Below are 144,179 nucleotides of genomic sequence, written 5' to 3'. Positions count from 1 at the left end.
TCCTGGTCACGGCGCCTCAGAGGCACAGCTGTGTACGAGAGCCTGTGCTGAGTCAGAGCCCTTCCCGCCAGACTCTTGTTTTGTTTATTTATCTGGTCTCAGTTTGGAAAAGGCAAATTGGATTTAAAAACTCTAGCTTCAGATCTGTGGGCAAATCCATTTCCTGTAAATATGCTACTTGGGAATAAGGGGCTTTGGATATCTTCATAAATTTCGGGGCAGCTCCTCTTTGGCTCCATGGAGTTTTTTTGCGGACACCGAGTGAAATTTTGAAGCTGTTATGGGCCACGCAGTACCTCAATTCAGGGTGCTCTGTGCTGGGTGTATCTGCTTTTGGTTCAGTGCTCTAGTATAAGCTTGGCAGCATTGTCTGACTCAGCAGGTTATGATGATGCTGTATTTGTATCCGGAAGGTTGCTGGTTCAAATCCCTGGGTCACCAGAGTGATAGCGCAATTGGATCCCTAAGCGAGGCCTGTAATTCCATGCCCCCCCCCCCCCTTGCTCCTGGGGTTGTCTGACCCTGCTTATCCTTTTGTACTCCACAGACCTGGTAAGACATGCACTGTATAATGTCCCATCTTCCTTTGACAGAGAAGAATTTTGTTTACACTCCCTGCCCTCTCTCCCGTCCAGTGTGACTTTGGGGAGAGGTTGGTCCTGGCTGTGCTCCTGGGGGTGGTTCTATATGACCTCATAGCAGCTATAAGTGTATTCAGTTTAGACAGTAAGATGTAATACATATTATACACATGCCACTTTAAATGTTTTAGACTTCTGCTAACCTGAGAGTTGCTCGCAGCTTGCGTAAACCCCTGTACTTCAAAACGATGCCTTTAAAAGATTTCCTGGCACTGCAAGGGCACCAGAAGGCTGCTGCTCAGATCAATTGTTTGGCCTCACAGCTCTCTGGCTGTGGGTGCCTTCTGAGCGGGACGCAAACACACATACACAGACATGAGTGTTAGTTAAGGGCTTTTAAGGGGCTGGGAGACTGCAGGGCTGCAAATAGTCATGTCGACATCGCCAGCCCCAGAAAGACGACTTACCACTTTCTGAGGCTGCGACTTACCACTTTCTGCATAGCAGCCTCCCGCGTAGGTAGAGCCGCACGATTACTGGGTTTCTATGCAGCAAATAGCCTTTTATGAAAGGATGTGTTGAGGAATTAACCAAATAACACTGAATAAAGTTACACTTTACAGATATGCAGAGGTAGGTATTTCACAGTGATTAATCTTTCATATTCTCTGACGAATTAGCTAGAAGGTCTGGGGATTTGAACCGGCAACCTACCTCATCCTTACCCACAACTACACCAAGTGATTACTTGATGCCTGGCCCAGCTACAGACCCTCATCCAGCATTTGTCATGCCCCCGTTCACCCAATTCTAAGAGGGACTTGCTGTCATATTTTACTATCTTGTTTTCAGCGTCCCTGATGTCAGTTGTCATGCTGACAGCTATCTTGAAACATGGCTTTCGAAACGGATCATTTGACCAGCGTATAGCTTTCCTGACTACTTGTTAGAGACCGGTATCCCCCCAGATGTTCATATTTCACCTCTACAGTGCTCTATCTTGAATACATCTAAGCTACATCTGGTCAAATTCTTCAGCCATCAAAATAACAAAACAACACATTTAGTGTAGGACAGGGGTGTCAAACTCCAGTCCTGGGGGGCCAGAGCCCTGCACATTTTTGGGTTTCCCCTCATTTAACACACCTGATTCAACTTCTTTGCTAATTACCACACAGCTCTTGAGCTGAATCACTTGTGGTGGAACAGGGAAAGAACCAAGCTACACAGGGCTCCAGACCCCCAGGACTGCAGTTTGACATCCCTGGTCCAAGATGTTCCTAAGACTGCATCTGGTAGCATGGGAACGTGAGAGGATGTCTGCATCCCAGCTTGTGGCCAGAATGATGGCTGAGATGTTCCCTGGACCATTCCGGGGTATCTAGGTTACAGCATCCACAGTCTTTCGCTAAGTGACTGGTGGACCGAACGTCCGAAGGGTATTTTTATAAATGACGACATGTGCTGTTTGTATAGTAGCATGGAGTAGTGTGCTGATTCTAAGCCTGTACCGAAATAGAAACACTGGCAATAGCAATCTGGGGCAATGTTTTCTGATAGAAGTTTCTCAAGAGTGGATATTTTGTTCCCCCTTTTCAGATCAGAGCTGCCCAAAGGATATGCCTGCGTACATTTTGGATCTCTCTTCATGAATTAAATGTGCATCCAGACAGGCATAGTCGCGGTCACCTGATTCTCCGCCCCGTCTGTGTGTCCTCCCATCTCCTCCTCTCTGATTCCTCGCCACAGGTCATGTGGGTGTGCAACTTGTGCCGCAAGCAGCAGGAGATCCTCACCAAGTCGGGGGAGTGGTTCTCGGGGCAGGGGGCCAAGCCCAACGCGTTGGGCGCCGCCCACAGCGACCCGGCCATGTTTGACAAGAAGGTGCGCTCCAGGTCGCAGGCCCCGCTGAACTCGGGCCCCGGGCCTGGCCAGGATGCCCTGCCGCCTGCTACGGCTGACCGCACCAAGGGCCCCGATGCTGGCCAGACGGGGGCGCCCACCTCCCGATCCCGGAGCGAGCCTCCCAGGGAGAAGTACGTGCTTTCGCCTGCATAGTTATTATTTATCATACCCTGGGTTAGTCCACTAATGTAACAAGTTGCTGTTGCACCAGTTTAGTGATGAACCCACACTATCCATCCATCCATCCATCCATCCAGCCATCCATCCATCCATCCATCCATCTATCTATCCATCCATCCATCCATCATCCATCCATCCATCCATCCATCCATCCATCCATCCATCTATCTATCTATCTATCTATCTATCTATCTATCTATCTATCTATCTATCTATCTATCTATCTATCGTCCATTTCCCTATGTAATTCCATGCAGAATATTGCTCCTGGCATTTAATATCAGAAATAAAAAGTCAGTTACTCTTCTTACTCAAAATCCAAAGTTGGGTTGAAAGTTTTAACCTCTAAAAACCTTCAATTCCTCTGATCCTTCGATGGTTAGTAATGGCTGACAGTCCACTGCGGGGTACTGATGCTCTGAGGCGATTAGCCAGCACGGCTCTCGTTGCGCTTTGTTCCGCTTTGCTCGCTGACGACGCCGACACCTTCCGCATCTGCCCTGTCACCCCAACTCGCAGGAAAAGGCCCGTGTCGCTCCACGAGCCCGTCACCAAGACGGGGCCGCGAGGGGAGAGGCGCAGGGGTCTGGGCAAGTTGCAGTCACACGCCTCCGAGGACCTGAGCCAGCGGCGCGACGCCCCCCGCAGGCTAGAGAAGGTACGCTCACAGGACTACAGCGTGGCAGGGGAAGCGGGCCGGCCGGAGCCAAGGCCGCGGCAGCCAGAGGGCGAGGCGGAGAGGCAGCGGCGGGAGGAGGAGTTTCAGACGCGCTACCGCAGCGACCCCAACCTGGCGCGTTACCCGGTGAAACCGCAGCCTGAGGAGCAGGAGATGCGCATCCACGCCAAGGTGTCCAAGGCACGGCACGAGCGCCGGCACAGCGATGTGGCCATCAACGAGGTGGGGCTGCAGCCAAACGGGGGCCCCAGGGAGGCCAGCCAGAACCGGCCGAGCAGGAGGGCCGGAGGCGAGGGCGAGCGTAAGGCACCTCTGGAGAACCACCGCTCCTACTCTGTAGACAGGACCGTGGGGGGGCCCGCCTCCAAACCTAACCACGCCCCCCAGCTCGCCCCTGCAGTCCGCACAGGCCCCCAGGGCCCTTCCGGGCGGCCTGACCTCAGGAAGAACCACCTGGAGCCCAGCTCGGCTGCCGTGCTGCGCAAGGCCAAGCGGGAGAAGATGGAGAGCATGCTCCGCAACGACTCGCTCAGCTCCGATCAATCCGAGTCCCTGCGGCCGCCGCCACCACGTCCCCACAAGACCAAGCGTGGGGTCAACAAGAGGCAGATGTCTGTCAGCAGCTCGGAGGAAGAGGGCGGCTCCACACCAGAGTATACCAGCTGTGAGGACGTGGAGATCGAGAGCGTCAGCGAGAGAGGTACGTGTTAACTGCCCTACCTCTGCCAACTCCGCAGGTCTGATACCATGCTGTCATTTCTAGCCAAGTTAACGCTCTCCGGAAGTGACGTAACAAACCGCCCGCGTTCTTTGGGACTGTTTCACATGCTGTCAAAGCACGACGGCGTCATTAATTTGTGGTTATAAATGCTAGGTGAGCCATAAAACGGGTTTAACTGCTCATGTTCAGCATTAAGCTGTCGCTTATTTTCATTACACCACACTTGTCACCTCACGATTTTGTACATTCACACGCGTCAAGCAATCATCAGTTACTGTTGCGCCAGGTATTAAAGACAAGACAATGACTGCCTTTAAAATAAACGAATGTCTGTAATAAATTAACAAACGGAAAAATAGCTGCGGAGGAAAAGAAGGAAGAGGATGTGGGAGATCGTCTTTGCAGTCTTTAAAAGGGCAGCGTGTTAAGGCGAACGGGGGGCGGAATGTAAATATGGGAGGGGGCAGGCTGGATCCCGGCAGACAGGCGGGAGGGTCCAGGACGCAGCGCCCGAAACCCTGTAGAGTAAGCTCACCAGCTGTCATATCCATCGGTAAGGCAACTCCCAATTAACTTATTACTACATTAACTGCACGTCTAAACCATTTTATTAAAACAGCTTATCCTATGTGATCTGTTGCTGTTTAAAACTGCAAACTATATCGCTGCGTTTCTATATTGTGATTCGTTTTGATTGTGACAGAAAGTGACAGTGATTAACTGTGCCGTGCTGTGTTTGTAACATCAGTGTTATTTTGATAATTGCAAGAAATTGCACTTTAATTAAGATTTTTAAGCTGATTTCTCTCCCGAGGTATTTACACTTAAGGTACGTCGTGTTCTGAATAATTGGACTGTGACTTAACAGTTTAGTGTGCAGGACACCTTGACGGTTGTTTAAATGTGCGTATTTTCTTCAGAAGGAATTTATAACTAACTATCATTTGGAAAAGTGGTTTGTTTCCCACTGCAGTGGCCGTCTTGCACATGCAGACATTTTGTGAGGACGTTATTTTTGCATTCGCCGTATGATCATAAGCAATCTGCCACATACCGCAGGCTGTCGCTTCCAAGTTATACAACAGATCTGCGGTTTTTTTAAGTTCCATTTCCAAGGTCCCAAGGGACCGTTGTGTTTTTTTTTTTTTTTGCCCCAGCAAAGCGTTGTCATACCTGCATGTGTACTTGCTTAAACTAATCGAGAGCTTGGCGATTAGTTCGAGTACAATCACGTGTGTTATACTGAATAAAAATACGCCATCCCCCGGGTCCCCGATCCGAATCGGAAAATACTGATCGCAGCTGGAGCTGTGACGTCACTGCACTGTTACTGCGGATTTTAATATTCATTCATCGGCTTTCCATAACCTCCTATCCAGCATACGTTTGCATAATTTTTATTATTGCTATTATTATTATTAGCGTCACCCACGTGTGCCCTTACTGCTGTTTTGCCCCCTTCCCTTCCGTTTATCTTGCACTTCGAAGGTCCTGACTCTGGCCATTTGCCTGCAGTGTTTAACCTCGCTGGGTTTTTTGTTCCTTGATCTACCCGAAGGATGTTAAGAAGCCCAGTCGGTTTTTCTGGTTTGGGGAGCGGCCAGCTTTGGGGTTTAGAGCCGGGTCCCTTGACACCTGGGCCACATGGCGGACGGGGGGGGGGATGTTATTTATTACTTATTTAAAATCTGTTTTCAGGGTTAGTTTTTAGCACACCGAGTACAGGAACTGGGTCAATAAATCGGTATCCTAATGCCGCCCTGCGCTGGCGGTGATCTGCCCTGGGGGGTTGATGGCAAGCAGTCGGAGTTGGAGCGATCAATTCGGCTCCCAGTCTTTGACCGATACACAGAACAAACGCACTGAATGAAGGCGAGCTGATAGTCGGTCTAATGCCGCAAAGACTGACAGGAAAGCCGGGTGCACGGTCCTGTCCCCGCACCATGGAGGGAATCCGCCCCGTGCATACCGGACAGCTTTACCGGTGCGATCAAGTAGGACAAATCAGATTGTTAAATTTTTACTGTACACAGTATAATACATTGCTGCAGGTTAGACAGTTTTAACCAGCAGGACTTATTGGTTTTATTAGAATGAGTGAGCTGAGGCTGTTTATATCCTGAAGAGTGAGCTAGCTTCACCGCATGGCGTCGTGCGTTGCATGGCACACTGTGTCAGAAGCCTGCAGTATGCGTATGGACCGATTTTCACCCGTAACACAGCGGCTTCCAATTTCCCCACTTATTTCAGAAATCTGCGTTGTGCTATTTTTGTGTGTCTATTTATTGTCAGTCAGTCGACACTATATATTCTACCTTTTATGTTGCTACATTATTTATTAATTTTCACATACATAATGCACCGCATGCATGGGTGTAGGAGAGAGTTTGACATTGGGGGTGCATAATTAATAATTCACATGTAAAGATCTATATTTTTTGGCTGGAAAAATAAAGCCAATATGGGGGGTACATGCACAGTCTGTTGCCCTTGGTTCTTGTGCCACTGATTGCATGTATATAAATTGCTGTGTCCCCCCCCCCCCAGACTGTGGTCATGGCTGAACGTTACCTCGTGGAACTGTATAGCTGTTTATGGATAAAGCCTGCCTGACATGACTGTTTGTGCATCCAATCGAAGATGGGGGCCATCTTGTGTAGCAGTTCATTTCACATGGTCCCACATGGTCCGTATAGTCCCTCATGGTCCGTATAGTCCCTCATGGTCCGTATAGTCCCTCATGGTCCGTATAGTCCCTCATGGTCCGTATAGTCCCATATGGTCCGTATAGTCCCTCATGGTCCGTATAGTCCCTCATGGTCCGTATAGTCCCACATGGTCCGTATAGTCCCTCATGGTCCGTATAGTCCCATATGGTCCGTATAGTCCCTCATTGTCCGTATAGTCCCTCATGGTCCGTATAGTCCCTCATGGTCCGTATAGTCCCTCATGGTCCGTATAGTCCCTCATTGTTGCTGTAGTGTCACCACAGCCGAGTCCGGCCGTTTCCTGTCTGCTGTCCCTGTATTGACGCTCTCTGAGGCCACGCGCACGTCACGGAAAGCTGGCCGAGCAGGGCCGTCCCTGGGGGCATATGGCACGCCAAGCTGCCAGCCCCTGCAGATGGGCAGCCGGGCCTCATGTGTGCCTAGCGCTGGTCGCTCGCCGTCTGACGACCCCCCACCCCTATCGCCACCACCTTCTGGATAATGGGATTGAGCCTCTTCCAGCAAAGCGAGCACCCACCCCCCCTGGACGGCTTGGAGGCCCTGCTTGCCGGCATTAGGGCTGTAGCAGTACATCAGTCCGGTGACGGAGCCCCCAACTGCTGCTGTAAACAGAGCTGTAGCGATGAGACTCCAGCACCACCTTCCCTGTGTTACTGCACCTTCCGCCAGCTGACTGCCCCCCACCATCCCCCTGCTGAAATCCTCCCTCTCCTTTCCAGGTGACTGGGACTGCTACCCCTTGGACCCCACCGTGTGGCACGTGAGTTTTCTGAGGGCGACACCATCACGCCCTCCCCCCCCCCCCAATCCCCCTTGCATTTTCCGCAGGAGTTCGCCACATGGCATGGAGAGACTGGGCCTTTTTAGGCGCCCATCTGGGAATGGACGTGTGCTCATTGGCATGACAGTGTTTACTTTAAACGCACTTTCACTTTTGACATGCCCAGTGGCCGGTATATATCAGTAAATATGGTAAAAGCAGGCAGAGGCCCCAGCCTTTTTAACCTGCAGCTTGTCATGTTACCACTCCGGTAAATATTTACATGTGTAATTGTACAAAGCTCTAAGGTATGTATGCGTGTTGATTTATGACTGGGCTCCTGCTAAGCCGCTGTATAATAGCATGTGAAACTACACTCAGCGATGTTTAAATAAAAGTGTGAGATGTGTAGCTTCTTCGGTCACATTTTTATACTGTTTACTTTCAAATCCGTGTCACAGAAGTAAATGACTGATGTTTTAATAAGCATGAGGTACGTGGGTTTGGACCCCTCTCCTTCCCTTTAGGGGTGCCGTAGACTCGCCAGGTCTCCTGCATTAGTGTGACTCTTCCGCCCTCTGGAGTCAGTGTGCGGGCTCTGCACCTCAGCCTCGTTGTCATAGTAACCATGACAGAGTGAACAATGGGACCAGAATTACGTTTTGAAGTATATACTAACATAAATGCGGTTGGTGTGTGCGTGTGCATATGTGTGTGTGTGTGTGTGTGTGTGTATACACGCTTGTGCATGAGTGCATGTATGAGTCCGGGTCGGTAGCTGCTGGTAGACGTGGCTGAATTCCTGTCCAACCTCCTCCCCAGCATCCTGTCACCTGGCAACCGTCCAAGGAGGGTGACCATCTGATTGGACGGATCACCCTGAGCAAGAGGATAGCCATGACGAGAGAGGCCAGCACCATGCTAGGGTTAAAGGTCAGCGATCAAGCCATCCGATAATTTTACCATCCGCGCCAGCACCCCGGCCGGTCCTCTCCTACGCAGAACCACACGCTGCTGCATTCCAAATATACTTTAACGTTGGTGTGAGAAAATGTTTCCGAATTTATCAAGTGAGCTGACTCTCATCCGACACGATTTACAGAGCTGTCGTGACGAGAAACAATTATGTCAGTAAAGCAAAGTGATACCGCACAGTTCATTCAGCGTCTGCTATTAGTGCAAGTTATTTACCCAAGTAGGATCTTATTGACATATCGCACTATCTGTGTGTTAAAAACATGGCTGTTTCGTAACTGGATAGAATAACCGATATCTGCTAATAACGTATGTCGCTAATCGCCTGTTTAGCTACTTGTCTTGGATGACGTCGCTTTGCATTTGCCCTGGAGATCGCTTTAGATAAGTGGTTAAATGAAATGAATCATCGATGCTTGCGCACATGTGAATCACCCACCTGTGACTGACCCGCAGTTTGTCAGAGCTGCCCCTGTGTTAAAAATGTGTTTACATTTCTTCACGACTGACTGGCTAAAGTAATATCAGCTAATAATTTGTGCCACTAATAGCCTTTTGAGCTATTGAATTTTACGTCATTTTGTGATTTAGTATACGGGGTCCTTTCTCCAGAATGATAACTGTAGCTAGAGCATACGGGAGGTCTTGTCCCTGGAAACTCGTCCATGCCACACTTGACGAGATGATGGCGTTGCAGGTCAGCTGATCACTGGCTTCATTGGATTCTCAGGTCGTCGGAGGGAAGATGACAGAGACTGGGAGACTTGGGGCTTTCATCACCAAAGTCAAGAAGGGGAGTCTTGCCGATGTCGTGGGTCATTTACGGGCAGGTGAGCAGGAATTCTGGAAAATGGCGTTCCCAGCTATCACACTCACTGTCGCCTCGGTTTGGAAGAAAAATTCCAGGAAAATGCTTTATGGGTGTCGTGTTATTTCTCGCCCTGTATTGCCGAGGCTTAAAGTGAAAGTGTCGTCCGTATATCCGTGCGATTTACCGCCCACCTGTGGTCCTAGGTGACGAGGTCCTGCAATGGAATGGGAAGCCGTTGCCCGGAGCAACGAAAAAGGAAGTTTACAATATCATTTTGGATTCTAAATCAGAACCTCAAGTAGAAATAGTGGTTTCAAGGCCAATTAGGTAAGTCCAGTCGCCGAAGTTCAGGGACGGACCCTGGTAATGTTACTTATGCAAACAGGGGGAGATTTAACTTACAAATGTGAGGTGTCCTACCCTAGTGATTAACGATTCTGCTTTTCTGAAGGCACGGCCCAATAAATCTAAACAGCCTTAAACTTCTCTTTCTGCATGTTTATCTCGAACCCTGTGCGCCCCCCGGTCTCTGATTTGTCTTCCTCTTTTGCTTAAAAGAGGGTTCCATCACTTTCTTTCCAAAAACTTGGAAAGAAAACTTCCAAAAAAGAAAGATCTATAAGGCGTGCCAGTAAGTAGAGAGCCCTCAGAAGCTGCGGATCCCCCCCCCCCGCCCCCCCCCATCTCTCCTCAACCTGCGCTCCAGTCTCTGGGCTGACGACAGCATGGCAGTGGGCGGGTTTGGTGGTGGTGGGGATTAGCGTTCCCACTTCCCCCTCGGAACCTTCCCTGGTGTTTCTCCTTGGGCTTGGGCTGCACCGGAAGCCCTCTGTTGCCTTGGCGATATACTACGGGCTGGCTGGTGTCTCCTGCTCCTGTGTGTCGTTCTCTCTTTCAAATTCGACGGGAGAGAAAGTTAATCTGGGACTAGTGTGTGACGTGAAAAGCGAAACAGGGTGACTGAAGCCATTTAATACGGACTGTTCTAGAACATCTTCCTCTTCCTCCTGGTGTACGTGCGTGTCGAGTGTCTGTTTATGTGGTAAATATTGCTTTTTTTTATTGTTTAGAGATATACCACGGATTCCAGAAACATCACATCCTCCCTTAGAATCTAGTAAGTTTTAATTATAATTTTTACCTTCAGCAGCATCGCATGAATTTTTGCCTCAGTTTGCTTCTAAAATATGCCTCAATGAAAATCGCACAAAATTGACACGTTCCTTCAAATTTTCATGAATATATTCTGATATGAGGGGAACCCTTTTCGAAAGAAAGGGGTGGTAGCATTGGGTGCTGCACGGTTGGCGTTGACAGGGATGTTGAGAGGTCTGTAGGACGACTTGTTCCTCTGACATTGTTGTCTCCTGGTAGCAGATAACAGCCTATTATTGCTCATACTGATTAGGCCCGGCGTTCCTGCAGGACTTGCCGGAGTCCTCCCCCATGCCAGGTTTGCACAGGGCTGATCTCATCTGGCTGCTCAATTCTGGCATTCTGCGAGCTGAAAATGCGACGTGCATTCAGGCACATGACATTAAATGCGATGTAAATTCTTTAATGCATTTATGTAGCATAATTCTGTGTGTTATGCATGAGGTAGGGAGCTCACTTTCCTGTATACATGGGGGACGCCCTGCACACAGTTTTACACATATAATGTCTCATGTTGGCGCTTTGACGAAAGCATTCCTGTTCTTTCCATTTTGAGCAGGTTCAAGTTCCTTCGAGTCCCAGAAAATGGACCGGCCCTTCATATCCATCGTGTCTCCCACAAGTCCCGGGACATTGCGAGACATTCCTCGACTGCTGCCTGGACAGCTTTCGGTGAGTAGACGATGAATCCACATACACGCCCGCGTCTCTCTGCCTGTGCGCAGTAAATCCACGTGCATGCCCGCCCACTGATCTCTGCCTGTGCACAGTAAGTCCACGTGCATGCCCGCACACTGATCTCTGCCTGTGCACAGTAAGTCCACGTGCATGCCCGCACACTGATCTCTGCCTGTGCACAGTAAGTCCACGTGCATGCCCGCACACTGATCTCTGCCTGTGCACAGTAAGTCCACGTGCATGCCCGCACACTGATCTCTGCCTGTGCACAGTAAGTCCACGTGCATGCCCGCACATTGATCTGTCTGTGCACCAGAAATCTAAGTGCACACCCACACTCTGCTCTGTCTGTGCACAATGAGTCCATGTGCACGCCTGCACACAGCTGTGTGTCATTCACAATGAGTCCTTGTACACGCACGTACTCTGCTGTCTGTCTGTGCACTATGGGTACACATGCACAGCCCCACACTGCCCCCTGCCTGTGCACATTCACTTTGCGTGAACACCCCCACACAGTTCTCTGTCTGTACACATTGAGTCTAAGTGCACTCCTCCACACGACTCTCTGCCTGTGCACATTGAGTCCACGTGCACGCCCCCACACTGCTCTCTGTCTGTGCCCATTAAGCACATATGCAGTCCCCCACACTGCTCTCTGTCTGTGCACATTAAGCACATGTGCACTCCCCCACACTGCTCTCTGTCTGTGCACATTAAGCACACGTGCACGCCCCCACACTGCTCTCTGTCTGTGCACATTAAGCACACGTGCACGCCCCCACACGGCTCTCTGCCTGTGCACATTGAGTCCACGTTCACGCCCCCATACTGCTCTCTGTTTGTGCACATTAAGCACACGTACACTCCCCCACACTGCTCTCTGTCTGTGCACATTAAGCACACATGCACGCCCCCACACTGCTCTCTGCCTGTGCACATTAAGCACACGTGCACGCCCCCACACCGCTCTCTGTCTGTGCACCTTGTGTGCACGTACATGCCTCAACTCTGCTCTCTGCCTGTGCACAGTGAATCTATGTGCACACCCTCAGACCCTGTTCTTTGCCCGTGCACCTGACTTTACGTGCACGCCCCCACACTGCTCGCTGCCTGTGCACATTGAGTCGACATGCACACGCACACTCTGCTCTCTCTCTGATGTATCATCATATGGCAGTGAAGCATGAAGCCCTTTCATTGGTTGTATGACCTCGTGGTCCCTCCTCCACTGCTGTAGCTAAAGGAGAGCATGTGCCTTGCAGGTGAAGCTTTGGTACGACAAAGTGGGCCATCAGCTGATTGTCAACGTGCTTCAAGCCATAGACCTTCCTCTCCGGATGGATGGGAAGCCCAGGAACCCCTATGTGAAGATGTACTTTCTCCCCGACAGGAGGTACATGCCCCTCACCTCCTCCGCATACAGCCTTGGTGTATAGAAGCGTGCACAAGAGCTTGTATGGATCTCCCTCACACTAATAGTCTGTATTACTGAGCATCAGCCGTCCAGCCTGTCACACCATTGGCCGTACTTGTGAAGGGGCACGTCTAATGACGGCTTTGCCCCTCCCACCCATACAGTGACAAAAGCAAGCGAAGGACCAAAACAGTGAAAAAGAGCCTGGAACCCAAGTGGAACCAGACCTTCCTCTACTCGCACGTGCACCGAAGGGACTTCAGGGAGCGCATGCTGGAGATCACCGTGTGGGATCAGCCGCGAATCCAGGAGGAGCAGAGTGAATTCCTGGGGGAGGTGTGTGTCTTGCGAGGGTCCTGTGTAATCGGTGAGCCTGTACCTCTGCTACAGTAAGCTCCACCGCCGGTGGCCCCTCGGCGCATTATACTGGAAGACTAAGTAAAATTCTGCACTTCAACCGGCAGTGGTAGCTATTGAGTTGTGTAATGTCTGTTCATGTTATGTTCTTGTAGTGTGGATGTGTACTTAGTGGGTATTTGTGCTGTGTGTTTGCAGTGTGCTATGTGACACATATGTAGATTGGCTGTGTGTGTGTGTGTGTGTGTGTGTGTGCATTTGGCCTGACTCACATGGTCATCCTCCTCCCCGGGTCAGATCCTGATCGAGCTGGAGACGGCCCTGCTGGACGACATGCCGCACTGGTACAAGCTGCAGACCCACGACGTGTCCTCGCTACCTCTGCCCCAGCCCTCGCCCTACCTGCCCCGGCGGCACAGCCACGGGCACGGGGACGGCCCCAGCAAGAAGCTGCAGAGTGAGTGTGGGGCGCCCGCGGTCTTGGGGCATCGCGGGAGTCTGCTGAGCAGTGGGACCCGGACCTCCATTTCACCTCGCGCTCCTGCTAAGCGTGAAGGTTCCCACGGGGGGGTTTGCAACGAGTTCAGGCTGAAAACGGTGGAAATGGCAGCTCATGGGGGCCGGACCTGAGCCGCCGTCTGACAGCTTCGGAAGCAGCTGAAGCGACGGGTTTTAAACTGTGTGGGGTCTGTGTGATGCTAACATGCTGCTGGAACAGAGTGGTTTGCGGTTTTTACTCATCTGCGTGTCTCTGAACATGTGTTTGTGTGTGTGTGTGTGTGTGTGTGTGTGTGTGTGTGTGTGGGTTAGGTTTATATCACATGGTGGGGACCAAATGACCTCCACAATGTAATAAAAACCTGTTGGGGACCATTTTTCAGGTCCCTACAGAGATCTGTGAATGCAATCAAAAAAAGCAAAAAAGTCTCATATCTTGTTTGGTTACTTATGGTTAAGGTTAGGGCTGGGTAGGGGTTAAGGTCCTCATGTTGGGATTAGAGTTTTCCCTATAGAAATGAATGGAGGGTCGGCACAAACATATTATTACAAACCTGTGTGTGTTTGTGTGCGAGTGTGTGTGTGCGCGCGCGGCTCCTCTCTACGTGACTGTCGTCTATAACAGGACGTCCCGATTGCCGCTAACCCTGCCCTTATGTGTTTACCTGCGGACCCGTGTGTGCCTGTGTTCACGACCCCGCTGCTGTGTGTGTGTCTGTCCACCACTGTGCAGGGTCGCAGCGCATCACTGACACAGAGTTTGATGATGGTAATGCCATAGTGGCCACAGGTGGGTGCGGGTGGGGGCGGGGGGCATGGATACGCGTTGTGTTGTGTTTGGTAGGCCTCCAGCACTGGGGGAGGGGAGGGGAGCCGATGCATCCCGGCCTCGATAAAACAGCCCGTTTTTATCAGCTCTGGAGACAGTGCGCTAGGCACCAGCCCGACCCGGAGCCAAAACGCAGGCGGCCCTTTCCGACACGCCCAACCCCCCACCCTCCCTTCAGCCACACGAGGGCCTTTTGTCCAGGAAGCGGGTGGCTTGTTGCAGCTCTCCGTCTCCAGAGCCCCTCTCCCTCCCCCTGCTGGACAGTAGGAGACTTGGTGCCATGAACAGGGCGTCTGGGGGAGTGAGGTTTTAAACGTTCCTCGTAGAAAATCGTATATTTTTTTTTCGTTGTGCGCATGCCTGCAGTAGAAAAAGAGTCGCCTGCAGTTGTGGGAAAGAAAGGCAGGAAAGGATCCTTGGCATTTTAGGAGGGGCCCCTACTGTGCGTCTGCCCTGCCTCCCCGGAACAGCTCTGATTGGACGAACCACCCCATTCCCCCAAAACCCCCTGCGCACCCCCCTGTTCCTGCCCGGCAGGGTGGCTTTTAGCGAGATCGGAAGCAATCGGAAGGCTTTCCCTGGGTGACCCGGCAGACGTACAGGAAGTGGCTGCCAGCTGGTATCCTTTGACCTTTGACCTTTGACCTCTTTCCCGCGGCGTTTCTCCGGCTCGGCGCCGGCATGATGGGATCCGCCGCCGTAGCCCAGAAACGTCACCCGGCATGACGGCGGCGTGGGGAGGGCGGGGTTGTCCGCACGTGCACCAATTTGTCCCCCCACTGACCAGGCTCCTGTTCCCCCACCTCCCTCCCCAACGCTGGAGCAGCTGCTTCGGAGAGGAGCTCGCGGGAGAGGGAGCGCTCCACCACGTTGGTGGTGCCCGAGCAGCAGCGCCCCCAGCAGCACCGCTCGCGCTCCGTGTCTCCGCACCGCGAGGAGCAGGGCCGCGGCCGCTCCCGCCCCCCCAACGTGCCCATGCAGAGGTGAGTGGGGGTGGGGGGTGGCCACTTTGTGGGGAGCCTCAATTCCTGCATATGAGTGCAAGTCAGGACCAGCCTGCCAACAGCTTTCTCTTTCTCTCTCTCTTTCTCTCTTCTTCTCTCGCTGTCTCTCACTCTCTCCGGTTCACTCTCGCCCCGCCCACTGCAGGAGCCTCGATGAGATCCACCATAAGCGCCAGTCCTGGTCCCCCACCCGCTACCGTGACTCCCCCCGTGGCCGCGAAGAGCGGGAACCCCAGGATTCGGAGCAGGAGTATTCAGAGGACAGGTAGAGTCCAACAGGCCCCAGCTCAGTGGGTGGTGGGACAGGGGTTAGGGACGGGGGCATGGCTGTAGCACCTGGGCTAATGCCGCTCAGCTGTGAATTTGCGGGGTTTGCTCCGCTTTCCCTTCCAGAGTGTCTTATACCAGGCGTGACACGCCGACAGACCTGCAGGGGGCGTCCTGAGCTGAAGTTGTATTGTGTGGCTGTAGAGCCGTGAAGCTTTGTGTGAGTCCCCAGTAGCGTTTGTAAAGCGAGGGCCAGACCACTGCAGACCTGTACAGTGTGAGGAAGGGGGCCACAGTCTACCTCCTTCCTCTTCCTCAGCGGGTATCCGAAATAACCCCCACCCTCAGCGTGTGGCATCCTGGGTGACGATAGACCCTTCTCTCAAAAACCACCGTCGAACGACGTGGGTTGTCGTCGAGTCCGTAACCTCGTAGGCATCAGTAGGAGGTGCTGTGGTCGCGCGGATGTCCTGGGAGAGCACACTGGACCCCGTGACCCAGAGAGCTCAGAGTCAAGGCCAGTTTACAGCGCGGGGAATCTGTGATACTTTCTTCCGTGTTTAGTAACTCAGGTTGTAATTTGATTAGGAAGATCGATCATTTTCACTTTTGGTCAGACAAACAGGAACATCTCAGACAGCAATGCTAACAATAAGACCCCATTATTATTATTATAATAATTATTATAATAATTATTATTATTGTTAGGAGTCCAAACTCCACCGGTACTGGATCCCTACTGTTATTCTTCTTCTTCTTATTATTATTATTATCATTTTTATTATTGGTGTAATACTTACAGCCATAGCGAGTGTCGATCTTATGATTTCTTTCTGTTCCCGCATTGCACATCTGCTCACCCATCTGTCCATCTTCTTCTTCCTTCCTCTGTGTCCCGGTTCTGTTTTGTCGGGCCGTTGCTCGGCCCGGCTCGCTCATGTGTCACCCAACCATCCCGCCCCCATGGTAAACACAGCGAGGCCCACGTCACGCGCAGAGCGATCCGGGGCGGGAGCGCCGAGTGCCTGCACACCGACAGGTAAAGCCCGGTTCTCCCACCATCGCCACTGGTAACCCCCCCCCCCCCAAGGCACCAGGCTGAGGGAGACGGCCAGTGCCATTTCCTCAACCCGTCCAATGCCACCCCCCTTCACGGGTCAGGTGGGGGTCCGTGACCCACTGCTCCAACCTCCTGGCTCTGACACATCTGACGCCTTCATTCTCACCGCTCGTAATGACGCAGTGCTGAGAATAGACTGAGCAGTGCATTGTGGGTATCGTCACACTCTCATCACTGGTGCTTGTGGGATTCTGTCCAGCTGGAAGTGCCTTAATTCCGGTCAGCCCGAGTCAACTAATTTTTAACACTTAGCAAACAAATGAATTGGGTTAATTCACTGATCATTCTCTGACAACTGCAGTTCCTGCATAACTAACCAGGGATGCCTGTCTTCTTTATGGGGCACAGAAATGATGGAATGGTGTTTCTGTTCTTCTGCATGTCTGTTCTCTCTGTGTCTGTGTAATGGTGCTTTGCTTCTTTGATTTCCTGTGCTGTGTCTCAGTAAGCATGAGCTCACTTAGTGCAGTAAGACAGTACTAACCTAAGATGCCCTTGTCAGTTTTGGGTTCCATAAGGACATCTGCAGGTAAGCAGACGGCTGGTCACCACATAACGGTAGATAACACCCAGCTGGTCATGGGGTGTACCAGGGAGCGGAGGAGGAGCTGCCTCTTGTGGCCTCTGCCCTGCAAGTGCCAGGGGCCTGGGTATGGAGGAGCTTGGAGCTGTCTGAGAGGGGAGTCTGAATGGGGAGTCTGGAGAGTCTGAGTAGGGAGTCTGTATAGTGAGTCTGAGTGGGGAGTCTGGAGAGTCGGAGAAGGGAGTCTATGCGAAGAGTCTAAGTGGTAAGTCTGAGTGAGGTGTCTGGACAGTCTGAATGGGGAATCTGAAGGGAGTCTGTGCGGAGAGTCTAAGTGAGTCTGTGTGCGGAGTCTCAGTGGGGAGTCTGTATAATGAGTCTAAGTGGGAAGTCTATAGTGAGTCTGTATAGTAAGTCTGTATGGGGAGTCTGTATGGATAGTCTAAGTGGGGAATTTGTATAGTGAGTCTGTGTGGAGAGTCTGAGTGAGGAGTGTGTGTACGGAGTCTGTGGGGAGAGTCTGAGTGAGGAGTGTTTGTACGGAGTCTGTGTGGAGTGTCTGAGTGAGAAGTGTGTGTACGGAGTCTGTGGGGAGAGTCTGAGTGAGGAGCGTGTGTACGGAGTCTGTGTGGAGAGTCTGAGTGAGGAGCGTGTGTACGGAGTCTGTGGGGAGAGTCTGAGTGAGGAGTGTGTGTACGGAGTCTGTGGGGAGAGTCTGAGTGAGGAGCGTGTGTACGGAGTCTGTGTGGAGAGTCTGAGTGAGGAGCGTGTGTACGGAGTCTGTGTGGAGAGTCTGAGTGAGGAGCGTGTGTACGGAGTCTGTGGGGAGAGTCTGAGTGAGGAGTGTTTGTACGGAGTCTGTGGGGAGAGTCTGAGTGAGGAGCGTGTGTACGGAGTCTGTGTGGAGAGTCTGAGTGAGGAGCGTGTGTACGGAGTCTGTGTGGAGAGTCTGAGTGAGGAGTGTTTGTACGGAGTCTGTGTGGAGAGTCTGAGTGAGCAGTGTGTGTACGGAGTCTGTGGGGAGAGTCTGAGTGAGGAGCGTGTGTACGGAGTCTGTGGGGAGAGTCTCAGTGAGGAGCGTGTGTACAGAGTCTGTGGGGAGAGTCTGAGTGGATAATCTGTGTGAAAGTATGTGGAGAGTCTATACATTGTCTGGATGGGGAGTGAGTGTCTCTAGTGAGCATATGCTGGGTGTCTGGGGGAGTTCCCCACCGCTTCCCTTTTAAAGCTGCGTTCAGACAGACGACGATTTACATCATTATCTGTTAGCTCGTTATACAAGCGATGGGAAGATCATTATGGCCGTGTGTACAGCTGGCTGCAGAAGCTCATCAGTCGCCAGCCTGCCTCCATCTAATTAACAGCAATATATGGCTGTAATACAGCAGATAATTTGGCAGTTATGCTGTTTATTCCTCTAAGAAACAGGAAACCACCTTTATTAAAACAGCAGCCTCTCAGCTGATTATTACCTATAGACAGCCGTGTCCCTGTGTCTGTCTGAACACAGTCAGATGCAGATCGGAGCTTCTCCACATCTCCCGTCCTCATCCATCCCGCTTTTCCGTTTCTCTGTGACGTCCGTCACTAACTGGATCGGCCAGACATCCCCCGTGTCAATTACAACTGCTAAAATTCAATCTTCTGTTGTGCGAGGGAGTTTTACTTACACAAAACTGTTCTGAGGACAGAACAAATTTGATTGGTTCAGAGAGATAACCAATCAGATTGTAGAGGAGGTGGGTCCAGGTAACTAGGGGGGGGAGGCAGAACCAAGACATCTGATTGGTTGGTCCCTCCTCCTCTACAATCTGATTGGTTATCCCTTTGAGCCAATCATTTTTCATTCTGCCCTCAGCTCTTTTTTCAAAGGCACATGCGAGATCTCACATTTCAAAGTAAAGTCTGATCGTAAGACCTTAATGGCCGATGCCGTTGCAGTTATCCGTGACCTCAGTGACACATCAGAATGGTGTGGTGGCTTTATGTACTCGCATGTCAGAGCATCGCTACATGAGGCCTGCATTAGAATGTACAGGCCAATGTCACATTTTCCGGGATGGGAATAAAGCAATGTGAATCCGAGGTGAAGTCACCGGATGGCCGCGTGAGAAAGCCAGAGGCTGTCGACAGAAATTTCCCTCGTCGGCGTATCCTTTCGGCTTTGATTAGGCTTTCTTTGGATGCTGCCAGACAGGCCGTCTGCTCCGACTGGTGCACAGGCTGGGAAACAGCACACGATTCGTACATTTATTCAGCATGGGTCGGCTGGGCCGGATGCAGTCATCCAGAGACCGGGCATGAGCTTTCCAGCTTGTCCATTTCCCGTTTATCTTTTTAATTAGGGTCGGCTGCTGTTTTTGCATGTTCCCGCATTCTGACTGTTCAGTGTGAGTGTCGCCGCGCGCATGTGTGTGTGTGTGTGTGTGTGTGTGTGTGTGCTCGAAGCTCCACCCTACCCCGTGTACCTGGAGTTGCACCAAAGCGGGGCAGTTCTGCGCCTCCTCAGAGCACACCCCCCCCCCCCCGCACTCCCCGACTGACAAGGTCGCGAGTCGCTAAGAATCATCCGGAAGGTCTCATTCCTAGAGAGGATGCCTCTCTCAATTTCTACCTTGAAGCTGGGATAGGGATATCCGAGGAAATGTTTGCAGGAAACTTGTTTCCACACCCCAGCGGACCCCTTTACGTACTATTTATGGACATTTTTCTTTTTTATCAGTGTAGAAGTCAGTGTTCATAGGCTACTTACATTGACTTACAACACTGCCAAGATGATAGGAGATACCATTCTGACCCTCCAGGAGGGGGATCTATCCTTATTTGGGCTATCCTCTGCACACGCTAATTGGAAAGACCCAGCAACAGAGCTCACAGGCTCTCCTGAATTTAGCTGCCCCTGAGACTGCCTGTCTGCTTATCGCCTGTTGAGATTAACATGCCCGTTTATGATTTGTTATCTAACATGTTTTTTTTTCCTTTTTTTTCTTTTCTTTTTTTATTTTCCTCTTTCTCAACCTCCGTTGGATGCCGCGTTGTGGCCCTAGTGATCTACAGCCGTCTCTTGACAGGTTTAGAAGTGCTAGTACCAACTGTTTGAGACCAGACACTAGTTTCCATTCACCTGAGCGAGAAAGGTACACAGACAAGACTCTCTGCTTGTTTCCTTTGATGCTCTGCTCTATGTGTGCTGGTTCTGGTCAGCCTTGTGTGTGTGTGTGTGTGTGTGTGTGTGTGCGCGCGCGTGACGCTTTCCTCGTCGCCTCTGTGCGTGCTTCAGTGTGTGTTGACGTGCGTGCTGATGAGCTTTTGCCCTGTGTGTGTGTGTGTGTGTGTGTGTGTGTGTGTGTGTGTGTGTGTGTATGCGTGTGAGTGTTTACCGTCCAGCTGCTTTGTTTGTGATTTGGTGGTGTTGCTGGTGGTGAGTTTTAGACTTCTTGAGATGTGGAGAACTTTCTCAGAACCCAACACCTTCTGAATAACTAAATAAATGTTCTCTGGTACATTTTTAAAACGTCGGTTCTACTCTTACTTCTTGTATCTCTTTTGAAATATAACAGAGAAATACAGAAGACAAACTGAAGGCGGGTTTAACTTGTCCACCCTCCTACATAGAAGATATTTCCAGTTTCAGTGTAGCATGTTTCTGAGCTGTTTGGAAGAACTGTTTTGCCTTTAGGATTTGCCGTTCACCTCATGGTTTGGTACTTCCATTACTAAAGCTTTTTGCTTCCAGCAGTAAGAAGTCTAGCCAGACCTCATGACCTGTACATACTGCTGGATTAATAACGAGGATCTTTATCAGAGGTGTGATGGCGGAGGGGGTTATTTTCCTGAACATGTTAGCGTCTCACCGTATCCATTCTGCTCATGCATGCGTGTGTGTGTGTGTGTGTGTGTGTGTGTGTGTGTGTGTGTATAGCAGCGCCCACCTATGTTGCCATGTGACAACAGTCAATTTTATTGTCAGTGATGGTTGTCGTTTGTGATACTTTGAGGCATTTTGATTGTACTCCTGGGAGGCCTAAGTGCTTTTCCCCATAAGTCAGCCAGCACACCTAGCTTGTGTTGTCTGCTTATACCCCCCACCCCACCCCGCCTAAATAGGAAGGGCAGCCCATAGGCTAGCCCCCCCCCTCCCCCACCCACCCTTTATGGCATGTCTCCTGCCCTAACTCAACCTGTATCTCTCCTGTCCCACTTCCCCCACCCTTAATGGCTGGGGTGGCACTGTGGGCCGTACCTCAGATGCACCCAGTCTCTGCCCCGCAGACGGCCCACCAGCCCCCGGATTCTAATCCAGCACGCCTCCCCCGAAGATGACAGGTACTGCCCCCTACCCCCAGAAGCCTGGCACCTGCTGCAGAGTGCCCACTACTGAGCAGCTGAACTGCCAGCTCATCCCACTGAATCCCTCTATGTTTCCTGTGCCCTGTAGACGTGGGGGGGGAGAAAAGAACACTCTAAGAACTTATGGGATCTCTTCCAAAATTGTTGTCTTTCTCTCTTAAAATGACTTAAGAAGCTTTTGAGCTGAAGCTTACAGTGTCTTTACTGTATGCGGCAGATTGCCGTACGTGTCTCGTTCCCGAGGCTGAAACAGCACCACCTGCTGGTATTTTATCCTCACTCCTGCCTGCTGTTTCTGTACCAGCTGATCGAATGTATCATGACGTCATTTCCTGTCAGACCCTCAGCCCTTCCTGTCACTCTGGAAGATTCTCTGATAGACCCATGACTTTTTAGAGTGTCATGGCCAGCCCCCTGCTGGCCCCCTCCCGCTGCCCTCCCCCCTATTGCTTCTGCCTCCCAAGATTTGGCTCCGCCCCAATCCTGCCCCCCCTACAGTGGAGTCAGCATGACTGCTCTACTGTGCTATAGTTCCCTCCCTACCCCCGCACTAATATTTGCATACACACACAAAGATGTGCACTGATTGGACGGAGAAGTGTTGGAAATTACCCGCTTTCGCTGGTCGTGTGACTTCCCCTGACACTAAAATTGTCTCCGCCATGTTGATTGAGTTACCCGCCAGTCACCATGGAGCCATTCTGATACCATTTGGATCAGGGATGCCCACAGACGTCACGCATCCCATGTTCTACCGCCCACACGGGGGGGGACTCCCCCCCCGTGCCGTGTAACCATCCATTGTGTGTGTTTCTGTCCCTGTACCCCTCCACATCCTCCCATCTCCGTGCTGATGTCATGGAGCAGCTGGATCCTGGAGCATGTTGTCCCCACAGAGGAGACGGTAAACCATCTCAGTGCCAAGCCAGGGCCCCAGAGGTACCCACAGGCCCTCTAGGCCTCCACCGGGGGGCGCACTCACAACACAGCGCACGGGACGCATATGCAGTCACACTCTGCCTGAGACTGTGACGTTTTCCCTTCCTTTATTTATCCACACAAACAACTACCGAGTGTTACGGTTTCATGTCTGATTTACACAAACTCATTTAAAGCATGCAAGCCATGGCAATGACAGTGTGTGACTTGGGTGACGTTTTAATTCATGGAATGACTGCGTTGAGCGCGGAGTGACTGGTATGTGTGTGTGCTGTCTGTTCCCTTTTAGGACGAGTCGCTGAGGTCAGTATTTATGGTGCTTCAGTACTGAGTAAAAAGTTGAAGCCATGCTTCGTTGAGTCGGAGAGGGCCAGGGGCCCCGCTGCTGCCCCCTAGTGGCTGAATGCTTCTCCTCCATCCTGTCGCCGTCATCCTTCACCGTTTGTTTCTGTTTGTTTTCCTTCTGCGTCGCTCCATCTCGCCCCCCGGTTCGCAGGCAGCCGAGAACTCTGGGTAGGCCTAACTGTCAGAAAGCCCCCAAGAAAAGCTCTGACAGTGACAGGTAAGTGACCCCACCCCCACGCCACTCCACCCTCACCACCCCCCATCGCATTTTTCATACCCCCCCCAGGTGCCACCCTGCCACCGTATTTCCTCGAGATTCGACTTGCTCCCATTGGCCGTCCCCAAACCGTGACCGAGATCCTCATTGACGTGCCGCACTGGTGTCAGTGAAATTTTCGCTAATCACCGTTTACCGGTTTCCTACGGGCCACTAATTTGTTGATTGGTCCATATTAGACCCTCGTTCCTGGACAGCTTTAATGTTATGTTGCTTTCAGGGCTGGCGAGTTGTGTGACAAGTTGAGATCTTCAGACATTCTTATGACTTCTAAAAAGTTTGAATTTTTATTAGCTGAAGTAACCAACGTTTGTTTAAGTTCCTGGACTTTTCAGAATTTTACACATGAATTTTGCATCCAGACATACTTTTGCCTTTTATCTCTGGTGACCCGCTGTCTTTAGCGCTACCGGTGGTCTTTAAAGAGACTGGACCGGCTGGCTCTGAGCTCTCAGACTTTCACAGACTTTCATGTTCTCCATGGTTCTCCAGACTGCTCATTGACCCGTTGGACCTGATGCCCATGAGGGCCAGTCCTGAAGTGAGGGTAGCTAGTTTCTGGCATTCTCCCCATAGATGGAGGTCTGTTCTGTCATATTAATATATGTAAGACCTGCGTGCTTCATCAGTCTGCTCAAGTACCTGGAGGTTTGTCCTAGTCTATGGTAGGGAGATAGAGAGTAGAGGACTGTGGATGAGTTTCACTGAGTAGTGCAGACAGGGTATTAAGTTATATTGTACTGTGCATCCAGTGGTCTCTGTGGTCTTCATGCTTGTCATGGTTTCCATGGTCGTCATGATCTCTATGGTAGTCTTCATGATTTCTGTGGTTATAGTGGTCTTCATGCTCTTCAATGTCACTGTGGTCGTTGTGGTCTTCATGGTCTCCATGGTCATTGCAGGCTTTGTGGTCTTCATGGTCTTCCCGTTCTCCGTGGTCTTTGTGGCCTCCCTGTTTTTCATGGTCATTGTGGTCTTTGCGGTCTTCATCTTCTCCACGATCTTTGTGGTCTTTGTGGTCTTCATGTTCTCCATGGTCATTGCGGTCCTTGTGGTCTTCATGTTCCCCATGGCCATCATTTGTCTACATGGCCTTCATGGTCACAGTCATCAAGTAGAAAATTAGTTTTCCCTCCTTCTCTAACCTACATTATCGTGCTTGTAAACAATTCGGCGTCCAAGCAGCATAGCTGCTGGATCCCTAATGTTTTTATATTTGTCCTTCTCTGTTTACCTGTATTGATTTACTGCACACTGTTGTTTCACTTTTGCTTATATCTTTCTTTTCATGTTAAAATTTGCATTTTATTTTACTCACATTTCGAGAATACTGCCCTTGAATATTTTCCGGGGCGGTACAGGGACCAGTGGGCCGACAAGGTCTGTTAGATCTTCACTGGTGGTTGGGTCCTGCCCAAATTACCTCAGACAGGACAGATGCAGAATCTGGCCCGATAAACATCGCTTGGTCCCTGTTTTCCCCTTCAGTCTATCTGAATCATCACCTGTACTATTGCATCGCTTCCTGTGTGCCATCTCTTCACTTGGCTGTGCTCGATAGTCAGATTCATCTTCACGACCCTCTGGTTGGCGTGCTGTGTATTTTGTCCCGGTGTACTGTACAGGATTCTGTTCCGCAAAGACGCCACATTGATATTGTGGACTTTGCCTTACGGAGTCAGGCTAACCCTAGTTACTGTCTTAAACCCTTAGCGGATACCTGCTGCTTATCTCTGAAAGGTTTTTGGGTTTTTGTGTAAGAAGCTCCGTGTTGAGGGTTGGGTTTTCTCTTCTGGGTCAGGCTAATATCTGATATTAGGAAGCATAGTTTGTGGTTGGACAAATGTTTCATTTTGCATCAATGGAATGTTTCATAATGGTATAAACCAAATAAAATGAACTGCCTGGTGTCACTGTCAATTTTTGTAATATATGCAGTTTGACTAAGTAGATAGACATTAAAAACTACCTAATAACTTGGAATATTAAGTATGTCCAAACATGCTATGCTTAGTTGATTCTGAAAGATCTCCGTTGTCTGTAGATGTGAAATTCGCATGTTAATATGTCCCCCCCCCCCCACCCCCCAGAGCACATGGTCATAGCAATCGCTCACAGTCCCCCCCCGGCGACGACCCCCCAAGCAGCCCGTAGGGGGCGACAGCTGCCACAGGTGCCTGTGAAGAACAGTGGCGTCGAGCAAGGTATGCCTGCTGGTCCTCATGCCAGCTTCACCTGCCCATGTTTCCAAGCTGGTCTTAAGAGCAACACATACAGCTGAAAGATACTTCATTGTGTCGCCCTCTAGTGGTGTATTTTATAACACGTCTTTTCAGCACGTGACGTCCGTCTGTGCTTAATGTTCCTCACACCTCTTCTCTGTTTCTCTGCTTTGCTTTTTCCCTGCAATCAACTCAACTATCTGACCCCGAAGGGCATGCTAATTGCAAGTCAGAGGAGAAAGGTAACATGCCGGCGTGTTGGTGGTTTTGTGTGATGGTGTCTGGAACTCCATCTCCTGTGTGATGGTGTCTGGGTCCCTGTTCACTGGCGTCTGGGTCTATGTCCCCAGCATGGGTAGCATCAAGGCCGGCCTTCTATGGCTTAAGACCGAACTGTTTATAGCGACGCCTCAGTTCTTTATGTGCATGAACTTTACAGTCACCATAATTGTGCATGGTAGTTTTTTAATTTATTTTTTTTTAATGCCACGTATCCAGACACTGTAGAACTGCCCCTGCTCCCCAGTTTGATGTCACCCAGGTCTCTCTCTCCCGTTCGTAGAGGACAGGTGGTTCTCCTGAGGTTCCCTGAGCTCAACCCTTAGCTTTTTCTGTTAGCGCCCGCTACATGCCCCCTCATAATGCCCAGCCGTGCAACCTCGGCCCGCTCCTCCGACCTACCGCGCGGATGCCACATTCCCGCATTTTTCTTGACGCCCCTCTGCTCTCCCTGCGCCAGCTCTCGTGGTCACGGCAGAGCGGACGCGGCAGGTGCCGGTGAAAGTACATTCCTACAGGACGTCCACCACGTCCAGCTCCAGCCAGGACCTGGAGACCGAGCTCAAGAACAAGAGAGAGGTCAGCATCTCAAAGCTGCGCTCAGCAGATCCGTGAGCTCGGTCAAACCTTCTATCCAGTGATGTCACTTCCTCTTCCCGACTGCAGCTGTACAAAGAGCAGCGGCGAAGCTGCGACAATGTGTCCGCCAGGTCATCGGACAGTGACATCAGCGACGTATCGGCCATCTCTCGCGCCAGCAGTGCGTCTCGCCTCAGCAGCACCAGCTACATGTCCATACAGTCTGAGCGGCACTGGGGGGGGCGCTTCAGGTGAGCCTGCACTGCCGGGTTACGCCATCAGATGGCGCCACAACAGGCAGATATCCTCTTATCAGCGCGGTGCTTTCTGAATACATTATGCACACATTTTTACATTTTGCCCCCCAAGCATTCAGTTATAATTGCTTGTGGTGGCATGTTCTCCCCTTGTCCTTGTGGGATTTTTTTCCACGTACTCCAGTCTTCCCCCCCCCACAGTCCAAAAACATGCTGAGACCAATTGGAGTTACCAAATTGTCCGCAGGTGTGTATACAGTCAGATCCATAAATATTGGGACATCAGCACAATTCTAATCTTTTTGGCTCTATACACCACCACAATGGATTTGAAATGAAACGAACAAGATGTGCTTTAACTGCAGACTTTCAGCTTTAATTTGAGGGTATTTACATACAAATCAGGTGAACGGTGTAGGAATTACAGCAGTTTGTATATGTGCCACCCACTTTTTAAGGGACCAAAAGTAATGGGACAAATTAACAATCATAGGATAGGATCTGGACCACTGTGACCCTGAATAGGACAAGCGGGTACACAAAACTTATGGAGAGAACAAAAGTTTATACAACACTCTTTAACTCACTCTGAGTTTTCACTCCCACTAGCGTTTTCTTTTCATGTTCCTCCTCATGCTCTCGCTGTTTTACCATGGGAATGTGTTCTGCCATCTCCGCGGATCGCTAGTTCCAGGTGGGGAGGGGCAGGCCGTGCCTGGGGGGGGGGGGCTGATGGGCGGGTTGAAGTGTAGGAGAGGAAGAAGTGTCATGAGGGCCTCATGTCTCCTCGGAGGTCTAGTCTGACCGGCAAACTGCCAGACAGCGGCTAAGACTGTAGACAGCTGGGCTCAAAATTAAATGTTTACAAACTCACTCGCATGTGATGTAGCTTTACATACAGTAATAATAACTGATGACTGTGAGAATGTCTGTTTCTTAGATTAACAATAATTGATTGATATTTCAGCTACAGTAATCTGTTTGTGGAACTGAAGTAGTAAATGGTATCTTTCATGTAATTATCAGCTGATTGGGTGTGTGGTGAGGTTTCTTCGTTAATGCAGGATATGGCTGCAGCCTCCTCCTGGTGTCTCCCCCATGGTCCCGGTGTCCCTCCGCCTATGGTACTATGTGGCAGTACTCCATCTTCCCATTCCCACAGCGTCAGGTGGATTTTAAATATATCGTGTCAATTCAGCGTAAAACTTTACAGCAATTTTCTGGTTCCGCAGCTTCTACTTGACCAGATATTTTTTTATTTCAATTATTGACTAATTAGCTGGCTAGTCAGCCCAATTTTTATAGCTGTGATGCAATTTTGCTGAGATTTATTGTCACGGCTCACTTGGTTTAGTAGATTTTTTTCTTGCTGATAAATTGTTTTCCTGTAAACATACCCCAAAGCGAAAAACAACCCAAAAACACTCCGTGACTATCTGAAGCGTAGTTTATGAAATATTTATGAAATCGATCACGCCATTTTGTTTTTATTAGTCCGCTAGGTCCGTTGCCATTCACTGGTAGCCGTCATTTAGGAAATTTACGCCGTGGTTTAGCCGTGATTTGCATTCACTCCTGTTGTTTTTATGTCATTGTCTCTGGCTGGCGTTTGGCTCTTGATAGCTGAGTCTGTGTTTTGTCGATGGTGACACAGCGGCAGTGTGGCCATACCACCCTGCGGAGCAGTGCTGGGACCCTTCTTTCGCTGCTGTTGCTGTAGCCTGTGGGCTGTTTTCGGATCCGCTCAGCTCTCTCGGGTCCCGGGATGGATAACGCTGTTTAGTCGCGTGTAGCATCAGCAGTAAGCACCGAGCACACCAGCCGGGGGGGGGATCGTCTGTTACAGCTGCTGGGAATGAAATATGCTGATGCAGGCAGACACATGCCTGCCTGCCTCCCCCCCCCGCAGCCCCCGCTAACTCGTTTACACCACATGTTCCTGTTCTGCATGGTGTGTTTTTGATTTATTAGCATCCCTCCTCCCTCTGCCTGCTAGCGTCCCCTTGCGTGTCCCATCTGTCCTCCGCTGTGTGTCCCAGCTCAGATCGGTTGCATGAGGCCAGGCAGCACTCATGAGCCGCTCTTCCCTCACACACTCACAGGGGGCAGTAGAGAGGCAGATTGGTAGCTTGGGGGGGGGTCGAGGCCACACCTCTCCTACAGCACCCTGAATGGCTGCAGGAGCAGTCAGAGTTCAGCTGATCCAGACCCCAGGGAGCGTGGCAGAGCCCTCTACCCTCCCCTGACTCCATGGCGGCCAATCACAGCGCTGCCTTGTAATCACCATTCAGTCAGATAGATGTGTTAGTGTAGAAGGGCACATGGTTCATCGTCAGCTTGGCGCCTGTGAGGATGTCTCTCCCAGAAGCCCTTTCCTGGCCGCATCCATACAGCAGCCTCGTTAAGGAAGGTGTTATTTATTATCGGTGAGATTCAAAGCCCAACTACGGAGACGGAGAGCGGTGCCCAGTGGGCAGCACGGAACCATGCCAGACCGGGTCAGCGATGGCGAGCCGTTTGCAAGCAGAGAGGATGTGAAGGATGGTGTGGAGCGCACGACGCCCCCTAGAGAGGCAGTACAGTGCTGATGGAAGCATCTTCTTTTAACGCTGGCCATGCCAAGCCCAGAGTCCGGCTTATTATCTCTCCAGAAGAAAATTCTTAGGACTTTATCTGCATCGGATAGTTTGGGCAGATAAGTGTCTTGCGAGTGCTGCTTTCCTCCACCAGAGGGCGCTCTGATGTCTCGGCCCCCGCTGCTCTCTGGTTAACCACTCTCTCCCATCCCAAATAGGAAGATCCGTGCGGCCGGCCGGAGCATGCTGAAGAGCACCAGCGTGAGCGGCGAGATCTACAACGACGGCAGCCAGTCGGACACGGCCCTGGGCACGCTGGGCTCCGCCGGCAAGAAGCGGCGCTCCAGCCTGAGTGCCCGCGTGGTCGCCATCGTGGGCTCGCGCCGCAGCCGCAGCACCTCGCAGCTCAGCCAGACGGGTGAGTCCTGTGGGCCCCCCCCCCCCCCCCCACAACCCCCAAGGCCTGGTGTCAGCCGTCCTGCCCCCATCCTCAATAAGAAAAATATAAACGAGAGGAGGCCATTCGGCCCATCAAGCTCGTTTGGGGAAACAAAATCCCTCCCTTATGGGACGTACCGAACTACAGGCCGCAGACCCCAAAGTCTGTGGACTGTTCAATCAATCAATCAATCAATCAATCAATCTATCTATCTATCTATCTATCTATCTATCCATCTATCCATCTATCCATCCATCCATCCATCCATCCATCCATCCATCCACATATGTGCTCCCCATAACGGGTCACCTGAGAGCGATGGCTTGTAGTGGATGTACTTTTAAACAGACTGGGCCACTGCGATTCCCCGACCAATTAGCTGGGCTGGTGGGATGTGGGGTTGATACACACTGCTCCCCTCTCCTTTATTAACGCCAGAACGGGAATGGACGAAAAGCCAGGGGAGCATGCGTCTACATGTCTGCAGGGTCGTGTGCCTTTATGCTTCGGCTACATGGTGCCTAAAGAGTCCAGATGGATGGTTTTAGGAGGCGACGGCTGAGTAGAAGCCCAGACGGGCCTGCTTCTGCATTAGTGCAGGTCGGATTCCAATGCCATGTTGGCCGTCCTGCTTTAGTGCTCTGCATTCCGCTACGAGTGTGGGTCACAGTCCGCTGGCTCGACAGACCCATCCCTCATTGCCTTGACAAGCTCACCCCCCCCCCCCCCCACATTCCCAGAGGGTTGGGTTTCATAGCTGCGAAGTGTGCCGGCTTTATATGGGCCGGGTATTTTTCATCTTGACCCAGTAATGGTCCCTTTGACACGCCAGCCTTGTGAAGAGGCTGGGATATGAAACAGCAGCCCAGCCTTCTGGGGGAGGTGGACGAGGCTGTGGGCCAGTGATCAGATTTTTGCAGGGAGCTGAGTTTCCCATGATAGTGTAACGACAGTGAGTCAAATTGTGTTGTTTGTAATTGGCCTAAAAAACGGTATTTTTAAATATTCGATGTAGTTTTCAAGGCTTTGAACACCTCCTCTTGGAGGAAACATCAAAATTCATGATGGCTATTAATATAAATACACACATAACATGAGGACAGGGACAGAAGTGGCCCAGCTAAGCCACAGGGAAGGTTCCGGAAAGCGGTCCCCTTCAGAGGACCCGTTCAGGCTTCGGATAAAGGGTGTTTCAATGCTGCTGGACAAACTCAGCCTCTCACACACTTTACTATTAAATCTGGCCAGCAGATTGATCTCTCGTTTTCCACAGAATGAAAAAGTGATGTGACGTTATTCCACTAAGAAGTGCTGGCAGGTTTTACTTCTGGCACCGGCAATGTTAGACAAATGTATATCGGTTATCCATAAAGTTCTCTGTTGCACAAATATGGAGAAACACCCAGAAAGGTATTCATTAATGCATTACATTTAATCATGATGCGAAAACAATTTCATCTACTCAATCTTTGCTCCACTGCTTCTGTTTTCTTTATCACTATAAGGCCCACCCCAGCAGGAACTAAAAATGGTTCCTGCAGTGGAAACATGAAACAAATTCCTCGTTCCTGAGTCTTGGTTCCAGAAAAAAAAAAAAGTTCCTGAATGCCTGTGATCAGTACGTCACTGGCTTGAATCCCATCCTCAGCAGTATAGTCGTATCTCCTTTAGGCCCCCGAGTCTGGCCCTATTCCCTGAAAAACCTAATTTCAGAGGAAAGATATCCAGACCGCAGCAGAACTGGGATCAGAAGGGAGCCTACTGCGGTTTTGTGTCATTTGATTTGGCCACCCCTCAATGTGCCGCTCCTTCCTGAACCGACTGTTAGTCTGGTGTTAATTCGCTGCTCACACTTCAGTGGCCTGACTTGAGTGATGACGACTTCACTCTGTCACTCCTGTATTAAATGACGTTTGGGCAGTCTGTGATTCACTCTCTTTAATAAAATGTTTCTCTTACTATCAGTGAGAGAATGAGTAAAGGAAACTGGGCGATGGTACCGCTATAGATTTACCGCAGCTAAAAACGTGGAATTACCGACAGAACGTCGGTGTGTGGAGCAGAAATGGGTAAGGATGAATCAGGATCGCGTCTGGTATTTTTGTTAATAAAAAGAAGATGGGAGTATGGAGTACGGAAAAGTCAATGTGAAACACCACGCTCCGGAAAGACAGAGACATTTGTATGCCTAGCAATTTACCCAAGGAAATCAATTTATGTGTTCAGTATCGATTTTAGCATTAAAGTGCATCAGGCAGAAATGGGGCTAGGAAATCAGACGTAACTTTGGCATGATGTTACTGAGCATCAGTGTTAAGTAATGGTAAGACTTAACATGAAAATGGTCGTCTGTCTCTTAACACAGCCCTGGCCTCACACACAGTAATGATCCCGTTGATATAAAAATGGCACGTTGATGGACGGCCCCTTTTGAGCCCTTTAACCTTCCATTATGTGACCATTAGGTGGATGTTATCATGCAGCGTTGAGGCGTCCTCCGCGTGAGACTCTCCTTCATGTTGGAGCCCACTACCTGTCGGTCGTGAAGATGAACTACCTGGACTTTGCGTTCATTTTATCGGGTATAAGGTGACCCTTGAGCTCAAACGATGGGTTATTATAGCAGACGGCCCCAGACTTCATAAAGCAGAACAGGAAAGACAAGACAGCACCCCATGTTGGGTTTGCAGTACTGGGTTCTCTCTGCTAAGGGACCGTCAACAAACTCTCAGCCCTTTGAAGTGAGACAGTGAGGTGAAATAAAGTCACCTCTTGGTCTTTGAATAAATGGGCTTTATGATATGGAAAAAAACCCACTCACCAGTTCATTTTCCAGCACCAAAAACCTGGATGATATTTTAAGAAGTCTGGTACGTAAAACAGTGACGTAGTTTGGACGTAAATCAGCTTGTTGGAGCTCCATCTGCTACACATGGCTGAGCTTCTCTGAGCCTTTTTGCACCAAGCTGCTGTCCACCAGCCAGGCCATGGGGGGGTGGGAGTGCTGTCAGGCAGCAGGGGGTGGGCTGGGCACGTGAGAGGATAAGAAGTGTTAACGCTGTCCCATTAGCCCACCATCCGGGGCATATCCTGCTTGGTGCCCAGCTTCCTCTGACAGACTCCAGGCTCCCTGAATCCTGTACTGATTATGTGGTCATGGATGGATGGATAGATGGATGGAGTGAGTCCTCCATTTCCAGCTAAACTTCGAAACATGCTAAATCTCCTAAATAAAATTGGATTGGATGGAGCAAACGGAGGAGTGCCATTGGTTAAACCGCTGTCACACTGACAAAACGGGCTGCCAAACCATTCCCAATGAATCACTTGTCAATGACGTGGTAGAGGACAGTGCACCGTGGGTAATTCAGGGCCGGTTACAAATACGTGTTACTGCTGTGACCATGTGTGACTCAGACTACAAAATCGAGGCCTTGGATGAGTTGCTCTGCCCCCGGAACTCTCTCCTGGATACTGAACGAGAGATCCAAGAGAGTTATTTTCCTCTTAATGTCAATGACCAATGTTCCATAGCAGCAGTCGAAGAAGTTGGTTAAATTTGCCAAAGTTGGGGAGTGATTAACTGTGTAATGAGGCATATTCATTATTAAGCGGATGCAGGTATCCCATCTGGACATTACAGACATCCAGCTATTGAGACGGCCGTGTCCCACCCTAGACAGGTGCAGATTATAAAGAGGGCACTTGGAGGGGGGGGGGGGACTGTCACTGATGATCTCATTGGCTAAATGCGCTAAGAGGTCAGTGCAAAGAGTATGGCGCTTCTCATTAGTGAAGGGCGCCATGGCACTCCCTGTTGGCAGGGAGGCCTAGAAGGTTGGTGTCTTGGTCAGACGAAGTGTTGAGTTACTCAGTTCTTCAGTTTCTCGCCCTTGTGACTTTCTCCGGGGAGGTTCTTCAGATGTTTCAAAGGACAACAATGGATTGTCTTACCAAGGAATATTAGCATAGGTGAGCTAGCGGTGGAAGAATCGAAAGATTGCGGCCTTTGGATAGCAGCCATGGGTCTGCCCCCCGTAGCCGCTAACCATTGGTCTGTGTGTGAGGGGGCGAGGCCGGACGCCGTGTGTGCCCATTTTCAGTAGGGGGCGCCGTTGGCGACGTGACCGCATGTAGACCGCTGTTCCTGACAGCCTGCCCTGCTCTGCACTCCGTTCCAGACGCAGCCAGCAAGAAGTCAAAGAGCCAGATCCAGCGGAGCCAGGAGACGGGCATGGCGGTGGAGTACCCGCGCAACGCTATGGCGCGGCAGGCCAGCCGCGAGTCTACTAATGGCAGCATGAACAGCTACAACTCCGAGGGCAAGTGAGTGCCCTCCCCGCCCCGCCCCCCCGTGCCACCCATCCTACCTCCTATGAAAGGGAATATGAATGATGGTAAATTTTATTAGCCAATTAAATAAGACATTACCGCAAGACAAAGGTAATATGATCCCCCTTGAACACAAATAAAGGTGAATTGTATATTTTTGGCAAAACATGCTTAAACACCGACCGCTTTGCAAATACCCTCAGCCCCATGCCTGATGACGGTTAGCCTGTGTAGTGCTGTATGTGAGCATACCCCCCCCCCCCAGCTGGCCGGAGAGGGAGACAGGGCTGTCTCTGAGGTATCCGTTAGATGAACGGATCTGTACACAAACGATTTGAGACATAGTTTTGTTTTCAGTAATGAGACACCAAGTGTCCCTCCATCAATGCGGACCCCCCCCCCCCCCCCAGTGCCTCCTCTTCCCGTATAATCACTCCATCTATCATCGCTGGTGCCCAAGCCAGCAGCCCAGAAATAGCAGGCACGCCCCTTAATCAGGCTGCGAGGGGCGCTGACAGGTGTACTGCCACTCACGTGTGCCCACCGTGAAGCATGGCACAGCAGTGAGGCCTAGAGATTCATTCTGGATAATTACCGTGATGATTAATGCGGGGGGGGGCATCACACTGGCAGGGCACTCTGTGGGGGATCTGGTGGCGTGTGACTGTGTCGGTCCGGTCACGGACGCGACATGGCGGTCATATGCAGAGCGTGCCGTTCCCGTACCGCTCCCTCCTTAACCGAGCTGCACCTTCCACCGCCTGCATAGCCTGATCTTCTCCGGCGTCCGTCTGGGGGCCGACAGCCAGTTCAGCGACTTCCTGGATGGTCTGGGTCCCGCACAGCTGGTGGGCAGGCAGACGCTGGCCACGCCCGCCATCGGTGAGTGCTCTCGCCAAGGATCGCCATCTTTTTCTTCACGTTAACGCTCTCCCATCGGCCTCTCCTCTCCCCACTGCTGGCCACTTGACTTCTCATCCAATCACATCTGCTCTTTTCCTCTGGCTCTTATTTTGAAACAGTTTTGCCAACCGTCGCTCATCATTCCCATTGTTTTACATTAGAATAAACACGGGTGCCAGTTTGCAGCTTGTTAACGTTGCTGTTTAGCCAGCTAACGTGTGCTGTGGCTCTGAACGCGATCTCCTGTGGTTGCCGCTGACGATGCCCCGCCCTCCAGGTGACATCCAGATTGGCATGATGGACAAGAAGGGCCAGCTAGAGGTGGAGGTCATCCGCGCACGAGGCCTCATTCAGAAGCCCGGGTCAAAGTCCCTCCCCGGTGAGGCCTGTTCTGCACACGCTCAGTCCATGCCCCGCCTCCATGTGACCCCTATGCGGTCCCATCACTGCTCCCTCTGATGCACGGCTCCGACTGGTGACGCCACAGATCACATGCAGCCCTGGACGTGCATTAAATGCGAGCTTCAATGACGCATTTTCCTGCAGGTTGCCGAGCTTGTCCATGAGAGCGTTTCACCCTTTAAAGATAAAGGATGCTGATTCAAGGCTTGTGTGTGGTATTGATTTTCTGTTTCAGAGGTACAGTCGCTGTCTGGGTGTTACTTAACCTCACAGCTGCTAGGGCTGGGGCTTTGAATCCTGCCCATTTCCACATGGTGTTCCCCTTGGTGTGTGCCCTGCAGAGGTGGATAGTTCAGGTCCAGGAAATAAAAATCCAGACCAAGATTTTGTTTCGACCAGCCCGTTGAGTACTCTGTGATCATGACTTTCTATGCTCACCTGGTTGGTTGAAACAAAATCTTGGTCTGGATTTTTACATTCTGAACCTGAACTATCTACCTCTGGTGCCCTATGCTTCTGGGATAGACTCACCATGACCTAGTACTAGATAAACAGTGATGGGCGTATAGTAAGTGGGCATAGCATGTTTATTCACCAGCGTGTTACTGCAGATTGACCTCCCTAATTAGGCAGAATCATGCCTGATCTGTGCAGGTTGAAAAGTCGTGTATTAACAGGCGAAGGGAGCCACGTATTTCAGGCAGGAAGGAGGAGGGATAGTGAAAAATGTTCTCTGTGCCACCAGCTCCGTACGTCAAGGTCTACCTGCTGGATAACGGGGCGTATGTAGCCAAAAAGAAGACGAAGATTGCTAGGAAGACGCTAGACCCACTTTACCAGCAAGCGCTGCTGTTTGACGAGAGTCCGCAGGGCAAAGTTCTACAGGTGAGCGACCCGGCGGGCTGCTGGAGTCGGTGCCCCGTGTCTCATTTCGCAGGTTGTTTGATGCACTCGGCCCTTCTCACAGGTGATAGTGTGGGGCGACTATGGTCGGATGGACCACAAATGCTTCATGGGAGTGGCACAGATCCTGCTGGAGGAGCTGGACCTGTCCAGCACGGTGATTGGCTGGTACAAACTCTTCCCGCCGTCCTCGCTGGTGGACCCGACGCTGGCCTCCGTCACCCGCCGGGCCTCGCAGTCGTCGCTCGACAGCTCGTCGGGACCGCCGGGGATCCGCTCCTAGTGCCCCGCGGAAGACCGGAGCGGAGGGAAGACTAGAAGGAACGAGGGATAACAATCAGAAGCAGACTGAGAATCATGATCAAAGCTTTGTTGGAGCCTGACAATCATTCCTGAATCTTCTTTTTTTTTGGTCTTTTCTCTTAGATCTTTGTTATTTTCTTTCTGTGTAGCTTTCCAACAGACAGGGCTGCGGCAAAACATGGGGTAACGTTGCCTTCACAGGAGAGGAACTCCAAATGTCACACAGGCCAGGTATATCCCGACACAGAGTGACACCTGAGGGGGGCGGAGCCAGTCCACCCTGGCTCTGCCTGACTCTCTCTCTCTCTCTCGCTGTTTCACTTCCGTGTTTCCCCATCGCCAGCGCTGTGCCTGGATGTGGGGAGGGTGGGGGGGGGGCTTGGGCCCCTTTGTTGCAGTTGCACTGCCACGCTTCTCGTTTCCCATTCGTTTTGTATACTTGGACAGACGTTCGCACGATGGAAAAAAGGGGTTCACGTTTCCTGGCGCTTGCATGAATACAGAATAAATCAGGGTGGGGTTCCCTTTCCTTCCTGACCCAGACTCTGCTTTCCTCCACCGACTCCAACCGGTCAGTTGAACCCCCCCTATTTGTAGATGTGCTGTTGGCCTCTGTCAGGACCCAGCGTGCTGCGGTCAGGGTGCTGTGGACATTAATGTCGCTGCCGGTCCCTGGGACCCCCCCCCCCCCCCCCCCCCAAAGCCCTGCACGTGTTTAAGTTTTTATCTGAGTCCCACCTTCAGTTTACATCGTTTTGATTAATGCAAGTACGACCGCTTGGTTTTTTACCGCAAAACAAGGTCTTAACTTTTTGGAAGAAAACAAAGAAGAAAAAAAAAAGAAAAGAAAGCCGCCAGACTCCAGCTTCCTTCCTGTTCCCGCATCACTTCCTCTCTGCCCAGATTCCAGGAGACACACGAGTCACACGGAAACCTCTCTGCAAAATCTGTGAATGTGACAGCAACCACCAGGCAGGTCCACACGGACTCCAGTACTTACTCTGCAAAAACGCCGCCTCCTCCTCTGCTACCCACCCAACAAAGATGCGGGGGGGGGGGGGGTGGGCATGGGGTGGAAGGAGGAGCAGCATGACTGTGGAACTGTTCCAAGCTGCATGCACATTTTGTAAAACAAAAAAGCAGACAAAAAAAAAAATAAGTCATTGAAATAGATGTGTGTGTTAGTTGCACATACTGTAGGTCAGCTTGTATGTTGCATGTAACTGTACAGTTTGCTCGTACTTAATATAAGGAGATTACAGATGAAACAAAGCCACCCATGTGTAGACGTTTGGCTGGACCCCGCACCGTTTTCTCATTCTGATGCTGGATGTCTAAACGAACGTGTTTTTGTTTTAGGTCCTTTTCTTGTTTTTCTGCCCTTTGCGGGGTGGGAGGGTGGGGGCAGGAGGGGCTGTGGTAGCTGAGCGCGCCCCCTGTTGTTGAATACATTGGTGCACATCATAGTTTTACTGGGACTGGGACTGAAGTTGAAAATATGTATAAAATTGAACTAGATCGTTTATGAAGTATAATTATGACATAATTATGAAGAAGTTTTAACTAAATATTTCTATATATAGATATATAGAAAAAGTATATAAGGACACAGACGGGTGCACACATCTATAGCCACGAATTGTAATTTTGAAACAACCGCAAGGTTGACAAGCAGGTCAGGTGGGGGGGAGGGCGGGGGCAAAGTCTGGCCCTCTGTGACCCCCAAGTAGGCTCTAGTGCATTATGGGATGCCTAGAGACATCATCACCTTCGTTTGACAATATACGAACTCAGCACTGGCTTGAGTTTAACAGGTACCTCTCTACTCAAGAGCAGTAGTCAAAATCACCCCCTCACCATACTTTTAACCCCAACTTCAAACTCATGTCATGTAAACATATTTAATAAAGTTTACTTTTCTTGTCCAGTGAGACTGATTTCTTTACTTTTTCAGTATTGCTGAACAATGCCGATTGTTTACAATCTATGTGTTCCACTGAAATAATGATAGAAAAGATATTAAAAAAATCACTGCAGCATTTCTTGTTTGTATAACAGATGTGGCTCAAATGATGTGTATGTTTTATATTAAAAGAGTTCATTTTTATTATTTACAAATTAAAGACTGTGTGGATGAAAATTCATTTTGGTGTCTACAGTGCCTCCCTTGTCCTTGGCAGAACCACTAGTTTGGCGGCAGTTCCTGAGAAACACCCGTCATCCAATATACGCTCAGGCCGGTAATTAGCGTCATGCCACCAGGTCAGGCCTGCACTCACAAACAACTCCTTTCCTGCCTTGGGGATCCTCTAAGTTTGTGGGAAAACAAATATTATTCTCTGTTCTACGAACTCAACTCATGATGGCCTCTCTCATTATGCTAGATAGCCATCTTACACAAGCAGTAATGTACAACAAGTACCAAGCAGGGTTTTGGGGGGGGGGGGTATTAGGGAGGCTAGGATGGGAGACCTTGACAGGATCAACCGTGGGCTGGGAGATTCTGACATGTCAAATCCTGGGTCATGTTCTCACCGTGACTTTCCCAAGTGCCCCACCTAGTGGAGGGAGTCCATTCTGCACTTAGCTTCCCACCATTGATGTCAGCATACCGTCCCATTATAGGTTATAGCCTTGGTACTTAAGTACCATCTAAAATCCATGCAGCCTGTCTCCATTTTAGGTAAGGTATACAGTGCCCACTGATGTGTTTGTAAGTTGATGACTTTCCTGTAATGGACTTTGAGTGTAATGTGATGCTTGGATACCCTGGGTAAGAATATACACAAATGAACTGTATTAAGACATAAGAGATAAGATTACCTTCGGACATCCTTTATACACTTGTCCAAAAGGCCAGAGGTTATCCTGTATGTTTTACAAATGACAACGTTTAAATCCACATTAAGGCACATCAAATCACGGCTCAGAAAAAGACGATCTCCCTTGTTTGCCCTTAAATATGACCAGCGGGAAGATTTCTTACCACTCAGGATCACATTTTGCTTTTTAGAAAGACAAATCTCTCCCTTCCTCTGTAATTTCTGCACAGTACATTTCATATACTTGTAAGTGGATTCCTGGGTGATGATAGAACGGAGTGTTACCTCCCCACATATGTGGCCTGTAATTAACAACGGAAATGAACACTAGTCAATTAATTGGCATCCGTCTGACGACCTCCAACCTCTCCAACGAGGCATCTCTGTACCCCTGGTCTGCCTGGTTACTTATGAACAATTCGGTCTGGACTAGTTGGGACGAGTCCCAAGACGACAATGTGAATGGGACCCTCAGTCCCCCTTCTACCCAGCAAACTCGTAAGGATTATGGTGCCGTGAAGTTAATGCTGCAGAAGCAGGCTCTCGTCTGGCCATGGGGACAGAGCGAGCTCTGGCACGTTCCCATGCTTGGTAAGCATTCCGACATAAACTGTTTACCTCCTCTAACTCTGCCCGACCATCGTGATGACACAGTAGAACGGGCCCCGTCGTCTGTTCTCTCTCTACTAACCTGTTTCCCAACGTTGTCTTATTCAGCGAAACAAAAAAAGCAATAAAATTGTAGGATTCTGGGGACAAGTGTGACTGGAAATGCTCATCACCCTACATGTCCCAAACGGTCAAAAGCATGTGGCGTGACCGATGAGTCCTGAGTCCTTGTTCCTCTCTTAAGATTCAAGGTTCGAGCAATTTATTGCCATATGTGCAGTGTCTACACAATGAAATTGTCTGTTTACTCCTGCACAAAAAAAAAAAAGATAATCAATAGAACAGTAGTCAAGGATTTAAAATATACACATCCAACATAAATTGAAATATTAAAGATATCAATCCCTTTTCTGTACCCATTTGTCCTATTCAGGGTCGCGGGGGGTCTGGAGCCTACAGGCACAACCCAGGGAACAACCCAGGATGGGGCACCAACCCATCACAGAGCACACTCACATACCATTTAGTCACATATTCATACTTAAGGACAATTTAGCAACTCCAATTCACCTCAGCATGTGTTTGGACTGTAGGGGTAAACCAGGATACCTGGTGGAAACCCCACGACGACACGGGGAGAACATACAAACTCCGCACACATTCAGGCAACAGTGCGAACCACTGCGCCACTGTGCACTGCACTACCAAATGTGTACTGTCCATCATACGATAGGCACAAGAAAGTACTGTATTGCAGTACAATCATCCCTGCCTCACGCACATCAAAAATCCTATTCCAACGAAAGTCCATTTCGATGTACGACCTGTCCCTCAGAAGGGAACCCAGTGTTAAATCGGGGACAGTCTGTACGAAACCTACACATATGAAAATAGGAATCATTGGTAATGCATCACTGTTATTTTGGCCTGGGTGCTGCCAGTCTTTCGTGGATTGTGCTGTGGCTTCAGTCCCAGTTCCAGTTCTCTGTGTGGGGACTGCAGGTTGCTTGGTTGTGCTGCTAGTTCCTTCCTGGTGTCTTCAAAAGGCCCTCAGTGTGACGGACTGCTATCCTTGCCCAGTGTTTCCTAGCTGGGCTGTAAGCTTGTCCTGACTCTACCTCGGATACGTCCTTATGGCTCTCACTCCGAATTAATGATGATGAAAGCTCTGCTTTCTACATACAGGAGAGCCGCTCATTATCAGTGAGGCGTGGTGACGAGTAAAGACATGGCAGGTCGCTGCTGTCTTGCAGAATACCTTACTACCCATTACTCTGCTGCCCGGGTTTCTCTTAACAAGACATCACTTGTGTGGGAGGTTACGTGGTGTTACACTTCCTGAGCTGGGGGTTTGAATCCTGCCTCTGCTCTGTGTGTGTGTGTATGTATTATATTTACATAACATTGTGAGGACCCCGCAATTTAAAATAAAAAAGGTCCCCCGCAATTTAATAGAAATCTGTTATTTTGATGTTGTAGGGACCATTTTTCAGGTCCCCACAAAGATCTGTGCATGCAATCAAAAAAAGTAAATACGCCAAAAGTCTCATATTTAGTTTGGTTACTTATGGTTAAGGTTAGGGCTGGGCAGAGGTTAATGTCATCATGTTGGGATTAAGGTTATTCCCACATGGGTCCTGGGTATAACGTTAAACTGCAGTCTTCAAACTTGCAGGAACAAAACTGGGGGCTGGTGGTGGGGTTGGCACTCCAGCCACCATAAAACAACTCACAACAGCCCGATGTAAACAGGCACTACACCGTTATGGTCTCCGCGGGAGTAGCTCTGCTGCAGCTGAGCAGAGGAAGGCTGCACACATTACGAATGGGATGGAGGGAAGCCATTGGGAGCCCCATCCCTGGAGGAGAGCTGTGGGGGTCGGGGCTGGTGTGGTGTTGAGGCGTCGCCCGCTTGTTGGCCGCACTTGGGCCTCAGCTTGAGGCGCGTGGAACTACCATTCAGGCAGGCGCATGGAAAGTGTTCCAGCAAGATGGCCGTCTTTCTCTGCCGGTGGGGGAGCTTCGTAAACTCCACATTTCGGTGGCAGCACTCTGTGAGGTACGCAGACCGGGGGGTGGCCAGATCTCTGTAGGTAGATACACCTATTTTTGGTCTGGTCACTCTGATGGCTGCCATACTCAGTGAGCAGCTGTTGCTGTAGCGCATCGGCTCCTCCCGATGGTGTCTGATGTCAATCCTTTCAACAAGTGTATTATGAGACTCACTCTTTGGGTGTCTTGTCTGTTGTCTCGGTGTATGCTCCGACCCGCGGTGAGTGATGTCTCTGTGAGGGAGACATTTTACTCGCAACTCCAGTCTCGGTGGTTGAAGGAGGCCCGTGAGGTGACACTCCTTTGGTAATGGGTGACTTCAAAGTGACCACTGGCACTGAGAGGGCTGGCTATGGGGATTGTGTCTGTCCCCACTGGTCTGGAGAATGGGGTGAACGTGGCCCCACGTTCCTCGACTCTGTGACAGGGCTGCGGGTCGCTGGATCCTGGTTCCAACGCCCTCGTGGGCAGACACCAGAGGCTCCTGCAGAACTGTCTACAGAAGTGCCCATTTTGTGAATTCTGACCACAGACTTGTCTCATATTTTGTTTGGTTCCTTGTGGTTAAGATTAGGGCAGGGTAGGGGTTAAGGGTGTCATCACTGAGCTTATGGTTTTTCCCATAGAAATGAATGAAAGGACCTCATTTAGACAGCTCAGGCAACATGTGTGTGCATGTGTGCGTGTTCACTTTGCATGCCCTGCCCCTGCCTCCTGCAGTCCCACCATAAAACTACTCAACACTCAAATGGTGAAGACCACTTTACAGCGTCCTTGACTCATATTTTGTGCGTATCGCTGTCGCCTATAATATCTCATTGTTTAACTGTGTTAGTAAACCAAAGCTATTACCGTATATGACATAATATAACAAATTGAACTTTATATTGTTGTTGTGATATCGCGGTCATAATACTTATTTTATAGAATAGCGTAAATTTCAAGAAAAACCTGTTTAACCCTGTTTTCTAAAAGCCTCACCAACAGGATTTCCCGGCAGTCCATCGTTATGATTCTTGACCATCGCATCAGATCTTTCATCATCAATTATTGCCCGTGTGCAGATTATTATTATTATGATTATCTCCCCTGGGACCCTGCATGATGATGTCTGAAAACAGTCAGAGCCACTGCAGACGGCATAAAGATGGACAGCAGACCACCAAGTCGGAAGATGCTTATCAGCAGCTTCCAGGAAGTTCACGTCCGACTGCCTCTGATAGATTAGTTGTGCAGGACGAATAAATAAACAAATGGTACATATCAACAAAATGATTCAAAACAGATCCGTGGTCTAACGTTAATATTTGTTTGATGTTTATCATTCTTAGAAGAGCCATGGTTGGAAAGGGCTCTCATAAAATACAATGGGCAACACTTCACTTGACGGTGAACAAATACTTAGTAATAACTCAGTTACTACCGAAGTGCAAATCATGAACAAATATAGTTGCTACTTGAGATAAGATGCATCACGATTCGTTAATGAGGAGCAAACATGATCAGTATTTATTATTGTTATTATTTGTAAACAAAGGTTTACAGAATTAAAAGATATACTAACAAATATAGTAACTACCTGAGAATAAACATGCGTCATGATTCATTAATTAAAATGACATCAGTATGTAACTAGTTTGTGGTTAATTAATACATAAATAGGCCTAATGGCACAATATACTGTGATACTTTTCTGCCCCGTCAAGTAAAGTGTTACCATAAAATTAACTGATCAAATGTCCGTAGCTTTGAGTTGTTCTGTTATTCTTAGTGAGTTTAGAAATATATTGTACCGTATAATTTAATCTGTACCGAACTGTAACAGCTAACGGGCACAGTGTACTTTTGCTGCACAATATCTTAAGTGAATGGTTTTACACTGACCGATTTTACACTGAAACCATGCAGCAATGTGAGCTGAGTAACCAAAAATGCAGCTCCTGCACGCTTGCATTTTTGTTTTTGAGCGTTTCCTTCAGAACTTAAAAAAAAAACAACCAATTTCATGGGAATGCAAGCCTGGGTATATTTTTACATCACTACCAGGTCGATGTTTTCGGACTGCTTATCCAGTCCGGGTGACAGCAGTCCAGAGCCGGTCGTGGGAAGTGTGGGTGCTAATGTTGGGTTAAGCATCACTGTCAAAACACACACACAAACAGCAGGTCTTTGAGTTAAAGAAAGAAAACAGAATTTGGAGATAACCCATCTAAATACAGGAATTCAGGCTAGATATCGACCAACTGGCGTGTAAACACAACCAGCTCACCATTATTCATCAGCATAGCCTAGACGCTAGCATTTCCAACATTTGCATTTCCATTTGTTTTATTAAGCAGACGCTTTTCTCCAGCGCGACATACAAATGAGACAAATGGAGTAGTACATTAAAAACATACAACTGTCAACAAGTCAACTAGGCATAAGTGCAGCTAGACTGAGTTTCCAGTAATTGCCAGGAATAAGGATATACAATTTTAAAGTTGAATACTATACAGAGAATTTCAGACTTAACACCTAACTGTTTGCTTAAATGAAGAGACTGCATGAGAAATGAAGACTCCGTAGGAGGTCACTGGTACCTTATTCCAGGTTTGATAAAATGTGAAACGGGCTTACTTAGTTTCATGAAATATTTTCCCTGGAAGCACAAATAAACATCAGTAGGGGGCAAAATTCAGTATTGATCACAAATTAAAATAGAAAAGCCAGTTAGGAGACTATTTGTCAAGCCAATGGGTTGTGCGGCTGTGAAATTGAGTGGATTCGACGCACTCAGAGAGCGATAAGACGCCTATCACTGCTGAACCCACCCTACTGCACCCGGGCCCTCAGAGGGATGGAGAAGCGTTATTTCATCATCTGTTAGGGTCGGTGTCCATCTGGTCCCGTCCCGTGGCTCCTTTCCCCTTTTGGCCAGCACGTCCCACTGACCATTCCATTTGGGGATCCCCTAGTGTGTTTCCCTCCTTCCTGAGAGCTCAGGCAGTTCAATGGGTTGAGTGTGTGGCACACAAGCTAACACTTCTCCTGTCATGAGTTCAAGGTTGACCTGAGGCTACCTCCCCTTTGATTTACATTTTTTTGTTTTATTTTATCCACTGAGGGTATTCCATGAAGCAGGATTAGGGGAAAGTCTGACTTATTTCAACAAGTCTGGCTCATTTAAGTGGGAGTTCCGTTCCATCAACATGTCTTAAATGAATCCCCGCTGAGTTACCATGGTAACTTACGTGAGTGTACAAGTCTGCTCCGGACCAGGGGCCTGTACTACGAAGCGGGGTTACCTATAAAAAACCTTTTAAAAAATCACGTCTCAGCAATCCGATTAAATCCAAAATAATTAAAATATAAGCGTACTCATATTACAAAGGTCAAACATGAAATGCAATGAAAAAAATCCGTTAAAATAATATGAACTGGAAGATACATTTTGTTTAGTCAGTCTACTTTGAAGTAGTAAAAAGCAAAGACAAGATATGGTTATTTGTGCAGAACATTTCACACGGATGCAACTGGAAGTATTTTACAGAGATCAAATAATACAGCATTATTATACAGTAAGAATGACACGTGAACTTAAAACACAAGGTTATTCTACAGGAATCGAACCAGGAACTTTTGCAGTATAAGGCGACAGCATAAACCACTGTAACATTTATGTAACTTACACAAGCCATGTGATAAAACTGTGTGTGTTGTGCGGATGGAAGAAGCCTCTTTTTGCTAACCTCTGACTCAATCATGCCTAGGAGCAATTTGGGTCCTTTTGCTTGTCACTGGGGCTGTACCACTGTAATAGTACCTTTTTAAGGTATAGAAATGAACTCTGAGGAACATCCCAAAGGTACAAACAGCATTAATATACCATTAATGGTACAGAAATGTTCCTTGCTGTCCATTTCTGTACCTTAAAAGGTACAATTACACACAGCTAAGAGTACATTTTGCAGACCCTTGCGGGTACAGCCTCAGTGATGAAATAAGGTACAAATTTTTACCCTTTTCTTTTCTGAGAGTGCAGCATACTTGGATTGCTTCTGTAGGTCACATTTGGAGTGTGGATAACCAGCCTGGCATGTTGGGGATCTAGCTTCTGCAACAATGACCCTTTGATGGCTCCAGTGGAGGTATAGTTTGGAAGCTCCACCGATCTCCACTGAGACAGGGATAGCTAACAAGAAATAAAGCCCTACTGTGTACTGAGAGAAAGAATGGGATCACTAGGATTCCATGTGCGGTGCTTGGTGGTTGAGGAGCTGGCAGCTTTTATTACACCTAAAATGACAAGGTTTCAGAACAAGAGAGGTTTTTCTGACCAAGTGGACAGCAAGCTGCCTTCCATTCCTCCATACACACTAGCAAGGGACTCGACACGAAGTGAGGTGGCCACACACCCTTCACAGGCCGTGGGCATGGACTCATATTTTCCATACTTGGAAAAAAACTGGGGAATTTAATTTTAATACAAAAAAAAAACAAGTCTGCAAAATAAACACCACAAACCACAAAAAACATGAATGCACTTTAATTGTACATAATGTAACTGCACACGCAAAAAATAAATTACTCCCTTTAGTTAATTTTTGTTTTGTCATGAAAGGAGCAGTTCTCATAAATCCTAGGGGAATAAATGATAAAAGATACTACAACTGAGACGATGCTGAATGGAAAATTTTGATTAGTCTACAGTGGGAGTGTATACCAAAAACACATCAAACAGACATCATTAAACTTGTCACACGAGCATTTAATAACACTTCCTTTATTGCCTAATCTATAAAAGGCAATTAAAACAAATTACATCATTCTGTTGAAATTATTGGCCCGTATAAATATCTCCACATTTCAGCTGTTTCAGGCTGTTGAATTATTTTTGGAGTTTTCACCGCAATGACTTCTAGATGTTGCATTGATGTTTTTTTATTACTATTTGCAACTCACGAGTTTTAAGGCAGTGAGGTCGGTGCTTTTGGGGTGATGGTGTTTGCAGAAGTTCTAACACGACAGTATAATGAGCTTGTCACGGTTTAGTTTCTTCTGAATACGCTCCGGAGCCATGTCTTTCAGACCCTCGATTCCACTAACAGCCGCTTGCATTGCTAAGGTCCTACCACTAGAGGGAGTAGTCTTGCTAAAAGATGATTAAGGCAGGACGCACACGCGACTTTGGTCTGCAATGTTCGGCCGTTATAGGTAAAATATAACTAACACAAACTCCATTTAATTGCTATAATGACAGAAAGTTGTCCAATAAGACAACTCCATTTCAACGTCAGGGCTGCATAGCGTTTCCAGTATTATAATCCTTGGCAAATATTAGCTAAACTGTAATCAATAGTAGAAACCTCCGGAAGTCGTTACGACGCCATACCAATCTGGCCGTAGCATTTACGTTTTCACATTAAAATAAAATACATCGCAAATAAAATGGTCTTCTAGCTTAAGTAATAACCAGTTTTATGAGAGCTGGAGTGCATCGAGTCCAGCACTGACAAAACACTGAGGCAATTTGTGCCGTGAGGTTGCATTAGAGTTATCGCGAGTTAATTGCAGTCAGCGTTCCACAGGAAAAAAACATCAGCAAGCAGAATTTTTTTGTTTTGTTTTTCTTGATTCATTAGCACGAAAAAGAATTTTGTTTCAGAGAATACTTAATTGGTTTGATCTCGAGTGTGGCAGATGGTGTACAATATCTCTTCTTAGAAAGAGATAAAGGGAGCGCAATGGGAATCCGTGATTACATCGTTACTTACGCTTAATTGGTTATCTTCAGGAAGACACTGCACGTGAGCCAGAAAATTCCAAGGAATATATCTGAAGGTGCAATCGCATGGTGACAGTATGGATTTCAATAGAAGATTGGCCTGCCTTGCCTTGTGCCATTGCTGCACGGGACAAATTCTAGCGCCCCCTTCCTCGCGACACTGGACGGGTCTCAAAAGACTACAAAATGCTACCAAGTCCTGAGGTAAATTTTCTGTATCAAATTATTTTTAATGGATTTTCCAAAATTGGAAAAAAAAAAAATAATCTAAGGCAAACCTTTAAATGAACTGAATAAATATTGTGTGTGTGAGGCTGGGATTTAAAATTGGACCCAGGCTCAGCAAAACCTCTCTATAATGTAAACTGGACAACGTACAGCTTCGTCTTTATAAATAAGTAGTTCTCTTTGTTTTCTGCTTGGTATAGAGATATTTCGTGTTGTACGATCTTTAGCTGATGTTACCTTGAGGTAATACATCAGAGTTTAACAAAAGCGTAATTCGGATTGATTTCATCCGGTAACGTTTGTCAAACGCTTCACCCTGAAGAATCATGTCTTTGGCATGAGCGGTTTTTTTGTGAACCTGTGTGCCATAGTGAGGCGTACACCAGGAGCAGCCTGCGGAGGTCTGCTTCGGTCTCCTGTGATCTTATTCAGATCTTCGTGTCATTTAGGTCGCTGGGGTGTTGCCGGAGTTGCGTTTAGATTTTATCAGATCTGTGGCCAGAAGCAGACGAAGTTGTTTTGGTGCAGTGGGTGAAAAGGAACAAAACACTTTGCTTTGCAGGAGCACCTGTTCAGAAAAAGAAATAGTTTCAGCCATGCATGCAGTGAGAAAAACCTGCGAAACAGGCTGGTGCCAGGCGATCCATCCATCCATCCATCCATCCATCCATCCATATCTACACTGTGAGGAAAAAAGTGTGCAGCCCTAATGCAGTTTTGTTCCCCAAGGTACAAACAACATTAATGTACAAAAATGTTCCCCAGAATACATTTCTGTACCTAAAATTAGATTAAAATGTACATTTATCTTCAGTTAGGGTATACGATTGGCAGACCCTTAAAGGCACAGACCCAGGGACAACTGGTCCTGCTAAATGTACATTCTGGTATAATCTCAATACACATTTATGTGGCACTTTATATCTGACACCTGAAACTGAGGTTCTAATCTTCTTAAAAGAAACTTGACTAATTTGAAAACCTGGATATTTATTAATGAGATGCTGGGAACTTCCTTCAAGTACAACATTTCGTGGATCAAGATTGTGTGCACTGATGGTCTGACGGTGAGTGATATGTTTCCCAAATCCTGTGGTATTTTTGTTCTTTCATTCGTCTATCCTATTAGCCTGCTAAAAAACTGGGAAAAAGAAACACAAAACTGACACTTAAAATACACCAGACTGTTGAAAGATTCTTCAACGATACCGAGTTACTTTTTTATACTTTGCAATTGCTTGTCACTGGGACTGTACCCTTAGGGGTCTGCCAATTGTACCCAAGCTGTAGGTAAATGTACATTTTAAGGTAGGGAAAGGGACTCTGAGGGACAACTTCTGTACCTTGGAAATGTACCAGAGCTCTTTTTTTTCTGACAGTGCAGATCAGTGTGTCATTATCACCCAAAAGTGGGTTGCCAAACCATTTCCAGTGGGTCGCATATAGTGTGTGGTTTGAAAACAATAACTGAGAACCACTGATTTAGATCATTTGTAGATTTAATCAGGTTATACAACAGGTTATCCCTGCTAAATAATCCTCAATGGGATTATGCCATCCAAGGGTAGCAGGTACAAGTCTTGAACCATTATGGTACGAGTCAGACTGGCTGTTCTTTTACAGGCTGCAGAGCAGTTTGTTCACGTGGAGAAACAGTTCTTATGCGGTTCCCAAGTTAAGTAATTATTAAGATAGTATAATATGCTATTGACAATGATACATTACCATCAGGTAACAATATTTAAAAAGGCTATTTTTTTTTTATGCAGGGAGAAAGCAAACCTTTTTACAACACTTGCTGATTCCAACCATTGTTTCACTTGCTACAATTTTTTTATGCTTTTGTGGTAATAAAGAGATTTGTTTCATAATATTTTGAGCTATTCTAAGCTGAGTACAATCTGTCTGACCTGCGAAATCTGGAAATCCATATTTATCCATTTGAATAAAAAATAAATTGACCTTTAAACAGTACTCGCCAGAATACCGTAAACTACCGTTTACAGCAGTCATTGTTGGTTCCATTCCCAGGCGGGTTGCCCGCGTGTGAGACCAAGTTGTGAAGAAACCTAGAAGCCGAAAGGGTATAGCGTTAATTGAATTCGGTTCTGATTACTTATATGTCACAGGCCGTCTTACTGTCTATACAAATGTGTTTGTTAGATGTCAACGCTGAAAATACAGTTCGCTGTAAAAGTTTATAGAGGCAGCTTATCCAAAGGGACATGAAAACAGTCGATCGTCAAAATAACGCTTTAATGGTTTTATGTGATTTCTGGAGTCATATAAGTCTACATACTTAAATGCAGTGTCAGCAATCTCAAAAGAAATATGAATAGGCTATTTTATTTTGCGTTAAATTCCAAATAACGGCATTTCCAATTTTAGGTAACATAACATTCATTTGTTTTTAGGAATAACACGTTCAGGATAATGTACCATGCAGAATTAGGCCTATGTTAAGCAATTGATTTAGTGTATTAATAATAATCGTTACTTTGTAGCCTGTAGTAATCTGTACTTGTTAACTGTTTTTTGTTTTGGTGGAGAATGCATTGCAATAGTCGGTAATATCAAATTATGCCATGTAGCCTAAATTATTAAAACGCATATGGATTTTACAGTATATAACGATTTTAGTTCAATATGCATGTTTGATTTTAAAATACGTACATGATATATAGGCCTTATATTTTCGCTGGTTGTCGCCACATACTTATGCGTGAGTTAGCGATTAACAAGTACCTTTACGCTCAGTCCGTGTTGGCATAGACTAGTGATTAAAGAGATGACGATCATAAAGCAGCATCACCATTTAAAATACGGTAACATGGGTTTTCAATGACTGATCATTGACAGGTTTTTTCCAGAAATGAAACCTTTATTCTATGTTACTGAGCACGGGGCACCGACACGTGGAAACCAACGCACATTCTTTACACCGTCAATTTATACAGACTACCGTTAACACGTGGAGCAGAAAAAAACTGACATTTATGGAAATAGACGTAACTACGGACGCACGACTACATTTTCAGTTGTGTCATACGTTAGCATTTATGTCGCATACATTATTTTCATTTCTTGAAGAGGGCCGATTTCCTATAAACATGTGATTTCATAAAAATGTGCAACAGAGTCGCCCGCAGAACAGCAAGCCACCTCATCTCAGAAGCAAATTGCAGAACTAAGAAAATTTCAGATATCGCTGTAGGAAGAAAGCACCTCAAACTTGCTCGTAAAACTGAGATCAGAGGAACTGGACTGCGCAGCGTCAGCTGGCTTTTGAAACATTTCAGTTCTGAAGTTGTGCGCGGCGGCCAGAAGCGGTTGATCTGCGCACAGATACCCTTTTCCGTAATCTCATCTCATTCTTCTTCAGTGTTACTACTGGCGTGCATGGGTTTTTTTTTTACCAGTTTCGCAAGTGTGCAGACACCAGCCACACTGACTGGCTGCCACTGTATTTTATTTCAGTGCCTATCACGTGGTCCAGTGACAGAAGCTCGCTGTCGGAATAGGGGAACTATAAGAAAGACTCTAAGTGAAAGCACTAAAAACATTATTTAACTGAAAGAAGGACGGCGATTTCAGCGGAACAGGGAGAAATCAGAAAACTGAAAAAGCACTGGCTTCTTCGAAAAATGGACGCGTCTCTGAGAGTTTAATGCGCACGGATGATTCATATTTCCATTTAAGTCTGCCTAAGATTGGTGCTTCTTCTGGATGTAAGTACAGCGTAATCGTAGAAAAATATTTGTGTCCGACGGACATTTGTTTCGATGTTATACGTCACGAATATTCGGTCAACTCCAGAATGAAAACTTAATTTTACTTACAATATTTTGCCCAACATTGAAAGGCGTGTATGGCATTTTATACGAAGCTCATGGTCGAAGATCGCAATGACCAAGTAAAGATAAACTGGCGTGTTGTAGGCTAATTCGCATTTATGATTAAAATAATGAAATAGCACGAACGCACAACTGGCGTGATGCTGTGGAGGTTTTTGAGCAACATCGGTGCCTTTGCCAATGACGGTTCTTAAATTCCACTGAACAATTTACAAAACAAGGAAATGGAGCTCGCGAACATCTGCAGAAGACCAGTATGACAGCGTTTGCATATTACTGCACTCGCACATTTTAAGGTTTTTAAGATCCATCCTATGTTTTTACTTTTTTATTCATTTTTTTCCCGAGCCATCGATAAAAGGTTGAAGAGAAAGACGCTTAAAATCAGCAATGGGGTCGTTTGGATTGAAAGCAACAGCTTGCACTTAGCTCAAGTATTCAAGTTGGTGTAGCAATTCTTCAGTAAGGCGTACCGGGGGTGAAGGAAGTGAACTGTGTGGACAAGAACCTCACAGGACTGTTGTCACACCCTCCCCTTACGAAATATCTACCCCGAAGATAGTGACACTGCCCCAAACCTCCATCTAAAACACTGTGTCTCAGATGGCCACAACATAATCAACATTTATCTATCGCTTCCTGCAACCGTCTGAGCCATTCAGTGAACTGATGAGTCAGATCAGAGTGATCTCTGTGCTTAATTAGAAGGGAACAGTGCTTTATTTTTCTACTACCTATATGACTTTGTTTTATCTCGCGGCTGGAGGCTATCACTGATTAGTAGTGTTTTTGAATTATCGACGCGATCCTGTCCTGTTCAGTCATAATTATATGTGCATGACCGGGGATCCCGCAGCTCACTCCCAGCCCCAGGTGGTGATGCCATGCCCCGCAACCACAGCGGAGATGAAGGCGGCTCTGGCCTCTGGATGAAGAATTCGCCGGGGCACCGCGCTGCTGGAGGCTATGCATTGAAAGATGTGGAGTCCGGCCGAAGGATGAACAGGGCGAGGGACGGCCCAGTGTCGGCCGGACCTGCTTCGATGACAGGTGCGGAGAACCAGAGCGGAAAGCAGGGGGCCCGCCTGAGCCTGCTGGGGAAGCCGCTCATCTACAGCGCGCAGGGTGGCCGCAGAAATGTACGCTACCGAAGGCTGCAGAACTACCTGTACAACGTGCTGGAGAGACCTCGCGGTTGGGCTTTCGTGTACCATGCCTTCGTGTGAGTACCTTGAATGATGATCACTGCACAAATACATACAAGTAAATAAACAAATGATCGCCGTGTAAAGAAGTGTAAATGAGCGTGATTTTCACTGCATCAAATCAACCTGTTGCTATATATCGATATTCTGTCAAGATTAATCTCGCAATTGTGTTTGATTTATTCGCGCTCAATACATAGACGTAGGCTACTTTAATTCACGGATGTGGCTTCAGACTTTTAGCCCCACTTTTCAGCCTCTAAACATACTTTGGCATGTTAAGTTATTTCCAGCTCTTGGTGCTGAGAAAAATCCTCCATCAAGCGTGAGAACGCGAGCCCTGTCATCACAGCAGACTTTCAATAAGATTTTTTTTTGCAGCTTTTGGGTGATGCATCACAGAGGAACTCAATAAAATTAAAGCTAATTTTAGTGGAACTATAGTCATTTTGTAACCGCTAAGAATAACAAGTGTTGAAATGAATACAAAATAAATCAGTTCATTACAAAGATAGTTATAGTGGAAACGCTATATGTTGGCGAATGTGTGTCTGAACGGCGGTCTTAACACCACTGTTTGACTTGCAGAGCGATCACTTCCATCAGACATGAGCAAAGCTATCCGGTTAATCATTAGCTTTTTATACGCAAAACGTGATATAACTTCATTTACTGGATGATTTTCTTCCTGTAGTGAGCGCGGTCTTAGTGAAAGAAAATTACATAGTGGTTCAAATGTCTGGTTAGTACTAAATAATTGGAAAAAGGTTGCATTTATTTATTACCAACGAACTAAATTAAGTTGGTTATTAGCTCTGTTCTGAATGCAACAGTTGTTAACCGCAGTTAATTACGTTTGGTACGGTCACAGTGGGTGGTTAAGGTTACGTGGCTGTATTTCTTCCTTGTTTTATTGGAACACATCAGAAAGGCAGTGTGAAGTAATTTTGTTTTTGGACATAAACATTTATTTGATAAGTATAAAAATCATGTTATAGACCAATTAATACCAGCACGCACAGTTGTTCCTAATCAGAGATCGCATGGTGAGGTGAGACTTCGGTATTTTAAATGTTTGTATTTAGTTTTTTTGGAGGGGGGCATCATGACCTGTCTGTATGTAACAGTGTGGTTGATTGGCTATGATGTAACAAGGTGTTTGTTTCTATGACAACTGGGCAGTATGTAACGGTATGGCTGATTGGCCATGATGTAACAGGGTGTTTGTTTCTATGACAACTGTGCAGTATGCAACGGTATGGCTGATTGGCCATGACGCAATTGAGAATTTCTTGCTACACTGTGATGGCTATGGTAGCACCACAAATCTTGTGTCCTTGCAACCGGTTGTCGTCATGTCACTTCAAGGTTGAGAGAACATCAGTGATATTTCGGACAGCCCTCCTCAATGAGGGCTGCATGTTCTTAAAACTGATGGAAGGGTGCTCCCTTGGAAATCGCTCTGAAAACATGGTTGTGGTCTGGGGTACCATAAGGGGGGGGGGGGGGGGGGTTAGGATGATTCCAAAGGCCCCGGAGTGACAGGGGCCCTAAAAAATTTGGAAATTTACCACATTGGTCTCGGGGGCCCAATATGATATGCTTTCATGGGGCCCAAATCCTTAGCAATGCCCCTGGTTGTGGTATGTGAACTCAAGAAGTGTGGACTTGGCCTCTGTTGGCTTCGGGCACGGTGTGATAACAGAAGTAGAAACAGAAACGGAAGCAGTAGCCTTCGATTGTGAAGTGTGAAAATATGGCGGTTTTCCCGCACATTGTCCTCAAGCTTGCCTGTGTGCCTTGGTGTGGCCTAAAGGATGTGGAGCAATTTAAGGCCACGTGGAGTCTGAGGGCAGGCAGGGCTGCCTTGATCACCTCGGTCTCTGTGTCTCAGCCTTCCTGATAGCACAGGTTTGTGGAACATGGGATGGTCGTGGTTTTTTTTGGTGAAGGGGATGTGCCACGAAGGTCAGCTTGGCGTTTGGCTACTAACAGAGGCTCGTCGAATGGATGGGGAGCTGTGTCTGAAGGGTGGATGTGACCATGTGATTGATAGAATGTAACATTCAACAGATGGATTGATACCGGATCAGTTTAATGTGAACATCTGGTCCCATTCAGTAGCACACTAGCCTATTCATTTCAGTTGTTAAAGGTCACCAGCATCATCATCCGGTTCAAACTTGGTGATGGGCCACAGATTTGACATGTGTCTTCAGAACATGATTGCAACACTTCAGGCTTTCACAAAACTGCCTGTGGTTACAGAAAACGAGCAGTTGCTTCCTCAGATGTCACAGAATTGGCAGTAAAGAGTCTAGACAACACACATCTTGTTATAAAAAAACCAAACCAGCACTGCCACCTGTTGAGAAAAAGATTAGTCCTGGGACTTCACTGACGATTTGTGTTTGATTTGTGCAGTGAGGGATTTTTTTTTTATTGAAGCCTCATCTGTTGACAAGACTGGTGATTTCTATTTGCGGTACATGGCAATGAATTTTCATTTAGAGATTTCTGAGTCTATTTCAGATAAATATAAATACGTATCGGGGCGGCATGGTGGTGCAGTGGTTAGCACTGTTGTCTCACACCTCTGGGACCCGGGTTTGAGTCTCCGCCTGGGTCACATGTGTGTGGAGTTTGCATGTTCTCCCCATGTCGTCGTGGGGTTTCCTCCGGGTACTCCGGTTTCCCCCCCCAGTCCAAAAACATGCTGAGGCTAATTGGAGTTGCTAAATAGGTGTGTGTGTGTGTGCGCGAGTGAATGGTGTGTTAGTGTGCCCTGCGATGGCCTAGCCCCCCATCCTGGGTTGTTCCCTGCCTCATGCCCATTGCTTCCGGGAAAGGCTCCGGACCCCCCGTGACCCAGTAGGAAAAGTGGTTTGGAAAATGGATGGATAAATGCACAAAGCCTTCAGACTTCAGTTATAAGTGAGACGGGGAAATTAAATGAGGAATACCAAAATGACACATATCAGGCTGTTTTTAAAATTCTTTAACTTTTTGTGAATGATTTACGAGACAAAATGTATTATCAACATAAAATACAGTTTTGCATGTTTCAATAATACTTTAAAGGCTGGGTGTTGAAGATCAGTGTGAATTAGTTTGGGAGATGAAATATTCCCATAATGCACCTGTGTTTGTACAGGTGTTTATGTCATGCTGTTCTTCCCATTGCACATTGGTAATATGTACTGTATAAAATAGCTAGCAATTTTTTTTCATCTCTGTATTTCTTTAGCTGTATGTTGCCAGTTAATAGAATTTTTTTCCCTTCAGAACATCCGTTTTTGATGAGCTCTGCTGTCGGCTATGACCGTTGGAAACATTTCATTGCTAATTTCATACAGGCTACTGATATTTTATATCCCTTTATTTAACTGCTAGTTATTAGGGTGGTTATTTATTTTCCCCACCGACTCACAGAGAGTTATCACAACTGTGTGTAGGGTGAGCAGTTAGAGAAAGTGTGGATCGACGCGTTTCTTACTAAGTTAACTCTTAATTGTTTGTTCATGCCAGAACAATAATTGTATTTGTGTGAGTTGCATTTCAGCAGATGGCTTTGGGTAATGGCCGCAGCTATGGTTTGATGATTTGCATGTTTTTGAACGTTGGCTCTGTGCAGGGAAGACTATAGCCAAGGGCCCCTGTGTTACCCACATTGCGGGGGAAGTGAAATGATCATCTGTTTTCTTGGTAGGGGGGCCTCTCAAGTAAAGCTTTGCCTGGGGCCCCTGAAAATGTAGCGCCGGCCCCGTCTGTGAATGTTGTGTTTTTTTTTTTTTTTTTGTTTTTTTTTGTTTTTTTTTGACCAGCGTTGATCCAGATCAAGCAAGGCTTAGAAAAAAAACACATTTGTTTTAAAACCCCCTCACTTGTTTTTCAACTTGTTCAAACTGATTTCATATCATATAAAGTGCAAATTAATCATGTTATTTTACATTATACTATTCTTATGTAAGATTTTATATAATTGCAGTGTACAAGAAGTGGACAGTTCAGGTTCAGAAAGTAAAAATCCAGACCAAGATTTTGTTTCAACCAGCCCGTTGAGTACTCTGTGATCATGAAATTTCTATGCTCACCTGGTTGGTTGAAATAAAATCTGGATTTTTACATTCTGAACCCGAACTATCTACCTCTGCACTGTACAAATAGTTACGTATTTATAGACAGCCATGACATAGCCATGACATTCTTTAATAATTGGTGCAGGCAGATTACACCGCAGGAGATGGCGTTCGATGATCTGGAAATATTAGCATATAGAAATGGGAAGCAAAACACTGGAGATGAAGGTTAGGTACTTTTGTCAGGTCGAAGAACAGAGTGTGAGATCTAGTGCAGTGTCAGAGGTTAGCAGAGCACTGAGTCAGTGCACCGTAGCGAAACATTTTTTATAATGGTCAGTCAGTGCAAGGCTTCAGGTCCAGAAGATCTGCTAATGATGGATAGGGAAGCAGTCTAACAGTCAGCAGCAGCAGCTGAGCTCTGACTGATGTAATGGATCTGTGGGCTGGGCATGGGAGTGGGGGCAGTGCGTGGTCCAGCTGGTTAGCATGCGATGTCTTCGACTGGAAGGTTACCAACTCAAACCCCTGGATCGGTGGTGCCATTCCACCATTGGGCCGTTGACCAGGGCTGTTATTTGCCAGTTGCTCTTAAAGCAAAATCCTGATTGCTCCCCCCCCCCCAGCCCCAAAAAAGTATGCTGCTTTGGATACAAGCCTCTGCTAACGTACAGATCATAACTATGGAGATTTAGGGGTTAAAAGAAACTGTGAAGAAATAGTAATATAGAGAAACTTTGCTTGCTAAAATAAAAAATAAATCCCCAGATGAGGCCTTGATGCACCCTGGACTGAAATAACTTTTAAAAATCAAAACTTTTCTGCAGGAGAATTTCCTGTGGGGCCCCAACTTTCTGACCCCTTCACTGCCACCCTGTGTCCTCCTCTGCAGAGTAAACTTAGGCACTAATGATGTCCGCGGCCGGTGTGGCGCCCCCAGGCTTTCGTGCCTGAACCCACAGGGTAGCCAAAACAACACAGTGAAAGACACTGCTGATATAGGAAGGGACCCTGCCCCTAGTACCCGATTACAAAGGGAAGATGAAAGCACTATGTATATAATCCTCAATCTATCTGAAGTATTTACATGGCCTTTGGAAAAATACGTCAGACCTTCTTATGTATGAGGAAGAGGTCAGTGCACCGTCTGTGGATGACGGAAGATGTATACAATATGAAAAAGCTCTATTCGTATATGTATAATAATATATGTATGTTAATACTGTATATGAAATATATTATGTGGGGGGTGCCACCCCTTCACCGGGATACGCAGCTATAGATAACTGGCAAACTAGAAACTCCAGTTCACCTAATGCTTCTGTGGGCAGAGATATCACGCAAACACAGGAAAAGCTTACAGATGACCCACACACCGTGAGCAGGATTGAAACCTGCAACCTACCGAGCGATTTGATTATTTAACTTAAGAAAGACGGTGTAGTGCTATTCATTATCATTTGGCATTAATTTATTTATTACATAATGAGTAGTCTTTCACTTTACAAATACTAATTCATCTATCCATCCATCCTCCGACTGCCTCCTTGAGGTTCCTCCTGCGGCCGCCTTGATTTCGCCATTTCAGGGCACCCTCAGTTGCACGTCCAATAACTTGTAGCACTTCCTTATTGGGCTGTTCGCTCCCCACAACGCTTTCAGACTCGTAGCCACTGACCTCTTTACCACAGAGCCTGGCACAGAGGCAGCGCTAACGAGGAACGTCAGATCAACGCACGGTCACTTCGGCTTTTTGGTGCAGCGGCAGAAGATGCGAGCTGACCTTTAGCGGGCCTTTGGCGTCTGCCGTCGCAGGAACGGGCCATTTTTATCAAAGACAGCGGGTGCAAAAAGATCTGCAACATTCGCTATTTCCTGAGACAGCGAGAGGGAAAGTCGTGCCTGTTTAATTACATGTTTTTTGAGAAGTTTCTCGTGGAGGAGAACAGATCAGTGTGGGGGGGGGGGGCGGTTGTCCAAAATGAAATGCTCGCCTCTGTGCCCATTTTAATAACTGAGTGTGGGTGCTCTCTCTACAAAAATTGTGATGCTGATGGGAACCTGTTCTCCTAATCCACCTCGGCCCTCCGGCAGAGATAAGCTTTCAGACTGCCTCCCCCCACACACACAGCCGAGTCTCAGTTTCACTTTGTATATATCGTAATTGAGCAATGTGTAAAAATGTGTCTTCATTTCGACCATCCTGAACATTTCCACAAAGCCAGAGAGCTAAGTTAGAGTATTTCGGCGCCAAAGAACGGAAAATATGGAATAAGACAGGGGAGTTTCGGAAAGGCCGCCTCCCACATCCTGCAGCGCGACGGGGGTTATTTTGGCCTGAACTTTAGCACGGTTTCAGTGCGCCGCGTGGTCCGGCGGGGCGCGCTAAAGCAGGCTTTTGTAAGGGCTGCTGTGGGGTCCTCATATCACCGCTCCCCCCACCCCTTCCAACAGTACTGGCATTCAGCTTACCTCAGGATTAAGGCACCCTTATCCGCACAAGTATGTCAGATGCAGGAAGGAGCCGGTAAAGGGATATGCACTCATGCCGGGAGGTTCAAGACCGGCCAGGAGGGGGCGCTCCTCAGCGGGGGCTGATCTCATCCGCCCACTTTCCTCACTTTGCCAGACGACCCAATGACTGACATCTAAAATATTCCATTTATATGGCACCTTTCACAAACCCAAGTTAGTTTGTGAAGGTCAGGATGTCTACAGACCATGAGATAGTCATGAATGGGGGGTGTGGCCGTGGGGGGTGTGGCCATTTCAGGAGGGAGTACCAGTGATGTGACAGGGCTTCGGGTAAATTGATATGTCCTGTTCATTCTGCCCCCAGAAACCTGACTGGATCTACGAAGCCCCCGATTTCTTTTTCATTTGTCCTCCTTTCTTTTCACATTTCCCCCGTGGAGCCCGTGCCCTACTCACCCACTTCTGAAGGGTGCTGTTCCCTGCCCTCTCTTCAGCCATGCGGCCCTGTCCTCCATCCCCACCAGAGCGCCCATAGTGAAGCCGATGCATCTTAGCGTGGAACCTGAAAATAGCACCGCAAGCTTTGCACAACCCTCCCCCCAGGAGCTCACACTTGTAAGCATGTGCCCCTTGCATTCGCTGCCTTTGTTGTTCCTCAGTATGCCACTGGTCACAGGACGGTACTCACTGGTCTCACTGCGGCCTCAGTGCTGCTCCGCGTCGCAAATCTGCGGGTCACATGGTGGGTGAATCGGGGGATGGAATGGTGCGTAGTGTAACATCGGACTGGGACTGCATGGTGTCATTATCCTTGATGCGGGGCAATCTTAATTAAGCTGCCTATCCGCAGTGCGCTTGAACCTCGCAGTGCACTCGTCGCTACAGTGCCCCGTTATAGCGTGTGGTTATAACAAGTTGTTACTGCACATCATTACGGCGTGCTGCTACTGCACGTCATGCTGTGCTGTTACAGCGCATTGTTCCATTGTATCGTTAAAGCATGTCATTACTGTGCGTCATTACAGCACATTGTTACAGTGTATCGGTGCAGCGTTTCAATGCTGCACATCGTTACAGTACAGTGTTACTGCATGTCATTTCAGCGCAATGTAACTGTGCAATACTGCAGTGGAATAGGCTGTTCTGACGCACCCATGCCAAGAGGCTGCCAGTCTCAGTCCCGCCACAGCCGGGCGCACCTGCTAATTATGCTTCTTAAAATAGGGAGCCAGTCGCACTGTATCTCTCTAACCCCCTCTCCTTGTCCCCCCTCCCTTATCTTTGCAGATCAGTACTGTGACTTTAGTTACTTGGCGTGTAAATGGCGGGAACCGTATTGTGTCACAGTTGCGCAGCTCCGCCGGGTGACGCTTAGGCGTTTGTATTAATAGCAGGTGACTGTCGGCTGTGTGTAGCGCTCAGACCGCTCACGCCAGCCTGTCAAGCCTCGAATCCCATCACAGAGCCAACTGGCTGACTCCAGGAACACTTATTAGCCAAAAAAACTCGACTTTTGTTACGTTCACATACGTCTAGGGAATTGCTGGCTTTTCTTTTGACATGTCTGCATTCTTTGTTCCTTTTTCATGACCCTTGTATGATGGTTTTGAAAGCAGAACCATCGCCAAATTAATAGCTATTATTAGCATTTTCTGGCTTTGCGGAATGATGCCTTCTGATGATGTTGTGTCTTTATATCAGGGCAGTTCAGTTTAAATGCGAATACCGGCTTGCTGGATCCCTAGCCGGGTTTTTAGCCACCGGGCTACATGCTGGCAGGGGGCAGACGACGTCCTCGCTGATCCACACTGCACTTTTCCGTGTTTGGACCGAGCCAACGCATTGCATCATTAATTCTGGTGCTCAGCTAGCGTCCAGTAGGATCCTTGCTTGCGTGCCTGTCCCCGTGTGTGTGCGCGCGTGCTTTTTTGCCACTGGAAGGTATGTTAGACTAAACTCAGCTCTGACTCAATGGAAAAAGTCTGTGTCAAACCCAATTGAAGATGATGTATTTAAAGGCAGGAGGCAGGGAGTAAGTAAACAAACCCTGTAGCCGGAGCGTAAATGGCGCGCAGGGCCCTTTGAAAGGCCCACTGTTTTGATCACCAGCACACCAGTGACACAAGACAGAAGCCACGCTTAAACACCAGACAGTGGCTCCCTCATCGCCCCCACCGGGGGCTCAGGCGGTTCAGGCGTGTTTGGCAGGAGCGCACCGTGCTTCCTGAATCCCAGGCCGTGTCGCACCCAGTCAGCATGATACGTCCCACGCAGTCCTCGTCCTCCCCGGGGGCGACTCTGAGGATTCGCAGGTTTGACTGGTGCTTTGTAACTGTCCTCCGCGGCGACTCCCGCGAAAGAATGGCCAAGCCACCCCTCTGGCGTCGGCCCTAAAAGGCCACAAGGACACACTCAAGAGCGCCATCTTCAGTTATCTAATAAGATCATCATGCAGCATAGCTCCAGTCGTCCATGACCGTGTGAATCCAGTCAAGCATGGGGACTGTTCCCAACATGAGCTAATAATTAAATTTTTTTTTTCTGTGGCTTAATTGAAAGTCTGTATTTTTGAAGTTAATGGCAAATAGTGATCGCAGGGCGCGGGGCACCCAGAGTATGTGGAAATGCGACTCTAAGCCCTTGTGGGCAGAGCCTGGTCTCCCAGGGGATCCTGTACTGATTGACTAAAACAGCCACTCACCCGGCAAAGCCTCTCAACCGTTATTCTAAGTGAGGGCAGGCCCTGGATGTCCCTCAACCAATCACCACGCTGCGTTTTCGGCAGGGACCAGTCTGGCAGCCCAGGGTGCATGTAGGCGAAGGGGATTTTCCCAGCGTTGCAATGAAAGCCTGCAGCCCCCCCCCCCCCCCCCCCGGCAGCCATGCCTCTTAACACGACTTTCTGTTTGAGGAAATATATTTTCTCGAAGAGATGTAGGTGAATCTCATGGCCCCTCCCCGGCTTCCGCGCCTCCTCTCCTCTGGACGACTTCAGACATGACTTGAGTAGTGCGGATGCAGGTCATGGGGTGACGCTTTGTTGTCAATAATGTTGCGTCGCTTGAAAGGCTTCCGTGTTTTTTTTAGTCCGCTGGGGGTTGGCGAGGAGGGGGGGGGGGGGGGGGTTGTTGAGTGTAATTAGGACCCTGAGAGCGCGGGCAGCGAGCTCTGTTGCGCTGAGAGATGGGGGCTGAAGGAGGAGGTGAAGAGGGCGAAGAGGAGATTTATCTTCATCCTGCCTGCCTGTCAGCTTGCTTTTCCTCAGAGCCGTCCATCACTGGGGGGGTTGGGGGGGCTGTTTTCTGACACCAAACAGCTCTTGTCAGGGACAGGTACACGTCTATCTCCGTATCTTGGGGGAAGGCAGTTCTATCTCCATATTGAGGGGGGGCTTCTGTCTGCATATTTCTGGGGGGTTTTATCTCTGTAACTCAGTATGTAGTGGGGGGGGGGCACTTCTACCTCAATATTTTGGCGGGGGGGGGTACGCCTATTTCCGTATATAGCGGAGAGGGGCGTCTGTCTCCTTACTTTGGGGGGTGTCAGGGCACTTCTATCTCCATGTATAGTTGGGGGGGGCACTTCTGTCCCTGTATCCCCGGGGGGTGGGGGGCCACATGCATCTCTATACCTCAAGAACCTTGTGTGTTGTTTTCCTTTGCTGCAGAGGATCGAAGTGCAAGGAGGTGCTACAACACCTGTCACTCGGGTACCGTACCGTCTCCGGTCCTTTAGCTGCTGTTGTGATGAGCCATATGGCTGATCAACCATTACCAATGTGGTTCCAGACCCCCCTCAAATCGCCAGCATCATTTCAGTCCGATTCCGTTTACATTTCCGCATCGGCTGGCTGGACCTCTTTGTTGCCGTGGCAACGCGTTCCTTTCCCCTGTCGTTGCTGCCTGCCTGCCAGAGCCCTGAATGGAAAGACAAACGCTGGGGCCCGGCAGGGGGTCGCCTTGGGGGCGTGAGAGGGAACCCCTCGCACCACTTCGACGGTGGTTTGGTGGGACATTGTAGGCGGCTGCCGGGACCTGCCAGATGTAGGCCACCAGATTGGTGTGTGTAATATTACAGTGATAGCGCGAAGGCGAGACTGCGAAGGCTCCTGATTGGCTGATTACAGGCTCAGGGCGGAAATGTGCTATCATTCCAAAATGAAGTACGTTTTTATTTTTTAAACCGACAAAAGTGGAACCAGTAAACAGCACTGTTTTTGGGTCGTGTCCTCAAACCTTCTCACCCCACCAAGTTGCAAATAACTGTCCACAGACAAGTGTTGCATTCGTCGCTCTATACTGTGTAGAAATATTGCATCTGTCTGCCTGTGTCGTTTCTGAGGTTTCCACCATGGAGACCATATGATTTACACCCTGGCATTTCAGGGAAAAGGGTCTCGACTGACATGAGGCTGCCAGCGCCTCTGAAGCCGCCCGCTGGCTTCGTATCTTTTAGCTGCTGTTGCTCTTTGCTACGCCCTTTCCCTGAGTTACCAATCAGGCCGCTGCCAACACCCATCATGTCCTTGGCCTTGGATGCATCAAATGCAGACGTTTATGCTTGTTCCAGCTAGCTATCACACCTTGTGAAGCCCGAGACTCAAATGCACGAGAGAGCAGGTGCGCAGTAAACCGTTTCCTCGTTGCGCTAACAGCTTGCTAATCGCACGCAGAGCTAAATTGGCATAGGCGCTATGTCAGCTGTTAAGTGCTTATAATGTAGGGCCGCACTTAGCATGCACTTTAGCCATGCGTACGGTTAGCACATGCTAGCTAACTAACCCCCTGGAGGGCCAGTACCCCGGATCAGCATATTTTGCGCTTTGTTAGCACAGGTGCTACGTGAGTGTCTGTGGCTCTCGCTCCGTGTCATAACGCTCTGGCATCGTATGGGACAGACTTGGAACATCTCTTGGCTTAGGTGCTCTGGGTTCCCCCAGGGGGAGAGTCCACTAAGCTGGTGACTGCAGTGGAAAAACTGCTTCACACGCTTTCTGGAAAATGAGCGTCAGTGTATTTCTGCTACCTCTGTATGAGCCATCATATCCTAGCAAATATAGTAATTTGAGATCTTATAATTGAAAGATAAGGTATATTATAGTCACTGTACGAGTACAATGAGATGCACTGAGTTTCTTTTTCGCTGCATGACGAACGTGAGGAGAAGTCGTCCAGCGAATATGGCGCCACCTTGAGGCCATTACAGGCGGGACATTTCTTCGACACCCCCGCGGCGCGCACTACTGGGTGGAAAATCCAGGCCGGCGTGGAAGGGAGGGGTCCAGGTTTTCCGCTCTCCATTCAGCGACCTTGCCTGGTCGCTCCAAACAATCCATCCCATATTAAGTTCTCTTCTCTCCAAAGTGCCCGTTGCTAGTGGCAACCGTGGCCTGGCCAGACCTGTTAGCGGCGTATAAAAGGCTGCTGTGTAAGCTGCATGAAGAGGTGGGTTTGTATTGAAATAAACAGTGGCCTCCTTGCGGATAACCAGGACACCTTCCTGCCGGGTCCCAATCGGCTGGCCTCTAAATCGCCCTGTGGATAGGGACTGCTGCTTCTATAGCAGCAAACAAAGAAATATATTAAAATATAATAAATGCAAAAAAAATCTACGTCTCTAAAGGATCACGTCTGTGTGGCTCAGTTACGATGCTGTGCTTCTTGTCAGAAGGTCATTGGTTCAAATCCCAGTTCCAGAGTGTGAACCAGCTGCTCTTAAGATCCTGGTGTGAATTGTGTGTTGCTTTGACTTAAAGCATCTGCTGAATAAGGAAATTAATTTTAATTAATGTTGAATGTTGTGGCACCCTTTTGGAGGGTGGTTCTGTTAATGATTTGCCCACCCCAACCCATGAGATTGGGGTCGCTTCCTGGCCTTAGTGGTCCTCATCTCCCTACCGCTGGCAAAGAAACATCAAAGCCGACATTGCTGCCTGTGGCTGGCCAACCAAAACCCGCCTCATATTTCACCTCCGCGAGACATGGAAAGTTACTGGGAGAACCTAAAGTCATTTTTGAGCTCGCGGCCCGTGGTGGCCGGTACTCAGCCTCCTCTCAGTTACACCGGCCAGGTCAACTGTGTCCGCGTCGCTCAAGGGAAACCACACACCAGCACGCGACCGATCACCTCCCCCCTTGCAAACCATTTCGGGTTGTCTGTTTCTCCGCTGCCTCGGCCAAGATCATTTAGCCGTGACTCAGTGTCGGAGTGGCCTGCGAGTCATAGGGTACATTTCCCGAGAGCCAAAGCAAATGAGACCCTGTGAGGTGAAGAGGTGGTATTGCCCACTAGGCAGTACCACTCAGTGGGTGGAACCAGGGGAGGGACGAATATCGAGCTACTCTATTAATACCACATCTGTTAATTAAAAGGATATTCCAGCTGACCGCCGCTGTTTATTTTTACACATATCTTGGCAAACGCACCTCCTCTTTGGGAGGGTGCCTCCGCCCGGTCAATAGACCCCTTGCCAGTTGTGCCCGATTCCCGGGGTGAGTGGGGTGCCCCCCCTCCCCACCCCCGACAACGTAATTCTGCGCCGCTCTGGTCGCGTTGCTTTGCATTCAGGGAAAATCAGATTTCAGAGGCCTGGAAATATTTGTCAAAATAATTTATGTTTGTTTGGAGCTCTGGTGAAGATTATGAAACAGAATTATTGTCCCTGGCAGTTTACGGGAAATGGAAAACCCACCGCAGTCATTGGCTTTATTGGGGAGTTAAAGATTTTTAACGAGAGATTTATATATAACTTATATTTAGTTATAATCACACAAGTATGATGGCAGTATGTCTGCTTCCCGCAGATAGTTTTTCCTCTGGCAGTGATTCCCTGTGTTTTTTTCAGCTCATGTACAGCTCCTCCCGCTGGAGTGCAGCCCGCTCTACATCTGAGTCTGTGATTCAGGTGTCTGTGGACCTCATTCAGACCTGTGTCAGGAGGCCTGGGGGGGGTGGGGAGTGGGGGGAGGGGGGATAAGGAGTTATCTCCTCATTGGTCTCATATCGCATGGCAGCCCCAGCTTACAGGACACGACAGAATCCTGTAGTTATGTAAGTCTGGATGAGATCAGTCTTTATAAACTGCATATATAGCGTTAGATTTCTTTCTGAGTGGTAAAAAAAAATGGCCGCTCACCCTGGACGACTGCTGCAGAAAATGGGGGATCTTGTTCTGTATTCTCCCTTGTGTCCAGGCGCCCGAGTCGTCTCCATGGCGCCCTTCACTGGCCGTCGCAGGCGGTGCAGTGGGTTATGGGACATTTTTCAGCTGCTGGGCTAAGCATAGCGCAGCGCCATGCGAAGGTGAAAATGTGAAGGATTGTGTTTCCTGCACTCTTACCCAATACAGGAATAGGGACCCCATTAAAACCATCATCAGGTGGACAGCTTCCAGTTCCACTCTGCCCACTCTTGACCCCAGTCCCCCAGTTACCAAGGGTGCTCCGATGTGAAAAATTTAACTGGTATTTGTAAAATATCTTTTCGCCTAACAATGCAGATTCTGATACCGAAACTGTTAAACAGATAACCTCTGAACCACTGTCTTGCCGAGCTGACTGCCGCACATTAACGGAACGATGTTTTATTCTGCTGACAACGAAAAATCGATATACAGACCAGATTTAATAATCAATTATAAACATGTCATAACTGACAAAATCCCTTGACAATGGCTGATCGTCCAATGCGATCATCTACATTATTTTCATCGTTGTGTCTTTCCTGCAAACTCTGTTACTGCTATCTTTGAAAGCTGGTAAAGTTTAAATATCAGCCAGCTTGTTATCGAACTGTATACCTTCTGCTGGACGACCTGCTTTATATAAAACGATAGGATTCCTGTTTTTCACGCATGCTTGTTTACTTTGTCCTGTTCTGTTTTTTTTCCTCATCACGTGTATTTTATCATGCATTTTTTCCAATTAGTGGTGGTTAGATGACCTCATATCAGATGCGTGTTTTGGGTGCACGAGACAGGCATGGCCGGCAGTGGTGCACCAGTGAGTTATCCTGTTCCCCGAGGCTCGCACCCGCATCACGCGTGTGGAAGATGGCCTCCCGGTGTGCCAGGGAAGGACTTTGGCAAGAGCTGACAACGCGTGGAGGTTCCTGTCCAGAAAGCATCGCAGATAGGCAGGCTTGGCTTCGGGGCTTTGTCGGCGCTATCTGGCATGTGCCGTGAGCCAGCCTAATTGGGGGGGAGGGGGGTGGGTTACCTTCAGTTATCCTGGTGTCCACCTACTCGCCAAAGACACACTGTGAAAGGGAACCGGTTACAGCAAGACAGCTTCAGCCTGAGGCTCGGTCAGTGAATCAGTGTGTGAGTATAAGCACATCCTCTCCCCACTGCCCCCTGCCCCCCCCCTAACCACCAGGCCCCCAAAATGTGCTGGTGGAGGGTTGACACCTTAAGGCTGATTTTTTTTAATCATCAAATTCGTAGTAGCGTCGGTAGGGGCTATTGATGCTATGAAAGTAGCTTTAAATATTTTCACTTCTGGGGCGGGGGGGGGGGTGGGGGGGGTGGACACAGTGGTGCAGTGATTAGCACTGTGACCTCACTCTTCTGGGACCAAGGTTCAAGTCCCCACCATGGCTCCATGTGTGTGGAGTTTGCATGTTCTCCCCATGTCATCGTGGGGTTTCCTCCAGTTACTCCTATTTTTTTCCCTCCGACATTACAAAAAAACATGCTGAGCTCCGCTGGAGTTGCCAAATTGCCCATGTGTGTGTGAGTGAATGGCATGTGAGTGTGTGTCCTGTGATGAGTTGGCACCCCATCTTGGATCGTTCCCTCATTTGTGCCTCTATCCCCCTGACCCTGCATAAGACAAGTGGCTACAGAACATGCATGGGTTTTCACATTTCTGAAGGGCCCATGAAGAAGAACCTTAACCCCCCCCAAAAACTGCAAGTACAAGTGGCATGCTAGATGGATAGTTAGCCCCCACTTCTATATGTGTGTGTATGTCTTGGGGGAAAAAAATGAGCAAAATGTGGAAAAAACACATTCCAACATACCTGTTCTCATACTTGCATACATGATAATTGTTTTCATTTTCATTTCACCATGATCATCTGATAAGCATCAAGGCAGGTCTGAATACTACCTATGCTTTGTTGAAAATGCTGCTCTTTTGCTTTCATATGTGATGGAACAGGCCTCTGGGATGATACGACTGACACAGCTGTGCTGTGAACCGCGATCTAGGCCGCAGGGTCCTGGCTGGGAGATTCTTTTCAGGGGGCGTCAGTAAATCCTCCGATTCGTTAATCCTTTTAAAGGCAGGATCGATAGCAGACCTGTCTGCTCGTACCAGCTCTGCACGTTAGCACGTTGTTATAATAGTTACAGCATTAGCACAATTAAGAGACGTTAGCTTTCTACTAATTGCTTAATCGTGGTTTGCTTGTTTATCGATCTGGCGACTCCGCTGTTCAGAAGCGGATGGGGGTTGGATGGATGTGTGTCGATATGTGAGCAGATAGGTGCTGAAACAAAAGCCCCCTCCCTCCACTCTCTCTCTCTCACACACACACACACCCACACACACCCACACACACATTCACTCATACTCTCTCTCTCATGGACCTTCTATAAGAGGGAGGGCCTTGTCTTCTTTTGTTTTTTTTAATTTGCACTCCTTTTCATTCAGGTGTCGCCTGAGATTCGTTTGAGAGTTAGTTTTTTTGAACTAGGAACAAGCCCCCACCCCCCATCAGGGGTCATGACTCAGGTCACTGCAGCAGACATACACAGACAATCCTGCCCTGTCCTCCATGTCTTGATTCAGTTTTCGCTACGTGTGTTACGAGCTGTCGTTGGATGACCATGGAGGCTCAAGTAGGGAAAAAAAACACATTGGAGTTAAAAATGAGTTGGAATTAGTTTGACAAAAGAAGGAACAGTGGAGGGTGGATTTACTTTGTAGTTTTTATTTGTCCTAAAACCTGAAAAAGTCACAGTGAATTTTTCTCAGGCAAAAGTAGCCACCAAAATGGGGTGTTTCTTATGTGTCTCAGTCCATTCGGGGAGGCTCATTTGCCTCTCTGCCGCACCCTGCCCCATTTTGCATACACAGCTGAGATTGAGTGATACCTGAAAGCTGACCAATGACCGTGGGCCATCCTCATGACTCACTGGAGGTTTACCTGTGTCCCTAAGAGGCTCCGCTCTGAATTTGCATAAGTTTTTTTGTTGTTGTTGTTTTTAGCAACTGACAGACCTCACTGCTACCGAAAGCTTGCCATTGGCTGCACCAAGGCCCTGGGGTCACTGAGCCTGTGGCGGGCTACTTTGCCAACATTACAAGGCCTGTAGCTATGAAGCCTAACCAGTATCGGCGGGGGGGTGGTCCCTGTTCACCGTTAATGATTCACAGTTGATGCTGAAATACTGTCAGGCCTCCCTGGTCAGTTTCGGCCTTGTCTAGAAGAGCGGTGGTAGATATTTAGCATGAGCTTGTGATGAGGGCACTGGGTGGGGGTGATCATGGGGGTGGCAGTGGGACTGTAATTTGTGGGGTGCCCCTCTCATTGACACTGAACACACTGACCAAAACAGCCCTTACTTAAGCAGTGTCATCTTAAATATGTCCTCAGTATTGTGCCCTGTGATGGACTGGCACCCTGTCCCCTGTATTGTGCCCTGTAGTGGACTGGCACCCTGTTCCCTGTATTGTGCCCTCTGACTGGTTGGCACCCTGTCCCCTGCATTGTGCCCTCTGATTGGCTGGCACCCTGTTCCCTGTATTGTGCCCTCTGACTGGTTGGCACCCTGTCCCCTGCATTGTGCCCTCTGATTGGCTGGCACCCTGTCCCCTGTATTATGCCCTGTAATGGACTGACACCCTGTCCCCTGCATTGTGCCCCTTGATTGGCTGGCACTTTGTCCCTGCATTGTTCCCTCTGATTCGCTGGCATCATGACCCCTGCATAGTGCTGCCTGGCACAGGCTCCATGTCCCCTATCACCCTGTCCTGGAGCAGCGCTTCTACGCCTAGGTGTACTGGCAGTACAATTGGATTTCCCATTTGTGACACCCCCGCATGGCAGTGCAGTTTATGGCCAGGGTGGGCTATCGGCTTGGGGATTGTGGGATTCCCATGCACGTCTCCAACCTCCTGCGACCATCAGAGGAGGCGTGAGGGAACAGAGGCTCAAACTCGGCAGCTGTCCCCGTCCGGACGGGAGCGTGAGAGCGTGCCTCTCGAGAGCTGCTCCCCTGCTCCGTGTTGGCTGGGTGATCGTTCCTTTCAGGCAAGGTGTGATGAAGTTTCCAAAGTCACCAATTAAACGGTTCAGGGTTTTATTGTTATTCTGGTTTCTATTATTAACCAAAAAAAAGAAGCATATAAAACAGAGATAGGAGCCCGACACACTAAAACTGTCATAATTTAGTAAGGAAAACTTTCATTCTGCTACCTTTTACTGGGATGTCGTGAAACCTCAACACAGCTTTGTGGAACTTCGCAATTAAACGGGGCGTCCAAACGCAAAGAGGGTGAAGACCTCGCCGGCGGAGCCCCGTCTGCGTTTAACTGATATCATGTGACCAACGTCAGCTTCAGCAAATCACATTCACCCGACTCCTACAATGCTGCTTTCAGAAAGGTTATCACGGCACTTAATATCACTCAGCGTCATTTTCACACGGCCCCTTAGGATCATCAGCCCTTTTCTGGCAGGCTTTCTGTGACGGCCCTGCTGTCTTCTCCCTGACTCAGCTGTATTGTTTCTCTTAAATTTTCCCCATTTTTGTCATAACAGGAATCATCTCTGGGACATTCTAAAACGCTTAATGTGCCGTAATGTTCCGAATTTCTCTCGGACATCTCTCATCAAAACATTTCCTTCCCGTGGGAGTGTTTGTGTTGCGATATATCCGACAGAAATCTCCTGATCATTGCTTGGCATTTTAGAACATTAAGCCACATTACGCTTTTTCACGTTAAGCGCTTTAGAGTGTCCCACCATTGCTACTTTCACTACAAATGGGCCTCATGCCAAGGAGGAAAAGATTTCCAATCTGATCGGCGGCGCCCCTCACAGGTCTCGCTAAGAAATGTCGCTCTTCCCCTTTGCCTGAGTGTCTGCATCAGACACAGTTATTTCGGAGGGCTCTAGGCAGGGGTGTCGAGCTTCCCTGCCACCCCCATAGTTTTGATTGCACCCCCAGTGATGGCTGACCACTCTCTTGTTGGGGGCGGGGCAGAGGGCCTGACGGGAGAGGCAGAAGATGACTGGGGAGGGCAATTATTTAGATGTCAGTGAGGAAATCTGCAATGTATCTCACTGCCATCTATTTAGAGAAGCGCCCCCCGTCGCCCCCTGCTGGCCTTTTCCCGTCGCCATTCGCCTATCGCCAGCGGAATCTCACTTCCTGTCCCTGCTGCTAGGTGGGTCTCATTCCCTGTCGCAGGAATCGCGTTTGGCATGCACAAAATGACACCCTTACCCGGTGGCCCTCTGTAAACCATTGTGGAATATCTCGCTCCATGTTGCAACCGTCAGTTCCGATACTCGTCATGGCCAGAGACGGCCAGTGGAAAGGGGGGTGGGGGGGGGGTTTGTCTAAACAGTGAGCCCGAAATTGTGGGATCTGCAACTGGAGGCAGCTGGAGAATAAGCTTCCCCTGAGTTAATTTAGGTTATCACTGATTATTTGTACTAGGTGATCCATCTCTGTCTGTCTTGTCACCAGCTGTCAGCGATTCCATCGTTACAGGAGCACTGAAATCCGGCTCCCCGCTCTCTTACGGGAATGCTTTTCTGTATGCATAGACTGGTATACCTTTAATCTTTGACTTCTGTTGCCTTGGAGATTAGCAAGGTAATTTAATAGCTTGATTTAATAGTGGGGGCGCTATTAGCTTCACAACAAAGGGTATGTAAGTACAGGGCCTGACGATTAGGTAGACCTGGGCATCCGCCTGATTGACAGCTGTCATGGTTTGGCTCCGCCCAGCTTTCCACCAGCCAATCCTGATCAAGTTCCCTCTCAAGTCTCCAGCAGTGGTCCTTTTGTTGATGAAAGAGGCTCGGTGCGACTTTCAGAAGCTTGTACACTCAGTCGCATATGTCAGTCGCTAGGGTATCCACGGCAACTCATAAAGCCCCCCCTCGCCACCCCCCCCAACCCCCACCACCCTCTCTCCCTGATGAAGGACCAAATGTTCAGCACTGTGCGGTAGCAGGTGCGGAGCTCCCGCTTGGCTTTGACTTTGCTGTAGAATTACATCTCTAATTAGATGCATAATTACACCGAGAGGAGGCCTGGGGGGGGGGGGCGGGGTGCCAGGGAAACGTGAGGACAGAATGGTGGCTGGCGAGTCCCTCCCGGCCCTGCAGGGGCGCCTGCTACAGGCCATGCCTCCAGGTTCCACAGCGAGCTCCCGCTGTGCCTTGGATCGCAGCTTCAGCTGGAATCATCATAATCGCTGTCGTCAGTACTGCTTAAAGTCGAGAGAAGCCTTAATAATTGACAAGGCAGATATAATACAGCCTGAGGAGTCATGTCCCCCCCCCGCCGTAATGTGATCTCCAGAGCACAGCATCGCTTCTGCCCACCACGCTAGCTGATGGTGACAGGGCTGCGCCGCCGTTGGAATTCCGCCACCGCGGCCACTCGCAACAGGAATGCGACAGGAATGCACTGAGTCACTCCGGCCGACGTCTTGGGCCCCGTAAGCCGTGCCGAGGGCCAGCTGGCAGTGTGCCCATTTTAATCCGGAGCGCGTGTGTCACGGGGCGGGACCCTGACTCCCCCAGTCCCTATCACGGTAGGAGCGTCACAGAAAAACCAAGCCACCCCCCCCCACCCCCCGGTAATGCAATCTCCAGTACCGCTTCTGCCCGCCACAGTAGCTGATGGCGTCAGCAACATGCTGTTTGAATTCTGTCGACGTGCCGGTTGTGACAGGAATGCGCCGAGTCACCTCAGCCGGCGTCTCGGGTCCTGGTGTAAGCTATGGTGAAGGTCAGCTGGCAGTGTGCCCATTTTAATCCGGAGCGCGTGTCACACGGTGGGACCCCCCCACGAGGTGGGAATAACACATATGCTGGTGTGAGAAGTGGCGGTAACCACGGCTGCGGAGCCCCACCCTTCTCGCCCCACGGCTGCGGAGCCCCCGCCCTTCTCGCCCCACGGCTGCGGAGCCCCGCCCTTCTCGCCCCACAGCTGCGGAGCCCCGCCCTTCTCGCCCCACGGCTGTGGAACCTCGCCCTTCTCACCCCACAGCTGCGGAGCCTCGCACTTCTCGCACCACGGCTGCGGAGCCTTGCACTTCTCGCCCCACGGCTGCGGAACCTCGCACTTCTCGCCCCACGGCTGCAGAGCCTCGCACTTCTCGCCCCACGGCTGCAGAGCCTCGCACTTCTCGCACCACGGCTGCAGAGCCCAGCCCTTCTCACCCCACGGCTGCGGAGCCTTGCACTTCTCGCCCCACGGCTGCGGAACCTCGCACTTCTCGCCCCACGGCTGCAGAGCCTCGCACTTCTCGCACCACGGCTGCAGAGCCCAGCCCTTCTCACCCCACGGCTGCAGAGCCTCGCACTTCTCGCACCACGGCTGCAGAGCCCAGCCCTTCTCACCCCACGGCTGCGGAACCTCGCACTTCTCGCCCCACGGCTGCAGAGCCCAGCCCTTCTCACCCCACGGCTGCAGAGCCTCGCACTTCTCGCCCCACGGCTGCAGAGCCTCGCACTTCTCGCACCACGGCTGCAGAGCCCAGCCCTTCTCACCCCACGGCTGCAGAGCCTCGCACTTCTCGCACCACGGCTGCAGAGCCCCGCCCTTCTCGCCCCACGGCTGCGGAACCTCGCCCTTCTCACCCCACGGCTGCGGAGCCTCGCACTTCTCGCCCCACGGCTGCAGAGCCCCGCCCTTCTCGCACCACGGCTGCAGAGCCCCGCCCTTCTTGCCCCACGGCTGCGGAGCCCCGCCCTTCTCACTGCCGCCTCTGTCGAGGTTCCTGTGCCTGCCTTCACATACTCACTTTCTCTCTGAGACGCACATGCTCGCACACACGCACATGCACACACGCACATGCACACACGCATATGCACATGCACACATACACTGTCTAGCCCTTCTTTGTATTCTGTGTTTCCCAGGCAGCCTTAAAGATAACATACAGTGTTAGCGTTAGGGTACATATTTCTAGCAGGAAAGAAATCAAAATGGGAGCAATCCCTGATTTGGGGCGACTGGCCTCAGACTGGCCCACATCCTGACCCCCCCCACCCCCACCATAGAATTCTTAAACCAAACAGCGAGGAAAAACTACATCTGTCACTTTGGCCCGACTTCCACGAGGGAGCAGAGGAGCAGAAATGCGGAGGCTGCAGGAAGAGAACACCTGTTACCGAAACGAGGGGAAGTGAAGTTAGGTACTCCGGTGGGCAGGCCACGGGTTCGGAGATGCCAGCGTGTACGAAACATTTGAGGAGGGGGGGGGAACGTGCACAGACCTACAAATATTTGGGATTATGGGATTAAGGGTGGTTCTGAGCTAGGAATGTGAGTTCGGAAAAAAGATGCAGATGGCTGTTAGTAGATGGACTTTATGCTAGAAATGTAAGCAAATGGCACTGGCCAACTTATCCATCACCTCCAGTTTATGTGAACGGGAGGGGGGGGGGGGGGAAGCAGAGAGTTTTCATCAGAAACGATAAGCGTGTCGTTTCCCAAAGATGGGGGGAAAAGGAAAGTATGACTCCATCCTGTCAAATAAAAAGCCGTTCATTACACACTCACAAATGGTCAAACTCTGGTCAAACTCTGACATCTGGCTTAATTAAGGAGTCTCTATGTGACCAAATATATCAAACCGTAGTGCATGATCTTGAGTAAATTTGAACGCTTTGCATTGTGGGAAGCAGTTGTGAGACCCATCCGGTGGTATGACTTTTATGATTTGTAGATGAACATGTGTGACTGACGTGCTACTCATAAATTAATACTGCGGTTAAGAATTATGGTGTTGTATTATTATAAAATGCAGCAGGGAATGCAAAATAGTGGCACACCCTGGATGCAATGCTGGTCCATTGCATGGAAACTGAAACTCACTAATGTGTGTTGGGCATTTTCGAGATGCCTGTCAGCCTGACTGTGCCTCTTTGTGGGAGGAAGTTGCAGTCCGCAGAAGGAGCTGATGCATCCTGAAGATCACATAAACTCCTGCCACAGTATTAATGTATCAATTATGCCGTTTTGCTTATCATTATTTACTGTATTTTATCACCCGTTATACTGTATGTATTATTATTTAAATGTACTGTCCTAATAAAAGGTCCCACGTGTCCAACACTTCTGAACTGGGCTGAGAAAGACGAATATGCTACCTGCGTGTTTGCGAGCGACGTTTGCATTTGCAGACTTTTTTGAGTCTTTGGGTTTTTGGGTTTGAGTCTCTCCTGTTCCCTTTGTGTGTGTGGGGGGAGGGTTGTCTCTTCTCAACGCGTCATATGATGTCCTACAGGTACTCCAGTTTCCTCCCACAGTCCTAAGACATGCAATTAGATATACAGGTTACTTACTGTTTTTTTTTCGTGTGTGTGTATCCTGTGATCCTGTGAACTGGCACCTAGTCTAGGGTGTTCCCCTGCCTTGTGTCTTACACTGGATATGGGATTAGAATAGGATTGGATGGATGGATGGATGGATGGATGGATGGATGGATGACTAGTTGGTGCTAGTAAGATGAAGTATTTATCCCTCATAGCTCCTTACAGACCACCTCGGCCATGTGTCAGGTGAAGATCTTAATCTGCGGGTCTCTGCTACGATTCTGAGGAAAGGGCTTGTGGTGTGGTCCTGCTTGCCAGATCAATCTGACGCAACTCTGCGGTTCTCTGAGTTGTTCGGGGAAGGAAGACGTGCACTGACTGCGCCCCCCCGCTGTTATCGCCATCACACCGCTGGTGAAATTTGAATACGAGTCAGCCATTAGTCACGGCGGTGCCTTTATCGGCCGACGAGAGCAGTGGTGGGAGGTGCAAGACGGCGACACGACAGGGCGTCCGTTTGACCGCCGAGAAACACTTAACCTATGTGGCTAACTGCCATTTTCACTTCCTCATGTTAGATATGACTGACTGTGTTAGGTATGCTGGGGAGGGCGAACTTAACAGAATTATGGGCGAGTGAGTCACGGCCACCAAAAGGGTCAGCATTTATGAGCGAAAGCCGAGGCGCGTCGAAATCAACAGTGCTGGGACGCGACATGTGTGATACGGTGTTACGGACATCGCCATGGTAATAGGAGCCGCCGGAACCGCAGGCCGCGTTTCCCACATGACACGGCACACGGTCACGCTTGGGAGAGTCATTATAATGCCCCGCGTTACGCCCTGCTCGTGTGAGCCACAGGTCTTAACCAGATAACAGATATCCCCCGGTGGATGGTGCAGTCCTGTCGGTCTCCAGTAAACGCTGGATGTTTTTCCCAGCACTGGCCAGGAATTATACATTAAGCGATCATTTCTGAGCTGTTATTGTGCAATTGTGCGTAATAGTTTCCTGACATTTGTTTGCACTGGTCCTGTTTACTGTTTTATTTATTGTCTAAATATGTCTTTACTGTCTAAACGCGTGAATTGAGCTGCTGTAAACCTGCTGTTACTGTATCTTTGAGAGTAATAAAATATCTATCTATCTATCTATCTATCTATCTATCTATCTATCTATCTATTTCTAGACAGATAGATAGTTATTTCTAGACAGTTCTAAAAGTGTACAATCAGTACTAGAACAGGAGAAATCTGAAGGTGAATTGTTAGAAGACTTACTCCAGGTCTGCTCTCTGGTACACGTGCCCCCAGGCTTGTGAGCAGAGCTCAGCGGCAAGCGGGGAGCCCGTTCTGTAAATGCCGAGGAAGGATGAGGAATGAATGGATGGTCTGTCTGTCTGTGAGACCTTTGGGTCAGAACCAAGACTGAAGTACAGCCAGTGGGGCTCTGAAGGGATTATGAAAAACTCTTTGAGATAATCACACTCTGCACTTTGGATCTCACTAAAATCCTTCGTTATACAGTGGGGACATACAGGTTTAAGTACTGTTTAAATCTTCTACTAAATAATATGTGATAACATGTACTGCAATATCTAGATTGTGTTTAAATGGGCCTGTTTTTGTGGGTCCTACACAAGCATAATGTATCTCAAGCAACATATGCTCTGATTTTATTCAGTTTTGCGTTCCACTGTGGTTCCATTAGTATGTGTTTCTTAAGTCGTGACTGAATATTTTTGAATATAAAACCTGGAGGCATGGCTAACTGTTCTCTCTGGGCAATATTCTTAATGGAAGCCGCATTTTCTTGTTTGGTGAAAGAATTTTGTTTTATTTAGTTAGCGGAAATGATCTTTGCATCATTGCCTGGAAAAATGTGGATAGTCTGATTGACTGGCTTTTTATGCGTGGAAGCCTGTGTTTGAGAGGGCTGGGAAAATATTACAGGCTTTTATAAGCCTGTAAAAACTCTTCGTAAAGGATTATTTTCAGTGATGAAAGGTTATCAAGGACTCAGTAGTGCTGGGTGGGGTTCAGACACAAAATGCCCTTGTTAATGAAGGAGATTCTTGTCATGATTATAGGAGATCTGTCATTACACAGCTCCAGCCGAGCTCAGCAGTGACTTGGCTATCTGAGCAGCACGGATGTCAGAAATGTCTCTGTGGCTACGCATTGTCGGTCATGGGGCCGTCTCCAAGCTGCAGCCTTCCCAGAATCCACTGAGTCCCCCCCTGATTTGGCTGGCAGATTAATCTTGCCATAGGTATTTGATTGCAGGTTTGCTGGGGAGGGGTGGGGGACTATTTCATCCTGGAAGGGAGGTCACCTTTAAAAGCACTCTTCCCATAAACAAAAATAGCCATCCTTCTACAAACTTCTCCTCTCCGGGCCTGTGTATACGATCAGCCAAAGAGGCAGGATTTCTGACATCTCAGAAGATCTCTGCAGTCCTCTGCAATGTGGCCCTCACCCCAATTAGCTTGGACTATGCTGTACAAAGATCTAGTTGCACAGCTGGGTGCAAGGCAGTTGTGTAAGTTGCCCTGAACAGCACCACCTACTGGACTGGTGTGGAGTGTAACGGAGCGGTGCAGATTGCTGAGTGATTTATTGCAGCAGCCCCTGGTTCACTACCTCTAATGGGTTTCCTTCGCCAATCTCTTCCAGCGCTGCTCCCCTCCCGGTTCTCTCCTTATCTCGCAGGCTGCACCGCTCTTTTACTCCATTATTCTTTTCTGCCTTCCTCCTCTTCCTCCCTCACCAGTGTCCCTATCAGCAGGATAGTGACAGGCCCTGCTCTCCCCCCCCCCCCCGCCCCACCCCCCAGGTGGTGTCACTTCCTCTTGACTCGTCCTCCTTCTGTTACTCCCAAAGTTCTTTTCTGTCTCTTCAAAGCTCGGTTATTTTGGAGATGTTCAGGCCCCGATTTCAGACAGTCCTCTTTTTTTCTAGAGCATTAAGGCGTCAGTCTGCCTGGCCTGGGTGAACCCAGGCGATCTTGTTTGTGCGAGACAGAGTTTGGTCTGAATGTGCGGAAAAATCCTACAGTTTTGAAGAACAAAATTTATTATCATTTTTTTTTTTTTATTATTGGATGTGTTATTCTTCTCTCGTCAGCAGCGCAGAACACAAAGAATGTTTGAAAACCACAAGTTGGCTGCTCGCACCCGTCGGGGGTGACAGCTGTAAACAGCTGGAGCCGAATTAGCGGAACGTGACGGACCTTGGGAGCAGGACGTGACAGAAGGTCGAGTGAGTTTCCCTGGCCTCTCCAAGCTCTCCCACCGCCCGCACCCCTTTGTCTGAAGGGTTCGTCCTTGGGGGGGTCCTTGTGTGAGTGCTTGTTACCTGCGTGCAGAGATTTTTGCCGCAATTACTGGCCTCTTAAAACTGAGAGTCTGCACTGTAGCAGTGAGTAACCAGTGATGTGCTTTCCTGGAAAAGGGGGCTTACAGCCACTACGAAGTATGCAGTGCCTCACTCCACTGCTTCACTTCCTCAGCGAGGAGTTTGGACATCTGGTCACCATGGTGACTCAGGCTGGTGGGGGGGGGAGGTCGCTTACTCCCCCACTGCTCGCTTTCAGGGTCTATGGGGCCTCATTAGGTGAAATTAGCCATCGTGGCATCCGCTGTCTGATCTGAGGGGAGGACTCTGCACTGACAGCCCCGCTGTCAGCTGTAAGCCGGAGTGTCTCCATGGTGACCTGTCAACATGTTGTGTCCCTGTCCTTCCGGAAGGGAAGTGGATCACAAGCCGTGCTTCACCTCGAGGAAGGTTGCAGGTACAAGGCGATGGGCACAAGTATCTGGGTGGTTGCGGTGCGACTGTAAGGATCCGACTGTAAGGTGGTAGAACTCAAAAAAAAAAACACAGACTATTGTCTTTTATACCTCTAATAATAAGCATCTGCTATTGGGATAATGGGAAAAGTGACCAAAAGGTTGTGAGTTCACATCCCAAAGCAGTCACTGATTTCAATTAAGATGTTTACATTGAACCAAGAGCAAAAGCCTCCAGAGCAAAGCCTTGGCATAGGTGTCCCTGGTTCTGGATGGCCGTAACCCTTGTAGGTTTACTTCCATATCCAGTATTAAGTCCCCGATTATTCTCCCTCTGAGCACATTTAGGGGCTCCTTTTGGCACCTCGCTTATCCATTCACATTGCGCGTCACTGAGATTTCCTGTCAATCAGCAGCTACAATGCCTTTGGTGCCATATTAACCAGTAGATTCGCCTCCAGGTTCACAATACATATCCCTGTCACATGCCTGGTGACACTGAAAAGTAATTTTTCCTGAAAGGAAGACGGAGAATAACATTACAGCTGCAGACAACCTGGGACATTCAGTGCAGAGCGGTAGCCACACTGCATTCTTTATACTGTAACAATATCCGACACAGCCCATAGGGGGAACATAAAGACTATCTGCTCTTGAGCACCTCGCAATTCCAGGTTATTTATGGCGTTTCCTGGAATGGCCAACTCTCAGCAGAAATAAAAATCACTTAGCTAAATATGCACGGCAAAACAGTTTTCGCTAAATCCATTTGGATGCACCGCGCAGGCTGTGCTCAGCAGAACGAGCTGCTTCTGATTCGATTTAGTTTATTCATATTTTTGCCTTTAATACAATGAGCACCTTTTAGTAGCTTTAGGAGGGGATATCTCAGGGTTTTAATCATGCCGCGTCCAACCTCCTTGGTCCCTGTTCCAGGTGGTGTCAGGTGTCCCGAAAGTCTGAGAGGCCAACACTGCGGGATGAAATAACCCCGGGGTCCGTCTCTATTATAATAATATAGACGCTTGGGACAGGTTTTTTTTTAATGTGACCCCAAACTCAAAAGGTCACTTCAGGACCCCTCACCCTAACCCCCTCCAGGGTACTGACTGTTTGTGGCCAAAATATACTCATGACCACCATGCATTTGTGCCCCCCAAGGTTTTTTCCCCCTAGGGAACTAAAGCCTGTTTTACCCTAAGCTCCTTAAAGGGGTGTGGCCTTGTGAGCACCAATGGAAAGGGCCTCTTGAACGATGGACTGTGATTGGGTGAGGGTATAGCATATTCCTCTGAGGGCGGAGCACACAGAACGTACAGCTGGGATGTAACATGGCGTGTCATTGGCTTGTTGTTGGGGACACCCCATTGGATGTTTATCACAGATTCGCTACTGTCTCATTATGTGTGTATCCTGGGAATTTAGAGCAAACTGAAAGTGACATGAAGCCTGGGGATGCTGTGTGGAGACTTCATTCTCGCTCTCTTTGTCCGCCTATAAATTTAAAGACCGTCGCTGGCCAAAAGCACCCCTTCCTCTCACTGGTGGGGCGTCGAGGGCTGTTAATGTCGCAGCTGTCACTGGCTCCGTTGGCCACTTTCCCGCAATTTGTATTTTTAGCGTGGTGGGAGCACTCTCCCCCGCTCGCCGTGCAGCCTCGCATGGTCGGCAGGTACGCCCGGATGGGCCCCGGGGCCCCCGCCGGCACAGGGGGCCTCACCTGCAGGGGCTGCTTTAGCCTTCGGCTCGCATGTTGACATAGGAAACCACAGCAAAAGCAACAAATAAATAAACAAATGAAAAAGCCAGAATCAAGTCGGAAGTAGAAACGGCTTCTAAATGTAATGCATCCTCAGAGCATTTGGAGGTTTCTACATGTGCCTCCCAGTGTGTAGGAGCGGAGCCTTGGGGCGAGGGCCCCAGGACATTTATGGGACTGGTGACTGTGACCGATCCTGGGCTGGTATCGCTGTGGGGATGTAACAGATCAGCCTGGGACAGTTTTTAAGAGCAGCTGGTGACTTGGTCCTTATAGGGGAGCAGGGTGCTGTGTATTGGTCTTCCGCTCAGCAGGGGCCGGTATTCTGAAACACCACAGCCTTGTTCTGACCTGACACCTGACAGTCTATCACCTCTGGTATCACTCGCGTTAAGGACCCCGGTCGTCATCCCGAGAACAGCTCAGAGGAATGAACCCTGAGCATTCCCGTGTGAATATCTCCTCGCACAATGAAGCGTGGCTGTCTGACTGCTGCAGATAACCCAAACTGTTAGAAGATAAACACCCACCTTCTCTCTGATACAACTATATAGCCACTCTGACCTTTCAAGGCGGTATAGCTAAAGTATAAATTAGCTTCACCAAATGAAGTGGGGGGGGCAGGTTTAAAAGCACCCAGTTTCATGGTTTTATGGACCCTGTTTTGTTTTGTTTTTGGGGGGGGGGGGGGGGGGGGAGCTCTGCCGTATTTCAGCCAGGATAGAGACGTCACAGCTTCCCAGTGCTCAAGCTGCCTTAATTAAGGATTTAGAAAACAATTTGAACTTATCTGGGGGGTGCCTATTGTAATTACTTTTTAATGACATAGAACTGGAAAGCCATTAAGTAGAGGGGCAAGGAAGGAACAAATACGTCTGCGCAAATGAACAGACGGCAGTCTTGGCGTGAACCTCCACGATTTTATTTTATTTCATTTTTTTGAACCCTTTTTCCCCTCGCAAAACGACACAGCTGTGACCTCATGGAGGCTCCATGCGGGGGGGGGGGGGGGGGGGGGGTGCCGTCAGTCTGCAGAAGCTGCGAGTTATGAGCCGGGGGGGGGGGTGCTCCCCGGGGGTGCAAAACGCTGTAAATTGTGATGTGATCTGTCAGTGCGCGAGGCGATGCCGTAGCAGTTTACGCGAGAATACTGCAGGACCCAAATGAAATGATTGTTTTATTGTCAATTATACGGATCCCTTTTATATCCCTTTAATGGGTTCGCAATTGGCCGCGTGTGCCGTGAGCTGGGCCAGCCTAATGGAGCTTGGAGGGGGTTGAAAGAGTGGAGAGTTTAGTCAAAGCCAGGGCCTGCGGGGCTATGTCCCGTTCACCATCCGGCGCCGGGACAGACAGGCTGATCTCAGGTTGAGTCAGCAGTAACTCAGGGCTCCACACACAGATCACTCATCAGATCAGAGGAAGACCTGTAACATTCCACTACTGACCCAGCCAGTAGCTCTGTGATGTTTGCAGTCTGTATGAACTGATCCTGGCAGTCGATCTGTGATTATCTGTCACATCTCTATGATGTAATTCGGTCAGTAGCTCTGTGATGGTCTTTCATCAGTACGATGTATTCTGGTCAATATCTCTGTGGTGGTCTGTCACCTCTGTGTGATGAAATCCGGTCAGTGGCTCTGTGATGGTCTGTCACCTCTGTATGATGTAATCCAGTCAGTGGCTCTGTGATGGTCTGTCACATCAGTATGATGTAATCCATCCAATGGCTCTGTGATGGTCTGTCAAATCAGTATGATGTAATCCAGTCAGTGGTTCTGTGATGGTCTCTCACATCAATATGGTGTAATCCGATCAGTAACTCTGTGATGGACTGTCAAAATTGTATGCAGTGACTTTGTCAGTTGCTTTGCAGCGGTCTGGAGCTCACCAGCATTCCACTGTGCTGGTTCCAGCAGGCCGCACCCCAAAGAAGTGAATGGATCTGTTGCATCGCCTGACTGCTAATCATGCTTCCTGCAGCTGAACCTCATATTAGTGAGCAGAGAGAGGCACACTTGACCTTGCAGACTGTGATCACCATCCCGTTTAACACAGAGCTTGGATGAGAACATTATGTTGCTTAATTTTTGGGGAAGGTATCCATGTAGACACTGTGTATATGAAACGGCCTTTAGAAACCCAAGCCTGGAAAACATCGTAAACAGCTTTTAAATGGCAAATCTATATTACAGAATTAGGTGTGGGAATCATGTAATATTCTCTCTCACACGCTGAGTATTAAATTAGACTATAAATCTATTTAAGCTGTAGTTAAAAGTTGTCCCATTCATTTATCGTAGGTATGAGAGACATATAATACAGTCAGTCTTTTTGGGAAAGACTTCCTTTCAGATTGTGAACATGCCGCATGCAGCCTGTATGCAGCAAGGGCGAGAGTCACAGTGCACCGTGCTCCAGCGTAACCTAGGCAACTGATGCCATTGCAGACACCCCACAGGAACATCTGGGAACAGTGTAACTCCAGTGTACGCCCCCCCCCCCCCAACTCAGCCGTGCCTGCACCAATAAAAATCACTTTCTCTTATTTCAATCTCTTCTTCCTCTTCATTGGTGGAAGGAGGCGGGGGGTTTTAAAGCTATAGTCCCTTTAAGCACCGGAGGGGGGGTTGCGGTGGGGTGGGGGAATAGAAGACATATAGAGCAGGCAAGGAGATCTCATGCAGGCAGCAGTCAGGAGGAGGGGGGTGGTCAGCCATGAAGGTCAAAGGTTTACAGCCCCCATATGTGAGAGTGAGCAGGGCTGGGGGGTGGGGGGTGTGCATTTTTAACAGGATTGAGGAACCATGACTCCTGCTGGCCAAACGCTGTGTGATGCCATCCAGCACCCCCCCCCCCCTTGTCTTCAGGCATGTGGGACAGATTCCCCATCTAATGCCTCATTTCCTCTAACCCCCCCCCGACTTAATGGATCCAATTCTCCAATGAGCGTCTGCGCTAATGAGCCCCTGCATATTTTACGCCACTTCCTTCGTAATCCACTCCTTTAATATTTCAGCTGTGGGATGATCGATCCGTATCCAGAAATAGGAGCGCCCCTCCCCCGCATTGATATTTTTCTGTTTTGAGGTTTACTGATTGCTGCCCCCCACATGTCACATTGGATCATGTGCCCCAGATGTTCGTCAGCTTTAACAACGCACGCCCCACGTCACGCATGCCCCACGTCACGCACGCCCCACGTCACGCACGCCCCACGTCACGCACGCCCCACGTCACGCACGCCCCACGTCACGCACGCCCCACGTCACGCACGCCCCACGTCACGCACGCCCCACGTCACGCACGCCCTGGCTGACGCCATCTGCCCCACCGGCCCGCCGGCGGCCTGTTCCCTCTCCCAGATCGTCATCCCGTCATAGTCAGGATGCCAGAGACGTCACGCCGAACAGACTGAACCACACCCTGCTGGGCTTTCTATTAATTACTAACCTGAATAAAACAGTATTCAAGTGTACTATGCTATTATTATTATTATTATTATTATTCGTAATTTTGGTAACACTTTACCTAAACACTGATGTATAATGTGTTATAGATACTTTCATAAAGCATTATAAACATGGCCATAACAATTTATAAAAAGGCATAACACATTATAGCCATGTTTATTATACAGTATGAATACTTTACCTTTAATACACTATAAATACCTTCATAATGCAATACAAAGCATCCTTAATACTTATACCGACCATTGTAATGCATTATGAAGGTATCTATCCTACATTATGGTAACTGCTTTAAGTAAAGTGTCACTGTACTTTTTATTACTGTGACAGACTGGTGTCGCACCCAGGGTGTTCCCTGTTCTCCAGTCTCCCTGTGACAGGGACTACACCTGTGATCAGGTGGGCACTGGTTCAAATCCCAGGGTAGGCAGAGTGACTTCACCGTTGGGCCCCTGACCAAGGCCCTTAACCCCCAATTGCTCCCGAGACTGACTGACCCAGCTTTCTCAAAAAAATGTTTTAATGAGTATCACAAAGTACGCATTTGCTATTACAAACCGTTGTATTTAACTCCAACTTTTAATATAATAGGCGATTTATGGCAGTCGGCACATAAGTAGGAGTTGTCTAAGTCGGACATTCTTAACCAGGGGACTGCCTGTATGTATATATAATACGCAGGCGCACTGTGATGGGGGAGGTTAGGGTGATTCCAAGAGCCCCTAAGTGACAGGGGCCCAAAATTAAATTCTTTAATGGGGGCCGAAATCTCTTTCTGGAGTACCCCAGATGGTATGGAAGACATGAAGAATGGTTATGATTACTGATGTATTTTTGAGTGTTTTGGATGAGATTTAGGTCTCACACTAGTAGCATCACACTGTGCCTTTGTTCAAGAGCCCCAACGGTCAGATCTGCGGCTGGCTGCCGGGATCCAGCCCCAGTCCCTCTTTAGACCCCAGAGAAAGTTTTACTATGGAAAATGGAGGAGGAGCGCCGGAGCACCAGGCACAGTGTGTAAATTTTAACAGGCAGCTTTAACGAGCTGTAGTGGGGACCGTCTGCCTGTCAAAATGACACTTCGCCGTTTTTTGGGGGCCCGACATGGGCCAGGGGGTGAGGGGTGCATTGAGAGTGAGCATAGATGCAGAGGCGGGACCTCTGGTATCCAGACCCGAGTGCCAGTGATTGGGATTCGGAGCCCCCCACGTTCGCATGGGTTTGATTAAAGCTCTTTAAAGACTCGAGCTAATAAAACAATCTAGTGTAAGGAGCCAAAACACAAAGAACATGTCCCTAATGCTTTTTTTTCTGACATTGCAGTCCAAAGCAATTGTCCTAAACGATTACTGTTCAGCATGCATCAGTTAAAAGACAAAGGTTCTTTTCTGTCATTGTCCCTGCTATTTTAAGAGCAGCAGTTTCATTGCATGCTGGGATATGTAGTCACATGATCAAGGTGCACAAGGGAGTGTTAAGGTCTCAGTGACATATTAATGATAGAGAATGGACTCCAGGCCTCACCACCACCCACCGCCCAAAACCCTACAAGAATAACACACATATGGACTCTATAACTGCTTGCGTTCCTTATTATGGAATTTGGGATATATTAAACGCTTTCTTGTTTTTATGAGCTAATAGATTAGCATTCTTTCCTATTGAGGTGGTGTCAGCTGACCTGAGGTTTTTTTTTTTTTTTAAATGATTTTGATTGGCCATTAACCAGGCGTCTGGGTCAAAGCTGACTTTGTGAGTCTGCGCCAGAAGCCACTCGCCAGCCACATTTCCTGCTGCTGGGTGTGGCCCTGTCACATGACCCCCGTTCGGACATGGGAAATGGTGTGGCCCTGTCACATGACCCCCGTTCGGACATGGGAAATGGTGTGGCCCTGTCACATGACCCCCCGTGCGGGCATGGGAAATGGTGTCAGCGTCAAAAAAAAAACTATCCCAGCCTTCCCAATTGGGCCTTTTAGGGGCCTGTAGGTGTCAGTTACTCTCGGCAGTGACAAATATTGTTTTTGTAATGGAAAATTGTTTTGGGATTTGTAATTAGTCCTGACTTCTTCGCTTCAGTTTAATGAAAACCATTATTTATACATAAGAGAATGCAATCATGAGCGACAGATGTGAAATGACACATTTATACGTAATGGAATTCGCCTTTGTTTTTAAATGGAAAATTATGGCTTTTACTAACAGTTTTATTTTCCCCATTTACAGCAAAGCAGATGTATTTTAATTAAACTGTGGGGGGGCTTTCCACTAAACGGCGGGTTAATGCCCCAGACGTGAAGAGCACGCAAGCGGTCTGAGGGGTCGCTGCGTTGAGGCTTTTCTAACGGGGAAAATAAACCGATTTTTCAGGACGGCCTTTCTTCCCCTTTCCATCGCATCCCTCAGAGCCCCATCAAGCCCGCGAGACGTTGGGTGGTTTTTTCGTGCCACACCTTTGTTCCTCGCGGGGGGTGGCTTCCATCTGCATTCAGACGTGTACTTTTCCATTTCCGATCTGACTCCGTACCGATTCAACCCCCCGACTGCCCCAGACAGTTAAACATCCTTACAAAAGGTTACCTATTTCCCCTCCACCGTATATTCCAGGAAAATGAGCCAGAGAAGCTAAAACAGGAGAAGGTTCTGAAAGAGGCCTTCACAGATCCAAACCCCAGTTCGTCCCCCACCCCAACCCCCCTGGTTACAGAGTGCAGACGCAGTTGGGGGGCTGTAATGAGGTTAAGGTGAGCTGGTCCCACTGTGGGTGATCTGCCAGCTGCGGAGGGAGCCGTTCCTTACCGGATGTAGAAGGGAGGCTAATTGCTTTGTTATGGGGGGAGGAGTCTTTGTAGCATCAGAATGTTGTGCTGTCGATGCCCATTATCTGCCCCAATCCCAGAACTTGGCTAGGTGGCTGGACCTGGGGGGTGTCTTCGGTTGCCAAACTCACCGTGCCACCCACGTCCACGATGTAAGACGATGCTGTGGGGGGGTGGGGGGGTTGCAGGCAGGCCGGCGTGTGGCGGGCAAGGACGGAAATTCCTCGGCTCCCGTGAAATTCCACACGCTGCGTTCCCGCTCGGCTCGATTTTATTGCGTTTGGAAATGCGTTCACCTCCCACTCCCCCACCCTCCCACCCCCCGCAACCCAGGGTCTTTTTTGCCGTGGCGGTCCGGCATTAATGAGTGGCTGGGGGCGAGGGGGGGGGGGTCTCCAGGAAACCCTCAAACACCTAGGAGGCCCTGTCTATTGATTAGCTGAGCTGATGTGGAGGTTTTTCTTAGGTGTGCCCCCCCAATATAGCAGAGAGCCTTCTGTTGTCCTGGCTCTGCAAGGGGGTTGCATTGGGGGTGCAGACCTGGGCCGGGTGATGGTGGCGCACCTCACATTGGTGTCAATGCCAGGGCGTCTGTGCAGTGTGTTCGGCATGAGCGAGCTCCACCCTGAAATAGCTCGCTGTCTCTTTAAATCCGCAGTCGACCATAGACATGGCACATGCTCTGTTTTCACAGCCGCCCCACTGCTGGGCTCTCGCGGCTCCCCGGCGCCATGGGAGAAACACACAGGAGCTCTTTGATGACCTGTCAGCCGCAGTGTGCCATGACGGCCTGAGGGGCGCGCTGTCCACCGGACCTGGCCTTCCTTCCTGGGGTCACACACGAATGTTGACCCTGTATCCTCCTACCCTCAACCGCCCCCCAATTATGTACAGAGCATCACCTTATCAGAGCATGGGATATGCTGCTTCTGATTGATTACTCACTGTCCTGCCCTGGGCATCAGGAAAAGACACATCATGTGTGGCTTGGGGGGGGCACACTCTATAATAATGCCCCACCTCCTTGGTGCGGATGGGCAACTCCTCTTTAGACATGGGTAGCTTACTGCGAACAGTAAATCCTGATGGGACACGGTTAATCCGGCAGAACGGGCACCGCAGCTCGCATGTCGGACAAGGGAAGCCGCCCTTAGAAAGACCGGAGCTCCCCGCTGAAGCATCTCTTCTGTACGGGACGTCCCATTGGGGTTTGGGAGGCCTCAGGACGCTCAACTGGTGACAACAAGAGGATTTATTGCGAAGTGTGAACAGAGATACAGCCCTGTCAGCAACCCCGCCCCCCCACAGAGTGTGTGTCCCCCCCACACACACACACCTGGGGAAGGCTATCCCACAAGCCGCTCTGTAAATACACAGGGTCGAGATTCCAGGCCCAGCAAGGCGATTCATTGGCTAATGATCAAGGTGATTAATTGGCATGTGTGTGTGTGGGGGGTGGTGGTGTTGGGGTTAGGCTTTATTTACCCATTTTATTGTGCTGCTGATTTACAGTTTAATATCGTGGTGATTATGTAGCTGAATGTTACTTCAAGGCCCACAGGAGATTAATCGGTATTTTTGTTTTCTTTTAAATCCGGGGGCCTGTTGATAAAATGAATGAGGTTCCCAGACAGGCCAGGCCATGAGTTTGCCGGATCTCTGAAGCATGGGGACACATGGTTATTGGGGGGGTGGGCGACTCAGGGAGACTCTGTGCTTGTGATTGTTGCCTGTTGTCCATGGGGGTGCTGTGCTACGTTACACGGACCACTTTGCAGAGAGCGGGGACATTCCCGTAACCGGACGGAGAGTTACGTTTCATCTTTGGGGTCACATACCAGCGGGGCGACGCGGTCGGCAGCGCGGTCATGTCCCGGCGGAGCGAGAGTGGCTGAAGACGCTCGTAAAGACGCCTGATTTCTTTTCCCTCTCCTCATTCCGATGTGAGGAGTTTTAACAACGGAAAATGTGGGGAGCTCGTGTTTCCAGCCGTCACGCCGCATGCTTGTCGGGCATCGCCGTGGTCAGTGTCAGCGAGATGCCGACACTCTGCATGGTTACTGAGAGTGCAGAGGTCCAGGACGTTGCCATAGGGCCTAATGGCGCCCCTGTGTGATTTGATCGGACAATCGCAAGGTAGTGCCTGGGAGTAGAAACTGTCTGTTGGATCACGACCCCATTGAACTAGACCCTATTTGTCTCAGCCCTGCTAAAAAATAATTTTCCTAAAGCCACCGCTATTTATCCTGTATTTTCCTATACATTTTGTACCTCTTGCTCTACAAAATTCTTGTGGGGGGCCCAGGAGGGGGGCACAAAGAGTCCCGGATTTTTTCAGCAGGCTGAGCTCCCCTAAGGGTCAAATCCTAGAATTTTCCCTGCTGACCGTTAAGGGAGGGGGCAACTTATCATGTGATCTGTCCTTACTGTTATCCTATATTTGTTACCTGTGGCTGTAAATTAAGCACCAGAGCGGCAGGTGCAGAATAACAGCGGCCCCCCCGCTGCATTGCTCTGTGGACGCGGTACATAACCTGCCGTAACTTTTTTGCCAAATAAACAATATTGTTTGTCACCATTCCCAGTCGTCTTACATAATTCAATGTCTTTTGTTTCCATGTGACTCCTAGAGTCACAGCGATGAGAGGAAATGTCCACAGTTGTGTTTCTGAATATATGTGGGATGGATGCCTGTGCATGGATGCCTGTGTTTGTGATTGGCTGGGTGCCAGTGTGTGTGTATATGCTTGTGTGTGTGCGTGTACGTGTGTGTGCGTGTGCGTGTGTGTGTTTGTATATTGCCGCTGGTGTTTCTCTGTCAGTGCATGTGCGTGGGCGCATTGTTGGCAGAGCGCGTTCACATGCGTGTGTGTTTACGGACGGGTCGGCACCGCTAGCCGTGCAGTAGGGCCGCCCCCAGCTGCCCTGGGTCGGGATGGACCGCATCTCTTCCGAACGCAGGAAGCCATGTGTTGCTGGAAGCCGTCGCCACGGTGGAGCTTGATGCGCCAGCGTCGCAAGAAAAGCCGCACTATAAATCGCTAACTGCCGTTAGCTTTCCTGGCAGCCAGGCGTATCGGGTGTGATTTACTATGCGGGTTCCTTTCCTTTTCAGCAGCGATTCTCTCGCCTTCTGTCACCCAAAACTGTGACGGTCTCTAGTCAGGCGCAGCCTCTCCATTCCTAGCTGACTCTGAGAGTCAAAGGAGGCTGTCACTATCTCCTTCTTGCTTCCTGTTCAATGGAACGGTTTGCACGCAAGCATCTTCCCGCCGGTTCCTCCTCATTCCCCAGGGATCCACCGAGCCTGCCCGAGATGGCGTCGGCGATTTTCCGAATTTCCTCTCGGGTCGCTGGCCAAGGTCGTCCCGGGACTCGGCAGAAGCTAGTCTGCCTCCACTGGAGAGGTATGCACACGGGGTCTGGTTGCGCTAGTAAATCGCAAGCGCTGTTTGGTGGCGGCCCAGGTACTGAGCACATGGTGTGCTGTTAAAGAGGTGGCATTTCAGACCGCACGTTGCCTCGCAAACACGTTCCACACGCTGCCCCCATCAATGTAAAACCCATTTAACAGAAGGCGTACTGGCATGCTGCTTCCACAGGGATCCAAGGAAAGAACCCTGCACTCCAGCTGGAGGGCACAAGGATGAGGCTGGTGCCCATTCTTCTCTAATAAAGGCCCGTGGATCAGTTCATCTTTCCCAACATTTGGGTCTGTCAGGTGTTCTTTCCTGAACAGAAAGGTACTAGTGAAATCAAGCTAAACAGAGCTCTGACAATGTCCTTCTCAGGCTTGCCGACGTTGCTCAGCTGGCTGGCATGAGATCTTCAATTTGAGACAATTTCACATGTATGTAACAGTTCGGTTACCTTGTAAATAGCCTGTAGGGTTTGCAAACTACCCCAAAGCTTTTGGTGTAGCTAATCTGAGGTTTGTAATGGAATAATATAGATTTGGCGCAAGACTTTTTTTTTTTTTCTGAGCGTGAGGGTCTGAATGCATGAGTGTCACCCTGCCATCTCAAGCCTTTGCTGAGCGGGACATTAGTGGGTGAAGCAGGGTGACAGGATCTCCAGCGTGCTTCCCTGTTCTTAAGGATGCTCTTTGGTCATCTAGTCACCTTCTGTCCATCTCTCAAAAGTGCTCCTGTAGCACAGTGTCGCAGTGACCCGGGAGTGAGTGGCAAACTCCCTGAATGTCAGCCAATTGCAGTAGCTTGGTTTTTATTTTTTGATGTAGGTTGTTGTTTCCTATTGTTATTTGTTACTGCTGTTACAATGTTAGTGTTGGTTTATTGGTTAATGTAGTTCATTGTTGTCTCTTTGACTTTTGTTGTTGCTTTTTTTGTTTGCTTGCTGTTAGCATTTTTTGTTTGTTTGATGTGGTTCTCTGACTTTTATTTGGTTTGTTGTTGCTTTTCGTTATGGTTTGGCTGCTGTTTGGATGTTACCGTTTGATGTAGTTCATTCTTGTCTCAGTTTATTGTTTAGTTTGGTTACTTTTTTGCTGTTGTATGGTTGCTGCTGTTAGGATGTTGCTGTTTGTTTGATGTCGTTCATTGTCGTCACCGTTTGACTGGTGTCTAGTTTGTTGTCATTTTTTGTTACAGTTCTGCTGTTACTGTTCGGCTGTTGCAGGCGTGGTTGCGCATTTATTGGCGCTGTCATTGTTTTGTGGCTGTTTGTGGGCGTTCTTCCGGCACCTGCCCCTGGGACTCACACGACAGCCAGGGAAGGAGAGGGAGACGGGAGCTTGGAGACAAGGGGAGAAGTGAAAAAATGAAGTGGAAAATTAAACAAATAAGTGGAGGACTTCCTGCCATCAGCAAGTAGCGAAATGAGGAACAGATGTCTCTGTCCTGCTCCAGCGGAGTCACAGTGCACATGGATTTATTCTTCAGTGATGTCAGCTAGATTAAGATCAGACCAAGAGTCAAACCAGGATTTGGACCTCTTGGTGCTCTTTCTTCCGTTTCGCGATTCACACCTACATCAGTGCCGGTGCCTGCGCTCTCCAAATTTAGTCATTATGGTGCGGCGGACAAACTTAAGAACTCTCAGCCTTAAGTGTTTTATCGTCTCCAGAGCCTGAAATCTGTGTCGAGCGATTAGAAAGCAGTCATACTGGAATTGGTACAGAATCCAAACTCCTCCGAAGAGCCGTGGCTCAGCTACTGACGTCATCATTTGCTGCGTCAAACTTGTAACTAACCGTGCTCAACGAAGTCTCCCTTTTAACTCTCAGCTGGTGCTTCATAGTGGTTTTAATCTATGAACATATATGCATCGGCTGTGAACAAGCTACGGGATTAATAACAATCTCCAAGGATGGGCAACTATGTTAACAGGCTTTAAAAGGGCCATTTATTGAAATCTCTTTAATTACCTGCTAATTGCTTTTTACTAATTACTATATAAATCACCTTAGGAAACTTGTTTAGAGCCTTTAAACATGTGCCAAGGGTCCAGAGGAGCTGTGCAATGGCCGTTTGTTATATAAAATCAATTAAATCAAATGACATTTTAAAAGCCAATGTGTTTATGATTATGACACGGCATCTCTGACCCACTAAGCAAAGTTATGGACACATGGCTGGACTCTCTGCAGCGGGCCGGGGATCAGCCGGTTCTCAGAGAAGGTGCCAGAATGAGCTGTCTCTTCCATGAGCCTAACAAGCAGCCGTCCAGAGAAATGAGGCTGCTTTTATCTGCGCGCTGAAGTGTAAGCAGGGAGACGTGCTGATCCCGGCCGCCGCTCTCTGACAAATGCAAGTTTGTCCTTTTCTGATGCACCAACGCGGCACTGTCACTGCAGCTCCCTCGCATGACTGTGCGCAGGTTTCTCGTGCCATGTGGAAAAAGAGAGGCCTGTTATGTATATGCCTGTGACAAAGGCCAGTCCGCCCAGGAGCCACAAGTGGAGATGCATCACAATGGAGGGCTCTGTCCCCAGTACGTCTGCACAGCAGGGATGCCAAGCGGCCGGCCACCCTCCCTGCTTCCTCCAGTTGGCGGGAGGGGTGTCCAATTGGGACTGTGATCTGCAGATGAGATGGCTCGCTCCTGGGCCCAGTTAGTAAAACCAGCATTACCGCTAATTGAATCAACTTGCCGGTGGCTGGAACCCAGTAGGGGAGCAGAACATGTAGAACATAAGGAATTAATATGAGAAAGAGGTGTAGGGAGATGCCGAAATACGCTGTGCTGTGACTCTTGCTACATCAATGACAGGCTGACTGTGCTGTAAGGCATGCTGTCTCCGGTCCCTGGAGGTGCCGAGGGCTCAGCCTCCTACCCTCACTGGTGTCATGGCCGCCCAAGAGGTGCCCGGATCTGCTCTGGGTGGCGCAAAGAGGTCAGTGGGAGCGAAAGGCAGAGGCGGAGCGTCGTGGGGAAACGTGGATGAGTTATTAGCTTGGAGCAGCAGAGCCGTTAGGTGGAAATGTAAGCTTCAGAGTGGAGTATGGAGAACTGGAGGGCATGCAATCCAGAAGGTGGACATTCCTGTTGAAAGCATCATCCTCCTACATCGATAAACAGTGAGACGACATTGGACTGTACATGATATTCAGTTCAATTCAATTCAGTCGATTTTTATATAGTGCCTTTCAAAGCAGTTGCCTCAAAATACTTTTTGAGCATCATTCATTCAGAGTCATTCAAAAACAGAGAACAGGGAAGACTGGCAGACACACTGACAGAAAGGAGAGAGGCAGGGAGAGAGAAAGAAAAAGAGAAAGAAAAAGAAAGCGATGACAACAGAGGAGAAAAAAACCTCCAGGGGATCCAAGGTGAACTGGCTGCCCGACCGTCCCTGGACATGCGGACGTGCTAACGTTATAGAAAAAGAAAAAGTGGGCTTGCTTGCTAAAAGCAAGGTGTGAACTGTGGTCAAGGTCAAAGCCAAAGTCCATCACTGAGTCAATTCTCCATCGACTTGTGTAGGGCGTCAGGTTGAAGGCTGCGCCCACGATGTCACAGCTTGTAAGTCACATCCACTATGTCACATTTCCGTGGGACTGAGCCAGGACTCCAGCTCAGATGAACAAGGGGGGAGGAAAGCAGAGGACATGGGTGGTCAGAAGACTCCTTAATTTACAAGCGCAGTAGATCACCATGTCATGTGCTGCAGCACCAGCAGCCATAGTTACAGTTAGTCTGAATAAGGACACAGGACATTAATGCACTTTCTTAGCTATGCTTCTGAGCCCTGTCTCTCTGACATTGGGTCTTTACCATAAAGAATTGGCTGTAACGGATTGTATCATATGTGCTGCATCATTGCGCGGGTGAGATCACGCAGTGTAGGGCTGCGACAGACCGTAAGAGGGGCTCGCACGGGACCACAATGGGATAGGCTGTTGGCAACGTCATGCCGGCAGCCAGAGACATTCCCGATACGGGAAGGACAGTAGGGATTGGCGGAAGATAAACAAGGAAAAGAATAAGTGAGCTGATGTCATGTGTCACTTTGCTATAGCGCCCCCTGGCAGTTTTCTTATAACAGCCATGTGACGTCTTAGCCAACGGGCACTGGAATTGCTGGCCTACTCGGTCACTGGGGCGGCAAGCAGAAGACGAACCAGGAGGTTGACTGACCTCGAGTTTATGATGCCCTTTTGAAATGATCTAAGCCCCAGATGAGGGGAATTAGATCTGCATTCATCATGTAAAATTTGGGGAGGTTTTTGGGGCAGTTATTTAAACACCCTGCCGTGGTCCATGGTCCCACACAGCTCCGGGGGAGCGTTGCCTCTTAATCTCCAGAGTTTCCCGACGTCCGACACCCACACACCCATTGTTCCCAGTTCTGGTGATTTATCTATGTACTGCACAACCCCCCACACCCCCAAAATTGATTGTCCTTGAACAATACAAGACCCTGAGAATGAAATTAAACATATACGTCTCGGAAACTTTCTCGTCTCAAGCCTGTGAATGCACACCCCCCCCCCCCACCAAACGCTCTCGTTTGTTACACAGGATGGATGGAAAAAAAAAAAAAAACGTTTTAATGGCCTTTGCTTGTTTTATGAGAACGAGGTGGCGTGCTTGTGAGAACGCCGTGGTCCCTCAGGGCCCAGCGGGTGGGTACAGGAGCGAGGACTCGCTAGGGCTCTGCGTCTGAGTAAACAAACGGAAAAGCTCCCAGAAAGCCCGTTTGATCTTCCATTTCTGCGCTCCATGTTCACACAGGCAATATTATCCAGACAGCCAGATGTGTGGTAGGACATGAGGGCCCAGTGCACGGGCATTGAGGCGGGGGGGGGGGGGGGGGGGTGGCGGGGGGGTGCACAGGTATCGCCAGGCCGCACCCCAGCCAAGCGTCGATTTAGCTTGCCCGCTTCCAGTCCGTGCATTTCTGTCACGTGTCCAACTGCCGCCATGCAATGAGTCACTCTCCGTGCGGTACGGGCGTCACGATAAAGGTGACAGACGCAGACAGAGCCACTTTCGTCACGTAAAAAGAAAAAACGTTATTGGAGATATACTGGTGTTTGCGTAAAAGCGCATAGCATTCGCGTGAAGTCAATTCTTCCTTTAATTTTAGTCTAATAAAAGACTGGCTATGATGGACCGGGCCGCGGTGACTCCAGACTCTTCTGGCGTGATCCCAATGTATGCTTTGTTTAAAAACCACAAGGATGCTTTGGTTTTACCCCCCTCCCCCGCCCCCCGGCTTGACATGCAGCTTCAGGATGAGTAATGACAAGAGCAATTTTGATTATGATGCGATTAGTTAATTAAGTGAAGATGTGGGAAGTGAATTATGCGTGTATCTCAGGAAAGACGGATAACAGACGGAACACGTCTCCTCGCCCCTCTAGTAGAACAGAGAGTCCCTCAGAAGACGCGTCTCCACCATAATGACTGTGGCGTGTAGATTTATTTCATTTTCCACTGGCAGTGGTCCAGAGGCGTGGGATTGGCCAACAGGTTAGATCCCGCCCCTGATCTTCCCAAACTAACTTCTGGCCTCGCCGCAGGTAAGGGGTTTGGTTTGGACGCATCTCTCGTCTATGGTGACAGGGAGCAGAATGTGGGAGAGAACAGGAAAAGGGATTCCATGTTTATCGTTAGAGCCATTTTATTTATTTAGCAGACCCTTTCATCCAAGGTTACGTACAGTTGCGGAAGTAGGGTGAGACAGTCCTGCGGACAGTATGGGGTTACAGGCCTTACTCTAGGGATCAATGGCAAAATCACTCTGCTGACCATGGGATTAGAACCAACAACCCTCTAATGATAGACGTAGCTTCCTAGTCCATTGAGCCACACACTGAGAGATAGCCCCTGCTTAGAACGGTGGGATTAGGGTTTGTGTCTTCTTGCCTCCTGCATATATTAAACACCTCAGCATGTAACATTTCTGGTTCAAATCCGAGGCAAGACATGCTGAGAAGGATGTCACACTAATGTGTATAGGCTCTATGGACTGACTGCTCTGGGGCATTTTCAATCCGTTACGGTCTCCGGTCATGGTTTTCTTTCACCACATGGTATGGTGTGGGAGTGGTAAGGAGTCCCATGAGGCAGCGGGTGAGACTCGCCGTAGGGAGTGGCTCTGCCGAAGCCTGAACCATTTGCTATAAATAGCAGGCCCGTGTGTCGACCAACTGACACCACCGACGGTACAGCATTAGTGTTCGTGTCCCACATGTGCGACACTTGGAAACAAAGGCATCGTCAGCACTTTGCTTCTTAGTGGGACAGAAATAGTGTCCCTGATTTGAACCAGCATGTGAATAGGGGGGCATCTCAGCCTCAGAGGGATGGCGGACTGGGTTAATCACATTCTCCCAAGCTGGCTCATCGCTTTTCGGGACTGTTGCCGCTCGTCAGTTTTCTCGCGCAAACATCTGTCACACGCAAACTTCAGCAGTTAGCTGCAGTCGGCGCCCTTCATCGCGTGACACAGCTGCGTGGCCCCGGATGCTGATGAGAGGAACTCCCATCATCTCTGAGTGCAGCCTTCCTCCCCACCGATAGTGAGTCCGTTTGGGGCTCAGGCTTTGTTCTTACACTCGCACAGAGAGATTCATTCTAATTAATCATTGGCTTAAAATATATCAAATGGATGAATAAAGACGTGTAAAACACACAAATCTTCACAGTGTGTGTAAATGTGAAAATAAAGTGCTAAATTCCATTTATTTTGATGATGCGTTTTTTGAGTTAAGCAGTGTCAGACAGTATTTAGAGCAATTGGGGCTCAAAAGCCTGGCTCAGAGGCTGAAATCACTCTGTTGATGCTGGGATTTGACCCAGCGCCCTTCCACTTACAGACATGGTGTCTTAACCAATTCAGCCCCCCCCCCCTCCCCCCAGAAAACATTGCTGTAAGAGAACATATTCTCTTGCTCTGCTAGTACACAAATTTTAATGTTAGCTGTGCTGACATGCTTTGCAAATAAATGCACCCAATGCATCTTGAGTAACTTTCAGGGTGGTAAGGAGTTCCTGAGATGCCGACTCTGTGCCCTGGATGAGAGACACATTTCCGCCACACAGACATGAGAAATTGTTTCTTGCAAGAAGCTCACACACTGTTCAGCTGAACCCCAGAACATACACGCCCGTAGGGTCTGCGAGAAGTTCCACTTCAATGCAGTTCCAACCTCTGGTCACAGGGTTAGTAGATTAGTACTGGACTTCCAGTCTTCATTCTCCTGACCTCCATCAGGTCCAGAATCTTACTTATTTGTCATCTGAGTCCCTATTTCACATTTTTTTTATCGTATTATGCCTTTTCTCTTGTAGCGGTTTTAAGAAAAGAGAAATTCTCCTTTACTGAGGAAGATATATTTCAGTAGGTAAAAAAGAAAGATTTATGAAAAATCTCAGACACAATAAGCTTCACGAAGTGACCCATTTCTTACGGGTGAAGTGATGAGTACTAAGGGGGGAGGGAACATCATCATGCTCCGTACTGGGTTCATCCATGGAAGCCGGACACAGCGTTTATGGCAGCGGATGAAGCAGGGGCGCGGTAGGGGCGTGGACACCCAGGCAGATTCGAGGGGGCAGAATTTCTAGGCTAGGGCTAAAACTAGGGCTAAAAACCACCCCACCATATTCCCCAAGCTATGGGGGTTTGCAGCCTTTACCTGAATAGAAGGTTGTTTTTCCACAACTTGGGTGGGCCTCGTCCATGCATTGAATTGAGGTGGGGGATCCTCTTCTGGAGCTTGGATGATTGAGCTTGAGTGGTGCCCCAATATTAGAGCACCACCTGGTGTGGGGGGTCTCCTCTTGCCCTTTTTTTCAGATCTACTTTATTTTATGGACAATTAGTTTGCTTTTGCTGTTTATTGTAGCTCGGACCTGGAAGAGGTGGCAGCTGTATCACTACTGATCTGCAGGCACAGCGTCAGTGTTGGGCGAGATGACATCCTGGTCAGTGTTGGGCGAGATGACATCCTGGTCAGTGTTGGGCGAGATGACATCCTGGTCAGTGTTGGGCGAGATGACATCCTGGTCAGTGTTGGGCAAGATGACATCCTGGTCAGTGTTGGGCGAGATGACATCCTGGTCAGTGTTGGGCGAGATAGAGGCGGAAAGGGGACCAGACTGAATTAACGCACCTTAAATGACAGCTAAACGGCTAGCCATTTATTTTGCGAGACTGGGCTGTTCGTAATTTGGCTGAAGTACGGTTTGGTGCTTATTGTGTGTTTATTAACTTGACGTGCAAATATAGAGCCGCAATTTCCGACAGCAGCCAGAAATCTGCCTTTATGCTTTTGATTATTTTTAATGGTTTCATTTTTGCTAAATCTTTTTTCATTATTAGAATTTAGTGATCAGTGGTCATTCTTGAGACAGCGCAGCACACAAGAACAAAATTTGTCTTTAACCTATATGTGACATAGTAGGGGGCAGCTAATTCAGTGCCCAGGGGCGACACCTTACTCAGTGTACCTGGGACGGCGTAGTGAAGAAGTCACACTTACAAAATCAGTTTATATTAGCGTTTTGCTTTTTGGAGTCGGCTCTTTAAATTATCGCCTGCGATCAGCCTGATGTCATACGGAAGGGTTATTAGCTTAGCATTAGCATTAGTGCTGCTGTATTAACGAGGTAAAAGGTGTCATGTAAACACTGCCCCCGTCAAAGTACCCTTGGATTACCTATGGATGGCAAACCGAGAACATGATCGTCTCCAAATTTGTCAGCTGCTGATGCTGCACTGGGCTTCGGCGTGCGGGAAAGTCGCTCTCGATTCCGCCAGCCCTGGGTGCCTTGTGTTACGGATGCCAACGTGCCAGTTCCCCACCGTCACACTGGTTTGGTGGCACTCCCATCCTTTGACAGCCTCACGTTTTGTGGCTGACTAATGGGCCCCGGCATGAGTGTCTCTCCACTGCCGTGTTCCGGGTCCCACCCCGGTGCTGCTCTGAGTGCGACTCAGCCTCTTACTGGGTCAGTGGTATGAATACCACACCAAGTTCTTCATTACACCACATGGACACTTAATCACAGCCGGGAGGTGATCTATCATTACCCTCAATTTAATTAGCCTCTTGGGGGGGGGGGGGGGGGGGGCTTGAGCCTGAGTAATTCCCTTGACCTATATCTTCAAGTTTCCCCTTCTGAATACCCTCCACGATCCAAGCTGAGGAGTCCTTCCGGAATGATCCGGGGCCTCGGAGAAGCCTCATGCAAGCACACCGTTCGCACCATTCTAACATCGCTTGGGGCGTGCTAGTCATCCCCATTGGGTTCTGAGCCTGGCAAGGCCGGCCTGGCGTGTCACGGTACCGACGTTTACCAGATGTTTTGGGTCAGCATTTCTGCTGTGGGAATCGGAGTGGCGATGACGTTAATGTAAACATTTTAAATCTCTGCAGCTTTGTGACTGAAAGCTGTGCTAATTAATGCACCATGACTGATATTTATGGAAATCACCTGAAATAATGTTTTCTTTTGGATAAGTCTGTTAATTTGCGTTTAAAGAGCTTGAACAGAAACAAGAAAAGGATGTTTCCGTACGTGTGGCTGCCTTGGGAGTCTTCCTGCACGCCAGACACTGCGGCCGCATTAGCATGATGATCGCGTCCAGTTCAGTCGGGCCCCAGCTGCTTTTTCCCCATGGCAACCAGACGTGACAACTGTTTCATCACCTGAGATGGTGTCCGCTGTTGTTTTTCACACTTAATAAGACAAAACGCCAGAGTGAACCTGTCGGGCCTCGGCCTTGTGGGGGTGTGATGCCTCTCACTCCACTGCAAATCGCTGGTGCCATGTCTGTGAAGCACCAGTGCAGTGTGGGGTGGCCCAGGTGCGTGGTGAGATCTCTCTCTACCCTGAAGGTTAGGGTTAGTGTCAGGGCTGCTCAAGGTGACTCAGGTACACAGTCAGATTGAAGTTGGACAGAATCTGCCTGGGTGCTTCTCTAGACAAATCCCCCGCCGCTTTAACAAAGCGCCGGCAGACACAGTCACTGCGTGTCCTCATTTTTTGTATCCTGACTCGTTGGAGCCTCCGCGGCGACTGTCACACATGGAGAATATGAGGGGGATCTGCCGGCGAGCATTAGTCTTCCGGAATGCTGGGCCAGCGAAAATGCAGCCTGCGGCATCACCTGCATCAAGATGGGTGGCAGCGAGCCACCATGTCCCAGGTCATCTTGCCGTCAGGGGATGCGACCCAATGCCCACCTGGTGGCCCAGGTTCGCCTGAACATCACTCTGTTATGTGCCCTGGCAGATTCTGCCCCTGAATCCATTTGAGCTCCATAGAATTCCGTCTGTTTTTATCAATACATCCATCTGTGACAGTCTAGTACAGGGTTTTTTTTTTTTTTTTTTGCTAATGTATGTAAGAATTATAAGAGCAGGAAATAGGGTTACCTGGTTGAAAATGTGCTGCAAACTTTGACCTGTTTGTTTTGGTATAATGAATGTCTCTCCCCAGTGGGAAGTCGCGCTGGAGGTACTCTGTGATCTTTCCACCTGGGTCCTCGACATCATTCACATCCTCATGTTCCTGCAGTAACAGTGTGCCACCATCGGGGGGCAATACATTCTGGCACAAAAGGGCAAATATTGGGATTACAGAGTGGCTCAGCAGGTTGAAGTGTTGTTATTGCGATTTCATGGTTACTGGTTCAAATCCTCGTACCAGCGTTGCAGCGTTCATGTTGCATTTTTCCGTTTTGCGTGTCTGGACTGGGGTTTGAAACAGCAATATACCACAAGACAGTGTTTCCCAAACCAGTCCTCAGATGGTTCACACTCAATTCCCTGGTAATTCTGGGAAGATCCTGGGCTAAGGGTTTTCAAGTGCGGAAAACACAGAAAGCTCATAGAAAACCCCCAGTCTCTTCTGTTTGCACTTTGGCTGTGACTCAGCAGATAGGGAGGCAGTTCCTGTGATTGCAAGGTTGTTGGTTTGAATCCCTAGGTCAGCAGAGTAGTTGGGTCTTTAGATAAACGCGTTAGCTAAATGAAAACATAATGTAAATACCCTCCTGAGGTTGTAACTTTAGAGAAGCAGATGTCATCATGATGAGATGACGATCACCTGCTATGATGGAGCAGCGCTGGGATTCACCACCATGAATAAACGAGCACGTGCCACTCTCTGAAAAGCCCCTGTGTCCCCCCGACAGCTGTCCGTCAGCTGGATGGGCGAAGGTGAGAGCCAGGGAGCTGTTTAATTGAGGAGCCATCGCTGTCTGCCTCCTGCCTTTTGATTAATTGGTTCCCCGCACAGCACCCCCTTATGTAACGGCCGGGCGTGAGCCTCATCGTTCATTATCCTCCAAATTTAGACGGAAGGGCCGATGGAGATGGATGCAGCGCATCGCGCCATCGGCCGGGGGGCCTGATTTATAGCTCCCTCACTATTTCGGGGGGCTGGGGTATCACCTGTGAGGGGCGCGGAGCAGAAAAGCGGCACTCAGCACTATTTTGACATTTCGTTTTACCATCGTGCCAGTAACCTGTACGTGAGCGCGGTGCAGCTGATAGTCGGCTGCAGCGAGGAAGAAGCCGCTGTGCCTCTCAAACCCCCTGCTGCACCCCCCCGTTCCCTTTTAATTTATGGACTGAGCAGTCAGCATCCTCACAAAATCCTTGTTTATTTCCAGCCGTCTCGCTTATTTTGCTCTGGCCGGTTCCCCGCAATCGCGAGTGGTCGTTACAGTTGCCTTTTCACCATCTGGAAAAGTACAAGTTTCCTGCAGCCTTAACTGAAGCCTTGCGATAATTTTCCATCGCAATTCGAAGTCGGTCTTCGGAGTTCAGGGATTCGCAAGATATCTCCATCATGCACAGTCACCTCAAATGCTTTTTCTTTAAATATAGATTATTTATAGGTGCTTTGAAATCGATAAGATATGAAAGGTAGCCAACTGGTTAAAAGTGCCTGTTGGAGCTCTTGGACAGCCGATGGCGTAGTGCTGAAGGACATTATCCTGTCATGCGTTAGTTGGTGGTTCGTTTCTCCCAGAAGCTTCTGCTATTTCTCACTGAAGCTTCTGTATTTTAACTAAATTGGTACAATAAAATGTCAAACTTTATAAAGAGGCAAAGATTGTAAAAGTGAATTGACCTGCCAGCTAAAAAACAGATCTGTGATTACCTGTGATTTGCCCATCATCAAACCGCTTGCCAAGTACAGGGTCACTGGAGTGGAGGTTTGTAGCCCACCCCAGTTGGCACTGGACCAGAGCACCTCCTGAATGTCTTCTCAGGGCAGTAACTAAATAAAAAAAACAGTTGAATTTGAACTACAGGCACCTTCCACTTGGGTACAAACTTCCTAAATGTTGCTGTTATGTAGAACGTAGATTGCAGGTGTGGGAACAATGGCACCCCCCCCCCCCCCCCCCCCCCCGTTTTAGTCTGGACAAGCTCACTTCTAGTGACAGGAGCTTTATATCCAATCAGCATTAAAGTGACTGTCACGTGACTACAGGCTGTATTGATTCAGTCAATGAGATGGCAGTCATGTGGGCAGGTGGCAAGTGACCACAGCAAGGTGGCGGAGGGGTTGATTGATGACGAGCATTGTGTCCCTGAGCTCAGACTCTCTGTGCGGGGGGGTGAGGTTGGTGGGGGAGGTGGGGGCATCGATTAGTCTCCAGCTGACATGTCTTCAATTAGAAGCAGGGTGCGAACAGGGGGGCTGGAGAGGTGAACAGTCTGTAACTACAGTCCCCAAGGTATCATGGGAGTCTGGTGAACAGGACGCTCGTCGCGTAAATGACAGAAAGCTGCTGTGTCATTCTAACCAGCACGGCATTAATTCCAGGGGGCTTAGCGCCTCCGACGGAAGCTATCAATAGGTACCAGGTGACGGAAACGCTGATTGGCCGGCCTTTTTCTGGCAGTTAGGCGGACTGCACCCACGGCTGGTCAGAGATCGTTTGAAGTGGTTAGATTTCAGAAAAGCCGTGAGTCATTTCGCCGGATCGATGGGCACCCAGTAAGTGCATATGTAATCGGACAGACACATGTCACGGGTGGGGGGGGGGGGGGCTGCAATACATTCCTGGCTGTAGAATGTTCTGGCCTTTTGGTTAGCCGTATAGCTGGCTGTTGTGTGGGACTCCTCTCCTGTTCCCTCTCATTAGCTAACAGGACTAAGGGGTGCACATGTGGTACCGACAATGAACTGACTACGTTTTCGGGGGGGGGGGCGGGGGGGGGGCATGAGGAACAGAGCTCATGAGACCCTTGTTGCTGTCTGTGGTGGAGTGAGCGAGCAGCTGCCTTTAACTGGGGGCTACAGCACCTCTCCGTCTTTAATTATGGCAGTGTGAGCCTTTTACACTTAATTTAACGTTGCTGTGATCCGCTGGCCGACCCAATGCTGCGCTACTGAAGGTTGAGGCACACAAACCCCTCACAAAAGTGGGTGCCATGCCCTTTAGGTAGGGCGTCGCTGCTTCTCACGCCACAGGGTGCTGTTGCGGCTTTTCATACTAGTCGACTCGAAAAAGCACCTCAGGGTCTCTGGGTATCAGGCGCTGTGGGGCTCGTAGACCAGCCCCGACCAGCTGTTTGAGAGGATTAGTAACTCTACGTCACTGGATCTGGGTCGTCACTGCAGAATGCACCCCCCCCCCTCCCAATCCCTGCTGTGTTGGCTTGTGCCCCCTTGCAGCTGTTAGTGCCTCTCTGGCTGCCGGAAAAGACCTGTGAGGTCGGGGGGGTCGTGCCAAGGAGGGGATCCGGCAACAGCTGTGTGGCATGGGGTCGAGCGCACAGGGAAGGGTCAGATGGCAGGGAAAGAGGGTGACAACAGCAGCAGGGGTTCCCTCCGGATATACACAGCTCGGGGTGGGGGGGGGGGGGGGGACGGGTGGGTCGCTGGGCAGCATCTGCTTAGCGACGACTTTCTGGAGTCTCCACCGCTGATCTTGTCCCCCGCGAGTGCAGTGCTGGCGCTCTTCCTGCAAAAGGTGACAATGCGGAGAAAATTCCATGCGGGAGCGAGTTGGGCGCCGCAGGCGGCTCTTACGCTGACAAAGATCCTGCACGCTATTTACGAGGCATTTTATTAGACAGTAAACAGAGCGCAATAAGTTAGCCTAATATGGGGAACAGGGAGGGGGGAAATTAAGCCTTGGAAATAGGAGTCGCTAAATGTTTATATGGCTAATTAAGCTGAACCTCTCAGATGGCCGGTCGCAGCAAGAAATTCTGTAAACTGGAGATGGATTTTCTCCATTAAGAAGGGTGTTTACATGTCTGAGGAATACCCCCCCCCCTCTGAAATGAAAAGTGGTACGGTCAGAGAATTAACTGTATGTGAACATTGCATCTCCATGGTTGTTTCGAACCCGATGGAGGCGAGAGTCTGTGACAACGTTATCCTGTCGAACAGGTCTTACGCTGCAGAGCTGGGAATGAGCGGTGCCGACCCGGTGCAGATGATAAGAACTGTCCTGGATTCGTGAATCCGGAGGAGAAGGTGGAACAGATGAATCCAGATCAGGCAGATTTAAATGTCCGAACCGTTTAGGTTTCGTTTGTTTTTCTGGGGCGACTGAAGTCTATCCGCGTCCTATCGGCGGGTCGTACGGGTGGATGCGGGAACGGCGCTGGCCGGCCTGGATGCTGTCAGCAGGAGCACGGAGCCGTACATCTCCCCCTTCATGTCTTTTATGGAACACTAAGATGTTATGGAACTGGCACACAACTCTGGAGGCCTCCACCAATCTTGATCCGGCCCCTACAAGCCAATCCCCCCCCCCCCCCCTTCCCGTCGGTGGAAGCGGGAATGTGTTGGGGATGGTGGTGGTAGTGGTGGGGGGGGGGGGGGGCGCATTATCAGGGCCCAGTCTGCTTTGTATTGTAATTAGTACATGTGCCACTGCTGGTCCAGGGAGATCTCGCTCCTTGGGTGGCACAGTGCTAAACGGTCTGCTACGGTCGTTCTTTACACCCCCCCCCCCCACACCCCCACCCCCCGCGGGGCAGCTGAGAGCCAGGCAGACTTATAAATCTGAAAAACATACATAGCCTCCAGCATACAAATACAGGGGACTCAGGGCTGCATAAACACCAAGCACATAATTACATGTCACGCATCTCGGGGCGGCTTGGGCCCTCGAGGATGGATTAGGAAGGAGCTCCTTTGGAGTAACAGTGGCGTATGGAAAGAAATCCGTTACCACAACACCGGTGCATCCGTTCGTTAATCTTGCCATTTCTGCTGGATGTACGCCGGCCTTCGAGTCCTCGTTCGTCCCGTGCTTTTTGCTTACTGAGGGCTGTCGGGGAGTTGATTCCGGGATGTTCCGGGATGAATCTGGGGTGTTCCCTGAAACCCCAAGCCACCAGACTAGGTGGTGACAGGTGGGAGGGGGGGCGGTGGGCACGCAGTCAAACTGAAGGAGGGGTCACAACCTTGCATAGTACAAGGGGGATTGGAAGATGGATGGATGGATGGATGTATGGATTAAAAGGCCAGTCAGGTTAAATACCATGACATCAGCCTTTACAATGCACCCATCTAAGGAGCTAAAGGGCCAGAATATGCCGGAATGGGTTAGCAGAGATGGGAGGACTGGGGCAGAGCTGATCAACTGTTGTGTGCGAAGCCCAGAGTCCTGTCAGCTAGATGACCGCCAGACCCGGGAAGGGCATAGATCCTAGATCCAAGGTCCACCGGACCCTAAATGGCCTCAGGGTCCACAGGTCATCTGGGAAACAAGACCCCTACCTGCCCCCCCCCCCCCCCCGCCCGCACCATCAACACCATCTCCAGGCAACAGTGTGGGCAAACAAATTGAGGAAGCTCCGTAAATCAGAGAAAGCGGCTGTAAATCACTGGGGGGGGGGGACAGCGGGACAGATGGGGGGGATTGGGGGTCAGCAGGATGGGTGCTGGGGGGGGCAGCGGGACGGGTGGTGGGGGGGAGTCTGTCCATGCTCATGTCCGCACACACGTGGTCCCTGGTCTTTCATTGCTGAGGGAGGTTTCATTGCCGTCATCACCAGTGACAGTGATGGGGGAGGGGGGGCTGTTCTCCACCTCAGCAGTGTCCTCCTTTCGAGTCCCTTCAACATGTGATTTACTGCTAAGATACTCTCTATCCTAACTACCCTAACTACCATGACTTACTATTCAGACACACACTCAGTAAGCACATGGCCGACACTTCCGTGTCCATGGAAACCAGAGTCGGCTCACTAATACGAGAGGGGAGGCATCCTTCAGTCAGGGCGGATCTTTTCCAGATACCTTCAAAAGCAGGTCTTCCCTCTTGATGCACCTAGCAATAGTCAGTCATGGTGCTCACATATCCTCAGGCTGGGTAATGATCTGCCCATTGCTACATGCCCTCCCCCAGCCCTGAGACCCAAGCCGTAAGGCCAGTGGCAGGACAACACTACATCGCCTGATCATCAGCAGACGTCTGTCCAGAAACTTCGGCATTAAGGTTAATGCGGCCCACTCCCTCCCACGCTCTCCGAGCCCCTGCCGCCCCAGGTGTCATTGGGTGACACTGAGCAGGGTGTCGGCCCCCCTGGTCCCCTGACGCAGGTGAGAAGCGTAGGAGTCCTGATGGGCGGCAGTGGAAAATCTCGCACCGCTGGGACCCCCATGAAGCTCTGTGAAGTGCCAGAGCACAGGCATGGTAGGGGGGGCTGTCCATTTGCTCTCTGAGATATAATAACTCCCCACGCACACCCCCCCCTTTACCAGTAAGTAGCACAATCTGGGCTTTAACCAGCCTTTAATAACCATAAGCCAGGCTTCAAGTTATAACCTGCAGGATGCCAGTCTACCCCTCTCACCCACCACCCTACCTGACCCCCTCTCCCTGATCTTCCCCCACCCTGACCTCCGTTGTTGCCCCCCTCCCCACTATGACCTCAGCTCCCTGATCTTCCCCCACTCTGATTCCTGTTACTGTCTGGCCCCCTCACTCTGACTCCCACACCCCAGTCGCCCTGGTACCGTGCACCCTGTGAGTGGCAGGTCAGTCTGTTACACGTCTCTGTACCTAATGGAAAAAAGGGGCCTTCCCACCCCCCGTCCCCATCACAGGGGTGGAAAAAAGCAACCCCCCCCCCCAGGCTGACACCTTCAAAGCCTGTAGCATCATGGAAATTTGGCTGCGACTCACGAGGACTCGCTGATATACGCCACAGTTTATAGTCATTATGGCTCCTGCTTCACACGGTGGGGGGGACTATTCTTTTTTTTTATTTGTTCTGGTGCCACTGGAATGCCGCACGGTGATGCTGGCCTAGCTGGTAGGTTGTCCAGGTCCATAGGGTGGGGGAGGGGGGCACGGTTATTTCAGAATTCATTAGAAGGTTGCGTTGGGTTCATTTTCTAAACCTTTTATTCGTCCATAAAGGCGAGGGAGCATTTACAGGGACCTTGAAGGAGGGAACGAGAGAAAAGATGAAAGCAGAGAATTGCCGTGGCATCGTGCCGTCCGCAGCCATTGCTGTCAAGGGGGGCAGGACTGATCAGAGAAGCTTCTATCATTCTGACTTTTCTGAAGGGTCCACGTTCATTTTACTTACCCCCCCCCCTCCTTTGGCTGGGCTCTGTTTTGTTAAGTAGTTGCTTAGAAATGAAACCTTATGTTTTATCTATGAGATCAAGACGTAAGATACAGTGATCCGTTTTATAAACACTGGGATTACTTAATAGACACTTGGCAAGTGGACATGCTTTACTGAACCCCCTCCATGCCCCCCCCCCCCCCCCCCCCCCGACCCTCCTTAAAGCTTCTCCAGATCCAGGCTCAAAAATAATCATGTCCCTCAGCTACGCATCCCAGTAGGGGAAAGCGGATCCACGGTGAGGGGAGTGACCTTGCCATCCAAAGCGGCTCCACACGGCTTGGGGGTCTCTGTTTAGGGGATTATTCAGCGTCAGGTTGCACGTTTAAAGCCGTTTCTTTCTTACTGCATCCATGGTGAGTGACCAGGGGTCCATGCGGAATCTCACCTGGAATCCGTGTTGGATTGGGGGCCGCAGGAAGGGGCATATCCATCCTCCTCTTTCTGGAACATTTCTTGATTGCGGGGCAGGCTGCATGTAACGTTGTATGTGATGTTTGCTTACTGGGAAAGATGCGGGCATTCCACACTGGAAACCCCATGGCATCGTGGTGCACTCCCAGTCAGGCTTACTGGAAAGACTAGTAGCCGGTTTAACTGTGTCTATTAACTCTCCTGCTAGTTTTCTTCCTGGAAGTTTGCCGAGATTATTTACAATATCTGTAATGTAAAGAATGACCCTTTAGCATTTTTAATTGGCTTAATTAGGTAATTGAAACCTAATGAAACTAACTGTAGCATATGGAGGACACAGTGGACATTTGGTGGCTAAATGGCATCTGAGGTGACAGTTCTGCGTCATTAAGTATAGGGTGATGATGGCACAGGGTGAACATCATCTTAAAGGGACTGGCTTCTTAAAGGGATAGGCTTCTTTATGGAGCAGGCTTCTTAAAGTGACGGGCTGCTGAATAGGGTGTTCAGTTCCAGGCAGAGGAACCAGAACGGCCGCTTTGTGGGTGCAGCGGTTTTGGAGGATCCCTGCTGCGCTTGCGATCGCAGGGTTCAGCACCCTGGACAGTGCCTGGAGAGCGGCTGCATGCTCCCCGTGTGCTGGGAGCCTCGAAGGTGCGCACCTACAGAGCTGTAGATGCTACATGCTGCTACTAGCGTCTTAATTAAGCCTGGTGTGAGGCAGACAGGGCTGCATGTGACACAGGGTGTGGGGTGTCAAGGTGGGGTACACAGGCCTTTATATGCCGAATCACACCAGCCTCCCATAGCTGCCCCCCAGCCCCCTCTGTGTGGACCAGTCTGCCTTCTTGTAAAGGTCTGCGTTGATATACTCCCACTTCTACTGTCCCCCTAATGAAACAGGAAGTGACATCGCGAGGCCTGGAGCCGGGGCCTAATGAGCAGGATCATTGGCTCTCAGCCGGATTGAACTTGGTGGCCCCTCTCTTGCTAGCTGGCCAGCCCGTGCTCAAGGCTGCCCCCAGCCCACGGGCTCCGTTGGCTGGTCACCATGGAAACAACCCCAAAGGCAAATGATTCCCCCCTCCCCGCCCACCTCCCCACACCAACACCATACCAGTTGCTTTCATATTCATGTAACAAAGCTGCGCACTTCTGAAGTATCCACCTGTACAGTGCAAGCAGGACAATGCATGCTGGGAAAGCGGTAATTGTAATTGTAGTGGGGCTCCAGGGTCGCGCCGCATTGTGCCGCTGACATTTACGTCAGCACTTGTGGTCGGCCATCGATTTCGCACCAATCCATCAGCGGAGTTTTGCTTCAGGTAACCATGGCTCGCTTTAGGTAACCATGGAGACAGCACTAACACCAAATAAAACTGCAGCACCTCTGCGGACCTGGTTGGTCTTTATTTTTGCCCTCTAGCCGGGCGCTGTGTGCGCAGTCTCATTTTCCTGAAAATGTCTGCGTTTCATGCACTCATCTTTTGGTGAAAAGAGGGCCGTTCATTCCGAAGTCTGGCCTGGATTTTATGTCAGCTGTTTTTAGAGCCTTAAATTCCATTATTCTGCTACTCTTGGTGTCATTAGTTTAGTAGATGCATCTCTTTTCTGGGAACTGAAATTTTATTACGGTTCACGGTTCATTCTGTGAGGTAGCTGCAGGGCTGTGCAATATCACATTGCAATATAATTGCGATTGTATGTCGCATGCACAATATTCACCAGGGCTTTAGACGACAGGCGTAAAACATTGGTCTGGACGCCCGCTTTTTGGTACTATCCGGATGTTTACTTACTCCCGCAGTTTGGTAAGCAGGTTAGTCGTGCAGCTAAAAAATTATTGAGACGTGTATCGTGATGCCTAGAAGTCAGGAATCTGTATAAATTCTGTGTATCCTTATGTTTAATAAACGTGTCAGACTTAAAACTGCAGAAAGCACTGCCAGTTCCGAAAAGCTGGCATCCGGACAAATGTTCAAGCCTGTTGGCTTAAGTGCTGCTGATTATTGCGTACGTGCAATATAATTGCGATGTGATGTTGTGCAACCCTAAGTAGCTGGGGCAAAGATATACGTCTGATGGGTTTCCTGCAGTGGAAGAGAACAGAAGGAAGCAGGCGGGAAACATCTCCCTTCATTTATCCTCGGGGGGGGGGGGGGGGGTCCACCTGGACGGTCCCAGTCCAGCCTCAGGTCACGCGGAGGCCCGTGGGCACCAAACTCACAGCCGTGGGGGAGGGGGCTGTTCTGTTCACGCTTTCTGACACCGCTCGATATCCCAAGAGAAACTGTAACAGCAAGTGATGAACTCAGGATGCCTCCCAGTCGGGGGGGGGCAGCAGTGGGACTCATTTGCTCATTAAGAGCCGCCGTGGTCTCTGGCGTTAATCACAGACCTAACAATGTCCCGCCGACACCATATCAATACAGAGGCATCGTCATTAGTAACTGTTTCATTGATCAGCCCACTGTTCATACACTCTCTCCATCTCTCAGTGTGTGCATCCTTCTGCGTGCCTGTCTGCTGCTCTCTCTCTCTTTCTCTCTCTCCCTTCCACCTTTTCTCTGTCATTCTCTCTCTTTTTCACTGTCTGTCTGTTGCTCTCTCCTTTTCACTGTCTGTCTGTTGCTCTCTCCTTTTCACTGTCTGTCTGCTGCTCTCTCCTTTTCACTGTCTGTCTGCTGCTCTCTCCTTTTCACTGTCTGTCTGTTGCTCTCTCCTTTTCACTGTCTGTCTGTTGCTCTCTCCTTTTCACTGTCTGTCTGTTGCTCTCTCCTTTTCACTGTCTGTCTGTTGCTCTCTCCTTTTCACTGTCTGTTGCTCTCTCTCTCCATCTGTCTCTTCTGCTGTTTGTCTGTCTTTCTCTGTCCCTATGTCTGTGTGTCTCTCTCTTTTTCTCTCTCTGTTGCTCTCTCTTCCACCTTTTGTCTGCCATTCTCTCTCTGTCCCTATGTCTGCCTGTCGGTCTCTCCTTTTCTGTATGTTGCTCTTTCCCTCTACAGTTGTCTATCATTCTCTCTCTCCCTATGTCTATCACTGTCTCATATTCTCTGTTGCTCTCTCTCTCTTTTTCTCTCTCTTCCTCTGTCTGTCCCTCTCTGCTGCCCCCACTCCTCTCTTGCCTTAATGGCTGCACTGTCCACAGCCTGCAGGGAGGACACACAGATCACAGACCTCACACCCTCTCTATCTACCCTCTGCCACCCTTATCTGGGCCGTAAGCCACCTCCCTGTAGTGGCCCTTGGAGGGCGAAATCTCGACACAGCAGCTCTAGAGGTGGCGGTTTACCTTCCCCCTTCCACACATCCTGGCCCCTCCCAGTCGTCCTGTGACCATAGCCGGCTGCAAGGCAGATGCAGTTCCGCACGGTGACCCCCGCCATTCCACGTCATATGAGAACACAGAGAAGTCACGGTGAAGATGGATGATGAGACAGCTGCCATGTGTGTTAGGATGGACTCAGATTTTCTGCTCCCATCACACAGTGACGGCCATCTTGGATGGACTGGAAAAGCAGAGTGTGCACATTCACTTAACAGCCCTGCCCTGTAGGAGGCGCCCTAGTGTGCGGTGAGGGACCCTCCAGCTGCGTTCCCAGGCTTCGCCCTTGTTTTTCTCCACGGCCATTCATAACAAACCCTGGATGTGATGGCTCAGTGTCAGCGATTATGGACAGATCAGGCAGACGCGTCGATTCACTGCGCATTGGGAGTATCCAGCCCCCACCCCCCCCCCCCCCCGATGCATCTACACTGGACATAACAACACCCCGCTGTTACAAAGCACGCCAGTACCCCGCTAACTGCTCCATTTGCTGTAAGTAACACCGCACACCCGCAGCAGGCACACATGCGTTCTGTTTGTCCAGCACGTCGTCCCATTACCCGATACTCTAAGCAGTCCGAATCAGGGATTTTTACAGACAGGTGAGAGATGTCAGTCTGTCACTGTTATTTCTCAAGGGCAAGGCAGGGGGTGAGGGGGGGGGCACACATTCGGGGGCCCTTGGATAAGAAAGCACGGCATGAGTTTGGCTCGTTAACCACTAACGGCGATCGGCATGAAAAGGTCATTCTGACAGTTTCCAAAACAAAGGACATGAAGGTTCCCCCCAATGCCGACAGTCAGCGATCCCCCTCTCTCAGTCACGCACACTGGGGGGGGGGCACCTGTTCTGGGACACATCGGTCCCTGTCGCACCAGACGGAGCACAGACATCCCGCCGGGCTCCGCTCCCTGTAGGTGTGATCGGAAACACAGCCACTGTAACTCACTTGACCCGCCGGATAACTTAGGGCCAACGTCTGGTTTCATACTGATCAAAAGGGAAAAAGCAGGATCTTAATCATGCCCAGTGTCCTTTGAGGTGGTGAGGGGGGGTTGGCTTTGATCCCAGCAGTGGATCGGGGCATGGAAACAATCTGGGGGTACTCCGGCCTCCCAAAAATGCCTCTCCTGCCCCTCCTGCATCCTGCACCCCCTAACTTTCTCACTGTTTATTTCTTATTTTTATATCTAACCTGGTATGCAGAAAACAAATTTAACTAATGCCGGAGTCATTGGCATGGAGAACTCTACGTCGGATTAAATTAATAACAAATTCCCCTTTAGCCCCAGCTGGTGAGGCTGACATCAGAAGCATGAGAAGACCCTAACCCTCAATACTTGCTCTCATTCTTTCCCTCACTGTCTCACCCTTTCCCTGTATTGCCCTGGGAGGTAGCAACACTGCCCTCTGGTGTTCAAACGCATGTATGATGAGTGTCATTCCGGACAAGTCAGACTGAGTCAGGTGCTTAATGGTGACCTGAGCAGTGTCCGCTGCACAGCACTGTGTACATAATGAGCTGCTATGACCTGCGGTTTACCTAAAAAAATATTTTCGTAGGGCCGATCTCCAAGTCTTCTTTCTCCTTATTGGCCAGAGAAGGCTTCTACCCAAAAATAGTCGCTTTGTTTGTGTTTTTTGCACAGTCTGATCTTGTGGCCACAGGTCCAAACCTGGCAGTGGCAAGAAAAAAAAAACTAATGTTTGCGGTCATGATCCAGGGCAGCCAATTGTGATGGAGATGGCCCGGTGCGCCGACTTTACAGGGGCTTTTCACGGCGGCACAGAGGCAGCTGCCCCGGTGTGCCGACTTTACAGGGGCTTTTCACGGCGGCACAGAGGCAGCTGCCCCGGTGTGCCGACTTTACAGAGGCTTTTCATGGCGGCGCAGAGGCAGCCGCCCCGGTGTGCCGACTTTACAGAGGCTTTTCACGGAGGCACAGAGGCAGCCGCCCCGGTGTGCCGACTTTACAGAGGCTTTTCACGGAGGCACAGAGGCAGCCGCCCCGGTGTGCCGACTTTACAGAGGCTTTTCACGGAGGCTCAGAGGCAGCTGCCCCGGTGTGCCGACTTTACAGAGGCTTTTCACGGCGGCACAGAGGCAGCTGCCCCGGTGTGCCGACTTTACAGAGGCTTTTCACGGAGGCTCAGAGGCAGCCGCCCCGGTGTGCCGACTTTACAGAGGCTTTTCACGGCGGCACAGAGGCAGCTGCCCCGGTGTGCCGACTTTACAGAGGCTTTTCACGGCGGCACAGAGGCAGCCGCCCCGGTGTGCCGACTTTACAGAGGCTTTTCACGGAGGCTCAGAGGCAGCTGCCCCGGTGTGCCGACTTTACAGAGGCTTTTCACGGAGGCGCAGAGGCAGCTGCCCCGGTGTGCCGACTTTACAGAGGCTTTTCACGGAGGCTCAGAGGCAGCTGCCCCGGTGTGCCGACTTTACAGAGGCTTTTCACGGCGGCACAGAGGCAGCTGCCCCGGTATGGTGCCGACTTTACAGAGGCTTTTCACGGAGGCGCAGAGGCAGCTGCCCCGGTGTGCCGACTTTACAGAGGCTTTTCACGGAGGCTCAGAGGCAGCTGCCCCGGTGTGCCGACTTTATAGAGGCTTTTCACGGCGGCGCAGAGGCAGCTGCCCCGGTGTGCCGACTTTACAGAGGCTTTTCACGGAGGCTCAGAGGCAGCTGCCCCGGTGTGCCGACTTTATAGAGGCTTTTCACGGAGGCTCAGAGGCAGCTGCCCAGGTGTGCCGACTTTACAGAGGCTTTTCACAGCGGCGCAGAGGCAGCTGCCCCGGTGTGCCGACTTTACAGAGGCTTTTCACGGAGGCGCAGAGGCAGCTGCCCCGGTGTGCCGACTTTATAGAGGCTTTTCACGGCGGCGCAGAGGCAGCTGCCCCGGTGTGCCGACTTTACAGAGGCTTTTCACGGAGGCTCAGAGGCAGCTGCCCCGGTGTGCCGACTTTACAGAGGCTTTTCACGGAGGCGCAGAGGCAGCTGCCCCGGTGTGCCGACTTTATAGAGGCTTTTCACGGCGGCGCAGAGGCAGCTGCCCCGGTGTGCCGACTTTACAGAGGCTTTTCACGGAGGCTCAGAGGCAGCTGCCCCGGTGTGCCGACTTTACAGAGGCTTTTCACGGAGGCGCAGAGGCAGCTGCCCCGGTGTGCCGACTTTACAGGGGCTTTTCACGGCGGCACAGAGGCAGCTGCCCCGGTGTGCCGACTTTACAGAGGCTTTTCACGGAGGCTCAGAGGCAGCTGCCCTGGTGTGCCGACTTTACAGAGGCTTTTCACGGCGGCGCAGAGGCAGCTGCCCCGGTGTGCCGACTTTACAGAGGCTTTTCACGGAGGCTCAGAGGCAGCTGCCCCGGTGTGCCGACTTTACAGGGGCTTTTCACGGCGGCACAGAGGCAGCTGCCCCGGTGTGCCGACTTTACAGAGGCTTTTTAGGCCGCCTACAGACTGCGTCCAGCTTGGATTGGTTCTGATAATAACGGCTTCTGCTCTGGCCATTTGAGCCACACACATTACGCTCCTCTCATCTTGTTAGGGGATGTTTTGACCCTGCAGTGTTCAGTAACGAGAGGGGGAGGGACAGGGGGGGAAGGCGACATGAGCACTTTCTGCAGACGTAGCGGCTCGCTGGCGGAAAATGGGCCGAAGGCGGCACCAGCCCAGATGGCTTTACCAGTTTTCCCTCCATCATGTACGAGCGGAACATTCCGGATTTATAGGATATGTCCCCGAACCAGGGGCCTCATCTCTCCCTTAATGGGCTTTCCGGAGGGGATGGTGCCATCGCACTCCGTGAAACATAACCGAATAATATCTAGATCATGTGAATATATCCCCACTGTTCATATACTTAATAGTTATTATTGTTCATAATATTAACAATAATCACCAGTATCATCATTATATAAATCTAGATGTTGTGCATATGGATGCTAATGATACGTGACCATTAGATGCCCATTGCAATTATAAATACAGAATTAAGGGTTTTCTACAGAAAAGTATGTGTTTCAACAGTTGAATAGTCTTATATTATAAAAAAGGGATTTCAGTGGAAAAATCTCTTGGAGCTCTACAGGTAGATGGTGAGAACCCGTGAAGAGGAGAGAGTTATTACAGGCATGAATGGCTGAGTGAATCTCAGGTCATTACTGTATGTTCTTTGGTTGAAGAAACCCTGAAGTTCATAGGTCACTGTTACCCAGGAGACATAAGATGCTATAAAAACCAGAGATTCCGGAACCAGAACAGCGTTAGGTCCTTTCGGTTCGGTTGCCATGGCACTGAGTTTGTGAGTGATGTCTTTTCTTCACCCCTAGGTTCATCCTGGTGTTTGGCTGCCTGGTACTGTCTGTATTCTCCACCATGCCCGCTCACCAGGACCTCTCCTCCCACTGCCTTGTCATCCTGGTGAGATACATTCACAGCCGTCTTTCAAACATGCCCGATGGCACCCCTGCCTTCATACCTGCCTCCTTCACAAAGCATTAAACCCACTACCTGCACAGAACTGAAGAGGCCATTTGCTTTGCAGAATAAAGGAGCCGCCCACTCGCTGTGTTCAAGTACCTGAGGCGGTTTGTCACTCTGTGTCATGTATATCAGAGCTGCCTACTATAATCACAGATGCTTAGTCATTATTGGCCTCATCAGCTCTGTAATGGAGCCTAAATGGTGGCTGAATGCTGACATCACTGATCTTACGCCGGTAAGCTATAAGCCCATGGAAACAAAGGTGGACAGGACAAGTGGCATCCATGTTGAAAGTCACACAACATGAGTCACATGATCGTGGCTTTTTTTTTGGGGTGGGGTGGGGGTGAAAGAGTCCTCAAACATCAGCGTAAAACCCCCTGCCTTAAACTCCCTGAGCACTGGAGCTATAACCTCTGGCGTGGGGCTTTTTTGTAAGAGGGCAGTGACTCTAAGCTTCAGGGCAGTAGCTCTAAAATTCAAGATCAGATGCATTGTCAGCAGCGGCGTCAGCGGTATGCGGGCATCTGTGCGGCGTGGCGGGAGGGGCGGGGCGTTTGTGACTGGGTCACGAGGGCGGAACCACATCCAAACTGTGGCGATAAGGGCTCCTCCAGATTACCTGGCTCACCCCTGCAACCAAAAGCTAACCTGGGTGTGTGTGTGTGTGTGTGTGTGTGTGGGTGGGTTTAATTGGTTACACTGCAAGTCATCTTGGATAAAAAAAAAAAAAAAAAACACAAAATAAAAACTCGTTAAGAGCATCCTTCCAGAGATAAGCTGCAGATCTCCTTGGGCCCGATTTGATTAGTGGCTAATGGGTAATGAATGGGTACATAAGAGAGGAGACGCGTGATTTAATCCGAGATGTTCGCAGCTAACCACGTTGGCGAGCGATTATAAAGGTTTTAAGTCTATGTGTCTTCATAAGAGCGCCTCAACACTAAATTGGCCACGAAGTCCCAGGAATGTTGCAGATAAGGGGCTGTGAGTTCCCAGCAGCCGTCTGGGCAGCCCCCTGGCCCTGTCTGTCGCCGGGCATGCTGGGAGATCGTATCGCCTCGTGCTCGGGCCTAACAGCATGGCCGGCGTGGCGGCAGACAGGCAATGAGGAGAGGCGCCAGGCATCCGCTCAGCCTTCCCTCCCGCGCTGGAGCAGAAGCCTCCCCACCCCCCACCTCTGTGTCTCCCTCAGGATGCTGTCCAAACTGCCCTCCCCCCCCCCACCCACCCTCCCTATTCCAAAAGTACATAAATAAACAAAGTATAAAGCTGAGCAGTAAGTTGCTGCGGTGGCCCCTGCCGTGCCCCAGCTCGGTGGCTGAGGCATGTCCCCATCACATGGATTTTAGCGCCAACTTTTACCGCTCAGCTGTCGTCTTTCCGCTTGCCGAGTAACGGAGGGGGGGGCATGTGCTCTTCCCAAATTACTCCCAACATTATTGTCACCCCCGGGGAGATAAATGGGAAAGAGAAAGCACAGCGAATGATGTGTGTGCGTGCGTGTGTGTGTGTGTGTGTGTGTGTGGGGGGGGGGCAGGGATATATATATATATATAAAGAGTAAGAAACAGAGGTTAGTTTCTGTTTTCTGTCAGCCCAGAGGCAAATTCACAGACATTTCTGCTGCATCAGTATAAAAATATATAGAATTAAATATATTGTGGACTATAAACAGAATTATGCTCCCCAAATTGATTTACAAAATAAAAAAAAAAAAAATCGCAAAGTAGTTTTGCTCACTGTGCCTGGAAACCAGGATGCCCACTCTGGCTGTGAGATGTGAGACAAGCGCCCTTCCTGTGTTTCCTGTATGCCACCTCTCCCTGATAACCCCACACCCCCCAGGAGCTCTAGAACGGTGCTCTAATTCCGAAACGCTGATCTGATGCCCCGCCACCCACCGCATCCGCATTGTCAGAGCGTAATCAGCATGGTAATTGAATGGAAATGCAAAGGAGCGCGCCGCCGTGGGAACACACCCGAGGGGCCGTGACGTCAGAGGCGCCACCGCTCGCTGGCGGTGATAATAGCGGTTCGAGGCGTCTCTCTTGCGGTGGTTTTCAGAGGCCGCGAATCAGGGCCACGTAACGGGGATCGTTAGCCGAAACCGGTCAGGAGGTGGTCATGAATCCCGGAGGAGAGCTGCTGTTAAGCAGACTGGACTGAACACGGCCAGGGAAAAGGAGGAGAGAAGCATTCACACTGACGCTAAGCAAGAAGCAGTCCTATATAATTACCCACAATCCTCCACGGCATCATGTAAGCAACTCCATCTGTTATCCCCATGTCCTAATGGAGGGGCGGGGCTTTGTAAACTGGACCAGCAGAGGGGTACAAAGGCAGCCATGGACCAGACAGCCCACGCACTTAATCAGGACCTATTACTGAATAATACATATGATTTTCCTACAGAAAATTACGACATTGACAATACATATATATACCATTATATAATTAGCTGTAGTCATCTTTCATTTTTCATTTCCAGGGGCTTTCGAATTTATTTTTGTGGTCTAGCATGTTTAGTCATTAGATGAACCGCAGAGGAATGAAGAAAACCATTATTACCATTGTGATTTTTTTATAGTTCATGCTGGCTATTTAGTTGCTGTGCTGCTAATGTTACAGATGATTTTATATCACGAATGAAAATATTGCTCAAAATATCTGTAAAGCCGTTCTGCCCTGTTGTGCATTTTGGCTGTTTCTTGCCAGGTTGCCAGAGACTAACTATAAACTATAATTTCACAAAAGTTCAGTCCCATCAAGGGCTGGTTTGCCCTCTTTAGAAGAAGGAATCTTGGTTTGACTTTATTCCAGTGTCTCCTGGATCACCCTTCTGAACCCAGTCAGCCTTACAAACTACACCTGATCAGATCCTCTTACAGACCCAACCCCTGATTAGATCCCCTTACATACTCTCACCTGATTAGATCCCCTTACAGACACTCACCTGATCAGATTTTCTTACAGACTCTCCCCTGATCAGATCCCCTTACAGACTCACACCTGATTAGATCCCCTTACAGACTCACACCTGATTAGATCCCCTTACAGACTCTCTCCCCTGATCAGATCCCCTTACAGACTCACACCTGATCAGATCCCCTTACAAACTCCACACATGATCCAATCCCTTTACAAACCCCACACATGATCAAATCCCTTTACAAACCCTGTGCCCTGACCCCCCCACCCTGCCTCTTCCCCATAGGAGTTTGTGATGATTGTGGTCTTCGGCCTGGAGTACATCATCCGCATTTGGGCGGCCGGCTGCTGCTGTCGCTATCGAGGCTGGCAGGGCAGACTGCGCTTCGCCAGGAAGCCCTTCTGCGGTCATCGGTAAGAGCCGCGGACGGGCAGGGGCGGCGGGGGGAGGGGGGCGGCGGGGGGAGGGGGGCGGCGGCCTCACTGACCCTTTGTGTGGGTAGCAGGTGCCTAAGGTCTGTTAGTGTGGTGGGAAGGAGATCAGTTGTTTGTAGTGGGGGGGGGGGGTTGGCGCTCTCGCCTTTTTGTGGATATCTCCTTTCAAACCTGCCATAACAGGCCTGCCACATACGCAGCTCGCAGATCCCCCCCCACACTTCCCTACACCCCCCATCCCCAAAACCCTTCCCCTGCTTGTTTATCGATCCAAAACAAAAAGCTTACAGCATTACCTGCCTGCATAGTCAGATGTTGAGTCAAGTAATTCAGTTTAAGTACCTTATTCACTGGTGTAACACCCCCCCCTGCCCCCCCCTTGGGATTTGAATCAGCAGATATTTGCTGTAGTGCCACTCGCTGCTATGGACGCTATGCATCGTACTTTCGCTCTTCTGATGCCTTTGCAGTTTTGCTGGGTTTACATCTCTGTACGCCCCAAAGCGTCTAACGTTACAGTCATGCTGAAGACGGTAGAAACTGGAAGATTGCGTCGCTGCCGGTCATTAGGTTTGCAAAGGCCCCAGCTTGGATGTTGTACTTCTAGCCTGCAATCTTTGCTGATTATTAATGGATTAGGGCCCTCTTAGTTTGCCCATGTCGGCTGCTTTGTAAAGTTTTGTTATTTTGAAAATGCAAGCCAGCCCAGTGGGGGGGGCGCATGGCCACGCCCTGTAAGTAGGATAATCCTGGCGGGGGCCATGTCCCCCCCACACAGGCACATGGAAAAACATTGGCTAGAGAGTGTAATGAGAGCGAAATAATCAGAACGGAAATACTTTCTTTATGCTGAATCGCCGTGCTTCACAGTTCAGCGCTTCATCCGTGGGCAGTTTACATGTGTCTGCCTCATCTGCGCAGCGCCCAGCATTTTGTCCATGAACACCCTACGCATGTCTGCCTCATCTGCGCAGCTCAGCACTTCACACATGGGCAGCATCCTTGCTAAAATGCATAAATGTGTCTGCAGACATGCACAAATATACACACACATGCAGAAACGCACAACAAACAAGCACACTAAACATATAAAAGCTCTCTGCCATTCACAAACACACTAAATGCCTACACACAAACGAAACACTAAAACACACTCCTACTGAAGCTCACACAAAATCTGTACAAACCAAGGAAAGTACAGAATTACAACAGACTGCAGCCTAACCGCTAGCGCCCCCTGTGGCCAGGTGGTGTAAGTAGTGGCACAGCAGACCATGAAGCCAGTCATAAAGGGCAGCTGTCCGGCGGGTCCGGGCCAGGTCATGGGGAGCCGTAAATCACAGGGGCCCACCGGCGGTTTCCGCGATCACCCCGAGCCATTCGAGCACCGCAATGGCCAGAAGCACAGAGAAATCGTACGGGGGAGTGGGGGGGGCTCTCCTCTAATTAATGTCCGCCCGCCTGTCCTGCCAGCACGGCTTTCACACTTTATTAGGAGACGCGTTCCAGGTCCGCTCACCCCGCCGTATTTAGGCTTATTGCGCCGTTTTCCCTGACGCAAATCCTGCAGCTGCGGCCTGTGTAAATAAATGATGGCTTTGCTGGACTCGTGGCGAGCAGGGGTGAGCGGGGGTGAGCGGGCAGGCCGCCGATGAGTGTGCGAGGATCTGAACAAACGAGCGTGTCTGACACAAGTCACATGGTACACTCTGGTCTCATGCCTTTACTGTATAACGCACACACACAGCTAACACTGTGTTTATACAACACACTCGGTACAGACTCTAATGCCTGCCCACAGGCCTGGTGCCCAGGGCTTCAAACACATAGTAACTTATTCATTTCCTGCAGTCAGTAGTGTAATACACATGACACAATAGCGATCTCTTCCTTAAAGACCACCCAACCTGATGTCCCATGACTCACCCCTGACCTGGTGCTCAGAGTCCATAATGCAACTGCATGTGCTCAGTATGTTTACATCATGCTGCCTCGCACATTCGGCCTGATATAGCTGCTTTTTTGTGTCGCTGTAGCCTCGACGGGCCCACCCTGGTCAGACTCTCTTATCTCATTCGGTAGAATTTTGGTTCAGGTTGTCCCTAACTTGTGCACTTGAGCCGTGTTCTGGCAATGGACAAGCCGGGCCTATCTGACAGGGATAAGACCATCATGTTGGCCACCGATGGGCACCCAGCCGACACCATTAGAACAGTCCCCCCCCCCCCCCACCTTTTCCCCTCGAGCTGCGGCGTTCCGCAAGCGGATAATGTATTTTCCGTCAGGTTGTGGCCTTCCTCGGAAGCCTGCTGCTTTCCCGTGTAACGGGATACGCCGATCTGCTCATTCGCCCGTAACCGCAGGGTTCCGCGTGGCAAGGATTACAGGCGGTGACTATTGTTTTACTGAGAAAATGAAACGTCAAACGGAAGGAACGGAATCGTAACTTTTCCCTGAGAAGAGCAAACATTCGGTCGGCGTAGATTTCAAATTTGACAACACGAAAAAAGCTTTGGAGAAATGTGATTTAATAAAAGGATAATATTATTCCAGTACAGAAATGACCGGGGGCCCCAACGTCTGTCTGCTTTACGCGGCTGATTCTGTTTTTTCATAGGAAGCGGTTATTTGTTGACCTTCCCGGAAGTTCTGTGTTAAATATCACGTCTGTGTTATAAAACACGCCAGAGCTGTTTTCTTGACCGTTCTCCAGCAGCAGGGGTGATTAGGCACGTTAGCGATTAGCTTCATTAGTGATTAGCCACGTTAGCAGTTAGCTGCGTTAGCCGTCGTCAAAGCGCCGTACTCCTGCACTGACCCAGTGCTCGCAGTGGCCGCTACCCATCTGGAGGCTGCTGGTGACTACCAGGTGATGGGGAGCGTGACAGGCCACCTCTCCACGCCCTCCCCTCCCCACCACCGTTGATGGTTGCCTGTCCCTTTTCCTGCTGGCTTATTAAAATATGATTGTCTCTGGCCAGTCGTCCGAGGATGTAAGTCCAACTTCCCCAGTCCAACTTTTTCGTCTTAATGGTTTGTGAAAATGTCATCTAAATGCTAACATACCCGATACCCACCATCTCCTCTCGCACCCCTGCATCCTACCCCGGCCCCTAATCCCTGCCCCCCCCCCCAGACATCATTGTGCTCATCGCCTCGGTGGCTGTGGTGTCGGCGGGCAGCCAGGGCAACATCTTCGCCACATCAGCATTGCGCAGCCTGCGCTTCCTGCAGATCCTGCGCATGGTGCGCATGGACCGACGGGGCGGCACCTGGAAGCTGCTGGGCTCCGTGGTCTACGCCCACAGCAAGGTACGTGCAGCCGGGGCGACGGGGACCACGAGGAAAATGGTCCGTTTCAAGGAGCCAGTTAGCTAGTTCTGACGCCATGCGGCCAGCTGCTAACTGCTGGCCTCTAATGGTGAATTAGCTACAAGGTGCAGGGGTCACAGTCATTGTTTAGCTTCATTATTGACAGGCTAATTCTGGCACCTATCTTCCTGTTTACCCCTCTTGTAAAAGCCAGGGGGATCAGGCTATTATGGAGAAAGTCAGCATTAGATGCCCTGAAAACTCTTGTTTTTTGCTTTAAGCCACTCTCCACTCCTGGGGAGTTCCTTGACCCCATTGGGTGTTATGTTATGCTTGAGTCAGGGTTCTGCTGATCGTAGAACACTCCCCCGTGGGTTCTCCCTACTTCGAGGGTATTTCTGGCCAGCCTAAGTCATTATTTAGCTCCCTGGAAACACGCTAATCCCAAAATTAATTCCTGAGGGATTAGACCGCATGAATAACACATATTGAAGCCTTCTTTGAATTAATTGCCAAGGGCCAGTTCCATATGCCTTTATCGTTATATTGGGGGAGGCAAATGCAGAGTGATCCTGCAGCAGATCCTGGTCCCTGCTGACCACCTTGTTTATCGCCTGACACAGGCTACTGGTCCATGGAATTAGCTGCAGTTAGGCATTAGTTCCCTCTCTAATTACACTCATCATCGTCATGGCCCGTCCCCTTCACTGCAGGAGCTGGTCACCGCCTGGTATATCGGTTTCCTGGTTCTCATCTTCTCCTCGTTCCTGGTGTACCTGGTGGAGAAAGAGTTCAACGTAGACTTCAACACGTATGCCGACGCCCTCTGGTGGGGCACGGTGAGTAGAGTACTTCTACAAGCAAGGGAGAGTCTTCACTCGCTTTTGTCCCTAAAGACCCTGAGCAAAGCAAAGCATCCTCCCTGCCCCCCTCCCCAACACTTTGTGTGGTCCTCTCTCTCCTTCACCGTCTGTTTGTTTAATTGAACGATTTTTAAATCAGCATGGAGGTAATTAATCTTCTCCGACTGTCGCTGTAAAATATGGCACGGACACCGGGGTTCCGGACGGTTGTGAAGAACCTCGGCAGCCATCGTGTTTTTCTGGCTCATGCCATGTGTGCGCACGACGCCCCCAGGCGAGGCTGCCTGCTCCCCGTCGCATGTGTTCGCCATCTTGGTGCAGGAAGGATAGCGGCTCAGACACGCTCGGGTCTTTCTGAGCGTCTGCAGGCAGGAATAATGCCACTATAATCATCTCCCTTTTCGCCTCACTGCAGAGAGGGGAATGTCGGATTTTAAGAGCCATGTTGAGGCCTCCGAGAGACCAGCCAGCAAAGCTTCTGAGCTCCCATGAGAGGTTCACGTTTCTGGGGGTTAGTCTCCAGACCTCCTCCGGGCCACTAATCAGCCAAACAGTGCTAAATAGCCTTTAGAGATATCGGTGGCAGTGAATGCCGAACCCAAAGCCGGGTGCGATTCCGGTTAGCGTCCTCCCCAGCCAAAGACAACACCCTGCCCTTCACACCGACATTCCTTTATCGTGGCGACTGAAACTGTCGAATGGGAAAAAAATACACTTGTGGGAATATGAGTGGAGGTGAGGGTCCCGATCTCTGCATTAGCGCCCCCCATAGAGGCCCAGCTGTGCATTCTGTTTTGGGAAAATGGGCAAAGGGGGCTTTAAAAGACGACAATACCATTCAGATGTTTAATGCACTGACTGCACTGGGGGCTTTTCTTGCCTCCCACATCATCGAGGAGCCATAGGGGAATGTGAGGCACAGATTGCTAATGCATGTCGCTAAACTTGCAGGACAAGGGAGGTCAGTTCCGGGTCATAAAATTCAAGGCGAGATTTCGGCTCGGTCTCTCCACTGAGAGCCACAGGTGGGAGTACGGGCCCCTGCCCTGGGGGGGCTATTACAGGCCGTAATCATAATGAAGCGAAGTGCCAGATTTCATTTACGCCTGCTTCTGTCGCGGGGGCTAAATGGGTAAATATCGCGGTGGGAGAAAATTGTGTCGAGGCAAAGCGAGATTGGTCATGGAGTCAGATAAGTAATACGGCCGTAATTTGAGGGAACCACAGAATCAATAGGAACCATTTGGCACTTTGGCTGGGGCGGGGGAGGGTGGGCCGAGTCACCGGGGTTGGCTTTTAAGCTGAGCTGAAGCTCCTGGATAAAATGATGGATGTTTCCCTGCTCCGGCTGGCCCGAACCATGGCTGCTCGCGTAACTCGGGTCCTGGTCCATTAATTTTTCAGGTTCTGAAATTTTTTATTTGTCGGGGCTAATTTATGTGGATAGACAGGGAGAGCCGTGTGGAAAGGAGGACGACCCTGACCCATCCAGAGTCACACTGAAGTGACCTGTGGATACAGGGCAGCATCAGGGGCTGGGAGTCAGTGCGCTGCCTTGGGCTGAACCGCAATGCTTCCTCCTCGGACCCCAGAGGTTTCTGTGCAGCTGTATCCCCCCCCCCCCCCCCCCAGCGCCCTGCTGCCACTGGCCCTTTTTAACATAAAATATCTGTAAAAGATCAGCTACACTCATGTCTTCCCACGATGCCTCTCTCGCTGTTAGATGTTTGCTATGCACTCTGTAGATGACTGGGCACTCTACAAATGGACTACAGACAGCAAAGTGTCCATCGTCACACACACACGAGGTGGGGGGGGGTCTTGATGTATGCCCGGCCAAACAGAAAGGGCTCCACTGCCCCCCCTCCCCACTGTCCTCCCCTCCTCTGTCCCCTCCACTGTCCTCCTCCAACTTCCCTTCCTCCCACTGTCCTCCTCCAACTTCCCTTCCTCCCACTGTCCTCCTCCAACTTCCCTTCCTCCCACTGTTCCCCCCTCCACTGTCCTCCTCCAACTTCCCTTCCTCCCACTGTTCCCCCCCCCCCACTGTCCTCCCTCCCACTGTCCTCCCTTATGCTGTACTGCTCCCCTTCCTTCACTCATTTGTCTGCCAAGCCAAAGTTTGCTCTGGGTGATGCGGTGGGGCTTGTGGTGGAACACAAGAGAAGATATCTTGTTTCAGCTGGGGCCCCCGGTGTGTCTCCTTTACCCCGCCCCCCACCACCCCTGTCCTCAGATCACCCTTACCACAATCGGCTACGGGGACAAGACACCCAAGACTTGGACGGGCCGCCTGCTGTCCGCCTTCTTCGCCCTACTGGGAATCTCCTTCTTCGCCCTCCCCGCGGTGAGCAAGTCGCCCCCTACTGTTTGCTCACCTTCACTGTTCTGTTCTGTTCTGTTCTGTTTTAGCCACCTTTTTAAAATTCCAACTCTTTACTGCCTTGTAGCATTAAATTAACATTTATTAAACTGGATATATATATATATATATTATGAACTCTGAACTCCATGGCTGGACATTAAATCTAAATGGCATCTCTAAATTACCTGTGGTGTTCATGTCTGCCCTACGATTGGCTGGTCAGGGTGGGAGAGGGTCCAGGCCCCCAGTCACCCAAACTGGACAAGCATTTGTAGGATGGATGGATGGGTGGAATGATGGATGGATGGATGGAATGATGGATGGATAGATGGATGGATAATTATATTACAACAAATTCTACCCCACAAAGAAGAGCACAGGGAGGAGGGAGGTGGCTTCTGGGGCTATCCAGACCGAGTGTCAGGCAGCGGTGGGTCACCCTATGAGATTTGAGGCATAAAAATGACCCCTGTGGCTTCCTCCCTCGCTTGCACTCCCCAGAGACACTGACACGCTATTTCATTGAGAGCCTTTTCCCCTCCAAACTGCTGTGCAAGCTGTTCACAGACGATCCATCACTGCAGATTATTATCTCTGCCGCTCCCTCCAACCCGTCAGAATTGGGTCCCAGCAAATGCCAGCGGTGAACCACGCTGCCCCCTAATGCCGGTAATGAGTGTGGAGATGCGGCGCTGCGGGCAACAGCAGCCGTGGAAACAACAGCCTTTCATTTCGAAGAGGAAATCAGATCATCTCTAATATCCGTCAAGGAGAGAGCAGATCGGAGCCAAGCATCCGAGGCCCCCAGAGGGGGCGTGACCCCCAGGGCTGTCGCTAACGTGTTGCCTCGGCGACTCCACAGGGCATCTTGGGCTCCGGCTTTGCCCTGAAGGTTCAGGAGCAGCACAGGCAGAAGCACTTCGAGAAGCGGCGGAACCCAGCAGCCAGCCTCATCCAGGTATCCGCACGCCTCCCTGCCCCCCCTCCCTCCCCCCGCACCCCCCACCAGGGCAGCCATGTTGGCTTCTCGTGAAGAGGAGGTGCAGGATCTCCTCTCTCGTCTAGCTGTCAGATCCCTGTCCATATGCTCATGGTTCTTCAACAGTCAATATGGTCACACAGTCACACATGGTCACACACGGTCACACACAGTGGAACATCACTCACACTCACACACAGTTACACACAGTTACACACGGTCACCCAGTCTCACACGGTCACACAGTCACACACAGTCACGCACAGTTACACAAGGTCACCCAGTCTTACGCAGTCACACAGTTACACACAGTCACGCACAGTTACACACGGTCACCCAGTCTCACGCGGTCACACAGTCACACACAGTCACACACAGTTACACAAGGTCACCCAGTCTCACGCAGTCACACAGTTACACACAGTCACGCACAGTTACACACGGTCACCCAGTCTCACGCGGTCACACAGTCACACACAGTCACACACAGTTACACACGGTCACCCAGTCTCACGCGGTCACACAGTCACACACAGTCACATGCACCCACAAAGACAGTGACACTCGCAGAGCCAGACATATACAAACACCCACACAGTCACATATCTATTCAAACACACACCCAAACATGATTTTAAACACACGCATGCACACGCACACTCAGAAAGTCACACTCACAAAGACAGATATACACACACTCGCACAAACACTCTTGCAGACAGCTCTGCTCTCCTCACTTTACCTGACCCCCTCCTCCCCCTCCAGGTCATTTTTTAATTGGACAAGGGGGTTCACAGACACGTGACATCACAGCCCACTACGGATGGCTCCTACACTTAGGAAATTTCTGTGGCTCTTCCCGTAAAAACTTCCTCCCTCACAGAAACATCCCCGGCCCGGGAACACTTCCTTGTACGTAGCATGTAGCGTGAGTCAGTCGGGGTTTGTTCTCGAGCGTGAAGCCCCATGTAATGCCCCGTCCTGCCGGCTTCAGGCCACGCCCGCCACTGCCTTTGGCGCCCCCTACTGGAGAGCCGCGGCGGTGTGGTAAGGTCGGCCGACTCCTCATCATGCTGTGGCCCCTCTGTCTCCTCCCCCTCCACACCAGGCCGCGTGGCGGTATTACTCCACTGACGATAGCCGGCTCTACCTGAGGGCCACCTGGCGTCACTATGAAACTGTCCTCCCCAGGCATGTATCCGTACCCCCACCTGACAACGAGCCGAGCCGCAATCGTTTTTACTAATCTTCTTTTCAATTGTTTTGTTTTCCTCCTCCTCCTCCTCCTCCTCCTCCTCTTCTTCTTTCACCCCTTCTTCCTCCGGCCTTGTTCTTCTTTTTTTTTCGTTCCCTCTCTTTCTCCCCCCCTCCCCCCATTTTGTATATTCTGCATGCAGTGTGTTTGGCGTAGTTATTCGGCTGATGAGAACTCGGTTTCCATTGCTACCTGGAAGCCTCATTTGAAGGCCTTGCATACCTGCAGCCCTATGAAGTAGGTACAACTATGGCAGCTGGTGTTAAACGTGGCGTCTGTGCCCTCCGCTGTTTCTCCTCCTCTTTCTCCCATTAATTGGTATTTTCGTTAAGTCTCCCGGCCTGTATATCACTTTACTGTAAGTTTTTATACCTCTTTCTTTTCTTTTAAATATGTGTTTATGTTTATTTTTTTTCCAAATTTTTAAATGTTGCTTTTAATTATTCCCTGCCATCGAACTGCCCATTATTATCCAGGCTCCCGAACGTGTAGATCTGTAGCTACACTCAAACACATTTTCCCACTCCTCCCCAGCCCCCCAGATCCATCACTGGGCCGCAACCCACTGACAGCCCGGATCTGCTCTCAGGTGCCCCATGTTTCTGTCTGTGGCCCAAAATTTTCCCTCTTGTGTCCTCTGGGTGGCGCCAGTTAGTCAGTTCTTATGGCGCCATCGCATTGACTCCCCACCTCTGCAGGGTATCATATATGATAAGAGCAATCTAAGCGGGCCCTTCAAACTCTATTACCCCTGTATCATTATCCCACATTCCCCCCACATTCCGCACGTTCCCCATCAAAACCGCGATGCGATACTTTGCGTCGCGTTTTTGCGCGAAGGTTGGAGCCTGGAAATACTGGGCCAGCCATCCGCTGAGCTCCCACAGATACCCCAGGGTCCCATCGCGGGCCCAACTGCCCTTTGACATCTCTGTGGGTGCCGGGTTTGACCGGGACTCACAAGCCAGTCCACAAAGTGCTATCCTTCTGCCAGGAGGCAGCGCTCTTTCAGCGATGCATTGGCACAGGGCACACCCCACCCTTAACGCCAAGGAAAAACAAACACATGTTCAAGCAGGTGTGAGCCGCCAGGCCCTACTAGCCGTGCTAGCTGCACTCCCTGCCCCGCTGCCGCGCTTGCCTAGTCTGCCTGGTGTGTACCGTGTGAGGCCTGCATGTGCCTGGCTTTTGACGTCTTGCCGCATGAGCCTGCATCCTGCTCTCTCCTGCTGAGTTTTTTGTCACTTTTCTCTTTCTCCTTTGTGATCGTCCGTGTCGTGTGGGTCATACGCACAGTATCGGTTTTGGGTCTTTAATGGCGTGTGGCGCCACTCCTGGAGACACGAACGATTAACCTTTGACCTTTGTGCCCCTCTCCCCGTCTGCTTCGACACTTGAAGGAAGGACCAGCTCGAGTCATCCACAAGGTTTGTAGCCCTTAAACTCTTAAAACTGTCCACCTTGACGTGTAACGTTTCTTGTAATATTCCGGTTAATTATCCATTGAGGATTGTGAACTGCACTGATTTCCCTTCAGGAGCAACAGAAAACTGTGACGGACTCTTTACAGGATTGGATAATGTTCCTAATTCAACGAATTGCGTGTGTCTTTTTTGTGGAATAAGTGCGACGCATTGATCGGATTCCGGAAAATCTGTAAAGGCTATTCCGTCATTCCTATCCCAGGCTACATCCTTAGGGGCAAGCATACAGTAATGTATCGGGGGGGGGGGGGGGGTACCCATCACTGCTAGCTCTGAGTCCGATGTGCCCGGGAAACATACTTCATACTTTTCCCATTCTTGGATATTTATATTAGTCATTATTCCCTGTCGGTCTGCTCCAGAGACCATTACCATCTCTTTGGTGCTCGTTGAAATGATCCCGTCAACAAAAGCAGGAGCTGTGAAACTGCCTGGCAGGACTGCACAGCAGTTAGCTTGCTGTTCTTGCTTCACAGGGGGTGTAAAATGCATGTTATATTAACGCACCTCATCACCAAACGGTGGCCTTATGATACATGCAAGATGGGATACATGTGAGACATACACAGTGGGGGGGGGGGGGGGGGGGGGTCTCCTTTGGAGGGTGTGGAGGTTGGGTGAATTGATTTCTCTGAATGGGCCTTGACTCAAAAAGTGAGTGAATATGTGTGTGCGTGTACTGTGTCTGTATTATGTGTGTGTGTGTGTGTGTGTGTGTGTGTGTGTGTGTGTTGTGAGTTGTCCACCTCACAGCCTGATCTTCAGTAGCAGCCATTAATCCTACTATCAGCAGATCATGCATTAAGCTTAAAATGTACATGCTTTTATTTAATGGCAGTCTTAGTACTCTTTGATCAGAAGATGCTGGTCCTGATGAGTACAAGGTGGTCCTGGAGAAGTTTATACGTTCACCTTAGTCTCAGCTGATTGGTCCACTTTGCGTGATGAGTCATACGTGGGTCAGCCTAATTATGCTGTCCATCTGGCTTCACTACTGACAGGCTGGTGACCTTGTCTGCCCCATCTCTCTGGGGTCATCTCAGAAGGGGCAGAGCACACACCTGCCCTCTGGGCTCTGGTGTGTGAGCATTTGGGAGGGGGGGATCTGTGTGCTATACGTTTGTTTATGCATCTTTTATCCACTAAAAATCATCCCTTTTATTTTTTTTGTACAAAAAAAAAAGTGAATCAGAGTGGTAGGTATATACCTAAAGGTGCCACAGGGGCGGCGCTCATAACAACAAGAATCCATCTGGGAAAGAGGTGGGGTAGATATGTCTGCAGCAGTTCCCCACTAGCCCATGCCCCCCCCCCCCCCCCCCCCCAAAAAAAAAAAAAATCCTAGCAGTTCCTCTTTTCATGCACCTCTACTAACGCTACATTTACTCCCTCGTGCCGGGCAACACCGGGTTAATCCCCGGCAATTTGGGGGGTGGGGGGCATCAGATGATAAACTGCAAAAGTGTTTTCTGTCTCTTCGCGGTCCGGTTCCGTGCCGTCAAGCTTTGGAAATGCGTGTGTATAAAGAGCTGGGTAATTACTGTCCTTTAACGAGCAATGCTGTAACGGAACGTATGGGTGGCCTACCTTGTCTGTTACACATGATGGCTGTTTACTGTTTCAGCTACTTGACCGGAGACTTTCTTCTTCTGGCTGGAATAACACATGACCGTCTATCTCCCCTAGTAAGCTTTTTAGTAGTAGAGAGAGACTCTGCTGGAGGTTTACCTCATGGAGACATAGGTATTCGGCACCCCCCTCCTGGGCACGTGGCCTGTGGGAATGCTGACTAACCGTAGGTGCATGGATAGTGATGGCCCCACATGGCCCTGCCCCCCTTCGGGGCTGGTCCTGGCCCTTTGTTCCTGTAAAATTACTTTCACATTTCCTGGTGGTTTCATTTTGGATGTTGCCTGTCAGAATCCCTGACTGCCTGTTGCCTGCCGGAACAAATCTGCCCCACGTGAGTGATTTCTCACCCAGTATCGCCGCCCCCCCCACCCCCCTGAGGCAATCCTCAGAGGTGTTTCACCACACACTGCCAGACTGTAAAGAAACACAGGTGAACGGTCGTGTTGTTGCGGAAGTTCACACTAATTGTTGAACTGCTACGCCTTTCTCTAGATCCCAAACCAAGGCAAGAGCCCTTGCACAATGTTTTAACACATCCACACCAGCAGGGGGTGCTGTTATGTGTAGATCAGATGTTATGAGTACAAAGGGCACTGTGTTATATGCACAAGAAAAGAGGCTGAAATGAACTGATGTGCCTCATTAAACCATTAGTGACTGTTCCTTAGGTTAATATGAACAGAATATAATTGCTTTTGGGTTAGAGAAGAGTGCAAGGTTAGGTACCTGACCCTGGTCACTTCCTGTTGGCGCAGTACATTTTAGTGTCCAGGCAGAAATGCAGCTAACTTGCGTATAGTGTATATTCATAAGCTGCCTTTATAGCCTTTAATAGACATGTCAGTCTTTAAAATTATGCTTTATGACCCACTGCTCATCAAATGCTACATCAGTACCAGCCAGCATTACTGCTACTGGTAAGAAGAGTGATGTTTCACAGTTTGGAGTCTTTAAGGACCATCGGAGAGGGTTAGACCCTGTCCCTCCCTCTGCCTGCTGCCTGTGTCCATTCTGACCCACCCACCCCGCATGACTTGAAATCCCCCCCCCCCCCCACATCCCAGTTCACCCAGACACTGAGCAGTCTGCATACAAGCCACTCCAGGGCTGCATTTGGTTTTGATTTCCGCTGTTACGTAGAAGCCCCTGAACCCATAGCCCCTCCCACAGGGCGGAGTCAATTTACAGATGGGGGGGGGCGGGGTTATCCCCTCAGTGCCCATTGTCTGTGTCAGACGCTCCATTGGCAGGAGGCACAGAGGCAGAGTTGCTTGGCGACGGCGCAGGTCCTGCACGTGCGTCATCGCGCATGCTGGGTTCTCTCAGGGCAGCGTGTGTGTGCATCTGCATGCATGTGTGCGTGTCCCAGGGTCTGCACTGCCCTGTACCTGGCATTCCACTGAGACCCCCATCAATCAGTGACTCACAGTGAAGTCAATATGTACAGCCCAGCCCCCCCCAGCCAGGAATGGGGTCTCGCCTGGGTCCCGGTGATTGCGAGAAAAGGCAGTATAACAGATAGAAACTCATGCCTGTGTGGATTGGGGCCCCAGCTCAGTGCTTTTTCCATAGACTAGGCCCCTCATGTCCCCTCCCCCATTTTAAAATTATAACTAAAACAAATACATGTCTATTTCCTTTCAAGTTTCAACATTAGGCAGCTGATCGGACCTATGATTGTGCTCCCCGCAGCCAGAAGCTGAGCTTCAAGGAGCGTGTGCGCCTGGCCAGCCCACGGGGGCAGAGCATCAAGGGCCGCCATACGTCCAGCGGGGACCGGCGCTCCCCCAGCACGGACGTCGGCGCCGAGGGCAGCAGCCCAGCCAAGGTGCAGAAGAGCTGGAGCTTCAACGATCGCACCCGCTTCCGGCCCTCCCTGCGGCTCAAGAGCCAATCGCGTGCCACCCCAGAAGGTGAGCCCCTCCCTGCTCATGTCACCATGACAATGGAACAGAAACTACCGTAAATATACAAGTAAAAACACCATCTGCTTTCCAGGCAGTTCCGATGAGGGAAGGTTAGCTCGTTAGGGCAGTGTTTCCCAGCGTGGTCCTCGGAGATCCACATCAGTCCACATTTTTGCTCCCTACCAGGAGCTGGGAGGGAGCAGAAACATTGACTGTCTGTGGATCCCCAAGGACCAGATTGAGAAACACGGGGGCATTAGCCTTGTGGACTTTGTGGCCTGGTACATCCTGAGTGCACACGAGACATCAGCTCTGAGCTGACAGGCAGCCATCCACAGTGCTGGTAGATTTGGTTTTGAGGTACAGGTGCTGGTTCGAACTAGTCCTCCGTGAGCAATATTAACATCTGGGATGGGGGTAACCAGTCAAGGTCCCCTGACTGAGAGGAGCCCTGAAACATTTGGAACCTAATCAGTCTTGGTCTGGGTTGGGGGCCCAATATGATATGCCTTCACGGGTCCCGAAGCCTCTCAGCTGCACCCCTGTGGGTCTCCTCTGCACAAGCAGCCAGGCCAGCTCCACCGCCCCCCCCCCCCCCCCCCCCCCCCCACTGAGAGAGCGCTTTCTCAATCAGCAGCGGTGCTGAGCAGAGGAGCCATTCCTCTTTGAAAGCATTTTGCTTGTGACTTCTAGAACAAAAAAATAATAAAACTCCCCAAAAAGACCCCTTCAGGGAAATGGGGGGGGGGGGTGGTCATCTCACCCACAGCCCCCCACACACATTCCCCAGCTACCTTCCATGCTGATGCCGTCCTGTCAGCTTTGCCGGCGGCACTATTTCAGCCAGAGCAGAGATCCAGGTGCCATCCTCCCCCATCCCCCCCCACTGCTGACAGGCTCCCCATTCGTGCGAGTTTCCCCCCTTCAAGGGACAGATAAAGACCAGCCCCTGACCGCAGGTTGCCCGTGCCCGGCCCCCCCAGAGCCCTCCATGCGCTTCCTGCCCACAGATGCATGTGTTTTGCTGAAGTGGGATCCATCCCTTTTCCTCATGAACGTTGTGAAATGTGACCCATACTGACTGACCACAGCCTGCCGCTGCCTGCCAGGTCCGGCAGCGGCCTCATCTCACTGAGTGAGCCGGTAGCCCTAGATTTGCCCCCCCCCCATCCCCAAATTTCTTGGCAATAGCGCATTTACTTCGAGCTGCCCACACACCTGAAAGGTAGATATCGTCACTGCTGCGAAGATGGACTCCCCCGCTACCCATGATTCCCTGCTTCAGGTCCATGTGCGAATTAGTACGGTTAAATATGGCCCGTCAGAGCCATAATGGGGGGGAGGTATTTGCAGCAGTAAACACAATGGTGGTGATGGATCTAACACTTGCCACATTTAAGATAAATTTTGGTAGCACTTGGTAGGAGTTGGTGGAGACATTAAGGACCCCAAACCAGTGGAGCAGGTATGCTGTCAATACAGGCCTCACCCAGGCCTAGCAGAAAGAGAGACCAAATGAGCCTGCTTGTTGTGGATGACGCGGGAGGGCAGCTTGATAACTACTGCAACAACATCTATAATAATAATCATGGTAATATGAAGATGAATAAGGCCTGAAGCGTCCTGATAGGGCTGCGGCTGTGTAGGGGTGGGGAGGCAGAGGTCATGGTCACTGGACACTCTGAGATGCAGTCGGTTTGGGCTGATCTCCACCACCGTGGTCCATTAGCTGGTGCCTCCAGGTTGGGTGAGAGTCAGGAGGGGCCTGACTCTGCACTTCTCTCCCTGCATCAATGTCACGTTTGCCACACGTTTGCTATTACCGGCCTCGTTAGCGCTACGTCAGGCCCCCGTCTTGGGCCCCCCAGGTTGTGTTGTCCTTTTGTCGCATCTCTCTCGCCGCTCATTCACCACCCCCCCTCCCCCAGCAGCTGATGCCAGCATGGGCCCGGACGACGGCTTCGACGACAAGGGCTGCCACTGCGAGATCTCTGTGGATGACCTAACGCCGGCGCTCAAGTCAGTGATCAGGGCGGTGAGGTGAGAGAGCAGATGCCCCACACTTCCCCCTAGTGGCCCAAGTGGAGACAGACCCACAGGTCATGCGGCTATGTTTCCTTGCCAGCAGGTCACCGTAATGTGTAAGACTGAGCACTTCACAGCGGTATCCTAACATATCCTGTTACCTCAGAAGGACCTGCCAGACTTCCGCAGGAACATGTTGTGCCAGGATGTATTGTTTTATCTGGAACATGGTTGTTAGGTCAGTCATATTGATGTAGTTACACAGTTTGACTTCAGTCCCCCTCCCTGACCTCACGGTCTCTTTGTTTGGACCCGGGATTGGTTACTGCTGCCCCTCGCTGCTCAGGGTCAACGGTAAAGCCTCTCAGGAAGGTACTGATTTCAACGGCCCTCCCTGTGCCCCGTTGGTGGTCTCCATGACGACGCCAGACTTGTTTGCCTCACCCGTCTTTCTCAGGGAGCTTGATGTCCAATCGTGCTGGTGCAAAGGGAAAGAAGGGCTCTTCTTATTTTGTTTTCTTTAGCAATTGCAGATGTTTTACTGACATGAAGACCCATTGAAAAGTACACAAGGCAATAAAAGACCTAAAATGTCATTACTGTTATCTTTGAAATACCCATGGGGTAGAATTCCATGCTTTGTATTGTATTTCTTAAGCTTATTATTATTTAAGCTTATTATTACAGTTATATAAAAACAAACTCTATTCTTATGTGGCCTACATACGGAAATATTGTTTTGTTTTTGTCGCCCCCTTGTGGTGTATTTTGCTCAGTGCAAATAATGCGTTAGGCTGCCGTTGTGCACTAAGCCCTGTTTATCCCCCACAAGACCCTTGAGTAGATCGCACTGAAGCCCAGAGAGACCTGGAGTTACCGGACAGGGCTCAGGGTTTTCTGCGGAGTTGTGAGTGTGAAGTAGCTCAGCAGATCCTGACCATTTGGCCACAGGACACTGGGAAACACAATAGAGGGATGCGGAAACAACTCTGGGTCTCTGTTAGCATTAACTTAGCATCTTCCAGAGCACCATACATCCTCTTAACCATGACTGCAGCCCCCCACCCTTGCAGCACCAGGCCCCAGAATTGTCGACAGGTAGTAAAATAATGAATCCGAATCCCCCCTTGAAATTTGCTTCAGCCCCCTCCTCGCCAGTCGGCAAATTCTCCTCTGCAGGGGTGACCCCTGCGGTCAGCAAAATGTGTAGAGAGTTGTTAGCCGCTGATAGAATTTATTTCTGCCCCGCGTCTAATTGTATCCCCCCCTCCCACAGGATAATGAAGTTCCACGTGGCGAAGAAGAAGTTCAAGGAGACTCTGCGTCCGTATGATGTGAAGGATGTGATCGAGCAGTACTCTGCTGGCCACCTGGACATGCTGTGCAGAATCAAGAGCCTGCAGACCCGGTAAGCCCCCCCCCATCTACATAAGGTTAGCTGTAGGTGCCCAACACACACGGGTCTTCAGAGCCACAAGCTTCCTCACAGCATGGGAGGAGACTCGCCAACATGGGGTCAGCCCCGCCCCCTGACCCCACCATCTGCACGGCATGCTCCCACACCGTCTCACACCTCATCCTCACTGGGGGGGGCATCGTTTCCACTGGCCCTGCCTTTGAAACGCGTTTCTGAACGAGCTTTAGCCCGAAGAGCCGTGGGACGAGGTTCGTTCCTCTGGACACTGTGTTTGATACTCATTCGCGGGGTCCATTTCATGAGGCCACTCCTCCCGACTGTCAGCTCCGGGCCCCCATCCTCTCACTCTCTAAGCTCCTGGCATATCTCTCAGACACCGGGGCCTCATATTTAAATAACCTGAGGGCCACGGGCTACGAGAGCTTCTCCCAAGCCGGATACTTGAGATATTTTTTGAGCCAAAATTGAAACGTGGATTAAATGATTTAGCTTCAATAATCCACTAATCAGGGCCTGCAGCGGGGATTAGTGGGTTGCGGGGGTGAGTATAGGGGAGCAAAATATAGAAGATCTGGGGGCCAGATTTAATAATGGATTAAAAACATGGCTGGCTGAATAAAACCATCTCACAGGCTGGTAGTTTGAGACCTCGGCAGTAACGCAAACACCTGTTGTCATGCACGAAGTCACCCCGGAGTACAGACAGAAACATAGGATGCCAGGAGTCAAAGAAAACACGGGTTTAATTGAAGGAAATAAAACTAACAGGTAGTAACGCAGGTTGACAATACAATGACCAGACTGGGGAAACAAACTGAAATGCGAACTAAATACATAGGACTAAGGACAACAATGAAACAGCTGGTAAACACAGGGAATCCACACGAGGTTAACGAGGGGGCGTGGCACACGGAAGGAGCGGACGATCGGGGCAGGACACCTGTGACCTCCTCCTGACGACTCGTGCCTGGGGGCAACTTGCTAAACACCTTTCGTTTTTTGTCTACAAGAATGGGTGGGACGTCCTGTAAGTTTTAACATAGTTAGTGGTTTTGGCACATTGGGCACGTAAATTCTTTGTAAAAATTAATCTGATTTAACAGTCGATGTGTATCTGGAAAGCTGACGGTACATTACGTTATGTTACATTACGTTGCATTACGCTATGTTACGGTACGTTATGTAGTAGCGGTTTATATGTGCTCGCTTTTGACAGCCGTACTGTGCAGAATCTGGCTGTTTAACCAGATCCTACAAAAAGGTACAACAGCACAGCTCTTCCTGGGCATTGAGCCCGGCGGTCCTGAGTCACCTGGCTGTCCGTCGTGGGAATGCAGTGTGGTTAAACACCTGGTAGATGTTTGTGCATCTTAATTACCGCACCATCATGCCACCACCGATTTAATCCCTGTTCCCACCAAATACCAGACGTTCGGTGACTCACACCATTATAGACGGCTGTTATTGTCTCAGAATTATAAATGCTGTATTAAGAGGATCACATTAACATTTTACTATCTGGCGCATTCATCACGAATCTTTCTACCTTCTCTGTAATGTAAAGAGAGTTTTTGAAATGACTAACTTACCGCCTGCTAACTAATGACAGATTCCCCTGCCCCTTTAGAAAGTAGTGTTTGCCATCACTCAAGCAACACATTTGCGAGGGGTCCCTGAGGTTTGGGGGCACCCTGTTGGCAACAAAGAGTCACTACACTGGGGTGTAGGGGAGGGGGGCGAAGTGATTTTTTGAACGGGGCCCCAAAGACAACAATCCTGCCCAATCGGCTTGTGTTGCCCATCAGGGGGCAGCGTGACTGACGGCCATCTGACACCTCGGCCGCATTCTCACCCCATGCCACAGGGTGGACCAGATCCTGGGCAAGGGGCAGATCCCTGTGGACAGGAAGAGGGAGAAGCTGCTGTCGGAGAGCGAGGCCCTGGACGACGTGAGCATGCTGGGACGAGTGTGCAAGGTGGAGCGGCAGGTGAGCGAGAGCGGGGCGAGCGAGCAGCACCACGGACGTTTAATAGTGTTCAGTCGTGTTAAACACTCTCTTAGGTTAGTTTTGGGTGCCTCTAGTCTTCTGTGACTCGTAAAGCCTGACTTGCACAGCTTGACCAAGCACAGCAGTACGATACAAATCCCTAACTGGGATATGATCCGTTAAAACTGGTTCTTTACCAGTGGCATGTACAGAAACAATGTGCTCAGATGAGTGGGGATTATAACTCATATTTAGCCTCCATTCTTAGCTGTAGTTTCCTTTGAAATCCAGCTTAGTTTTCTTTAGTTTTTGGTGTGGCTTTATTTTGACTTTTAATTTTAAAGATATATTTCTTTTGTATATATATTTTAGCTTTAGTTTAAGATTTAGTAGATTTAGTAGTTTTATTTTTATGCACAGACAGAGATATTTTTGTATCTGATCTTTAGATCTTTAGAATCCAGGTCTAGTCCATCGAATCCTATATGAATACATAGGACACATTATGTGCTAACGTCCTCAAATTGGGCAAAACATGTTAATTAAAGATAATTAAATCATTACTTCAGCTAAACAACATTTTAAAAAACAGTGATGGAAAGTATTTGACGTTTGTTTTATATGATATTATATTTGATAATAACTGTGCTGTAAACACACCCCAGTGAGAGAATGTTTTCTGACCAGTCAGATGAAGCCGTCTCCCAGTAAGTCCCTCCTTGGCCTTGCAGGTCCAGTCCATCGAATCGAAGCTGGACTCCCTCCTGGATGTCTACAGGCAGGTGCTGCGTAAGGGCTCATCCTCAGCGCTGACACTCTCCTCCCTGCCGCTCTTCGAGCTGGAGCAGACGTCCGACTACCAGAGCTCGGTCCTCACCAAAGACGCGTCCAACTCCACCCAGGCCAGCAGCCTCTCCACCAGCTCCAACTTGCCCCGTGACCTGCACCTCATCCTGGCCCCCAACGAGCTGAGCCTCAACCTCCACAGTGCCCCCGTCTCATTCAGCCCCTCGGCGATGCCCCCAGGCTCCGAGGGCCCTGCCCCACCCATCTTGACACCTAATAACCTCTCGGGGGCCTCGTTCCCTAGCCTGGTCCGGCCCCCACCTCCGCCCTCTGCACCGACGACGCTCCAGCTGCCCGCTACCCTTGCGCCCCATCGCGTGGTCACTGATGCCCCCGACGGTGCCCAGCCCTGCCCAAGGGCGGCCCCCTTGGGGGTGCAGCTTAGGAGCAAATCTGGCGCCAAAGAGGAGGTCTCCTGGCGGAGGCACATGAGCCTGGAGATAGACCCCCTGACACCGGCCAGCCACACCCTGGGCAAGTCCCTGTCAGCACAAGACCTGATGCAGCGGGGACCAGCTGAATGCCCTCCCCACCTTTCCCACACCAGCAGCAGCAGCAACAATTCCAGTGCCAGCTGCCGGGCGGGCCGCTGGGAGGAGGCTCAGCTCTTCGTCGGCGACAGGGACCTGGACACGCCAGCAGGGGGCACCTTCGAGTTCTTGTCAGAGCGGACTTCAGATGCCGCCGGTACCTCAGAGCTGTTGAGGACAGGAGCCAGCGATTCGTCCCACAGCGTGTTTGGTGGCCCAGCTGCCGAAGGCAGCTCCGAGTCACTTAGCATGCCCCACGTAAGGCTAAAATAACACGCCCCCCCCTCGCCCCCGTCACATGCTGCGCGCCACGGGCTTGGAGGCCACGCCTCTCTCTGGTGAGAAACAGACTGGGGGCAGAGTCACAGAATGGGCAGGCTGACATTCCTGTCAGCGCCCGCTTTTTAAATTTGTTAATCACCGACGCGTACTGCTCGTCCACCTGTGGACCTTCTCCCACATATCACTGCATGGACTATCCTATAAAACAGTGGTTACCAGTCCAGTCCTCAGGGGCCCCCAGACACTCCTTGTTTTTCTTACCAGGAGCGAGGGAGCAGAAATGTGTGCTGTCTGGTTGGAAGCTGGGCGGGAGTAAAAGGTGGACCGACTGTGGGTGCCCGGGAACTGGATTGGGAAGCACTGGTTTAAAAAAAAATATATAAAAAAATAAAAGCAGGGAAAGTGGGGGGTGGGGGGTGATGGGTAAGCGTGAATGAACGAGATGAGGAAAGGCCACGGCATGAGCGAACGAAAGTCCTGCATGTGCGCTGCATGTCCAAAGCGAATCCACACAGTGGCGTTTACATAAAGGCTCAGTCAAGTATAGAGGGTGCAGCGGACCTCGGACCCCACCCCCTCCCCCCAAGGGGAGTGTCTGTGGCATTAAGGGGTGACAGTATGGTGAAGTACCATGTCAGAGGAGGTGGGGGGTGCCTGGGTTGGGGGGGGTGACAATGCTTGTGGGTAACTCGCGTGTTTACATATATGACCACCTTACAGTATATGCAGGTCTGGTTTTACCCCAGATACAGGTCATAGCTCTAAATGATTCGGCTTCCTATTACCTGACATCAGAGCCTTGATTTGATCAGCAGAATGTGGCACCTTTACTGTCAGGTGCACTTAGACCCGGCAGTTTGGCTTCAACAGGAAGTCAAGCCAGACCGAATACATTCTTCACATTACCAGCTGCAAACTAAAACGCTCCAGACCGAAACAAATCTCTACTTGACAGATTCTTATTTTTTATTTGTTTCTACTTAATATTTTTGGATGTCACGATAGCTTTTCTTTAACAGATCTAACATGCTGTAGAATGTATATATCAACATGTTAATATGTATATGACACTTTTTTTTTTTTAGCTCTAGTTGAGATTTTACAGAAGAATAATCAGCTCTTATTCTATCGAATAATCAGCTCTTATTCTATCGAGAGCAGTGGGCGGTACGAGTTGCGTGAGCACAAATGTCCGAGAGGTGGCTCGCCTTTTCACGACGTCTACAGAAATCCGAAAAGGAAGAGTCCAGTGCCGCGTCCGATGTGCGCACTGCAGTCTGCTGGTTTAGCCCATGTACAAAGTATCTGTTCCTTTAATGTCTTAATCCATAATTTTGCTAAAATGTTTTATGGTGCATTTCTCACGTATGAAAATGATTACATGTCTGTCCTCCTCCTGACAATTGAATAGGAAAAAAAGCACAGACTATCTCCCAAACGTCAGTTGTTATTTTATTATTTTTGCAAAAAAAAGTCTGATACATCAGTTAATGATATAAGAACTTATGTGACCGCCGCCCACTCTTCCATCCATCCATCCATCCATCCATCCATTTTCCAAACCGCTTATCCTACTGGGTTGCAGGGGGTCTGGAGCCTATCCTGGAAGCAATGGGCACGAGGCAGGGAACAACCCAGGATGGGGGGCCAGCCCATCAGAGGGCACACTCACACACCAATCACTCACACATGCACTCCTACGGGCAATTTAGTAACTCCAATTAGCCTCAGCATGTTTTTTGGACTGTGGGAGGAAACCGGAGTACCCGGAGGAAACCCCACGACGACATGGGGAGAACATGCAAACTCCACAGGCATGTAACCCAGGCGGAGACTCGAACCCGGGTCCCAGAGGTGTGAGGCAACAGTGCTAACCACTGCACCACCATGCCACCCCGCCCCCCCCTTCCCTCCGGGGTAATTTATTCCACAGAGAAGGCCTTAAAATTGCACGCTTTTAAATATTCTGTATCCAACCTTATTTATTTCAAGGAGCTATGTGCGCATACAAGGTATGTAAAGCCTGAAATGTACATGAAATTGCAAAATTGACTTTTATTCATATTTCAATAAACCAAGGACATCAAAAGGTATGCTTTTCGAGGCTATTATTTTGCAAAACCCAAAGCAACGTCATTTTCTGGTGCATTTACTACAATGATTTTGCATTAATTTAGCCAGGACTGAGCGAAAAGGGGAGAGAAAGGAGAAGACATACACACATGTATGTGTGTGTTTGGATAATGGTTGCTTTTGTTTGGAGGGGAGCGTTCAGCAGAATTTTTCAGGGGCCCAATCATGTCTTTCCATGGCTCTGAGTTTACTGTACTAGTACCATCCTAGATTATTTGATGCATTTCAACAATATATAATGTCAATGACAGTCATTATAGACACTGAATAGTAGGATACTAACGTGTATCCTAGCTGTAGGACAGCTTCTGATCATTTATGTGCAGTACAGTGAAATGTTCACATGAGGGCGCTGTTGTCCTCCGTGTATATGCCTCGTTTTCTCTACTTCCTTTTCACCCTATATCTATAGCACGGAAAACTGTCTTAAGCATCATATGGCGCATGGAAAGTGTACACCCCCAGATGGAATGCGTTTTTTAATCCACAACTGTTTTGACACTGTTCTAGATTCACGGCGCAAGCAATAATCTAGCATAATCGCTATATTATTATTGTAATATCAAATATATTGAGAACTGCAACTACACACACGCACAATAAAACTGGACAATAAAAATATAGCCAAAGTGCGAGATTTAAAATTAAAAAAAGACAAAAACATAAAATAATTAATTGCTCGGAGAAATAAAAAAGAAATACAGCAGAACATTGGCACTCTAACTCCACCAACTCGGACATCGAACGGGTCTGTTGAATTTTTTTCGACTTGTATCTAAATCTTGG

At 49.7% G+C, this 144,179-nt stretch overlaps 2 protein-coding genes across 2 annotated transcripts in view; both read left to right on the top strand.

Moving 5' to 3' along the window:
• Window positions 1-37,680, top strand: part of LOC125725465 (regulating synaptic membrane exocytosis protein 1-like) — a 70,189-nt gene extending 32,509 nt beyond the window's left edge. The window contains 27 exon segments of the mRNA XM_049002398.1: window positions 2,331-2,617; window positions 3,186-4,045; window positions 7,515-7,555; window positions 8,378-8,488; window positions 9,261-9,360; window positions 9,545-9,668; window positions 10,412-10,458; window positions 11,056-11,168; window positions 12,440-12,570; window positions 12,756-12,927; window positions 13,246-13,405; window positions 14,180-14,236; window positions 15,063-15,258; window positions 15,425-15,544; window positions 16,523-16,585; window positions 20,237-20,326; window positions 25,191-25,233; window positions 25,235-25,304; window positions 25,535-25,564; window positions 26,062-26,180; window positions 26,268-26,431; window positions 29,232-29,431; window positions 33,634-33,778; window positions 34,554-34,666; window positions 34,965-35,066; window positions 35,835-35,974; window positions 36,057-37,680. Of these exon segments, the coding sequence (XP_048858355.1) occupies window positions 2,331-2,617; window positions 3,186-4,045; window positions 7,515-7,555; window positions 8,378-8,488; window positions 9,261-9,360; window positions 9,545-9,668; window positions 10,412-10,458; window positions 11,056-11,168; window positions 12,440-12,570; window positions 12,756-12,927; window positions 13,246-13,405; window positions 14,180-14,236; window positions 15,063-15,258; window positions 15,425-15,544; window positions 16,523-16,585; window positions 20,237-20,326; window positions 25,191-25,233; window positions 25,235-25,304; window positions 25,535-25,564; window positions 26,062-26,180; window positions 26,268-26,431; window positions 29,232-29,431; window positions 33,634-33,778; window positions 34,554-34,666; window positions 34,965-35,066; window positions 35,835-35,974; window positions 36,057-36,275 (4,017 nt within the window). The 3' untranslated portion in view covers window positions 36,276-37,680.
• Window positions 37,681-51,073: 13,393 nt separating this feature from the next.
• Window positions 51,074-143,353, top strand: LOC125725434 (potassium voltage-gated channel subfamily KQT member 5-like). The gene is made up of 13 exons (XM_049002352.1): window positions 51,074-52,849; window positions 116,856-116,946; window positions 120,227-120,347; window positions 123,512-123,687; window positions 124,401-124,526; window positions 126,787-126,897; window positions 127,778-127,873; window positions 129,003-129,095; window positions 133,962-134,163; window positions 136,104-136,212; window positions 137,474-137,605; window positions 139,479-139,602; window positions 140,334-143,353. Exons 1-13 carry the CDS (start codon window positions 52,512-52,514, stop codon window positions 141,249-141,251), a joined length of 2,637 nt encoding a protein of 878 aa, XP_048858309.1. The 5' UTR covers window positions 51,074-52,511; the 3' UTR covers window positions 141,252-143,353.
• Window positions 143,354-144,179: the final 826 nt, after the last annotated feature.

The sequence above is a fragment of the Brienomyrus brachyistius genome, unplaced genomic scaffold (assembly GCF_023856365.1).
Source record: "Brienomyrus brachyistius isolate T26 unplaced genomic scaffold, BBRACH_0.4 scaffold67, whole genome shotgun sequence".
NCBI lineage: Eukaryota > Metazoa > Chordata > Actinopteri > Osteoglossiformes > Mormyridae > Brienomyrus > Brienomyrus brachyistius.
Note: the sequence above shows the minus strand (reverse complement) of the source record. Positions and strands in the feature narration are given on the sequence as shown.

Coding starts and splice junctions, on each gene's coding strand:
- LOC125725434 (XM_049002352.1), top strand. CDS start 52,512: ATGCCCCGCAACCACAGCGGAGATGAAGGCGGCTCTGGCCTCTGGATG. Junction 116,947..120,226: donor CCCACTGCCTTGTCATCCTG/GTGAGATACATT, acceptor TCTTCCCCATAG/GAGTTTGTGATGATTGTGGT. Junction 124,527..126,786: donor ACGCCCTCTGGTGGGGCACG/GTGAGTAGAGTA, acceptor CCCTGTCCTCAG/ATCACCCTTACCACAATCGG.